The 121,896-nt window shown below is 41.2% G+C and overlaps 9 protein-coding genes across 20 annotated transcripts; 5 read left to right on the top strand and 4 right to left on the bottom strand.

Moving 5' to 3' along the window:
- Positions 1-19,176: 19,176 nt before the first annotated feature.
- Positions 19,177-31,934, bottom strand: ltn1 (listerin E3 ubiquitin protein ligase 1). Its single transcript, XM_080483719.1, has 32 exons — positions 31,810-31,934; positions 31,428-31,634; positions 31,230-31,328; positions 30,791-31,021; positions 30,649-30,701; positions 30,367-30,547; positions 29,681-29,854; positions 29,279-29,469; positions 28,967-29,114; positions 28,618-28,875; positions 28,159-28,455; positions 27,750-27,968; positions 27,595-27,636; positions 27,300-27,489; positions 26,921-27,160; positions 26,681-26,834; positions 26,405-26,555; positions 26,086-26,296; positions 25,836-25,992; positions 25,563-25,676; positions 25,328-25,455; positions 25,094-25,229; positions 24,866-25,010; positions 24,489-24,702; positions 22,876-23,113; positions 22,620-22,697; positions 22,298-22,484; positions 22,010-22,175; positions 21,696-21,916; positions 20,165-20,359; positions 19,879-20,046; positions 19,177-19,754 (listed from the first exon to the last, which is right to left on the bottom strand). Exons 1-32 carry the CDS (start codon positions 31,849-31,851, stop codon positions 19,692-19,694), a joined length of 5,298 nt encoding a protein of 1,765 aa, XP_080339845.1. The 5' UTR covers positions 31,852-31,934; the 3' UTR covers positions 19,177-19,691.
- Positions 31,935-32,635: 701 nt separating this feature from the next.
- tmem135 (transmembrane protein 135) lies at positions 32,636-39,564 on the bottom strand. Its single transcript, XM_080482507.1, has 15 exons — positions 39,383-39,564; positions 38,820-38,947; positions 38,325-38,417; positions 38,081-38,114; positions 37,926-37,991; positions 37,405-37,451; positions 37,272-37,313; positions 37,015-37,191; positions 36,844-36,913; positions 36,579-36,746; positions 36,400-36,463; positions 36,209-36,285; positions 35,907-36,005; positions 35,732-35,799; positions 32,636-34,618 (listed from the first exon to the last, which is right to left on the bottom strand). Exons 1-15 carry the CDS (start codon positions 39,518-39,520, stop codon positions 34,468-34,470), a joined length of 1,422 nt encoding a protein of 473 aa, XP_080338633.1. The 5' UTR covers positions 39,521-39,564; the 3' UTR covers positions 32,636-34,467.
- A 1,983-nt stretch (positions 39,565-41,547) lies between these two features.
- hephl1b (hephaestin-like 1b) lies at positions 41,548-53,179 on the top strand. Of its 2 annotated transcripts, XM_080482666.1 has the most exons (20): positions 41,566-41,864; positions 43,519-43,763; positions 44,630-44,842; positions 45,171-45,371; positions 45,681-45,935; positions 46,577-46,745; positions 47,247-47,377; positions 47,516-47,647; positions 48,037-48,242; positions 48,338-48,479; positions 48,571-48,783; positions 49,951-50,167; positions 50,304-50,443; positions 50,537-50,662; positions 50,811-50,917; positions 51,025-51,259; positions 51,803-51,942; positions 52,074-52,227; positions 52,331-52,345; positions 52,722-52,944. In XM_080482666.1, the coding sequence occupies exons 1-20, from the start codon at positions 41,686-41,688 to the stop codon at positions 52,805-52,807; spliced, it is 3,306 nt and encodes a 1,101-aa protein (XP_080338792.1). In that variant the 5' UTR covers positions 41,566-41,685; the 3' UTR covers positions 52,808-52,944. The 2 variants fall into 2 exon arrangements, with proteins under 2 accessions (XP_080338793.1, XP_080338792.1); XM_080482667.1 differs by lacking the exon at positions 52,331-52,345 and having other exon boundaries at positions 41,548-41,864; positions 52,722-53,179.
- A 3,315-nt stretch (positions 53,180-56,494) lies between these two features.
- slc43a2b (solute carrier family 43 member 2b) lies at positions 56,495-67,429 on the top strand. 2 transcript variants are annotated; one of them, XM_080483944.1, is made up of 15 exons: positions 56,495-56,564; positions 57,429-57,725; positions 59,572-59,866; positions 59,953-60,008; positions 60,120-60,196; positions 61,842-61,934; positions 62,784-62,917; positions 63,838-64,034; positions 64,143-64,286; positions 64,402-64,419; positions 64,909-65,041; positions 65,218-65,350; positions 65,437-65,510; positions 65,657-65,780; positions 65,868-67,429. In XM_080483944.1, exons 2-15 carry the CDS (start codon positions 57,566-57,568, stop codon positions 66,027-66,029), a joined length of 1,800 nt encoding a protein of 599 aa, XP_080340070.1. In that variant the 5' UTR covers positions 56,495-56,564; positions 57,429-57,565; the 3' UTR covers positions 66,030-67,429. The 2 variants fall into 2 exon arrangements, with proteins under 2 accessions (XP_080340070.1, XP_080340069.1); XM_080483943.1 differs by lacking the exon at positions 64,402-64,419 and having other exon boundaries at positions 56,497-56,564.
- Positions 67,430-69,864: 2,435 nt separating this feature from the next.
- On the top strand, positions 69,865-80,062 carry pitpnab (phosphatidylinositol transfer protein, alpha b; the record flags this gene model as incomplete). Its single annotated transcript, XM_080483384.1, has 10 exons — positions 69,865-69,950; positions 74,076-74,106; positions 76,115-76,260; positions 77,076-77,167; positions 78,493-78,590; positions 78,673-78,756; positions 78,849-78,926; positions 79,310-79,420; positions 79,792-79,914; positions 80,015-80,062. Exons 1-10 carry the CDS (start codon positions 69,934-69,936, stop codon positions 80,060-80,062), a joined length of 828 nt encoding a protein of 275 aa, XP_080339510.1. The 5' UTR covers positions 69,865-69,933.
- A 7,569-nt stretch (positions 80,063-87,631) lies between these two features.
- Positions 87,632-96,837, top strand: inpp5kb (inositol polyphosphate-5-phosphatase Kb). 7 transcript variants are annotated; one of them, XM_080482465.1, is made up of 14 exons: positions 87,998-88,206; positions 89,598-89,649; positions 91,733-91,837; positions 91,944-92,052; positions 92,250-92,366; positions 92,783-92,958; positions 93,043-93,154; positions 93,228-93,337; positions 93,436-93,462; positions 94,378-94,594; positions 94,711-94,848; positions 94,949-95,032; positions 95,127-95,231; positions 95,933-96,604. In XM_080482465.1, exons 2-14 carry the CDS (start codon positions 89,606-89,608, stop codon positions 95,999-96,001), a joined length of 1,413 nt encoding a protein of 470 aa, XP_080338591.1. In that variant the 5' UTR covers positions 87,998-88,206; positions 89,598-89,605; the 3' UTR covers positions 96,002-96,604. The 7 variants fall into 7 exon arrangements, with proteins under 7 accessions (XP_080338592.1, XP_080338593.1, XP_080338591.1 ...); XM_080482463.1 differs by lacking the exon at positions 87,998-88,206 and adding an exon at positions 89,419-89,446; XM_080482466.1 differs by lacking the exon at positions 93,436-93,462 and having other exon boundaries at positions 87,632-88,206; positions 95,933-96,837.
- Positions 96,838-97,216: 379 nt separating this feature from the next.
- On the top strand, positions 97,217-104,591 carry nle1 (notchless homolog 1). Of its 4 annotated transcripts, XR_013936104.1 has the most exons (14): positions 97,217-97,282; positions 97,903-98,041; positions 98,845-99,065; positions 99,171-99,250; positions 99,333-99,409; positions 99,500-99,597; positions 100,956-101,148; positions 101,233-101,368; positions 101,451-101,497; positions 101,587-101,789; positions 101,938-102,097; positions 102,221-102,291; positions 103,356-103,494; positions 103,625-104,320. XR_013936104.1 is itself a non-coding variant. In XM_080482841.1 (13 exons), exons 2-13 carry the CDS (start codon positions 97,904-97,906, stop codon positions 103,366-103,368), a joined length of 1,419 nt encoding a protein of 472 aa, XP_080338967.1. In that variant the 5' UTR covers positions 97,217-97,282; position 97,903; the 3' UTR covers positions 103,369-104,591. The 4 variants fall into 4 exon arrangements, 3 of the variants coding, with proteins under 3 accessions (XP_080338967.1, XP_080338965.1, XP_080338966.1); XM_080482841.1 differs by having other exon boundaries at positions 100,956-101,130; positions 103,356-104,591; XM_080482839.1 differs by having other exon boundaries at positions 103,356-104,591.
- On the bottom strand, positions 104,531-108,298 carry slc25a1a (solute carrier family 25 member 1a). Its single transcript, XM_080482842.1, has 9 exons — positions 107,932-108,298; positions 107,523-107,630; positions 107,332-107,431; positions 107,096-107,234; positions 106,915-106,999; positions 106,446-106,550; positions 106,239-106,354; positions 106,091-106,164; positions 104,531-106,006 (listed from the first exon to the last, which is right to left on the bottom strand). Exons 1-9 carry the CDS (start codon positions 108,170-108,172, stop codon positions 105,892-105,894), a joined length of 1,083 nt encoding a protein of 360 aa, XP_080338968.1. The 5' UTR covers positions 108,173-108,298; the 3' UTR covers positions 104,531-105,891.
- A 4,324-nt stretch (positions 108,299-112,622) lies between these two features.
- On the bottom strand, positions 112,623-115,521 carry LOC308122078 (uncharacterized protein). Its single transcript, XM_080483703.1, has 6 exons — positions 115,336-115,521; positions 115,045-115,183; positions 114,771-114,930; positions 114,589-114,662; positions 113,305-113,535; positions 112,623-113,186 (listed from the first exon to the last, which is right to left on the bottom strand). The coding sequence occupies exons 1-6, from the start codon at positions 115,374-115,376 to the stop codon at positions 113,142-113,144; spliced, it is 690 nt and encodes a 229-aa protein (XP_080339829.1). The 5' UTR covers positions 115,377-115,521; the 3' UTR covers positions 112,623-113,141.
- Between the last annotated feature and the right edge of the window lie 6,375 nt (positions 115,522-121,896).

The raw sequence follows: 121,896 nt of genomic DNA, 5'->3' as shown, positions 1-121,896 counted from the left end.
CAGCACTTTAAAATAACCCCGTGTGAGAACTAAATAGACGCTCATGAAAAAAAAAAAAAATATGGAGAGCACAGGTAAGACTGAATAAGTGAAGGAAAGATATACCAATAGAGATGAACGAATGAGGTGAAGGACTATGACATTTCTTTCCTTGATGCGGTGTCAAAATCACTTTTCACGAATGTCCCTCTTAACCCTGAATGTATCACCACAAGCGCACGCACCCACAGCTGCACGCACGTAAGCGCAGCCATTCATTTTTTTCGCCATCTGGTTGGAGCATTGGAAGCCCTTTTAGCGGGACAGGGAGCTCAGACAGAGAGAAAGCGACTGAGAGGAGGAGCAAGGTGAACACTGGGGCAAGTACACTAATTGGGCAGAAGCGAGGAGGGAAAAACACTTTGACTTTCTTGTCACCTTGTCAATGGGATGAGTACTTTTTTTTTTTTTTTTTTTAATACTTCCAACTGTGGATGGATCAAACCAGTGGCTTATAATGTGGTAATCAGTGAGCTTCAGAAGTGCAGTCAGTTGATTTGAGTACCTTTGTGCCGAGCCAGTTTCCTCTGATGCTTGTTTGTCTTCCAGCTTTCCAGTGAGATTTCTATTTACAATACAGACACGTGAGAAATGTGTTCTCATTCAGACCTTCACAACATGTAGGTGTGTGACAGAACACGTGCAATGTGCCATCTCAGTTCAGTGGATTTTCTTTTTCACAACTATGAAGACGATACACAATGAATTGAACACAATTAACAGATGAAAGAATTGCAGGATGAAGTCGAAGCTCCTTATTGTCAGGTCTCTGTGTCTGCCCCGGTGTGTCTCACCTCGTGTTCCCAATTAACCAATGGCCTTCTCCCTCTGTGTGCCCCCATCATCGTGTTCCACCTGTGTCCACCCCTTCCTTGTGTATTTCTTTTCACCTTTCGTTGTTCACCAGTGGTTTTAAAAAAATATATATATTTACCCCCTTTATAACCATCAAACCAAATACAGTCCCTGCATTTTTACAGAACTACATCTTATTCTCAGTTCTTTTTTTAAATCTATGTACAAATATTAAAAAAAAACATCTCTCAGGTCAAATTTACATTAAAGTACCAAAAAGAGGAAACTTTCATTCAATCGCAAACATAATTTACATTATACTGTAATACAGTGAACCAAATCTCATTTCATAACCTAAAGTTTGTGAGAAAACAAATTGCACTGTCGTTGATTCTCAATATTGGTTTATTTTTTAAGATGAATATTGAGTTTAAATTGAACCATACAAATATGACGTATTTGAAAATATGTCATATTTGCAGCTTTTTTTATATATATACAGTATATGTACTTGCCTTGGATTTATGGAAATCCAAATGTTGGCCTTTATAGCCTGTGTGTTTATGAGTACATGTATCATCTGTAATAACACCTAAAACTTTCTGTCTCCAAAACTTGTTTTAGTTTTGAGATTTCAGATTTATTTGGTAAAGGTAAAAATCAGTTTCATTGGCAAAAAGTACAAAATTCCCAATATTTAAAGATGATTTGTTGACATCAAAAGAAAGAGTTTTGCTCTGATCCCCTTTGAGCCCAGAGGAGCTGCTGTTCATTATTCTAAAGTGGAGCTTTAATTGCCAGTCTAATATCTCTCTCCATCTACTCACAGATTAAACAAAGAGTAACATGGAACATTTTGAATTATTGAAAAACACTTATGGATTAGCGTGTGGTTTGCCGTTTGAGAAACACACACGCAAATGAAGAGCTTTATCATGAGGCCATTCAGGCCATGTCCAATTTCCTCTCACTAGTCATTGATAAGCTTTCTCTTTGCCCGTCACTCAGGACTTAGACTGATTCCCTCTCAGCCCATGAGCCCAATTTAGTCTCCACAAGAATCTATCACACCGCGATGTTATCTGCAAGTAACCCAATCTCCCCATCACCCTTCCATCTGTCATCCTCTAAATGTGTCTCCCTTTCGTTCTCTCCCTCTCTTCGTCTCTACCTTTCTCTGACTGAAATACTACCTGTACTCCCAATTCCACTTCTGCCTTTCACTGTTTCTCGCGGCTCATATTTCTGGAGGACCTCGCAAACTGATCAGGTGTGTGGAGAACCTGACTTTGCATATAGATCACGTCCACGTTGACAAGGTACGGAGAAGAAAAATGCCTGGATCCCTCGCACACGAAGCCTTTCAGTAATGTGATGGATGAGTTGCATTTAGCTTCAGCAAACTTTAGGGACATTTCACTGATATGATTTGATTAATTGCCAACCAGAGACGTCCACTACGACTGAGGGAAATTCTGTTCGGCGGATCTCTGATAAACTCCTTAACGGCTGGTTCTGTCAATCAGTCCCATGCACCCAATGTCAAAGCATATTGAGCAGACGTGTGTGTGATCTACGGAACAATGAGCCTGCCCCTTGGACTATCACTTTGTGGAAATTACGAAATGTGTAAGTGCCGGACGTTGGCACGTCCTTAGCAGTAAGAGGGACAAACGGCCAGTATCATAAATGGTGATTGGCTGCTGGCCCACAGACTTATACTGACTTGGTAATGGGCTCCAGAGATAAAGGGAAATAATAGAGGAGATAAAAGACAACTCTAGGGAGAGTGCCCACTGGGACTGCGAACGAGAGCAACACTGCGTCACCTGTCAGCACTAAGACACATATTAAAATCTTCAATTATGAAAATTAGATGTTATTTAAGTTTTGGATGCTTTGGTGCAAAGACCTTAATTAATCTATCTGTAATGGTCAAACCATCATCTTGGCATCAAGGGAGTGATCGTCCCCGGGGGTTTGTGACCTGGAAGCCATTCTTGTAATGTGAAGCAGATGTTGAACATAATCAGAGTTGCATCTTAATTTTAATGAATCCTGCAGGGTCGTTATAACTGCCATTAAATACCACATGGTGCCACAAAGTCTCAATAACTGTAGCCGCTTCAGATTATGCAACAATATGGACTGTATTGGAAAATATGAAGCCAGTGGCTTCAGCAATTCGAGGAGACGACGTCTCGCTGCTGCATTCAGTCTTGTAGCTGTACCATGAGCATGATTAAGGGATTAAATCAATGCGTATGCAGGAATACATCCAACACAAATAACACGGCCCCATGAGAAGATTCAAAGGAAAAACACCTAAATGACAGTTTATACTTAGGCTACTGAATGCAGCGACAACACTTGAATAAGGAGTGCTCAAATAAAGAGTGCCGCATGATGTTGTTTTTTTCCCCCATAATAGGAGCAGACTGTCCTGAGCCAAAGCTGCTGATGGAAGACAAGCACACCAGAAAAACCGAATCATGCACATCATTAAAGGTACACTCTGCACAGCTCTGCATATTTGGTCTCTCATTAAAGGTGTGGTTTGACATCAGTTTGGTTTGTTACTACAGTTATGATGCCATATAGGGAGAAGCTGCAGCATCGACAGTCTGTTTGTGCAGGTCTGACACTGAAGGCCAGGCCACCGTCAGCACAACACACGGCAGCTACTCTCAAATTTACACTCGCACTATTATTGAAACATTACACTTTTGTATGGCTCATAGTTTCTGAACACATCATTCTCTCCCTAATGATCACAAGTCAGATATTTGTGGGGTGTACTTACAGGAAGTATAAATAATACAACCCGATGAACAGAATGTGCTGTATATTATAGTGATTTCATGTGACATTGCCCCAAAATAACATGTGGAAATTTGATGGTTTGGAGAGTTTTTATTAGTTCAGAGCTTTGAATATCAAATGAGAACAATCCATGTCTGTTTTTGATATAAACTTTTATCAATAATATTGTTGATTCTTGCCTGATTCAATATCATGATCTCTTGGCTTTAAAAAATAAAACCCCTCATTTGTTCATTCTAGCTTTCTATTTAAAAACTAGAACTATTGATCGAACGTCTTGGATTGCCGGAATATAAATGGTTATAAAAGATTTCTGGATGGGATGAATTGAAATAAGAGAGCAAGAGGGGAGATAAATAGCTGGCTATATCATTGAAAAGGTTTTGACCTCGAATCTACGTATTCCTTCTTTCTTTTTGTGTAGCAGCAGAATCTGTATCTCTGACATTTCAGTAAAACAAAACAGTTATATATATGTACATCCATACATCCATACATCCATACATCCATCCATCCATCCATACATACATACATACATCTATACATACCTCTGGATATTGTCTTCAGGGCTCTTCCATATGTAACCGTACCCTTGTAATGCCTTTACTGTTGTTGTATTCATTGTTTACGTACACAGAGTGTGCATGAGACGTCCATCAAACATGTCCTTGCGAAAGTCATCGGTTGGCCTGCCATCACCAAACAAATGACTGCCTTACCTACATTCTCTCACCTCTCTTCCTTTGTTAACACCACATAGATCCGTATCTCCTTGGGAATAAAGCCCATCTTAGCATGTCATGTTTTTTAATATCCCCCTGTGCCCCCTATAAATATTTATTAAAGATGGGCCATTAAGATGGGCCCAAAAGAATCCCTGTGCCAGACCCTAAGCAAACACCGCCTTGTTTAACTTGTATAACACATTTCTGGTTTTTGAAGCCCAACTGCAAACGCTGCAAGAGAGCGGACATGCTTCAGCATCAGCGAAGGACATTTGTACCCTTTCACAGTTGTAGGCCTAAACATTATTCTCTTGTGATTTTGCATTTCCAACCACAAACCCTGTGAGAAGACAAACCAATGTCAGATTTAGAAGGAGAAAAAAAAGCGAGTTGGTGGATGGAGTTGCAAACTTATTTGAATATTTATATACTGACTTTCGAAGTTTCAACAGGAGACTTGACCTAATTTGCAGTTTAAAATAAAACATGATGTATTTTTTTTTTTCTTTTATCAATATATATTGCTGCCCCTGTAGGCCACACAGTGTTCAGACAGAAGGATTAGACCTTTGTGATTTAATACTGTGTTTTGAAGCTAAAGGGGCTGCATAAACTTTGTTCTCTTTCACTACCTTGTCACGTCTCCCATTGCCATAACTCTTTGCTTTTTTCCTATTTCTTGCCTCTCCCCACTCAGACCAGCCCTCCGGCCTCCTCCACATCTCCATTTGGCTGCTACACTTTCTGTCCTGCTTCATTCTCCCTCCAAGGCCCTGCTTGGCCCAGTTTAGATCAGCTGCCAAAGTAAAAGTGCGTTTTTCTCCACTTTTGCACATTGTGCACCTACAGTGTACACTTTATGAGCCCATGTCCTGATTTGCTTACACAAACTTGAGTCGGCATTGTATTTAGTAGTGAAATCATACTTCCATGTCCCCACTGAGGTGGTTAAAAATAACAAAAACATTTATCTCAGCTGAAGTGACACTGACATCCAAGTTTCCACTTTTTTGAGGGAAAGTTTAAAAGTGCAAATAGGTTGTCAAAGTAGCAAGAAGATTATTCTTGTGTCATCCACACATCAATACACATAATTATGCAGCGTGCAAGGGAGGTATCAAAATGCAAATGCGCACGCCGTCAGATTTAAGGCTAAATGTAAATCAAAACCCATAAAACATTCACTTAAAATCAATAGAGATCAAAAGGGCACGCTATCAGACACATTTGAGTTGAAGTAAGCCGGCGCTAAGTGGGAAAACAGCATATGAAGTGTGCCAGATAGAGTGCAAAGACTTGAAACGCTTTCTGCCTTCAGTACATCTTGAGCTCGTTTCGCTGAGTGACTGTGATGCGAGCGTTTTGAACTGCCATATGGCGAAATTAGCATGGAGTTTGGCTCACGGTGCTTCCTCTGGAAAGCTGGCACCGCATCAACAAACGGGTTAAATTTGTCAAAGTGAGCTTGATTTTCGGCGCAATTTGGTAATTAACTAATCAACACTCTGGCTACTTTGATTTTGTTGGTGTTGTGAACCGACGACTTCCGAATCATATTTAGTAGCGAGTGTAAATTTGTACTGCGAACAACAATTAACGCACACAGGCCCCCCCAAAAAAACATAATTTGTTTGTACACTGTTTTTCTTGGTGTAATCTTGTGTTTGGAATATTTGATTTATCACTGAAACGCCACTGCTTTTGGCTGTGCCGTACAAATAATGCATTACTGTTATGAAAGTAATAAAACGGTTTACAATTACAGGAGTTTCAAAAGTCGTGCAACTCTTTGTTTGCAAATGAAAACTTTAGCAAAGTAGATTGTTTGCTTACATGTTCCTACCTTTTTAGCTGCTTTTTTATTTGAATTTGTCTTTTTGTCATTAATTCACAAACCAGTTTCTTCTGGAAAAGAAATGCTGAGTTGTGTTCTTTTGAAAAATGCATCCCTGCCACAGTCCATGATTGACTAAACAGTCAAATGACATGTCTGCGCCACCGTATGACCTCCAGCCAACTGATGTGACTTCAGCTGAACTTTCTGAGTCATCAGACCGAGTCACTCAGCGCCAACAGCCCGGCTCATGTGTCCCAACATTGCAACCGCTTGCACATTATCAAGATGTTCTTAGTAAGAATGACAATCAGAAGTAAAACGCGAGACAGTAGTTCGTTGACACGGTTCAAACAACTATCAAAGCGTCTTCTATCTCCATGTCTGAGCACTTTAATTTGGCAATTCTGGCTTTTTACACCTGAGTAAAACGATATATAGGCAGGAAGCCTCCCCCCTTTTTTTCAATCAGTTAATCAATCAATCAATGAAAGACTTAATTTGGCGGGGGGGGGGCGGGGGGGGGGGGGATTAAATGGTAGCTTAGAGCAGGCAGTGCAAATAGATAAATAATATCAGTAGTTGTACAAATCTGATAATAAAACCGTGAGTCGGTATATGTGAGTATATAAATGAATAAAAAAGGAACTTGTAATCCTAATTAGTTACTTTTAAAAACAAGTGATCAGTAAAGTAACCAAGTTACTTTTTAAAGGCGCAGCTAATCATCAGATTACTTTTTTAAGGTAACTGTGGCAACACTGTTAATGAGTGACTTTGAATTGCCCAAAGGTGTGCAATTGTCTGCTTCACTTGGTGTTTGCAGGGTGTATTCTGCCTCCACCCATAGTCAGCCAGCTTCAGCCAGTGTGGCCTTGAGATAGATAAAGTGATATATTTAGATACAATATGGATGGATGCATATATATATATATATATATACTGTATATATATATATATATATATATACTGTATAAACGAAAAGATATATACTGTATATATATATATATATATATATATATATATATATATATATATATATATATATATATATATATATATATACATACACACATAAGTTTGAGATTTTCCTAAAAACAAGTACTGCACTTGAATGAGTTCCTCTTTTCACTTTTCCCACATAATTTATTTCAATTTAAAAAAAAGGAAAACGGTCCTTTTATTGTCCAGACTAAACTTCTTTCAATCTTTGAGCAAGATGAATACTAATGGACAGACTGCAGCCAGGTCGTGGATGTGTTTTATAGCCCTCCCGATGCTTGTAAAAGTATTTGAGGAGAAAAATGATTACCTTGTTCCCCATCTGTCTGAGGGACATGCAAATCAGAGAGGTCAAAGGGGGGTCACAGAGGCAGTCAGAAATTGCCCAGTAATGGATTGAAGGGAATTCTGCCCTTATCACGTCTGTGTGAAAAAAAACAACAATAATAATACCTAAAGCAGAGTCAAATTTCACAAAGTACAGCAGAGCCTCATTATACGCAAATCATTTCAAACAAACCGAAAGCTTCATAATGTGAATGAGAAAATTAATGATTAATAGCTATGAGAAATGCAGTAATGTTAACACAGGAAAAAAAAGAAATCAACCATGGACACCTGAAATACTGGAAACGTTGATAACTGAATATGAATGTGATCCAGGATATTTTTGTAAGTTAAACAACAAATTTCTACAAATATGAATATGCTGATCCTCCCATCAGCCATACAGTATGTGCATTCACACAGCCACTCATTGACATGTTACATATACGAATGTTCCCAAACATCCGTGAACAATCTAAACTATTTCTCTTTTCATCAGACCTGACAATGGCACGTCTGCAGAGACGTGCAGCTCAGACCGATGCTCTCAATGATCTCCAGTGGGAGAATAACTCCTTATTTATAGTCCCTTGGTTTGACGTGTTACATTATGTTTCAACAACAATGCCAAATGGCCTCGAAGATTTAGCAGGATAAGGAAATGCGTATGAAAATCACTTTTCTCCTTTTCTTCCCAGTGATTAGTCACATCTTGAGCTTAGTACTGTAACAATAAAACAAACTGCAACAGAAAGAGGACTTCATACATTTCAATGGTTAATTATGTGCGGCTTTTTCTCAGCTGCACTTAGTCTTGTAGCACGCATGTTTAAGCTGAATCTCAGTTCAGCTGTGCAGTCATCTGTCTCCAGTCACACTAATTCATAACCTTAATCTCATATGCACAGTCTGTACAGGTGCATCTCTACAAATTACAATATCACTGAAAAGCAAATTGGTTTTGTCAGATATTTCTATCTTCATAACATTTCAACGAAATAAGTCTATCAAATTTGACAAAAGTCGACAAAATAAGCAATGCATCTACTCTTACAAAGTATCTTAATGTTTTAAGGTAATTTTGGGGGGGATTTCCATCACTTCTGTGCTAAATTATAATAAAGAAAACCGTTTTAGTTTATCTGAGTTTTTCTGTTTGATTTCAATTGTCGGGAAAAATGTACATTCCGTAGTATTCAAATAATTTTTACATGCAATTGACCATGAACTGGATAAAGTGGTTAATGGTGTCACACTGATGTTGAAATTGTCATGTTTGAACTCTGTAATGACCAACAATGAGTTGGTTTCCTGCTGACTTATTCTTTTTTTTTTTTTCCTTGATTTTTCATGGAAAGGTATTGGAAAATAACGGTAAAGTGTCATCAGAAATATGCCAAACATTTAGTATGTAATCAGCAGTATAACAGAATTTATTGAACTCATAAAACAATGTGTATGTGGGCATACTTATATAACTTTTATCATCGCATATGCTCTCCCCCTCCATAAAGACCTTATTCAATAAATCAGATTGGATGGAAGCAGACACGACCAACAAACTTTTTATTACCGCACTAAGAGGATGCTGACTGGACAGTATGAGGCGCCTAAAGAGGAGAAAATTTGAGGCAGTTTGTGTTAGAGCACTCTATCAAGCGACGCTGTGCTGGCATAACAAAACGAAAAGATTTATACGGTAACAGTTTAAGTACTTCTTCTCCGCTTTCTCTCTAAATGGACTCTTACTTAGCGCAATAAAATTTACATTCACATTATTACAGACTTTGGCTCACGATCAAACTTTGTAGAAATAATGCGACCATGGTGGACCTCTACTGTTGCAGATTCATAGATTTGTATTTGTGTGAGTGTGTGTGTGTGTGTGTGTGTGTGTGTGTGTGTGTGTGTGTGTGTGTGTGTGTAAGACAGTAAGAGGAATCCCGTTCCCAGCAGTGTTCATGCATTCATGCATGCATGCAGAGTGTGTCAGTGCGTTCTTACATATGAATTTGACTATGTACTGAATGTCTTTGTGTCTTCTGCGTGACAACCACCGATAACATTAGCACCCAGGGAAGCCTATTAAGAATAGGCCTCCCCATTGTGACTCCGGTGTGTGTTGAAAAATAGAAGCCGTGATGGGTGAACTTCACCGGCTTACTCGGGGGGTGGTGACTCACTTAAAAAAAGCCTTTGTCCCTCCTACCTCACCTGCAATACAAAGACTGTAAGTTGCATACCTGAAACATGCTGTGTGCATGAATGTGGGGATGCTGTGGGGACTTAAACCTGTTTACACAGCTGCATTATAGGGACCCTGTAGGGACGATAAACAAACACCCATGAGGTAAACCCTTCATTTTTAACTTGGAGACATGTCCAGGTTACTGTAAACAACAAGGTAAATAATCTATCCATCCATCTTCTCTACTGCTTAATCCTGTGCAGGGTCGCAGGGAGTCAATCCCAACTGACTATAGGCAAGGACAACCACACACACACTCACGCCGTTTAAAACTTTTGAGTTTGTATATGTTTATATTGTAATTATTTTATGAGGTATAGTGGAATCTCAGGCTACTTTCTGTGTCTAAATTGCCCGTGGGAGTGGGTTTCTTTCTGTGTTTGTCCTGTGATGCACTGTTGACTTGTTTTAAGCATAACCAGAACCCCAGAGCTCAGATCAGCTCCAGTTCCACACAAATCTGAACGGAATAAAGCACCATAAAGGGTGGATGGACGGCTGAATAACCGAGACTTTGCTATTTCTAGTCTGAAAATTTTCCACATTCGCATTCGAACAAAGAACTCGCACAAAAATCCTATGGACTGAATAAAATCATGGATAAAGGAATGATGGCAGAACGCCAATAAAGGTGCAGTCGGCCCATTTCACAACATAACAGCCTATGTGTTCCTGTGGCTGTACTCGAGATCTTTTAACAGAGTGCAGCGAGCTATCACAGTGGGACAGCTGTGAAGCCATGTCGCTGGAGCATGCTACCACAGTGACACCATGCTAATTCGACTGTCAGCATATTCATTAAAATACAAGAGGAAACGGGACAAGGGGACAGAGACACATTTTGCGCCGGTAAAATCCGACCATGATGTCTGGTGTAGTGGCACGGTGCTCAAACACAGCACATTACAGTAATGACAGGGTGTCTTATCTTCAATACTGCACAGAGAAACAGCACAAGATTACCGGCAGTCAAACAGAGGAGGACAAATCTGAATGACTACAAATCAATTCCTTGTCTCTCCTTATGTGCGCGTGTGTTTTGAATACCTCAAAACCAATTTTCTGTTCTCTTGAGTACATGGAGTCAAACATAATAATAATAACATGAGCGCAACTTGTTTTTGAATATGAGTAAATGAGGTTCCAGCAGTATCCCCTGGAGAAATGTTGAATTCCACTTTATAACATGCATTCACTTTTTACCAAACCTCAAACACCTTCTGGAATCTGTGTCTCGAGCTGGTTAATGGAACGGCATACAAAAGATCATCTTTTCTTAACATGAAATTACATTTTACACAATTCATACACGATATGATTGTCTTTTGGCACCGAGAGCACATCTTATATAATATTTACAAGTTCAGATGTTAGCGTCAGTACCAGGAAATTGTGGAAATATAAAGTGTAACTGGCCATAAAAAAAAAAAAAAGTTATGCAGTAAAATTCAGAGGATCACCCCCGAGTGTGACCCTGAGTGTTTGTATCATCACGCCAGACGTGAGTGCGTTTCCAATGTTCCCACAGAGTGACAATTGCCTCTGAAACTGAGCTAACATTTCACATAAAAAAAAAAGAAAAAAATCCCACAGAGAGCATGATATCTGAAATATAATATATCTCAATATTGACATTTCTTGGGTCTGTAGGGCTTGAAAGGCCTGCTGTGTTGTTCGCATCAGCTGTTTATCTGTGCACAGTAAGCACAGTATCTAATGCACTTGTCTGTTAGATGCCAAAGCAATTTTGTTGCATTTCCTCCCCAGCAAACCGAAGCGCGCTACAATTTCTGTCAAAACAGAGATTTAACTCTCTACCACATTGACTTACAGAAAGTATCTCAGTCCTCCACTGCAAACAACTTCTTTACTTGTGCCGTGGATGCAGGCGGATGCATTGTGCTGTTAATTTGGAGATAGATACTTAGAGCAACCAGCAGGACTCCACTTTGCAGCATGCACACTTGAGAATCAAATGGCATTACTAACTCTGTAATCTAATCGCTGGCCAGTGTAGTAGTGTCGCCCATAGCACAAGCCCCGGGAAACTCCTGGGCATACAAGCAATTAATTAAGTTAATTGCACGGCTCACTTAATTGATTACCTTGTTATTTTTTGCTGGCCATGATAAGGCTCAATTGCACAGTGAGAGAATGTAGACATAATGTGAGTATTTGCCTATAGGCGGCATTGCCTTCAGGTATCCCTCTCGCCCCTCCTCTCGAGTCAGTCAATGAAATATCAACGTGTCCTAGTTGTGCAGCGAATGAGTAACTGATGTCAAATTATCATTCCATTATCATAAGCATAATTAGGCTTATTTATTAGCCATTAGCGTAATACATGCAATCCAACTCAAAACTGATAAGCGGTGCGTGTGACTGTGCATGAGTGCTGATAACTGGTAGCAGAGTTCAAGATTAAAGCTGAGTAAGAACATAACACGAGCACAAATGTTCTCCTTTAGTTCTTCTCTGGGATCGCGCGGACATGGCCTTTCTAAAACCTGAGTGTTACTGAGGAGTCGTCCTCCCAGATGGAGAAAGGAGTGTACATGCAGGCCCTCTGTGAAAAGGTTGGTAAAGCCAGCGGCATTTATCAGTGAAATGAATTGGCCTCAGATTTGGCCTCAGACAACTGTCATATCAACACCGCTGGAGGGTAAGGCAGCCAGCTTTTCCTCTCTTCTCCCATTCACTCTTCATCCCCCTCTCCGTGCTCCAGTTCTCCATTATCTCACAGCCTCTTCGCTCTGTCTTCCCTGTTTGACTTGTCCTAATCTGCCCCCCTCCTCTTCCTCTCGCGCTCGTCTCCATTCCTCTCTCCGTCTCACACTGTTCCTCCCTCCTGTCTCTGCCCCTTTTCCCCCGATCCTCCGTCTGCCGTATGAGGGATGACTCTTCCTCCCGGCCTGAGTATATTAGCTCCCCGGCTTCACTCTTTCCTGACAGCTCCGACCTTGTTATAACTGGAAAGTGAGATGTCCACTATTACAACTGTAAAACACCGAAAGTGCAGCAGCATAACTGTTTTTTACCTTTCAGTTTTACCCTTGAAAACGGATGTACATAAACACATCATCATTAGGGGATGATCATTAGGAGGAAAGCTGCCAGCACCCAAACATCTCACTGAAACACTCAGTGTGAGTCTCTTTTCGTTAATACAAGGAGTACAGCTGGTGTTTGTTTTGGTGGGGGTTTTTAAAACAGAAAATAATGATTTGGCAAAAAATTGGCACCACCCTCCTCCAACGCACACCTTGATTTTTACGCTTCTTATAAAAACTAATTACCATAGTCCATCATGCTCCATGGCACCATTAAATGAGCTCATTAAATACCTTTAGGATTACAAATCAAAGTAATTGCCAATTAGGATTTCGCTAATTCTTAAAAACTTCAAGGATCTGCTGCTGTCTTGCTCAGTTTGTAGCACTCCATCGAGCCATGTCCAGCTGTACACTCGTCTATCAGGCAGCCATTTTGATGGCTGATACAGGAAAAACTGCCTGGATCCTATTTTGATGTGCTCGCTACAGTAAATACCAGGAGCTGGGGCAGGCCTGACAGCTTGTGCAGGTGAAGAAGTAAAGCGAAGTCTCCATCTCTCTGAATTCTATCAGTTATTGTATCAGGACAGTCGGTGTCAAGGTGATCTCGAACTTTAGTTTGAACTTCACGTTTTTCTCCTTCGAAGAGGCAAAGAGAACACAGGTGGAGTGAAAACTCTTTCATGCTTTCCTTTTCAGCTCAATCTAATGCCGGAATAATCTTATAACAATGTTTAGCAAATATTTATGTTCATCATCTTATTCTATCACCAAGTAATGTTGGCGTTATGAAAAGCTCATAGTTTTAACTGATTTTACTTGAACTGACGCTGATTTCTTCACTGTATGAACAATGTCACAATAATCACAAAATCATTTAGTATTTTCCATGTTGATAATCAGAAAAGTCATTTTTTTGGAATTTTAAAGTTTATTATTCAGTCTCCATGTTATATTCATAAGGTCTCTGTAAGCTCTTGTAGGATCTCTATGTGACTGTTCATCATGCTGCTACGACTCACTTATAGGACTAATAAAGGTTTATCTACTCTAATCTAGTATAATGTTTGTTGTAAAGAATGATTACAAATCTGAAACTTTTCTTAGGAGGAAATCAGCACACAAAACTACACTATTATGACACCCTACTACTGGTGTCCAAGGCAAACAGTGAAAATGGATCATAATAACCTACAAAGTTTCATCCATCTGTCCATCGTGTGTACCACTATATTCAACTTGGAGTTTTGGGCCACTGGATCTGAACCAAGAAGTGAAGGCAGCCTGCACAGATCACCAGTGGACAGTCACAATGTTGGACAGTCACGATCATGATATTAGATTGTGGGAAGAACATGCAAACCTCTCACAAGAAGGCCACCAGGAACAGACTTAAACTAGAGAAACGCACATTGTGATGCAAGAGTACTGAGTATGATACTACTGTAGACCGCCTCCATGAAGTTTGTCACACTTCACTGTAATGTAAGGCAAGGCAGATTTTTTTGAAAGAGCGCAATTCAGACACAAGGCAAACGAAATACATCAAGGCGATTAAGAATCGTAATCTTAAGCTATCAAGATTGTGAAATACAATTATACAAAGGGATTAAAACAGCATAAAAAGGAGAATGAATTAGAATAAAGGTAAACATTTTGTGTGTGTGTATGTGTGGGGGGGGGGGGGGGGGTGAAAGAGAAAATGAGAATTAGTGTGTGTTGATTTGCAGTATGCCACTCACACATTTTGAAACTGGTTTCCTACAAAGTCTTACGTGGCACAACACTAGAAACTGTCCTGCCATACACAGTCACTCAGATAAGTCGCTCCACTCGAACCCAGTCCAACAACACAAAATCCAGTTATTTCAAATAACTTCCTCACACTGAGATGTGTCTTTCTCTGAATCCAATCCAATGAAAAACCAGGCTGCTTCAGGGACTCTACCCTTCAGCTACAACGCCCCCAGGGCAGTTTAGACTGTGTAATAAGACTCACTTTGTTCTGTTATGTAGTTATGATTTATCTTTCCGTTGTGCGTATGGTCATCAGTAAAAAGAACAGACTTTTCCACGTGAAGTTCTCAACCTAATGTCTTCACTAAATAAAAACTGAGATTCTCTAATGTCTCTTATTATTCATCCTCGGGGTACCATGAATGGTTGTGCAAAATGTCATGATGAGATTTAAATCTATAACAAAGTGATGGATCCCCAGACCAACTGATCAGAACATGGGATTCAAATGCAGACGTCTTGAAACTTGCAGTTAGATTTAGATGACTTAAGCACACTGTTTTCCACTGAACTTTCTGTGCTGTATGTTAAATGTCTTGTTACTTCACAGCATGATGTATCTAAATGCCTTTGGGCTTAGCTATGGAAGAACCAGCCTCTCTGAAACAGTGGGGCCATTTAAATAGAACAGTAAATCAAATTTTGCCACAGGGAATAGAAGCCCATTTTCTTAGCCTCTATCACAATATATAGAGCATTTGTACAATATATAGACATGCCTGTGGGTGTCTCTAAATTTAGGAATGGGGCTTGATAGAGATCTGTCTTCAGTGAACTCTTGCCGCTTAATTGCTACCTCTGCACTGAGTCATACAGAGCACAGTCGATCCTTCCCCACTACTTTAGAAAACAATAACGGTGCAGAGAGAACTGAGCTATTGGCCATTTAGCTCATGTGCAGGAGTTAACACATGCGGTCTAAAATATTCAGGACGTACCACTCATGCGTTTGTCCTAGTTGCATCTAAAAGGCTCTAGTCATGCTCAGATTGGCTCTCCGGCTCTCATGTGGTGTTATTTCCATGTAGACCAGAGCTGCACTCTGGAGTTGGTTGAGTGAAGCTGGATGCGGAAGGTTTTCTGGTCAGGCTAAAAGTACACAGTTGTTGGCTGCTTTGTGCTTCTGCGGTAATAGCCCTCGTGAGTAAGGCTTAAATTCCTTTAAAAAAAAAAAAAAAAAAACATTAACCCCCCCTGGCTAATATTTTGGTTCATTATATAAGGATAAAACATTTTTTTTTTTTTATGATGATGCCAATAGTATAAGCACACATGACTCATGAGTAATGAGTCAGTTACCAGCTTTTTTTGAGACAATATTAAAAAAGAACAACAGTGTGTTTTTCTTTCTGTGTTGCAGGCCTTCAGGTTTTATTTGTGTACTGCAGTAGTGTTCAACAAGCTCACCTCAGAGCCCAGAGAAGGTCCCTGGTTGTGGGGTTTTTTGGGGAAGCGCTTGGATGTTCTTCCTTTGCATGGATTTACTCAGAGTACTCCAATCTAAAGTAGTCTAAAACACACGTGCGCGGTTAATCGTTGATTCTTCACTGCCCCGGAGATGCGAATCTACATGTGTGTGATTGTGTGCCCTGTTGACGTGTGTATCCTTATTTTACCCTTTGGATTGCTCTTTTGACTATATAAGCTTTTAAAAAGTACCTATAATTTTCTATTTCAATATGATCACCGCATAATGCATTTTAAAATCATGCCTTGGTCTTTGGGTGTCCTCCACAGCTGTTGCAACATGGCAGCGGTAATAGAAAACGATAAAAAGCCTGTACGTGATGACAGAGTAATAACAGTAGATTTAAACTGTGGCGGACCAAGCAGCCTTTCCCAGCCATAATGACTAATACAAATGCATGTCCAAGAGCCAATAGGCTCCGATCAATAATCTTTCTTTATTACCTTCATTATATGAAATGGCAAATGTTAATAAAATTGATCATTCCACATATGAGTCGCATGCAGTTTAGTAAATAGCTTGGCCTGTGAAGTTCCCTGCTACAGTTTGGGGATAAATTAACCTGATTTGAGTCACGACAAATGAACCCAATAAATTCCCAGGATCACGTTTGCACTCGCAGTATTGCTGTAAGATGGGAACCATGGGAGAGATATGCAGAACAAAGAAGTGGAAGTGATGAGGACTGCCACACGAGGGACACAAGAAAAAAAACTGTGTGGGCAATATTACAATAAAACTGGAGGAGTCACACCGACAGGCACATGTACTTAGACTTCGCCCAAAATACAGACTAATTTGAAGCCATTTGGAGGAATTAGCCGCTGCCTACGGTGTTGCGGTTCACTACGACTAGGAGGGGACCAGCCCCCTGCGAAAATGCTTGGAATGCTAATAGGCTCACAAATGGGTCAGTGGGAGCTAAATGAGAGCTAACTAGGCCTGGCTAATAATGAAGTAAGCAATCGGGCTCGCTGGCCAGAAAGGCCGGCGAACCGACTGCTCACAAACAGGGTGGCTGCTAATTAGCGTCGACTCGTCGGCAGGCGCTCCCGTGGAAGTGGGTCATAGCAAGAGGACAGCAGAATGATGGATGGCATCTAAAGCACTTTGAGTGTTAAGAAAGAAGAAATGTGTGGACTCTGGTACGTCGTCTCCATTCCTCTGCCTCCCCCCCCAGCTTCATTTTCATCCATACAAATACGTTTGCAACGTTTGATCTTTGACACTGCTTCTGATGCCGCTCAGCATTGTGACTGGAAGTCTTCATCAAATTCATTAAAGTGATTAAAGATGGTACAGTAACAATCCTTGTGGCAATTTCTTGTTAATTCCCTTTTTGAAACTTCATGTTTCAATTGAAAGATTATCGGTCTGAAAAGCAATACCAAGTTTGAACATTTTTGTGACATTAATTTGATTCTTGTAGTTAATTTAATCCACTCAGACAGCCCAGAAGTGCAATCTCCTTTTCTTTTAGGGTTAATATATACACCTTTCTTTTTTTAAATGGTAGTTTAAACTCAGGCAACCAACCAGTCTTTGTGATCACACTGCCATCTTGTGTTGAGAGTCGGACTATCTTACAGAAAGAACAAGCCTCACTGAGGACTCTGCTGTAGTTCATAACATTTGCGACACTGCTTAATCAAGCAGATAATGAGCAATAAGATTTGAAGCTGTCGGTGTGAGTGTTTCTGTCAAAACTCGTGAGATGGAGGAGGAGGGGGGAGTCTCTAGATAAATATTTATGCCCAGCAAACAGATCAATGGCTATTAAAAAGGTCAAGGGCAGATGATGATGGATGCTGGCTGTATGTATTGATAAATTCTGACCGCAATAATGAATTACAAATGCACACACACACATAGACGGCAGATCAAATGATAGGGATTAATTCATTGATCATGCTTAATCTGTCATAATTAATTCCATAGGAACAACTGTGATGAGAGCAAGCCTCCATTAAACAGATAAATTATTCAACACGAGGAGGAGGTGGACCCGAGATAAATGAGCTTGGGGGACTGGTGCAGCAGTCACAGACCGAGGCTAATTACGATCTTTTCCTGGAAACTAGCACAGGTTAACTTACAGTAATATTTGTACGGAAATATCACACATCTGTAATTGGAGGCTGGGGTTAACATAACAGTTCACTTAAGCACCTGGGTTTAAAATAGCAGACGTTAAATAGACATCTTGTACAACAATTGTATTTGTCGATCGATGCGCTCTTTCATCAAACCACTAGTGTTTTTTCAGCATTGCAGTCAGAGCTCCATCAGTCTGTTCAGTCCCTAAAGGTTTACCTCCAAGCTTTATATATATTATATTTTGTTTCTTTTGTTACAGAATTAAGCCCCGGAAACTGCAATATAATGATGATAGTCATTAACATATAAAAGAAAGTAGCTTTGGCAAAAGGGACTTAATGGATCGTGGGTATAACAATACACCTGGGGCCGGAGGTACAAAGCACTAGTTTTAAGCAAACAGTCCATCTAATTAAAAAAGAAAAAAATATATATTATATACACACATACATACATATACAAGGGTCACATTTTTAAAAGCCTGCATTTCACAACTCACTGCACATATGGAACATCACTGTTTCTGGTGCACGCAGCTACCAACTAGAATTCAAGGTCAGCTTTTAGTGTCACACAAAGCCATTATGAGTAGTAGATGGAATATGTTAGCCTATTGGCAATAATATATAACTAAATAACTACTTATTCATATTTTGCCCTTGGAGAAATTCCCCTGACCGGGTGGAAGGTGGGGGTCATGGGTGTTGCTCAAGGACCCAGTGGTGACCGTTTGTTGCAGGAATCAAACCTGCCAATTCTCAAGTCTCTAAACCACCAATACATTTTTTTTTCTCCCCACAAAGCTTTAAATTGTTATCCAATATTTATAGACCAACTCTCAAGTATTTGTCAATATTGTACCATTTTTCAATTTAAATGTAAATGGAGATAATTTTTTTTTGCTTGTGAGAGAAATGTGTCTTTGCATGTGTTGGTATGCTCTTTGACCCACACGTCACAACCAGCGATAGCGTCCATCAAGCGGTATTTTATTTAATTTACAGCAGTATACAGGCACGGGTTTAAGACACAAACCATGTTCTTTGATTGGTGACCATACAAACATGCGTTTTATTTTTAAAATGCATGTCAATAATCAGACATATTTTCTTAAGACTCCTAAATATTAGGAAATATTGGAGATCTGACCAGATATTGTAAAATTTCAATCAATCCATCAATTTATTTTTGGCACTTTTTCTTCTTATATGAAAGAAGCTCAAAGCCTTTTCCTGCACTTTTTCATTTGAGAAAAAAAAAAAAAAAAAGGAAAAAAAATTTTTTGCGGGCAAAAAACTCTAACTTGTTTTAATAAAGACAAACCTTTGGACTCATCAACCTCGCCTTTTTATAATCATGACTAGATCTTTGTCTCTACAAGATTGAACCACTAAATATTCCCTTCATTTCAAGTGAATTGGACCTCATTGTAGATGTGGTGCCTCACGACCATTTTAAATCCTGAAATCAAGTCCTGCTGCATTCAGAAGAATGTTTCTCTGCAGAGTGGGCAGGTGGACTTGTTGCTGGAGGTGAACCATTTGTACTGAACAAAGAAGAGAAGAAGAAATCATAGTTACTCACATGATGAACAATTGCAACTGAAACAATGTGCCGAGGTATATCAGTAATGTTAAATCTGCACGTATCTGACGACCACATGGACTCACCAAACACGCCGAGTGGAATTTCTTCTTGCAGGTGCGGCAGGCCTTCTTGGGGAGGGAGTAGTTGGAGCCGTGGATAACAGAGAAGCAAATCATACAGTCCTCTATCCCCTCAAAGCGCTTATCCACATTGTTCTTCCACAGAGCCAGGCCCTCCATTATGCTGCCATTCTGTTGACACAAACATTCCTCTCAATATTTCATTCTCTTTTCTTTGCTCACCCTCCTGAACACCCCCCCACCCCCCTCCTTACGACACCAACGTCTTGCATTCGAATCCAGTTTTTACCTGATGCGTGAGGTAGGTGCTCAGCTGCAGCATCCAGTTCCTCCACTGCTGCACGGCGACACCCACGCGCCTCCCACTCTCCACAGTAATAGAGCCCAGAGGGTAGTTCTGTGGTAGTTGAATCACCAACTCGATGAAGATATCATCCACAGAATAGGTTGCAATCACCTCCCGCGCAGCTGAGCGGGCTTTGACCTGGGGCGACCAGATAAATACATTTACTCTTGTCAATGGGGGTCTTTCAGTCAAGCAACCAGCCACTGCTTACATTATCCTCAATGAGAGGCGATTCATTTCAATTTGACTAAAGTCTAATGTTACTGAGACATTACACTGCAAATGTGAAGCAGGTGTGACACTGCAGGATGTGTCCACCTGAAAAATATTAGATACATTAACCTTTTACCACAGGCTGGAGAAGGAAATAAAATGAAAAAAATAAATAAAAAATCAGATAAAGCTGACAAAAATCATTTAGATCAGAGGGGAGAGAAAATGAAAAAAAAAAAAAAAAAAGAGCAAACAAAAACGGCTGCTCGCCTGTGCAGAAAAGTCCAACATCTGGAAAGGAAACTGGAAAAACTGCCAGAAACACAGTTAAATGACGCCGAGTGAAATAACAACAAAGACATTAGGAGAACATTAAAGAACCTATTACTGCAAAAATGGATCTAAAGAGGAAACCATAACTTTGGTTATGCTTCGCCAAAGGCGAGAACAAAGAAATGTTTGAAATCGCACCACTCCCATTCTGAATTTCCAGTTTGTCATTAAACAAAAAGAAAAAAAAACCCTCCTCTTATGTACGTATAATTTCAGTCAGAAAAATTTTACTCTTAATTTAGCAAACTGCATAATCCACTTCACTTCCGCCATTATGTTGAACTTTAGGCGAGTTTAAGCTAAATCTCAAGAAAAACAAGTTTGCAGTTGTAAAAAATATTTTAGTGTTTTGATTTATATTATTATTATTGCTTTAAGTAAAAAACAATAAAAAACCAAATCAAGTTGTATGAAACGCAGACTAAAATATCAGATATATGAAAAAACATCCAGCATTAAAAGTCGTATGATGACACAGAGTATTGGGAAGGGATTTCAGAGGAAACCGACGTTGCCTGCCTCGGGTTGTCTGTAATGAGTTCCACTTCAGAGGAGTTCAAAGAACTTGGTCACCATTAGTGACGAGTCGGGGTTTTAGGAAAAGCTAACTGGAAACTACTTGAAAATCTCAGCCAGAAAAAAGGCTGAAAAGGAGCTAAATATATACAAATACACATGGAAGAAGCTGATTAAAATGGTCATTAAAATGATTTTAAAAGTTATATGGCGGTGATACAGTAATGTCTAGTGTGATGTGGTCAATTCTTGCAATTCCTTTTATATTTAGTGACAACAGAGTAAAAGCTGTTGCAGTAATCTAATCTGGAACATGTGGAAGCAAGAAAGACCTTTACCAAATCAGCAAAACATCTAAGTTTTCAAAACAAGGTCGCACAACACTTATAAATCAAACTATTGTTGAACTCACGGTCATGTTGTCGAACATCTGAGTGCTGGTGTGCACCGACGAGATCTCCTGGGCTGAAAGAACCGGGCTGACGTATTTGATGGTGAACTTCTCCACAGCCGTGCTCACTCTCTTCTCCTGGCTGTTCCACCACAGCCGCACCATGGCGGGCAGGTCTTGCACTGTGCTGTAGTACACGCTGCAGGCCAGACGGTGGAGCTCCCACTTGACGCTGTCCGTCTCTGCAGGCCAGAAAACACAAGGGAGACGACAATTGAAGCTTGTTTACATTTCACAGTACATGAAATGTGTAGGAGTGTGTCTGCTTTGCTTACGGTCAACAGCGAGACTCAGGCTCTCGGTGAAGAAGGTTTTGGTGTCCCTCGTCTCCGCCCCCTGGCCGGGGTAGATGGGATTCTCAGGCATCAGTTTGAAGAGGTGGAGGAGAAGCTTATTGAGGGAGCAGCTTCTCTTGAGATACTGGGCATAATGGGCACGCAGCTAGAGAGAGAATGGCAGCACCAATATAAGCATTATTTCAGTCAAAACTAAACTTCAGAATGGAATGGCTTCTAGAAACTGTATCGTAGATATTTACTGAGACACAAGCACTCATGACTCACATGGGATGGCGAGGATTTAAAAAAGGTCAGGAGAAGTTTCCAGGCCAGCAAATATCCCAGAATGCAGGAGTACTCCGCACTAAGAGGCTGGACCACTGCAAACTCTCCCACTTGAACCGGCGCCAGGATGTTATCACACAGCCTCTCACAGGTGGACAAGAGGACCATCAGTGCAGCTGGAGGGGAACTGAGCACAAACATGGAGCTTTAAGTATAATTAAAATACTTTTCTCCAATACAAACACATAAATCCCATCTTTCAGAAAACATCAACCATCGCTTGGTTGTAAAAAGTAACAGGGACTTTGATGTGTTGACTTACAGGCATGGTTCATCTCCGTCATCATCAGACTTGTTGCCGTCTCCTTCTCCGTCATACTCAGGCAACTGAGGCATGATTCTACAGCATCAGAATAAACAACTCATTTTACATCACAAAGTAATTATGACAAGAACAGTTTGAACATTCAGACGCGCTCAAAGATCTCAAGAAATGTGTTGTACTTTACTGGAGATCTTTATAAATGCATTGAAGCAAAGTTACCCCAAAATCCAGGCTTTCAAACAAAACTGCTTACTTTTCCAGGAGCTGGTAGACGGTGATCTGCAGAGGTCTGGCCTTGAATAGAAGGAGCGGGCAGAAAGTGTTGAGGAGTGTCTGAAGCGGCAGCGGCAGGTTCGTCTGTTGGCCTGCTATAAATCGTGGCCGCAAGGAGTTTTGGCTCAACTGCTGCACGGGCACGAACGTCAGAGCCACGCCGACCGACTCCAGTACGGCCACAGGGAAGACGGGGTCATCTGGATCAGTGAACGTATCTGACAAAAGGCGATACAGAGAAGAGGTGCAAGTTATGAAATCAGGGCTTTATGCTAAACTTGATAAAAATGTTTGTCTACTGCATTTGGCTTACAATGGAACCTTCGTGATAACTGTTACAGTATGTTTGTTAAAACATACAGAAACTAAAGACAATATACAAAGTTGTATTGTTCACCTAAAAATTATGAAAAAATAATCTCCAATTCATATACAGGATGACATATATTGTAGTTGTTGCCTCAAATCCACTGGAGAAAAACATTTTGGGTATAAACTAAGTTTGAAAGCACAGTTATTAAATCCGTAGCAGCTAATAACCTTGTAAGAGTGCTAAAATTACAGTCTAATAGCTTTCACCTCATATTTTATGAGACATATCTGAACCTGAGATAAAACACAACACCTCTTCATTAATTGCACTTTTACATCTAGAATGACAGCTGCCATAAAACTGGCCTGCATGAATTTAAGTATGACACACTAAAACCAAAATGGTAAACTACAAACCCAGAAATAAACATCTCTAATCATTACAAGTCAAATACCACGTGACTCCGTCCAAACAAAACCATTTGTAAGAGCTGAATTTATGACAGCAGTGTTGTCCTGAAGTTAATTCGACTTTACAAGGGTGTCAAATGAAGTGGTGAAGGTTTGTGTTCTGTCCGTCAACATTTTTAAAAAGTCCTGCTGTTCAGCCAAACTGATAAATATTACAAACTAAAATAATTGTAAACAATAAATGTTGTTCTGTGTGTTTGTTACTTTCAACCACACATTGGGGACCCGATCATTGATAAAGACTAAGCCGGTATCCAACCACAGACTTTCGGCTGAGTGGCATCAGGACGATGTCTGTATTTAAAATGTTTAACCGAAGAGTTGAAGTAGTTTTTGTCCAGCAGGGATCAATCTCCAAAGTATATTGGAATGAGCAGCAGAATCACCTCTGCAGAAGTATTTAACCCCAGGGCAGTCCCAGACCATGTGGATAAAAGCGCCCGTGAGTTTATCTGAACTGCAAGAGCAACTGGGATCTGCTGGGAATTTCAGTGAGTGGAGTCTCCTGAGAGAGAGAGCGACGACCTGAGAACGTCTTTGGACTTAATCATTTTGGGATATGCTGATATGTCTGTGGGACTCTCCAATATGGGGAAGTCAAAGACGCATCATCCCTTTTCTTTTCTTCATTAAGAAACAAGGTAATCAAATAGTCCAATGGAACATTTTAAAACAGGAATATATATTTGGATGCAGATTTTACTGATCAGTAATGAGGACGATGTACAATGTGTGGTGTGTGTGTGTGTGTGTGTGTGTGTGTGTGTGTGTGAGACACATAACCCCCAAATATAAATCCCACAGACTCACTTCTAATGTTGAAAGGCAGAGGCAGCAGCAGGCTGTAGATTCCCTGGACGAAGAAATCTGTCCATTCAGCCGCCAGTTCTGACGGCAGCTTCTCCAGCACGTCGGACGACGGTGAGGCGAAGAACTGGTTGAGCCTCACTATCAATGCAGCGTTCTCACACACAAACAGCTGCACCCACGGGTTCCACAGGCTGCTCACGTTCTCACCAGCCGTCTGAGGAAAGATCAAAAAAAGGACAATTGTCAGACAGAGTCAAACCAAAAAGTGAAGTTTTCTATGAAATGAAGCACACCAACAGTTTCCAACATAATTCCACCCTGAATGACTCTCCTGTTACATCGCAGCCACAAAACAGCACATTTCCTTCATGTCTCACCTGCAGCCAGGCCAACATAGAGCAGAGCAGAAAGTCCCACTGGTCTCCCCCCATAACTGTTGGACAGTTGGTCACCACCCAGGACAGGAAGCGCATCATCTCAATGGTGAGAGTCAACTGTTCTGCAGTGACGTCAGACAGGTCGCTGGAACACAAGGGTTGTATCACATGAACATGTATGTTCTCAAAGTGTTTGTACAGGTGTAATAAACTGTATAATTACATTACCTGCTAAAGAGAAACCAGTCCTCCTTACTGTTCCTCCACTCCACCACAGTGGCCAGAATAGCCTGAACAACCTCCACCTCTATGTGTGTGTTTGCTTTCAGACAACACAGCAGTACTTGGAGACACCCACACACATCTGTGACAAAAGTCCAAAATGGTTATTTGACAATTTTGTTCCACGACTGCATTTGATGTTTGTATTTACATCTGTCTGTGTTTTGAGGTTATTCTTACTTCCATCCTCCTGCCAGTTGATTAATCCAGCAGTCGCCAGATCTACCAGAGTCTCTCTGTCTTCTGTTGTCATAGTCGGGCACAGGACCTGGAGCGTGCTCAGTTTGCTTTGGGACACTGGGAACAAACTGATAAAACACAAAGCAATGTCAGTACACAACAACACAGTGGCTGAACTGACCACAAAGAAGCTTTGAATGTGAAATCCTACGCATTGAAATACTGAGTTACAGACCTGTTTGAACTTCCATAAAGTTCCCTCAAAGCTGTACTGTGAGTCGCCGCCAGATTCGTGGTGAGGATGTAGTTTTCTAGAGTCAGAGACCACAGACCTCCATCTGTCACTGACCTGAGGGGAGAAAACAAGTACTTGTTCATTTATGTCCACTCTGGAGATGATAACGCACAATTCTACAAATTAATACTGCCTTTATAGGTTTATTCATGCTTAGTTTTCCAAGTACAAAATGTATTTCTCCTTTGTATAAAGACTAATGATTAATGTTACCTTGAGTAGAGAGTGTCCAGCAGGGTCTTTATTGGGACGTGACTGTGTAGACCGTCTGACAGCCCCCAGTCATTCAGCACATTTTGATATGCAGAAACTATAGGAGGGCTGTAATCTACCTCCTTACACCACTGCAGTGCATAGAGAAGTTCTGAAACTGCAAAAAGAAAGCAAACATAAGCAAATCGAAAAAGACAAACATTTTGGTCTGCGCACAATCCATACGTCATGTTCTGCCTCATGTGTGTACCTGTGTAGTTGATGTTTTGGAGTAGAGAAGGACACTTCAAATCATTTTGGTCACAAGGAACACACGAAACTGCCTGGACAACACTTCCCAAGAGGGCACAGGCACAAAGGTGGGCTGGGAGTTTGTTCAGCTCTCTAAATTCCCAGATGTCTACTGAAGTTTTTCCATAAACACCTCTGTGACGGCTAGATAATAAAGGTGCTTTGATCCACTGAAAAGGACAGACAAAAACAAAAAGGGGGGTGTACATGAATATCAAATGTTTCTTGTCCAATAATAAATTTAATGCTAAAACCTCAAAGCGTATTAGATTGCTGACCTGAGGTGGTAAGGCCTGTCTGATTCTGGTCCATTCTGTCTGGCTTGGCATCATGACAGTCGAGAACTGGTTGAGGATGGAGGATGACTGATCACAGACGGAGACGATCGTCTGCACGAGGTTTTGTACCGCGAGGACCAAAAGCTGTAACCTAAACATATCCCCAGAGTAAACTTAGCTGAACAACAAAGCCAATAAAATGATTCTTGAGATTTTGTTAGACAGATACACATAAAATACAGTTTTCTTTAGAAAAGTTACAAAATGCTTGATTACCCTTTAATATCCAGTGATGTTGTTAGTAGTTGTTTCATCACCCAAAGGGCTGCGGCGTGCAGGAAACCACCTTCTTTGACGTCAGCGTCACGGTGTTGGACCAGCGAAGAAACTCCAGTGACACACACTTTCTTCAGCTTATCTAAAAGTGAGTCTTTTCAAGCAACAAGAAAATTTTGTTAATTTTTGTTATCTTACCTGATGTATGTATCAGAGTATTTGTTTGAACACTGTACCCACCAGACAGTTGAGTGTGTGTTTGATCCTGGGCAGTGAGCTGGAAGACGGTGAGCAGCAGCTCCTCAGCAGAGACAAGTAGAAGACAATCTTGTACAGAGGAGAAGAAAGTGGAGGCCACATCACAGATGAAGGAGATAAGTGGCTCCCTGTTTCCTGCATCAGACAGACTCTTAGTCTCAGAAAGAGTGGCGTGGAGCTTCTCCAAGATCTTCTCCAGGTACACTTCTCCAATCAGAGACTCTGTATGTAAAACAAGTCAAGACACTGATTATACAGAATGAAGAAAAGCACATAAAGCCCAGCTAATACATACTACTTCAAATAAAACAACAAAATAAAAGGAACGGACTGTTTGCTGTTCGTGTGCGTTTGTACTCACCGTTGTTGTGGTGCTGAGAAAGGACCAGACTGATAAGTGTCCAACTGTGGCTGCCTGAAGAGGAGGTGGAGACACTACAGCTGCTCCCCACTTTGCACAACTCCTCAGTCAATCCAAGGAGCTGCTCACCCAGAACTGAACCTTTGAGCCAATCACTGCAACTCTTCAGAGTGTCAGGGTCTGTACATGCCTGAGGGGACAGACAAGCTCATACGTTTGACAGTGTCCATTTAACGTATTTACAGGTAACGCCATCTGATTAAAAACATAATAATTGTGATTTTGCAACACCTACCCTCTGAATGACTTGCAGTATAATTTCCCACTGTAAGCCCATCTAAAACAACAGAATGGAAAGTGTCAACAACAAAATGGCAGCACAGTTGAAGCACAACATGTAATAGAGTGTAAATTAATCTGTCACGTTATGACACGTGCATCTAATGTTACCGTTGTGATGTGGTTCAGGATGCGGGTGGTCTCCTGTCGGCTGCAGCAATAGAGTGAGCTGAAAACCATCTCGACCAGGTGCTGAGTATCTTTGCGGCCCTTTTCAGCCAGCCACACCAACACCTGCTCCAGTAGGAACTTCATTGCTGGATTTTTTGTAATCGTCTCATTGCTCGGTTCAATATCCTTTGTTTTGGTCTCATCAAGTTCAACCAGTGTCTAAGATGAGCACAAACAAATAAAGAAAAACTGTAAAAGCTATAAAAGAATCCTGCATTTATATATCTAATACAATGAGCTTGAGCAGTTTTCACTTAAAAAACCTGGAAACATGCTAAAGAAAAGTTTATCAGTCAGTAAATGACTTCCATTATGATACGCTTCTCTGTGACTGCGAGATGCGACTTACAGTGAAGACTCTGGGTGTGTGGAAAGACCGCAGGAGACGGGAGAGGAAAACAAGATGTCTCTCAGAGTTTTCCTCATTCACATGCACAAAGCACAACTGTGCCAGCTGGCACACAACATCTTCAAAATGTTGCGTCTGCAGGGACCCGAATGCCTTCTCGTTCACTCGCTCAGACACTGTCTGCACAGGCTCTTCAACACGGGCCCCCTCAACGCCTTCTGACTCAGAGAAACACATCCTGACAGATTTCTTTCTCTGGACATGCTTCCTGTTCACCCTCTCAGGGTAACGCATCACCTGAGGAACAAGAAGAGAGAACTGATTCATTTAGGAAACATGTTTGCCGTATCACTCGGGTCACAGAATTTGTTTTGACAGCCATAATGTTGAGCCATATTCTCCATCCTACATGATCCGGAATACAACAGTGTCAAATATTTGCAAACAAAGCAAACTCACCTGCAGCAACACTGCTATCCCTTCCAAAGCCTCTGGATCAGCTGCCTCGTTGTCAACATCACCAACAAGCATACGGCTGAGGTCCTCCCAAAAGTCCACTAGAAGTCTTTGAAAGACATGTCTTTTATCAATAGCTTCACCTTCACTGTGTAAACCTGCCCTCTTCTCCCAGGAAATGAGCATTTCTGTGACCAAAAGGTAAAGAGGGCCGTTCTGCAGTGAAGGATTGCTAAGAGACTTTTCCAGTAGGGGCAGGAGCTGCAAAGAAAATAACAACAACATTAACATAAGAAAGAGCTTGAATTTAGTAGATTTGATTGTGGAGGAAAGTCTGCATGATGGAGCGAACCTGCTGGGTGATAAGCATGATTCTGATTCTCTGCTGGTCTTCCTCTTCCTCCGCGTGCTGCAGGATGCAGTACCTCAAGCATTCCACAACAGCCGTCACTATCACGGCACTTTCTGATGGGCTTGTCACCGCACGCTCACTAGACAGACTGGAAATGAAGCAGTGTGTTACAAGTATTATGGTGATGACAAAGACATACTGGTGGATTATTTTTGATTATTATATCAAAGGACAAAACAAAGCATAAAGCAAAGTTGCAATTTGAATTGTGATATTATATTAATTATCCTCTATGTGATAAGGAGACATTACCCTTGAATTAAAGCAGTGAAAAAGGTGAGGAAAAAGTCCAGTTTGGGATCCGTGACCTGCTGGGGCAGTTTGCTGAGGAGTGGCATTAGATTGGGGTGAAGTGCTTTAGCCAGGCCTTTTCCACCATCTTTCAATAGAGGCCAAAGTTTAGGAAGAAACCCTTTCTTAGCATTTACATGTGTCCAGCAATCCTGAAATAGAAAACATAAATCTGAAGCAATAAGGAAAACAGCAATGAAAACATTTAATTTTGAGTCTATAGATTTCTGCTGGCGCAGGTCCAAAAAACTGCAACTTACCTTACATATCAACTTAATTGCAATGACAGTGACGATTGAGAACAGCATGTAGAACTTAAAACATTAACGTATGTGTGAAATTGTGCTTCAACCACAAACTTACAGGGATGGTAGACACAATGTGAAGTACGGCTCCCATCACCGGCGGCAGCACGACGGGATCTGTGTCGTCGATACTGAGGAGCACAGCTGGACACAGTCTTGCTGCTTCAGCTTGGACCAGACCAGGAGTGAACTCACACAGAGAACACACCATCTCAAAGAACGCCCCTCTCACCTGCACAGAGGTACAGCAGAGTTACTACTTGAAAACCGTGGGAAGAAAACGTCTGTGATAGCTTCAGATTTTCTTAGATTTCTGCTCCAACTGTTCATGAACCAAGTATGGACTAACAACTAAAACAATGCACGTTTCTCAATGAGAATATCAATCTCACTCTGCTGGTGGCAAAAGCAAGCGAACCCTTGGATTGATTGAATCTGATTTGATCACAGTAACTTCTGTTAAACTCTACTAGTTACCGCTGATCAAACCTTCACTGTAACATAAGAAATCCCTAGAATATTTTGCCATCACATGCAAGAAAAGATCAAGCTGAGCACTTAAAGTTGCATCCACAAAAACAAAAATACATTCAAAATATTACAAATACTATATACTGTTTTTTCATACTTGCCAACATTACCTTTTGAAATGCAAGATGTGGTCAAACTAAATACAGAATTTATTTTAAACTATCTTTAATTCAGTTCAATTAGATATTACTAAATGCTATAAATTACACATACTTGTGGAGTCTTGTGTTTGTTGTACTTCCAGAACTTTGTGGAGTTAACCAGCTCGGGAAGTTTTTGCTCCAGGGCCAGCCGGTCATTCGGAAGCAGCAGAGAGAGCAGTCTCTTCACCCCCAACAGAGAACTGGTCAGCATGCGCAAATATTTGGACTCTCTCTCTTCCTCTGTCACACTTCTGGAGAAAAGAGGAAAACCGGTTTGCCGTCAAAGGCTGTCGGAATAATTCATCATTGTGCCCTGTACAGTGGGATGATAATATGTTGGTCTTTAACTTACTGTGGATCACTCAGTGTGTCTGCTGTTTCCTTTAACAGAATATCTGTAAGTACCTGCAACATAAATGGCATATTAGTTTTACATTCAGCTCAGGGGATTACAGTAGAAATCCCTCATCCACCCCTGGAGCCCTGTTACCCACATTAAGGATCTCCTCCTTGCAGAAGCTGAGAGCTTCAGGCTGTTTGGCGGGTGAGAAAGCAGCCTGGAAAGCCTGGCACGCAGCAGAAGCTGCAGGTGTGTAGGTGTCACACTGGCACAGGATCCAATGGCCCATCAAGCTTTTGAGGAAGGGGGCCAAGCTGCGCCGAACTTTCAGCACCAGCTGCTCAAAAGCCTGCTGGGTCGCCTCCCTGATGCGCCGGTCATGATCCTGATAGAATCACAAAGACTGATTACTGCAAATTCACACACATCCCCAATGAGAGCACTTACAAGTCACTCTCATGGAGTTCTGAAAAGTTGTTTTTTGTGTAGATACTTCATCTCTAAATGGATTGGAGTTGTTTAACAGAGAGGATGACAACTCAAAATATATTGTGGTGAAGTTAGTGTGGCATTTTGAATGAATGGCAAGTCACCACTGATATCTTGCAGTAGATCCTGGGCCAGTAGGGTAAAACCCCTTTAACCTCCTCGGCATCCCGCTCCTGGCACATGGAGCCGAAGTCCTGCACAGCCTGAGGACAAGACACATGTTAGTACGGCACTGCAGGGTCACATGAGTGTGATCAGACACACCTTTCATCTGAAACAGTCAGGCTTATCTCGATACTCACTTTCAATCTGGTCACGACATCCCGTTTCGAGAGTTTCCGTAGAACCAGGCGGAAATCGGCGTCCACCAAGTTGTCGATGTCCTCGGCGCCGTGAACCGCTGGCACGTAGCTCAGCTCCGAGGACACCGTGGTGTCAAAGCCGATGAACCCCGGGATGACGCCTCCTTCTCGGGCCAACACCTCGGCAGCTCGGCCACTGCTGGACGGCTAGTTTCGGAGACACAAACCACAGAGAATGATGATCTGAACCAGCAGCGATGTTTTCTGGACGTTATCAAACAGTTTGAAGTGATGACCTGAAGTTTACATTAGCATGTGCTCGACTTTTGGAGCAAGCTATCACAATGACATTAAGACGTTTGAAAAACTGGCAGCGACTTACCCGAACATTTCCTTTTGTTCTCTGTTTGTTTTTACCCCCCATAGATGTGTCTTAGTTCGTACCGTATCTACAAGCTATGGAAACTTAGAGCGGACGGCATTTGTGGCTAGAACTGAAGAGGCGTGCGTTGCTCTCAACCGGAAGTGGAGACGTTCTGTCTCAGCCGTTCAAAATAAAATGTTATAAAGTTTACGCTTAAAAGATAGGTCTTGTTTATAGTAAAGTTATAGCAAAAACTATTCCACACAAAAGACCCACATCCTTGAAAATCTTGAACTTCTGAATGTGATACGTTATTGGTGAGCTTAAATGGAGAGTTTTTGCCAGTTCTTTTACCTGGAAAGAAACGTCCGAAAGTGCTTGTTTACATAATCTTACTGACGTCATCACGTGTGCCTACTTCCGGTATGAGTTTCTTCTTTTTCGTTTGAGTTCAACTGAGAAAAACTAAAATCTGACATACTGCTGCCCCCATCGGCACACTGTGGAAAGTGCAGTATATTGACCACTGGCTCAATATCATGTGAGTTGTGGCTGAGAATGATGCAAGAGCACAATATGTTGATTTAAAAAAGGGGAGGAAAATGCTGAATAACATTGCTGTACATTTGTAACAGACAATAAAGTAGTTGCAGTTATAACTATAAACTCTTGACCGTTTTTTTTTTTTTTTTAATGAATTAAAAACCATAAAGAAGTAAATATCACTCATTTCCAGAACATTTTGTGAAATCTACAAGCAGCAACAGCAGAGAAAGGTAAACAAAAAAAAAAGTTTCAAAAATATTTCAACAATATTACAAATGAAAGTAAGCAAACAGATTTTGGATTGAAAAATATTTTAATATGTACCTTTTATACATAAAGACATCTGCTTCCATTGTAATTCTGTACGGCAGAATTGGTTAATACATCTTTTTTTGTAACACCACGAATCTTGCACTGCGTTTCTCGGAATCATGGCTTCTGATGTGGAGGTCAGGCGTGTTCAAAGCTGGATTGATAAAGTGACTCTAGACATTTTGTGGTACATTTGGAGTGAATGGTCCACTTCAAAAGCATTGCAGTACATCACTGGAACATAATACCACTCCGTGACTTTAGTTTACTCATGCCGTTAAAAGGTTCACGTTTTTCAGTGACCGTCCGAAAAGCATTGCAAGGGAATCGCTTCAACAATCTAAACTGAGAGATTTCAAAGAAATGTGTTGATGCGGTACCGAGCTGCTCACTTAATGGAGGTCCGAGGCTGTGGTGTCCATCTGTTTTCACGTTAAGTTTATTTTGTGAGCTTATGTGAAATGAACACATTTATTTGAACTGTGCTTATGTGTCTATGGCTGTACATCCTCCTCCTCACTAAACTGTATAGATCCAAAGCTAAAGTATCTCTGAGGCTACAGTCATTTTATTTGTATAATTCCAAAACACATAATTAGTGAAATTCATCCTGTGTGAAGGATGGGAAGTTTTCTCTGCAAAATCTAACTTTAATAAACGTTTGCTTTGGAGAAATGATGTCTTCCAACTTGCATGTGACCACTTTTGTCACAAAATATGAACAATTAGACATGGTTGACATAATCTAATTTCTTGTTGAAAACAGAACTACAGCAGAGACCGGTTTCAAAATAAGCAGGCGGTTTCTTTGTATTCACACCATTAACAGTCATTTTAATAAACAAGTACCAATGTGGTACCTTTTACAGTCGTTTGTGGTGAGTGATTTTTTTTTTTAGCTAATGAGCTGTAATGACAGAAAATTAAAGTCACATTTATTAGTGGGTCATTTTGTTTTCCCATAATCCTCCATCACCTCTTTTCACCCAATAGATCTGTAAAGGTGACTCATGTCTTTTAAAATAGTGTCTGCAAAATAAAATCTGATGTGGTAAAACTCGAGAAACAACAATTGCCTTTAAAAATGTAATTTAATTTAATTTAAAATTTGCTAAAACTATGACTCTGCACCTCTGCCATAGAGGACAATGTAAATACACCTCCCACTGCTACACAATCATATTCAACATCAATTGGACTTGCAGACTTGCAAAATGCGCATTCTAAAAAAGATCCAAGTTGTGATTATCACAGAATCCTTCTGCTGGTAAATCAAACCAAAACTCTGCGAGCATCGTCCAATGCACAAAGATTAGTGAGTTGTACCTACAGTTGTGTTTGCAAATGTTTAAACCACCAAAAAAAAGAGTAATTTGCAAGATGAGGAATCCGTAAGGGATAAAAGGAATGTGAGTTTCTGTTTACCTTCCTACTACCTGCCAATGGCAAACTGCATACAATCTATATTCTCATCATCCAGAGGGATGAAATTATTTGTGTTTTTCCTGTACTGTGTAAGATTTTCCAGATGACATAGCTTTAACAAAAAGATCCATTTCAAATCATCTTTATCAACCAGTTTGTGATCATTCCATGTGTGCAAGTGTGCTCTTGCACCTCTATATTAACGCCCATGACACCTTGTGTTCAGACAGGTTTTGGGCTTCTGCATTATCCAAAGCGTCTCCCATCTCACGACACAAAAACAGAACTTCTAAGCACCCGGAACACCTTTTCTAAACATCCTTAGGTCAAGTCAGCAAGAACAGCAAGGCTGCCGAGGCAATGCTACAGCCCCCGTCAGAGCCCGGTCCCAGGTCATCCCAGTTGGACGTCCCCTCCTGGTGGAAGCACGGCCTGGCTGACCGCTGTGGCGTAGCGAGGGTCCAGTTTGGGCACAAAGCCTCTAAAGTCCCTGGAGGCCTGAGTGCCAAATATATCAAGCACCTGCCGGTTCATCAGAGCGAATCTTGGAAAGAAAAACAGAAAAACAACTTTGTAAATATTTCTTGTTCCGTTGTTGGACAGATGGACCAAATTATAAATTACACTTCAGAAAATCCTAAATAATCCTCATGCCTCATCTGAAAAGTCAAATGGCCTTGCTAAAGGGATGAAAGTGATGAAATGAGGTGGGATATCATTATCTATCTTTCTATTAAATATCCGCACAAAAAAAAGTACACATATAGGCCACACTGGACTATAAGCCGCGGGTGTTCATGTTGTAACAGGGCAGGAATTGATCATATTTTCATCAATTCCCAGAAATCTGATATTCATAGTGATGGAAATTCCTGCACGTATGTGTGTGATGGCCGCCTGCTGCGGAGAAGTCGAGAGAGAGAGAGTGAGAGGGATACACAATCACAGGGTGTTATCTCTGTTGATAAAGTATTTTATGATTGTGTTTCTGAGGAGGAAGATTTCTCAGCCACGGAGTGCGGAAGGCGGCTTTACGTGATGCACCTGAACGCATCACTAAAAACCGTCAGCTGCTGGAGTTCCGGACCAGGGAAAGCAGCACAAGACCAGGTCACAAAGAGGAGAAATATCCCTTTTAAGGCAAGTTTTGGAGAAGCAGAGGCTCAAAATAGCATGTATCTACATGTGGAAGTAGAATCTGGCGGCATGAAGCCCTTTAACCCGTAAAGATCCATAAATTAGCTGCGTCATTGTACAAGCCGTAGCGCTCAAAGCAAAAAAGTAGCGGCTTATAGTCCAGAAATTACGGTATACAGTATATACATGTGTATATCTATATGTATGCGTTCAATTCTTGCTTAGGCAAAACTACTTGAAGGGGGAATGACAAAACAGTGAAGTCACAAGGGACAGCAAACAGGCCATCAATCCCATCAGGACTGATTGACTAATGACTCGCCTGATTCACAATGTCAGTTTAACTGAACTTCAGACAGTCACATTCAAACAGCAGAGATCATTGTGTTCCTTTAACTAAATAAAGAATCTTTTCCCTCTGGACTAGACACTTTGTTCCAACACTCCTGATAGAAACAGGTTGGATTTTACCGATTGTGATTATGACTCATTGTCAAACAGAACTTTGCTCGACAGTTACCTCCCCTGCGTTAAACGTAGTAGGAACTTCCAGTAGGTCGGCCTGAGGTTCTGCACTTCCATCACTGCCTGTGGGAGGAACAAACATAAAACAAAAGTGATGAATAGGACTTTATATCCTCACTCAGCTCAAAAAAACAAAAGAAATGCTTATCACGCATGTCAGCTCTACTCACAGCTTGGAAACAGATAGCGGTGGAGACGGCGTAAATGACCGTGTCCGCGTGAGGGAAGTAGGGGAAGCGTCCGGCCTCGATGCCCTTGAAGTACAAAGTCTGCAAAGAGGATTATTTATGTTGTTATTGACATACCGATGGGCTGACCCAAGTATATCTGGATGTACAGCAACAGAAAGCAAATTTAATTGGTGTGTGTGCGTGTGTGTGTGTGTGTGTGTGTGTGTGTGAGCAAGATTTTCCAATACAGACTTTAACTTTATTAGTCACAGAAACAGTGTGTGTCTCATGCTTCACTTTACCTCCACGAGCTTTGAGAAGAGATACATGGATATCGATGTGCTTTTGTAGAAGAACATTGACAAACCAGCCAAGAAGCCTTGGAATGTAAGGGCGGCAAAAAAAAAAATTAAAAATAGAGTCGTTAAATGGGGCAAATTCAGTTGCAGGATGATGAAAATATTCGGGGAGTGTGTTCACAATGGCTTTGTACCTGCTATCAGCGCGTGAAGTTCGTCGTCAATGTTGCGCAACCAGCGCAACAAGCAGCTTGTTCCCTGGAAGGCCATGAAAGAAGGGCAAACGGCACATGGATGGGCAACTTTGAACAAGAGGTCTTCTTTTTGTTGATGCCGTACGAAGAAAAAGAAACACTAACAGTGCGTGGCGTACCTTGTAGATACTGACGAAAGAGCCGAGAAAGGCCCCGAGCTGGAAGTTCTCTTTGTTGTAGAAGAGTGAGGGGAGTCGTGAGGGCTTGGAGAACATTTGCCTGAACGCTGACGGCACTTTAAGGCAACACTGGATCAGGTAGCCAACACTGAACATCCTGATGAAGCCCTGGAGTGAACAATTAACACAAACGGTTCAGTGTTAGAACTCTGTCATCAAATGAAGGAAATCACAGCAACTATCTCGTTGGATTAAAAAGTCTTACTTTCACACAGTAGGAAATGCAGTTGTCGTGATAATGCTTACAACATCTGTGTCTTGGGCCTCGTTTGCATCTGATTCAGAAAAAAAACAAAAACAAAGAAAGAAAGAAAGAAAAGTAAGCAATGTTTTTTATAGTGGCACAACCGTGTGTTAATATTTTGTTTGGCCTCACATTGATTCCAGCAGCTCCCTGGTGTAAACTAGCAGAGTTTTCCTCCCGGATCCGGGTCTTTCTGCCGAGGCCGGCGAGTCCTGGCTCGCCGTGGCAGCCGTCGCCTCCGGAGGCCTCGTGCTGACAGGATCTGCTGCGCTGGAGTGAGTTGGAATCTCTTCTTTCCCAATGATGAACCTGCGACAAACAATGGACATCACCGCAAGCCGCATCAAGACGCAAAGCACCAAATGTCCATCAAGGCAGAGGCGACTTACTTTAGCGCCGAAAATGCGAAGCCTTTGAGTCCATCCTTACTCCTGCAGTCACAAATCAAACAATCATCTCAACTTTTAGTGAAGTGACGCCACACATTTCATAAAGCCAACGTGCTCACAGTGCTGCTCTGACCTGAAGAAGAACATATAGAGCGATGCAGTTATACAGAACAAGAGCACCTGATGAGAAAACAAAGAAGAGACATTTACACACAAAAGACTCAATTCAACCTCTGAGATAAACGTCACATAAGATTACTGGCTGGTTTGTTGACAATGTGCTGAACTCAACGTTTTTACATTTGGACCTTGACGTTGAATGATTATGTAATCTTTAGGAGACAACCGAGCACAGAATGGAGACTTTCGTTTTTTAATTTTTTAACAAAACAAAACAGGTTAGACGATCCAACTCAATCTACCACGTGTATTCAGACATTCTGCAGCTGCCTTCTACTGTTTGTTTTAACTTAAATTTTTCCTGTAGCACTTTGGGATTTATTCTGCTTTCTGGTGTTTTTCAAATCTACAGATATCAAACAGTCTAGGAGTTGTTGCTGGGAGAATTATGCACACTGAATAATGTCAGGAGTAAAAAGTTGTGCATGACCACCTGATTCCACACACAACGACACCGTCTCACTATGTTTTTACCTCGCCATGTCTGATGGGTTTGACGATGCCTCTCGTCACCGCCATGCGGAACAAAGTCTCAGTGGCCTGGAAGCACGATGAAGCCATTAGTTGTATGTGCGAGCGTTTATTCACATGGAACTAGAGAGTGTTTGTGTTGACAAAGCATTTCTTACAAGGTTTGCCATGTATATGGTCAGCAGCCCTCTCCTGGCAGGGGTGTGGAAAGAGGAAAAACGATTATGAGCAAACACAGAACATTTGAGTACTAGGATATTTGACATAGAACATACAGCATAGTAGTAAAAAAAAAAAAATACATTTCAGTTTGAGATAGTACAAATGCAAAATTGATCATTGTGCCTCGGTGAGCCCAGGTTAAGTGTGAAAGGAGATGACAGGATGAGGAAAAGACGTCACCTGCTTTTGCGCTCCAGGAGGATGGCGATATAGGAAGCCGGCAGAGCTGAGCCAAAGCCAGCAGACCAGGAGTAGAACCCTCCCAAAAGTTTCCTGAGGAAGTTCCAAAGTGTTATTGTGCTGCTATGCGACAGTGAACTCAGGCAGTGAAAATTCCTGACACAAGCAGGTCAGAGAGATCCGAAACATTTTATCTGAACAAAGTAAACGAGTTTCTAAGTCATTTGAAATATCTTTTTCTGGTTTTGCTCGGCCTTGAGGATCGACATACCAGGGGAAATATTTGACTTTAATTTAGCTTCAATATATCCCATTTTGTGTCAAAGACTCTTACTTTCTGTTGCAACGATACTTCTTAATGTCTAATCTGTAAAAAGTCAAAACAACGAGCCACAGGCTGCATCTGCTCTACAATTAAATCCATATATTTACAAAGTTTGCGTGAAAGAGACGTGCAGTCTTTGGCTCTCAACTTCAATGCTTTGACACACTGACCTGAGAATGCAGAAGAAAACAATGTAGAGACCTCCATTGGTGGTGAGGAAAGAGGTAGACCACAGGATCTCAGGCAGAAGCTTCTTTAAATAGTAATCCTTCTTCCGTCTCCTTAGAATCGCTGCAATCTGCAGAGGACAGCGAGTGGTCGTCAGTCACCGTATTCCATCAATCATAGGCAGATCACAGCATCGGTAGAAATGCATCAGACCTTGTCCTCTGCAGTCTTAAACACCGTGCAAAGCGCAATATAGCAGGTTTTAACTGATCCTGGATAAATAAACTGGACGCATTGACTTTACACAGGACGGGTCACATCATGCTGTTTGTGGGTAACCTTCCATTTAACCAAGTAACAATATGCGGCGTGTCGTGTCATCAAATGAAAGCGTTGTTCTGCTGGCCCATGAGCGATGTTTGACCTTAGACCCTCCTCGACATGCGAGCTAATGTTTAAACGTCCTCTCTGAACTAGTTAGCCTCACTTGGTCGACTGGCTAACTTCAACTAGCCCCGGCCGGGAGTGTAAATGGAGCTCAAATGTCACACAGAAATTCTCCTACCAGGTACAGCGGCGCGTATATTTTGAAAGACACCTCCAGAGCACTCCTGGTCACGTCCGCGGCAGACTGCATGCACGACGGGTGCCAAGTGTGGCCGATTTCGTAGCAGCTGTGTGGTATTTTGCTGAGGACGGCCATGACTGCCCGAGCACAGACACACACCGACTGTAACAGCAGGAAGATAGCGGGGGCGCGCCGCCGCGCGCGCTCACCTAAAGCGCGCTGTCACGTGACAGGCTGGACTCTCGCTCCATAATTATTTACAGTGCCAGAAAGGAAGATAGAGTTGTTTTTAAAGATAACTTGTCAGTTTTGTACGGAAACCGCCAGAGCAAATTGTTAAACTGTACGTTCAAATGTCTCATTTAGTTTAATTAAGTCAAGTACTTACCGTGAAAAGTATAGCAGTAATTTATCTTGTTTTCGCATTATTTGTTTGCTGTGATAATGCTTCTTGGCAACAATTCAGAAAACAATGGAATACTTGATTGTTTCCCGTTTAAATGGTGCCAAGTTCGTGAGGGACATGCACATGTATGGAAAGAACAGCAGACCTGAATATGTGGTTCATGCCCCCAATCATTTCCACAGAGGCCCAATGGATTTTTGCTGTAGCTATTGACACGTGAGCAAAGAAAAAAAAAATGGGGAAAGAAAATACGTATTTCTTTCAATCCAATCAGACAAACAAGAGTCCGCCCAAAAGCAAAGCTTCTGGAATTGGCAGCGAATTGACATATTTTTCACCCAGCTCTGCTCCTTATCCCACAAATGCTTGATACTGACACCAGTGAAACCGTTTGAATCGCAAATACACAGGATTGTATCCACAATACACAATTGGTATACTATTTATTATCATTATATAAAGCTTCTCAACAACAAAGGAGTAATCAATAAAACACAAATGTTTTACTGTGGTACAGTTTGTACACATATCCCCAATTTGTATGCCCATTATCTGATCTTACCGAGCCAAGTCGATGTTTATGTATCCCATTCATGGATGGATGGATGGATGGATGGATGGATGGATGGATGGATGGATGGATGGATGGATGGATGGATGGATGATAGATAGATAGATAGATAGATAGATAGATAGATAGATAGATAGATAGATAGATAGATAGATAGATAGATAGATAGATAGATAGATAGATAGATAGATAGATAGATAGATAGATCATCTTTGGATCAATATTTCCTTAAAATTGTTAACTTTCAGGGAATCGATTTTCTTTATATTTATATTGCCTGCCTATACTCTTCAGATTTTAAAGTTCTGTGCCATAAACATTGTGCCACCAGAGACTGATACTGACGACCCTGGTATTTCTGATTGTATAACACAGATCTGGTCAGCAGGTGGCATCCTCACTCCTTTGAAGAGTTCTTTTCTATTCACTCAAGAACAGTTAGACGTTTTCTTTTGGGGGAAAAAAGTGCAAAGAGGTAGACTGTGGATAATGGATTGCGGGGAGTGATTGCAAGGTGCTGACCTTAAACATATATTTGTTTAAGTGCAGTGAGTCAGAGTTTTGGTGTAGTTTGTCTATTTGACAGCTGTCTTTGTTCATAGTTCATAGAATATAGTTCTTTCTTAAGTAAGTTTACACTTACATCAAGTATGTCTTGATAATTTAAAGAGTAGTGTTTTTTAATATGTTCATACGTTGCTTCAGTTATTGACTGAACTATCATATCTTATACTTATACTTGCAAAGTTTAGAATGTGGAAAGTAAAAATGGTAAAACAAAGGCTTAAAAATGTGCTGCCAGTAAAATAGCTGGAGAAGCATTTTTACAAGTGTGCAACAAGCCAGTAAATAAAATATGTATAAAAGGCGCATTTTATTTATTTCTTTGTCTTTGTTTACAGTCCAGTGAAAATCTCTGAAAAGTCAAGCCACAATACTTCTACAAGTGAAATCAACTTCCGTGCCGTTTCATCACCCCCTGGAAATGTTTGACAGCCAAATTATAGGCTTCGTGATGTTTGACTCTGCATTTTTAAGGATAAGTAGATCAATTACCTTAATTTCCCAGTGGCTTTTTTTTCAATTACACGCGACAATAATTGACGGGAGAACATTGAGTGGCGATTATCCCTGCGCATTTGATACCTCTGGAGGCGGTCACACCGTCATTCCCCTCCGGACTCAATAGACTAACTGTTTGCCTTTTGCGGGGTTTCATAAGTGCCGCTCTGCAAACGCACGCACGTACTTTCTCACATGTAGGAGTCGGCGGAGATTTCCGCTTGTCCTTCCTCCGCAGACGGCGCGATCATCTCCCCCAGCATGGGCTCAGCTCGGACTTTGGGACAGTTTGCGGTTTGTTTGTTGGTTCTTCTCTCCTCCGCCTCGGAAGGGACGCGCAGCAGGGAGAGAGTGTACTATGTCGGGATCACTGAGGACCGGTGGGATTACGCACCAACTGGAAAAAACCTCCTGAACGGGAAGAACATCGAAGACGACACGTGAGTTATGTTATTTAGTCAAACTTGCGCAAGGACAGGTGATGTGGGTGTCTATTCATTTTTATCAAATGGGGTCGTTGAGGTGACTTAAAGTGACCACAGGCTAAAAAGTGACCGACCCCCATCCCCCTCCCCAAAATGAAAAGACAGTTTAGACATAATAAGTAAGTTTCACACAAAAAGTCCTGTTGTGTGTCAAGCTGTCAGGGTGTGACAGTCTCTCGACCTGTGAGGGGATTGTTTTGTGCTTCATATGCAGCCTGGAAGATGCAAATAAGAAAGATGACAGTGATTATCTGTACCCGTAAGATCAGCTGTTTTGATTTTATTTACCGAATTTGAAACCAGAGACAGTTTATACGTGGCGGATGAAGTGGGATCAGATTGGGTAATGGGACTCTGTTCTCTTGTAACCAAAAACAGAATTACCGGATGGATCAGGAATGTCCAGGGATGTGTGTCCCTTTTATCTGCAGAGAGAACTTAATTCCCACTAAATATCACATACAGTGAATGGTTTTCTTTCTTTGGCTGAAACCTTTATCTACCTTCCTCAGTGCTGCAATGATGTTTTAGGTGCTTTAACTCTGAGCAATTTATAAAAAAAGAAAAAAAGGTTGCCCACAATATGGAATAATCTGTCAACAAAAGTATTGAACTAAATAAACAAACTTTGCTGTCAAAACTTTCCTAACACAAACATCCAGCAGATCCTTGCGTTATGCTGGACTTTCCTGAATTTATTCTCTGTGAGTCAACTTCCCCAGAGCTGGCTGACCTCAAGACAAAGTATGACAACATATGCTGGAGAAGTATTTGTCTTCTACAAAGTTTCTGCTGCAATAATTTCCTGTCTTATAATTAAGTGATCTGCAGAAACACTTCTAATTCATGGATGTCATTATCAGCCCTGTCTCTTAAAAATGGTTGCTTAAATCAGGAGGTGGCGGCTATAACTGTTAACCATAAGAGTGACCTTAGATGGATTAACCTTGTAGATATATGTTAACAGACCAAGTCTATTGAAATTACACAAAGGCAGAGAAAGCTCTAAATTGCTCTTATCAGGTGTCCAATGAGACCACTGTTATCACAATGTCAGCAAGGTTATCAGTGCAACCTATTTGTAGGTGAAGTAAATGTAAAATACAGTGTCATCCCTGGTGCTGCAGTTATGAACTGAATATCCAGGTCCAAAATTGCATTTACCACAGCTCCACTAACAGGTTATTACCCTTGAGAGACATGTAATCACAGTAATAACATCTCTAATTAGTAAAGAAGTGCAACTAGGTACAATTTGTTTTTCAGCATTACATCTGCAGTTGCAAAACTACAGTTTATGTGCACACTGAAGTAAAATTCAGTCTGACATTATTAACTTAAAGATTATCCTTAGCAAACTGAGTGAAACAGTCAAATTACACGTGTTTTAAAAGGGTATCACACCATTTGCCATATTTGTACATCTCCAGGAGATCTTCTGTGTTATGACTCATGAGAGTAACCTGACCTTGTCTGTATATTGTCCCATAACAGGATTAAAAGCTGTCTTGTCTTCTCCTACTTCCTACACACTCTCAGCCGTCTGTCTGCCAGCTGCTCGGTCGCTATCTCTCATGTTTTTTCTGTCTCTTTTCCAAAACTATCTCAGCCATGCCTCTGTATTCCTCGAGAGAGGGCCCCACCACATTGGCAGCATTTATAAGAAGGCTATGTATCGACAGTACACAGACGGTACCTACAGCAGCCTGGCTCCTCGACCTGAGTGGCTGGGCTTCCTGGGCCCGATACTGCGGGCGGAGGTTGATGAAACAATTGTGATCCACCTTAAGAATTTCGCATCAAGGAACTACTCTATGCATCCTCATGGCGTTTTCTATGAGAAAAATACAGAAGGTAAGGAGTCAGCGTCTTCAGTGTGAGCGCAGAAACACTGAAACTTTACTTACTCATAAAGAAGTTTATACGTGTGATGATTCCCTCTCATGGAAATGAAATCCTTTGTTCCATTTTCAATATTGCTTTATCCAATTGAGGGTTGACCATGGGTAAAGGCAGGAACTTGTCCTTTTTTTTTTTCTTTTTTTTACCCAAATCGATAAAGAAGCAGCATAAAAGCAGCATAAACTGTGATGTGCCCTCATCACAATCAATAAACAGTCAAATGCAGCAGATGGCTTTCAGCTCTTATGGACAAAAGGACAACAGTAAACCTTGTTATTTTACATAGTATGAATGTATTGGATTTACAGGCCCAGTAGTCTATCAGTCATTGTATTCAGTGCCAAAGATTGTGACAGTTAAAAAAGGAAACGTAATCTGAACTATGTGTCAGATTAGACATGTGGTAACAGTGCAAAAGGTGGTCCAGTACTATTTCAGTTGCTGTGGTGGACAAGGATGGGAAATATCTTGTCAGATGTGTCTCCTAAGTGTTCTGAACTTTGCTCCAGTTTGTTACACAATAAGCCCACAAGCCCATTGCCTTCCAGGAGATACACCCTGAAATCAGACCCTCAGAGGAAAGCGAAACTGAAACTCAGGTTGTGGTTTTAGAACGGGAAAATAGATTGTAATTGTTTTCCTGTATAACTTGTGTATTGTGTGGTATTACAGAAATGCATGTTCGGAACATACCGCTATAACTACGATTGTTACTTGTTATTTACATGAGGTCCAAGCATGCAGGCCCAGCTGCTGTCTCAAATTAGGAGGAAACAGGAGGAAACCCCCAACAAAAACACTGTGTATTTGTTTACCAGGGGCACTCTATCCAGATGGGACACCAGACAATCTGAAGAAAGATGACGCCGTGCCTCCGGGAGGCAGTTACACCTACCGCTGGGAGGTCAAACCAGAATTTGCCCCAACTGACGATGATGCCAACTGCCTGACCTGGGTCTACCACTCTCACTTTGAAGCACCGAGAGACATTGCTTCAGGACTTATTGGAGCTCTGCTCACATGCAAGAAAGGTACTGAGTTATGTGACTGCATGCATTGATCCCAACAGAACGCTATTGGTTTGATTACCTCCCTGTTAGCATTTGTTGTGTGCCAGCACAAGTCAAATTAAAGTTATCTGTTGATCCACTTAATCATGGTTCCAGCCACAAAGGGCTTATTGAAACAGATTTTTTGGAAAAGTAGAACAGTTGAACAAACAGTCTTAATCCTGTAATGACCACACTTGAAATCTGCAAAGAAAAGCTTCACAGGGAAAACAGACTCAGAGGGAAGCCACAGTCAAACAAGGATTAAATGTGCCCTGCTTTTGCGCTTCGCTTGTCTTTGTGACTGCAGGAATCTTGAAGACGGCTAAAGAAATAGTTCCGTCAAAGCCGGAGTCAGCCCGCAATGATGTGGACCAGGATGTGTTCTTGATGTTCAACGTGGTAGATGAAAACCTGAGCTGGTACCTGGAGGATAATATTCTGAATTGCTCTGATCCCACTGGAATCGACCCAGACGACCCAGACTTTCAGGAGTCAAACCTTATGCATGGTGAGAGATAATGAACTTCAAAGCCTTTCTGAGATTGTATTAACATTAACATAATGGGACACTTAAAGTCTGGCTTTTTAACAAATGCTGTAACCGCTTCTGTTACGTTTCTCACCTCTCTTGTATATGTTTATTCAATGTGTACCTCATCTGTCTGGAATCACAATTTTACTTGGTATAATTTAACAATGAATTTACCTCACGTCAAACGTCGACAAATGATACTAAAGTAACTTTCATGGATCAATGTGAATGTGTCCCCTCTGTCCTTTTATCTAATCAATTTCTCTGTTTTTCTCCATGTGACAGCTATTAATGGGTACATGTTTGGTAATCTGCCCGGAATAAAGTTATGCCAGAACCGTGCAGTAGCCTGGCATTTGTTTGGCATGGGTAACGAGGTAGACATTCATTCTGCCTTTTTCCATGGGAATACTCTCCTGGACCGCGGCCACCGCACTGATACCCTCAGCCTGTTTCCCGCCACGTTTGCTACAGCTGAGATGATCCCAAAGGCAGGAGGAAAGTGGCTGTTGACCTGCCAGGTTAATGACCACTTGCAGGGTAAGACAGCTGGCCTTTAACCCCGTGATGTGTCACCTTTGACCTCGCCGCTCTGGGGCCTTTATTGAAGCTGCTGTTGTGCAGGACTGCTGACAAGCGGGAACGCATTTCTGAGAAGTAAAGCTATTTTGTAAAATCATGATGATTTGAGGATTCTCGGAGCAGAGCTGGGTTTTCCTTCTAAAAACCTGCCGGCTGTTGCATTTACAAGCTGTCCAAAGTTCAATGAACATACAACTGAATCAGCATTACTTGGTTAACGCCCGATGTGTAACGTGTAACGCTAACACACAAAGATAGTCTCACTGGAATGCCAATAAACCAAGTTCCTTTCTATAAAAAGTGACAATGAGATTATAGAATTCTATTCTGGTCACTAATTTCATTATAGATAGTTTTGGGTGTGTTAATTGTCCGCCTATTCAGGAAATGAACTCTTGCTGCCAAAAGATAAGAAAGAACATGTAAACGGAATATTTATGATTTTATGAACCATTAAATCTGACCCTTTAGACTTGTGAGGCTGATTTCTTGAAACGCCGGAGCTTTCTGTTCACCACATGCATTTTGTCGTCTGAATTATGGCCTGTGTGTGTGTGTGCGCGCGTGCGTGTGTGTGTGTGTGTGTTCCTCTATTCCAGCTGGGATGCAGGCCTTTTATGAGGTGGAGTCCTGTGACGCTGAGGCCAGCCACAAAGTGATGGGCGGTGTTGTGAGGAATTATTACCTGGCAGCCAAGAGAGTTCTGTGGAATTATGCTCCCTCAAACATGGACTTGATTAACAACGTATCTCTAACTGAAGCAGACAGGTGGGCCGACTTGCTGATATCAATTTATGAGCGTGAACGTGATTGCAAATCCAATCTGTGGCAACAGAGAGTCCAGAAAATTAAAGCTGTTGTTGTTTAGTGATTCGGAGTTCACCTGAAAATTTTGCATCAAATACACAATAAGCAGAGGTTCGTGACGTCTTTGTCCAAAAGTTATCCCGAGTCATTTCTGTCTGGCTTTTTAATTACTGTCACTTCTAATGCTCTCCATCTGTTTGTGTGTATGGTCAGGGCTGATTATATGTGAGCATAGCATTTCTACAGTGTGACAAGTGTGTTGTGTCTGGAGGAAACCGTGCAGATAATCATAAAGTCAATCAGTTGTTATTGTTCCTCGAGGCCTTTAACTGACCAGCTGTGGTTCTGTTTACTCTCTGAGTAGTAAATCGCCTACTGCTTCTTTATCTAGGTCCTCTCCATTGCTTCTACTTTTGTCTGCCTCACACTTGATGCTTTTTCCCACACGCCTCCCTTTCACAGTGCGTCAGAGATTTTTTTCGGTAGAGGTGGAGGAAGAATTGGCGGTAGCTATTGGAAGGTGATATACAAAGAGTACTCAGATGATACCTTCACGACCGAAAAACCTCATTCTGATCACTTGGGCATACTAGGTAAGGGCTTCTCCTTTTCATAGTTATCAGATTGGACAAAACTCACAGTGCTGTCTTTTGTGTATGCAGTGTTACATTTTTATAGGCCATCTCCCACATTGTTCTAACACCTTTTATCTGGTTACATCTTTTATCCAGGTCCAGTCCTGAGAGCAGAGGAAGGAGACACTATGAGAATAACATTCATGAATATGGCTGATAGGAACTACAGTATCCAGCCACATGGGCTACACTATGACAAACATTCCCAGGGAAGCAACTATGAAGACGGTGAGGTCGCAGCCAGTTACACTGCCACAGATATTTATTGCACCACTGCTTTGTTAGAAGATATCTAACGGCAGCATGTGATGGTTTGCACAAATACAGATTAGAAAACAAAGATACAAAGAAAACAGAAATACAAGACTTTTACTTGTTTACATTAACGACATTCATCTAAATGTTGTCAAACTAATAATGCAGGACAGTTTAGCAGGAAGACATTTGATTGTCTCCACATAGATTGTCACACAGAGCAAAGTTGTATATTATGGGACTGTTGGCACCAACAGTCACGACAGAAAAGAATTTCTAAAAATCAACAACTTACTTTTAAATTGAGTAAGTCAAAGTGATTGGAAAGCTAATGTGACTTTACTCTGTCTGCCATTCTGTAGGTGTAAACAAACCAGGCTCCCACGTTGGTCCAGGTGAGAACTTCACCTACACCTGGCAGGTGCTGGAGGGCCCGTCGGCTTCTGATTCTCCCTGCATCCCCTATCTGTACTACTCGGCCTCTGATCCTGTCCAGGACACAAACTCTGGATTAGTTGGACCTCTGCTTGTGTGTAAAAAAGGAGCTCTGGACGTGAAAGGAACCCAGGTGCCCAAAATACTCCATATATAGTTTGTTTAAGATGAACTACAATTAAATTATTAATTTTGGCAGCTAAAATTATTGATTGTGTTTGATCACAGAAAGGTGTGGATAAGGAGTTCTTCCTTCTTTTTTCTGTGATGGATGAAAACATGAGCTGGTATTTGAATGAAAATATAGAAAGATTTGGCAGCCCTCAGACAAATATGGACGAGGATTTTGAGGAGAGCAACAACATGCATGGTAAGTAGACAAATTTGAAGATCTGTGTCTGGCATTTGATTAGTATTTACTTGTTTGTGGTTTTCTGATGGAGTAATTATCTTTATTTCAGCTGTGAATGGACGCATGTATGGGAACCTTCATGGACTGGAGATGTGTGCTGGAGACAAAGTTAGTTGGTACACCTTCGGGTTAGGAACAGAAGTGGACATCCATGGCATTTATTTTGAAGGCAACACTTTCAAGAGGCAGAGCACAACACGGGACACTGTAAATCTCTTCCCTCATACCACGGCCTACATGGCCATGCAGCCTGACATTCCTGGTTAGTAACGTTACTCTATTATTTAAATACTGTACACACACACACACACACACACACACACACACACACACACACACACACACACACACACACACACACACACACACACACACACACACACACACGCACACACACTCAAATCCACATCCTCTTCTCTGACCCATAATCTGTGTCTCAGGTTTTGTTTGTCAGGCAGATTTGGCCTCTAAAAGCATGCTTAGATAAACTTGTATAAATGTCCTCCTGTCAAGTACGCCACTCCGAACATTAAACAGGGAAAAGGAAAGGTCACAGCCATTGTTTTTTTCTTTTGTGCAGTTACCGGTACTAACATTATCCTGAGGGATATGGTCCATTGTTTCATAATAACACAGAGGAGAGCAATGATAAGAATAACATTGACATCTATACTTTGCTCAATAAAGAGCAAACCAGGAGTTTATAATTGGCTGTATTACATATTAGGATTAAGAAATATTATATGTATTTATTTTGGCCGAGATGTTTGGATCAGAGTTTTTATTTATATGATTTATGTGGTTACAATGTGAAAGACTAATACAGAAAGAAATGGCAAATATATCATTTTAATATAACACGTTCAATAATAATCTCAGCAATACAAAGAAGTATCTATTTGTCTGCTTCCCTTTACAAAGGTTTGTACAGCTGAGTCATTCTGGTGCAACAGGGATTTTGAACTGAGTTTCCCAATGCTGAAGGTCAAGACTTAATTTAATGTGCCTCCAGAGGATATAGCTCACCACCTCTATTCTTAAATTGCTTTTATTGGACAGATTATTTCAAACTGACAATTACCTGAATGGATGATCATGCAAAAGGATACTCATAAATCATTTGACAGAGGGGACTTTTTCTCCATCTTTAGGACTCTATAGTAAAGTAAAAACCAACCTTCTATAGAGTTGAAGATTCCTAAAACGGATGAACATTATGCAATACATTAATGCAAAACTACTGTGTGCATTTACACATAATGGGGTGTAAGAAACAGAAAATATAGATCTACACATGAGCATGTAAACCGAGTGCCAGTAACACACATTATGTTGTTTGTTAAAAAATGTTTGCACTGAGGATAAAGCCAACGAAAACTTCCTCCATTAATGTGTCCAAATCCTCAACCTCATTTCACTCTCCCAACAGGTGTGTATGAGGTGAGCTGCAGAGTAACAGACCACTACTCAGCCGGCATGAGGCAGATTTACCGAGTGAACCACTGCCCTCAGAAAAAAGTGAAGCACGCACGCACAGAGCCAACCAAAATTGTGCAGTATTTTATCAGTGCTGAAGAAATAGAGTGGGACTACTCTCCTGAGAGAGACTGGGAGTTTGAGAAACACCACGTCACATCAGAGGACAGGTGTGTATGTGAGATAATTGCAGGATTATTGCAGGAGTAATTGCAGGGGTATTTCGATGCTGGAGCCAGAGTCTGTGATTAGTGGCAAAACATATTACTGTTTGTTAATGGCAGCAAATTGGTACATGTCTCCCAGTCCAGGCAGCATATTTGTGGAAAGGGGGACCAATCAAATTGGCTCCCGTTACAAGAAGGTGGTGTATAGAGAATACACTGATGGCACCTTCAGAGTTCAGAAGAAACGGCAGCCCAATCAGCAACATTTGGGAATTATGGGTAAGTTCAACTGATCTGTGCTGCTCTTCTTTTTTTCTTTTTTTTTTTTATCAAGAAAAGATAATATAACTGAGGTTTTCATTTTCGCTTTAGGTCCAATAATCAAATCAGAGGTGGGAGAACAAATCGTGATCACCTTCAAGAACAAAGCCAGCCGGCCGTACTCAATTACCGCACATGGTGTTAAGGCCAGTGGTGCACACATTGCTGTTACACCTGGTAAGAAATATGCTGGAACATGTCCATGCTTTTCAAAGCAAGATTTCTGTTTTTTCGGCTGTTTTGTTCTGATCGAGATTCAAAAACTTTTCTCAAAAGCAGTGGGGCTGATATTTATTTTGTAAATCTCATGCTCTTCCAATTTAAGGCCACATTCTTGAGTTGACTTGGGATCTTCCTGAAAGCTCTGGTCCAGGGATCACTGATCCCAACTGCATCTCTTATGCGTACTTCTCCACTGTTGATTTCATCAAGGTGCTTATCTTTTCTATAACATTCAAATAGAAGCACAGAAATCATACTACATGTTCAATAAGGAATCATACATTTTTGTAATGGCACCTTATCTATGTCATTTTTAGGATCTATACAGTGGTCTTCTGGGCCCTCTGGTGATCTGCAGACCAGGAACTCTGAAGACTGGTCAGGAGTCTGACAGACAAAGAAGTGATGTGGAAAAAGAGTTTGCTCTGCTCTTTATGGTATATGATGAAAACCAGTCCTGGTACTTGGAAGATAATATCAGAACATACCTTGGCGTCAATCCTGGAACGTTCGTGCCAGATGAAGAGTTTGAGGAGAGTAACCTGATGCATGGTAAGAGCAGCAGGGTGCGACGGCATGAAGGTGGCGGGCGGGATACGTCACGTGTAGGTCAGGGTGGGCAGAGAGACAGGCCTGTGTTTTCTAACAAGAAACCAATTGACAACTATTTACGTTCTTGCATTGATTGGAGATATGCAGCATATATGAAAATATGACATACTGTACACAAAATATTAATAATAAGAGCTACTGGGGCTCAGTGGAGTGCGTCACTTTTAAATACCAAGGTTGCTGGTTCAATGTGAATGCATGGGATTCCTTTTTATTTATTTGTAAAGCATTGTGAACTTCCCTGTGTTTGAATGATGCTCTATAAGAATATATTGGCCTTGCCTTGCCTTGGGGTGCTGCCAAAGTCCAATAACATGTATGTGACAGTAATTGATAACCCTAAGTTGCCTGTGGTCCTGAGTGTGAGTGTGTATGGTTGTATGTCTCTGTGGTGGACCGACATCCATGAAGCGGTATAGGAGATGGACGGGTTTCACTTTGTTTGGGCAACCTCGGTGTCATTCTTTGTGTGAAATATCGCAGGAATCAATGGTAAGCTTTATGGAAACCTCCACGGGCTGACGATGACACGGGGCCAGAAGGTGGACTGGTATCTGCTGGGAATGGGCAACGAAGTGGACATGCACACTGTTCACTTCCATGCTGAGACTTTCACCTACAAGGTTTGCGTGAAGTCATTCTTTGTCCATATTCCCTTTTGTGTTTACAGAACAAGCCTCTTGGCTCAGTTTTAATAGTTATTTCTTCCGTTATTGTACTATGTATTGCCTCTGTGTGTGTGTGTGTGAATCAGACGGATCGTGTGCATCGTGCAGACGTCTTTGATCTGTTCCCCGGGACTTTCCAAACGGTAGAAATGGTGGCCGGAAATCCAGGGACGTGGTTACTTCACTGTCATGTGACTGATCACATCCACGCCGGCATGGAGACCACGTTCACCATCAAAGGTATATATATATATATATATATATATATATATATATATTTATACTGTACATATAAATTAAATAAAATGTCTTACACTTCCTTTTTCCCTTTTCTTTAATACAGAAATGTCCTTACCTGGTAAGAACTTTTTTTTCATTATGCAGAAATTGGTTGTGAAATGTCAGAATTTATGCTTGTGGTCAAAAATACATTACAATACAGTTTAGATTTTACACAAAGGTTCATCACTTCTACATTCCTAATAATGCTATTTAAAGTTCTTTGTCATGTGTGTCATGTTATTGAACGTGGTTATAGAGGCAACTCTTGTTGAAATATAGTGCTGTAAGAATATTCTTGACTGTATAAGAAGTAATATTGGTAAGAATATTTAGGTCTTAATTTAAAGTATTTCGTAAAAAAGGTTTTCAAATGTTTGGGTTCTGTCCCTGTAGACCTGATATAGACACTGATCAGAGATTTTTGTTCCTCCTCTTCTGCGCTCTCTCTCCAGCTGCAGCAGCAGGAACTCAAGGCTCCTTTAAGACGGTGCTGTTCTCACTAGTCCTTGGCCTCCTGGTTGTCGGTCCAATGCACTGATGAGGGATCCTGACAGTGAATGTGAATGTGTTTGATCCCAACTGTGGCCGTTATTGCACTTAAAAAAAAAAAGGAATCCAGGGAGAAAATCACTGTCGCTTTTACTGGAGGCTGTGTATGTAGATATTCAGCTGTAATCACGGCAGTCGGACGACAATTATATGTAATGTTAGTTATTATTTTATTTTTAGAACAAGAAAGCTTTGTATATTGGTGAATTGTTCCTGTTCTGCAGGGTTTTCTTGCATCTTGCACTGTGGTCAACGTTGTCAGTTTAGGTTGTATTTTTAAAGCACTGCTATGCCAAACACAAATTCCAAATTTAAATACAATTATGATTGTTCAATAAAGACATTTATTGTACTCTGTTGTAATCTCTGTGCATTAGTGGTATTTTCATTTTTATTTTTGTCGTTTTCATGTCCCCTGGTGGTGCATCAAGGTAAGTCTCGACTTTTAAAGGCAGAGAAACGTTCTGAAACTTAGTGTATGGTGCAAGTTTATAGGCGATCCATGGAAGAGGAGCAGCTGAATAGACACTTTAGCCATGTTTGTATTTCCAACAGCACTCAGCTCCACAATATGTTGTGCCTACATTTTAAACATGAGTTTTAGAAAAGGAATACGAGACCTAATTTTTTTTAGTACAAATGACTCACGGCATTCATACGCTTGAGATCACCTGTTAATTGCATGGTTTCCAATATATGATGGGTGAAGATATAAGAATTGTATACACCAGACCACATATTGTTAAAGTGACAAATGTCAAATCTCACGATGTTTCTTTAAAAAGAAATGCCAATATTGTGGATACTGTAATGTGTATCCTACTACTGGATACTGTAATGATAGTGAGATTATTAACAAATGTGGTTTTAGTAGAAGGAAATGTGCAATTTTAGGCCCTGAAAAAGAACTAAATGGAGTATTTGATACTACATGAAAATAGAAGTGCATTCAAATCATTTTTGCTGTTAATGTTAGACCACAACCTCACTGACCACCAAAGCTATAATATATCCTCACACTATTTGCTTTGTGAAAGGTATCAGATATACACTAGTGATATGTAGATCAATATCAAAATATTGACACGTTTGATACCAAATCTTTCTGTTTTGGATTAAAAAATATTGATATTCAATTGAAGTTATAACTGTTTTTTATAAACGTGCATTGTTTTGGGGTTTTTTGTCCAATCAACTTTAAACATTATTATACGATTTAGAGCCCACCTTATATTGGTTGGGATAACTATTTCTTCCACATATATTAAGCCCCATACAGCTGTATAAATGTAGCACACATGCCGACACTCAACATAATCATGTCAGAAGCTGAGAGGGGTTTAGATGATGACTGACCAATAAAATGTTTAAAGCTAAAAGAATACACCTTTCCTCAGTGTTTCACTCATTCACTCACTTCTCTTACCTCGATAAAGTTAGAAATGAGGCCTCTTTTATAGAGAAAGTTAAAATACAACTACAAACAAAGCTTTTTTTGTGAGTCTTACTCTAAATGATATACGTCACTATAAATCATTTTTTTTAAAAGCAGCTTCATGAAGATACTCGTGTTCTAACAAACTTTCCTTGTTTGGATCAGACAAACTTGATATCCATGTTAAATGGTCTCTTGAAAAACAATGAAAAGAGGACAGCTTCATGAATGCGATGTAAAAAGAGGAAACAGTCAGGCAATAAAGGACATGAGGTCACATTACTGTCAAACTGTAGGCTTACATGCAAAGTCTCAGTATCATATTGGTATTGTATCAGAGATCAGCAGTAACACACACACACACACACACACACACACACACACACACACACACACACACACACACACACACACACACACACACACACACACACACACACACACACACACACACACACACACACAAATTAAATCGTCTCCTAAATATCATGTGACAAATAATCTATTTGAACCTTGTATAAAATCAAGTAGATTCAATGTAAAGCGATTTTTAAAGATTTTTTGTTTACAGGTCATTCCACAATTATTGATGTAACGTCATCACTGTTAAATTCATAAACTTCTTTACCAGTAACTGTTTTCATTGCAACGCTGTCCTCCAGTTTTGAGAATGTAAGAATGGTCATATCAATAGAAATGTATTCTGAGGATTAGAAAGAGTTTAGTGGGAAAAGCCTGATAAGCACAAAAACCTTGGGAATGTCAGAGCAAAGCAAAGTTGGGGAAATGCACAGAGCAGTTCAATAAATTGTCAGATATCAGCTATTGAAGTGAAGCTTTATGTTTTGGGCTCATATGTCAACTTTTAAACAATAAATTTTTGTACCATACTCGGAAAAATGGACGAACTAACACCATACAGGCTGTGCTTCTAGTTGACAAACCTAGAATCAAACAGTCCATATGTGTGGAGTATAGATAGAAGAAAATGAATAAATGTCGCTCCCTATATGTTCATGTCTATATCAGACCGTTTAGTTTCTTTTTAGTTGTTTTTTCCCCTCCTTTTTCTTTCTTTTTCTTTTTTGCTGTTTATGCAGTTTTACCTTTATATTTTTTGCTCATTTCTTCTTTTCCCTTTAATCTTGTGTGGTGGTTTAAACAGTTTTAGCAGTGTAAGGCCTTTTTTCAGCAATTCTAGCTGTTTTTATATTAAGCCGTTTTAGCATCTTTTGGACGTTTTGGTACGCATTCAAGTAATTTCAGTTGTGTCCAGCAGTTTTGACACCTTTTGACTCTTTTTCCTTTTTAGTTTTACCCAAGATAACAATATCAGCCGCCTTTAAGATAAACTTCTTCACAGAATAAAAGATTAGGTGTTTTTTCAGACTTATCTTCCCCAGACAATGACAACAACACATACTACTGTGTCAGTGTTTACTATCTTGGGTACTCATGGATTGATTTGCATATTGATGGCAGTCAAGCACTCAGGAAACAATTCAGTTGGTTCATAACATTCTCGTATATATGGTTTAAACATTTAAATCCTAAAGGTAAAGTGTGATTGGGAATCAATGTGTTAGTTGAGAGTAATATGGAGTTGTTTTTCTCATATTAAAAGATTTGCATTTGCTAACCAGATAGCAGAGTTATTGATTGTGCAGACTTGACGCACGAAACTTGTGCAAGATGTTGTCATCACATTTTCTAAGAATGTTTAATATTGCAATAAAAAAAGAAACAAATTAAAGCATAGACGCCTGATGGTTCTTTTATTAAACAGATATTTAATAGAACATATTACTACTACTCAATTAAAATATTCTGCAAACCTGGCCACATCCTCTTCAGTGTAAGCAAACAATGGCAAGTAAACAACTGATGATTAGAAAACATGAATGTCTGGGTCAATGTGCTCGTCTGCTCCATCAATACCTGCGATTGATTCAGACACAGTCACAAGTATGTAAGTACTCAACTCCATTATGTGTTCAGTCTGGCTTTGTTTTACACTCTTCCAGACCCTCTCATGTTCTGTCACTTTGATCTCATCAAATCAGTCAGTCTTTTATCTTCCAGGCTCTAACTGTACCTATTGAAGCTCCTTCATGATTGTGCTGATAAGCCAATTATTTATGAGGTAATCCCCGTGCAAAGCAACGGTTGGGTGCAGACACGAGGAATGCCTCTAGGGGGCGCCACGGGTGGAAGGGACCGTATATAAATGTGGATCTCCACACAGTCTACAAACAACAGCAAAGACATTAGAAGGGTGGAAGCTGGATGGTGCCGCTCACAACCAGGAGAGGTAAGAAAGTTACGCAGACATAACGAACTGTAAATTCAATTTACTTTAATTAAGAAAGAAAACATGTGAGAAGCTCGAGGATTTATTTCAGGAGTCACAAAGGTATTCCTCTCTGTGCAACAGCTGCCTGAACAAATTGTGTTTAAGTGAGTGTAGCTTTTTAATATTTATGTATGGGACATGTGTGTGTGTGTGTGTGTGTGTGTGTGTGTGTGTGTGTGTGTGTGTGTGTGTGTGTGTGTGTGTGTGTGTGTGTGTGTGTGAGAGAGAGAGAGAGAGAGAGAGAGAGAGAGAGAGAGAGAGAGAGAGAGAGAGAGAGATTGCCTGTGTGAGCTGATTTGCTTATTGTTTGTCTGGCAGCTCCTTTATATTTTGGATGCACCACAGTAATTACAGACAACAGTTGCGGTTGGATGGGCATGAGAGGACAGAAGACATACAGAGAAAGAGAGGGGGAGAAAGAGAGAAGCAGGCAGAGGGCTCACTTTTCTCTGTGTGTCCAGTTTGGACCAGTTTGCTTTGTGCATCAAGCAGCAGAAACTCTTCATGGGTTCCTTCTTGCTGTCTCTAATGTGACGTAAAGTCTTTGTACCAGAGATGGAATGATCTGTACGCTGCACGGAGAGGTAATAATTCACTGTGGTTAATTAGTTGGATTATGAAAACAAGTCTCCAAATATTGATGCGAGATGTATTAAAGGTTCATTTGTGCTTTGCAGTACATCCATTTATCTTCACTTAGGTTCAAAGTTAAATGATTTATCTGGTGATCATATAAAAACTGGACCTTTCAGCAAACCACTGACTGCAGTGATAGGTTAACTGTAAATCCTCCCCCTTCCTCTTGCACTTTTGTCTCCACAGATAACTGATCTGTGGTCCTTCATCCAGAGCGCCTGTTGGGGACACACTCCCTGTGCTTTCAGCTTCCTCTCTCCTCTCTGTTCTATTTCTTTTAGTTCTTTTGGCCGTTGTTCTGCCTTTTCCTAACCTCCTTAGCAATGGCTCCGACCCTGGTCACAGCGTTTGCCAGGCGCTGGTGGATGGCCGTGACGGCTATCATTGAGAATCTGCTCTTCTCTGCCGTCCTGCTGGGATGGGGATCGCTCCTCATCATGCTCAAGTCTGAAGGCTTCTACTCTTACCTCTGCAACGAGGAGGGTGAGTACAGTTTGTTTTCAAGCCCAGCTTTAATTTCTCTCATTAACTTGTTGTTTCCTCCGTAGACCACATAGCTTCTCTCCTCACAATGTTGCTGAGTGAAAGCTCATAAAATGTTAGTTGTTTCTTTCTTAGATTCCAGTGAAAATACATTACAGTTGCAATAAGCACTGAAAAGAGGAGTACACTGACGATCAGCGCTATCTTGAGTTAGGAGGATTTGGGTTTATTGAAAGGCTGTAATGTAACACTACTGCCTTCTTTCCTATTCATTCTGTTGGAAGAATAAGTGTTTTCTGTGCCCGCTCGGAAGCTGTTTGAGGGACTCAGGAGATTACACCTGATCACTGAAATTAGAACAGGATTTCAGGCAGGTAGAGTCGTCCTGTGGTGAAGAAAAAAGCTGTAGGTTCCCATTAAGAGTATCTCATTCACTTCAGAGCAAACAGCAAACAGAATACTCAATAGGAGAGGATTACTAAAACTAGACTATAGTACCGTTACGATTGTCTTCTTTACCACTTTAGTTTTCTAAGGTCCTATTCTATTTTCTCTTCTCTCACCACAACAAATGCATACTAGGCGCTTGTTTCGAACTACAAATGGGTAATAGAGTTCATCAAGAATCAGGAGGGCCTTATTCTTTGGACCTCAAGTGACGCTGTCATACCATGAGCCCCCACGACCGATCTGAAAGATACCCTATCTCCTCTAGAGTCGCCTTGATTGATTTGTCTCAGCACTAGGTAATGTGGGAGTGCAACGTCGGTCATGTATCAAACCTCAAGTTTTAAAACATTGTTTAGTTTGATGATAGGCATCATTTATTATCACAGATGACAAAGTCAAAAACTATCATAGTCAAGGCTGACTGATATCCCAATCAATATCAGCAAGATGCAACACTTTATAAAAACTGCTTCGGCTGCGACGTCTGACAATGCTGCAGGTGATTTTTTTTGAGAATTGCCACAGCACATCTTATCTCATTGTGATGACATAAGTGGGGAGAGGACAGCAGCACCAGCTCAGCTCTTTTCAGGCATGTGACATGCGATAAAAGGAACAAAGAGAGAGCCATGGACGGCTTTTATTACTGGTAATATGGAAGTTTAAAGTACACTGATAAAGGATGGGGAAGGCGAGCAGACTGATAGCGAAGTGATGAACAGGAGAAACCAGGCCACAGGTTGAGAGACAAAATGATCAAATGAAAACCGTGTAGTAAACAGGCATTTAAACAAACAATAACTATAAGGATAAAAATTGACAAGCCTTTGAAATATAATTAAAGTGGGGTATAAGTAGGTTACCTTTCCTGCTATGGAGGGGTATTTCTGTAGACACAATGCACTATAAAAGGATGGGTGACTAGTACATATTTGCTCAGAGATATGGGCTCGCACCAGCTGCGCTGTTCTCATGAATATTTGACATTAAGATTTGACACTTTTTACTCTCAAGTCTAAATAGTTGTGGATGCTGTTTTCTTTTTTATCTCCTGATATAGTTCCCCTCTGATACACACAGATTAAATGTTGCTGATGAATAGTTTTTTTCTCGTTGGCGGTTTACCATTAACCCAACCTTCCACGTGCTCTCTGCAAATGTGCTCACTGTCTGTTGCTGTATCTCTTTGCCGTGAAGAAAAAGAGCTGCAGTTTTCACATTTCATCTATATGACAAAAAGCCACAGCAAACTAGACGTAGCCTTAAAAGCGCCTGCTTCACCCTGACACTATGTCTTTGTGGACGCTCCCTTTTGGTTGCAGTACATTCTAAGAAGATGTTTAATTCCTGAAAACAAAGTGTAGCAATCGAGCAAATTCTTTTATCACCTTTTCAGATAACAGTACCAGCTACAATCTATCCCACGCCTCGGCAACGCCGTCGTCGGATGAATACGCTGACTATTATGAAAGTGAGGCTGGCGTGGTTGGATTGGGAGACGGGGTGGAGATGAGGCCTCTGGTCCCTCAGGGTGGGATGATGAGGATGAACGGTTGGCTGATCTGTAAAGAGCAGGATGAGATGTTGAACCTGGCTTTCACAGTCGGCTCCTTCCTGCTCTCAGCCATCACGTTGCCGCTGGGGATTGTCATGGACAAATATGGGCCCCGTAAGCTACGACTGCTGGGCAGGTAAGCAAATAAATGTACGAAATGATCTGGACCAATCATGATGTTGTGTCAGGACACATGTGAACTTTGACGTTTTTTATTTCCAGCACATGCTTTGGATTGTCCTGCCTACTAATTGCTTATGGAGCCTATAAACCAAATGGTAAGTCTGTGTGGAAGAGATCCTGTTCTACTCTTTTCCACTGTTTTAAAATAGTGTTAACATTGTTGACATTCTGATGAACTTAAGTTTATTTTGTTTGATTTGTTACAGAACTCTCTGTCCTCATCTTCATCGCCCTAACTTTTAATGGCTTCGGGGGCATGTGCCTGACTTTTACGTCGCTCACAGTAAGCATGCGCCTCCACATGCAGCCACATAATGTTTGTCCAGATGTATATTTTCTATGTTCATAACTCTTTGTCCTGCTGGTAATATTCTTCTTTAATAGTTTGCTGGCTCCCTGTGTGCTCACCATCCCCACCCCCCTCCTTGTCTGTCCTCCCACTTCTTGTCCTCTACTGCATTTTGGTGTTTTAGCATTGAAGTCTGCTGCCCAGCTGTAGATAGCAGGGAGTAAAACTGGGGGTGGGATAACACAATGGTTCTTTGATACTTTGCAATACGTGTGTTAATTTGTGCTCCTGAGAGAAATTGGCGGTTGATCATGGTAGTTGATTGCTCATAGAGAGGCAGAAGAAAAACAATGGATGCTCTTCCTGATTTCCAGAGTTCACAGGGTCGCCCCCTCACCATTAATTTGCATTCCTTGCCAACCATGGTTCATCCTCCTTTTCTCTCTCCCCTCCATCAGTTAAGTCTTACAGTGACTCACACAGAAGTCCAGGGCTGTGCCATGGTGATGCTGTTCACTAGCGAGAGGCGCTACTCCAGTAAATCTCCTATTAAAACACCCTTTTCTATTCCAGCACAGGCTGTTACTGTAACATATTTCATCTCTAATGTGGTATTTGTTGCATCTGCTGAAATTTCTAATTAGTTGCTGCCATGGCCATGGGCCTTAATGCCAGTGATGTAGTAAAACCAAGATTTAAGCTTTTGTTTGCCCTTTTTCTGTGGGCCTCAGTCCATAGAAGCCATCTTACTCCACCACCTCATTGTTGGGTTAATTATCAAACACAACCATGTTTCTTGATCACCTAAGGCCTTCGGGATTGAAGGATTTTACTTAATACCTTAGCTGCCCTCCAGTTTTGGCTTTTTGCCATATGTCAGTTACCCGGTCACCTTCCCTTTTCATGTCCACCCAACAGTTGCTAATAGATATGTTAAGATTGGATTCTATTAAAATATGTTACCAAGTGGTCGTGATGTAACCTGGGTGCCTCAGTCCACATGCCTTCTCGAATTAGTGCTCACACACAAACACATACCTCTTCTTTGGCTTTCCCAGTCTTATGTAATACACAGTCCTTGTTGTTGTTCAGCCTCTGAACACAGAACAGCTTGTGAATTACTTTGTATTTGAATATTTTGCCACCTACTGCCTTGTGGTGTCTCTGCCAAGTCTATTTTCTTTTTTTTTCTTCCTCAAATGGCAGTGAAGGATATAGAAGAACTGTGTTCTGTGCATCTTTTTTGTCCTCAAGTGTCACATCACCTCGGTCGCCCCCTCTGATTCCTGCAGCTGTATGGAATCCATCAGCAGTGTCTTTTATGTCGCGTGCTGGGCAGCTGTGTGTGTTATGTGATGCTTTTACTTCCTCTGTGTCAGTTTATTGTGTTTTCATGTGCTTTGATGTTCCTTCTGATGAGCTACGTCTGCTTGCTTGTTGGTTTTTAACGGTGACCCTGAGTGTGACCCTGTGGGCACTGTCGCCAGGATCCCCTCAGTTTGTCTCCTGCCTCAAACTAAATGCAGTCGCACTGCAGCTGGGTTCAGCCTGACACACAATGGAAGATGCAATTGCAACAAAAAACCTCCTAACCCTTTGTGTTTGGCTAATTTTCTGTGTCTTAATTTCTCTTTTCAAGCTGCCAAATATGTTTGGAAACCTTCGCTCCACCTTCATCGCCCTGATGATTGGCTCCTATGCTTCCTCTGCTGTCACCTTCCCTGGTGTTAAGGTAAACCACACTGACTCAACCTCGTCTTTTATGAAGTCAAAAACTAACAATGAAGTGCATGTGTGTATATAGTGCAAAGCTAAATGGAGTGGCCTGATTAAATTTAAATACACTACTTGTTTGCCTTTGGCAATACAGTAAATACTATTTCAAGGGCATATTCTGTCAGTGGGAGGTTGTGATTGTTTTATCTACACATTGGAATGATGTCATAATTCAGTCCATAAAAGCCGTGCTCTGGCACCCAAACATCCCAGTGTAGAAAGCAGAGATATGAAAGCTGAAGTTTTTTGAGCAAACAGAGTCAACTTAAGTGCAAGAAGGAGGGGTTTATTTGCACGGACCTGTGTAAGCTGCAATATGTCAGATCGTCTGGGTGTCAAATATTGCCAATTTGTCAGAGCTGCTGGCATCTTGAAGATACTCACAAGGTGCCCTTTGGAGCAGGCTGGTATATCCGAGTGCATACGTGCAGGTTTGAAAAGAGCAAAGCAAATCCGTGTGTGTGTGCTTGGGAGATTCCACGATTGCATCTGAAAATGGGAACAATAAATTGTACTCTTGGAAATTGAACAGCACAGTTAAAACATGTGGTTTTATGCACATGCAATGTGGCATACTGAGAGAGAATTCCATTATTCTACGACCTTCAGATAAGTGACACCGTGGCATAAGTAAAAGGATCTTACAATTATTCCCAGTATAATGATTTACCATTCCAAGATAGGGAACGGTAAATTGCACATGCAGGTATGCAATGTGATCAGTAGGCAAGGTCAGTTTGTTTAAAAAAAGAAAAGAAAATCCCCAGATGGTGTAATACTTATACTCCTTGTATTTTGTAAATAGGTGATCTATGACTTTGGCATATCCTTCATCACAATCCTGGTGGTGTGGGCTGCCTGTTCTGGACTGGTCTACTTGAACTGCTTCTTCAACTGGCCACTGGAACCATTCCCAGGACCTGAGGACATGGACTACAGGTGAGTAACGGATACAGACAGTGGTACACAAACAATATTAATTGAAATGATAAAGAACATAGACTTCAAGTCTTGGACGATATCTGGTTTAATGACCCTCCAAAGTTAAAGTTGAGGGTGCAAATGCAACCAATAATGAAACACTTTTAGTGAGGGTACCACAAGTCCATTTGATGACGTGAAAGCAGTGAAGGTCTTCACCAATATAAGGACTAATCTTAAGTTAAATGTAAAACTTCCTATACCTGTATATATATTCAGGACTGCAGATTCGAATTAGCCTCCGGCTAAATCTGGTACGATGCATCAAATGGTAACATTGAATTGTACACGGTCCCTTTTAAATAAATGAATGAAATGAAGGAAAAGTTTAAAGGTACAAGACACTATTGTTGATGACTTTTGAATGTTTGGAGTTGAGGTGCATGCTGACGTGCGAAAGGCACTGTCTGTAATCGCTTCTGTTACTCTCATGGTTTTGCACTGTTGTGGATTTTATAAGATGGATTTATCTCACATTTACATTACATTCACATGTAGAACATATGTTTACATCAAAATATATTTCAGTTTTATTATCTACCAACTCATGTGTTACATGACTTATCACAGGATCGATAATGAGAACCATTGAACACCAATAGATATAAAAACCAGTCTTCATTTTGTCTATCAAGCGTACGCAGAAGTCATCATCTTTGAAACTGTTTGACAAAGAATTATGTAAGACATGAAAAAAAATGTGCATTGTAAGGCCCTTAGGTTAAACTCTTGTCGACTCATCATCACGTGTCAACTGTCATCCTCGTGCTAAATCTGTGCTCGCGGCAGCAGAAATTATTTGTCTCCGTTGAGCAATGTTTCACAAGATCTCTTCATCGGTTTTTCTCACTTCTTCTTTTTTTTTTTTTTTTTCTCAGTGTGAAGATCAAGTTCAGCTGGCTTGGCTTTGACCATAAAATCACAGGGAAGCAGTTCTACCGACAAGTGACCACAGTGGGCCGTCGCCTGAGTGTCGGAAGCAACCTGAAACAAAAGGACGTGCCGACAAAAGATGGAAACAATCTCTGCCTGTCCACCACGGACTTGGAAGTGGACTGCAAGTCACAGGACGAATGTATGAAAGCAAAATATGCTGCACGTGCTTAGTTGGTATCTGAGGGTAACCTGACTCTCTCTTAATATGTTAATCTCATTTATGCCTTCTTATGTTTGTCCGTTTTAGCCCCGTCGTTCTTGAAAACTATCACCACTCCAGTTTTTCTGCTCAGCCTGGTGACCATGTCCATCACTCAGCTTCGCCTCTTGTTCTACATGGGGGCCATGAACAGCGTCCTGGAGTCGCTCACTGATGGAGACCTCAACACAGGTTAGCCTTTCTGCGTTCAGTCAAGAGATGCAAACATGGCAAGATCTATTGTTTCCTGCTCTTGAATAGTGTCGTCAAAGCTTTCCGACTTACTGGGTTTTGATTATATTTTCAGTGGAAAGGATGGAAGTTGGTAAGACAATTGTTTCTGCTGTAGAGTCTCGAAGCATCATAACATTACATTTCTAGTTGTTGTCTCGTCTGTTGTAGTTCACAACGCTAACATAGTCCTTCGGGTGTTACTCAGCTTTAATCTGAACCCACAAGGTATCATTTGTAGTACTCATTAACTAACTTTGCCTGTCAGCATCCAATACAGTGTGCACGTCACATGCAGTGTCACATGGTGCACTTCCTTAGCGTTATCTTACTCTCAGCCATAAACCCCTTTATTATGTCCTCCTAAAGACTCTGGAACGGCTGTTTTCTCCGTTTTCACTGTTGTTCCACTCAATACTGCCCAAACCTCTTGGACTAATTATTAACCGTGTTGTCACATGTAAGAATGTCCATATAAAAGGAGATTCTGTTTCTCTCTATTTCTAATTCTACTAATTCTTTTGATTAAAATCTTTTCTTGCTACTACTTTCTGTACTGACTTCATCATGATGTCTTTCTTAGTGAGTCTGTACTCTTCCATCTTCGGCGTGCTGCAGCTGCTCTGCCTGATGACCACTCCTGTAATTGGTCAGATCATGGACTGGAAACTGAAGGACTGTGATGATGGAGAGGACGACAAGAAGCCCTTGAGCAAGTGAGTCAAGCCTGAGTAGTCCCTTGTGATGCAGGATGAACTCTCTGCCCCAAAACCTTTGACTCAGACTTTAGAGCTGCCTGTCAGTGTGATAAATACGGCTAAGAGATGAACCTGCATTGTGAAACACATCAGTGGTCTGACTTCTCTCCCTTCTTTTGCCTTTTAATTGCTAGTGGTGAAACAAAGAAAAAACGCAGAGACAAAAAGACCCAGAAGGTGACCAATGCCCTTCGAGCGTTCGTGCTCACAAACGTCCTTTTGGTGGGATTCGGCATCACCTCCCTCGTGCCCAACCTCCCTCTGCAGGTGAATCCTCAAGGCACTTCCAAGTGAACCAAACCAAACAGCTTCGGATGTTACAAACATTGACTTTTGCTTTAATTTCTCCGCAGATTGTGTCCTTTGTCCTCCACACTGTGGTGAGAGGATTCATCCACTCTGCTGTCGGTGGTCTCTACGCTGCTGTGTAAGCATCACACACACACACACACACACACACACACACACACACACACACACACACACACACACACACCTTCATGGTCGTACTATCATGAATGTGAATACAGGCTTGTATGTGGAGACTAAATGAATCTCTTTCTGCCCGTCCAGGTATCCGTCCTCACAGTTTGGCAGTCTGACGGGCATGCAGTCTCTGGTCAGCGCCGTGTTCGCCCTGCTTCAGCAGCCCCTGTTCTTGGCTATGATGGGACCCCTTGAAGGAGATCCCTTCTGGGTATGAATACACACTCACAAACGCCAACCTACGCAAATGCACAAATTGAATCCAGTGGACACAGCTCAGTCTCGTGTCATTCTGCAGGTCAACATCGGCCTCTTCGTTCTCAGCATGCTGGGTTTCTTGCTGCCCCTTTACCTGGTCTGCTACCGACAGGCCCTCTACAAACAGCAGAGGGAACGAGAGGACGATGCCAAGATCTACATCAGAATCAACGGCTCTGATCTCCCTGAGGCCTTCGTCTAGAGCAGTGAAATGCAGCAAAGCAGAGAGCGAAGATGATACGGGGAAATATGGGCAATGCAATGATCCATGCCAAACAAAAACAAAGAAATCTGTCAAGATGCCAACAGAATGCCGCGCCCATTTTTTATTTTCTTTTTTTTTAATCTACAGTAGTAGAGACTGGACCAGTGGTCAGTTTGGTGAGGAGAGAAGTGAAACGTGGAGGAGAAAAAAAGAGAGAGAGAGGAAAGACTGTGAAAGGAGTGAGGCATTGGTCCTCTGTATCCCCCCAAATCCTCTGACATCTTTTTTTTTTATTCTCTCCGCTCTGAGTTGCACTTTAGTGTAACTCCATTCCACACAAAACTGCTTTAAAAATTCCCCTGATGAGCAGAAAAATAAGATGAATTTCTACCTTTGGAACCAGCAACATAGCTAAATGTCACCCTCACAACCAATCTGCCCATAATTCATGGTTGATGTCATTGTGTTGCTGTTGTCTTCATGTTATACATTGACTTATTGACTTGAATATCATCTGGACTATAGACTCCTATCATGATGTTACCTGTTTGTTCGTGGATTTCTTTCAACAGATGGTGGAAAGGGAAAAGAATCATGAGATATAGGGAAAGGAGCATTGTTGATGCTCCTTAAGCAAGTAGAGAAAACCGTGATGACTAATTATAGAGATTTTGGGGGATTTTTCAGGGTTTTTTTGTGACGTTAACATCTGATTGGAGTACTTACTGTAGCTTAGTGTAAAATAACTAGCAGTATTTTGGGAGGATGTGTTCCGCTAAGACACCCTGCAAACTGTGGCATGTTTTATTTAAAGCAAACTGTTCAGTTTTGTTTAGATTATTTATTTCACTTTTTCTTTGTTGTTAAGGTTTTTTATTTCACCATTAGTGCCTTTTCCAATGCAACTTTGTTAAAGAGATTAGTCCAGCCAATGTTTTTAAAAAATAAAGAAGAAAATGGATCCCCTTTAACACTACTTGCACAGTGAGACTTTTCGGAGGACTTATTACCTTCTAATAAGTGTATCCATCCTTGTTTGGATGTCTTTGGTAAATAAAATGGTATTCCATCCAGTCTGACGGCGTCTCGTTAAGACAAATGCAGAACTTTTACTTTTTCACAATGTTTTTTTTTATTTTTTTGCTTGTTCAGAAAAAACCCACAACTTCTGTGTTAAGTTTCTACTACCTTTGTATATTTAATTTATTTTTCTCCTATGTTTTCATCATAAATGCTTTGCTTTATTTAAAATGTGCTGCATGCATTGGCGTCCACTCATTGAGTGCTTGCTTGCACAGAGCTTCAACCTTTATCCCAGAAGATAATGTAGAGATGTTTTGTTATGCAAAAATCAGTGTTTGTGAGGGTTAATAAAGACTTCACCTTTTTCACTGCTCACCGCTGCTGCATTTCTCGATTCTTACCTCCCAAGAACAGAGTCATTCTGAGTGTGATGACCTCACCAATTCAAATGCTATTTTACCCTACTATAATGTAAATGTAAGGACATTTGTGTTTGGTAGATTGTCTTGTGTAAGATTGTTCTTCGATTGCTCTGCCAGCAGAGGTCAGTATAAGTGACGTGTTTGTGCAGGTACCTCAGTGGGTGAAGAAGTCAGGCTGGAATTCGTTCTTGTTATCCTTCCCTTCCTGAACTGCAGTTCAGAGCTTGACTATTTTAATACGCATTCGGCAACATTTGAGAATGAACTAGGTGATGACAAACCGAACAAAAGCTTCAAATTATTAAAAAGATTGTAATATGATCAGTCTTCTATGGCTTACATAGTTTAGAAGAAAAAAAATATGGTGAGTATATTTTACAGAATACTCACAAGATGCTCAGCATGCGCTCCTGTTTTGACATGAGTGTTTTCTGACGCTGCGTCAACGAGGAATGTCATTCAAAAGTGTGATTAAGAGCAATTCTGACGAATTTTTTTTCCACCAGATGTTCCCGGCATACTCTCACTATGCGTGTGCTTCAAACAGGTCTGTCAACACTCCGCTCTGCCACCTGATACCACACTCCAGCAGATGGTTATCATTTGACACCTCAGCCCCTCTCATCACATGAGACGGGATCTGAGAGAATGCCATTCTCACCAGGGACAGTGGCTGCCGGAGCTCTGGTGGAATCCTGCTGTTGCTGCTGCTGCTGCTCTACCCTGTGCTGGCTCTCTGTCCCCCGGGGTTTGTCCTGGCACAAAGTTCAAAGGGGCAACAGAAGACTAAAGCTTCATAACCGCACTGGAACGCACAAATAATGTACTGCTGGCATTATGGTTCGTATAGGCATCGTACAATCTGACCACATCAGAATTAGAAAGTACATTTTCTCTACTCTTGCCTGTTTATGATCAAATCAATAAGACTGGTGGACTAAAAGGTATTACCGGAGAGTAAAGAGGCATCTGCATTAAATCCATCTAAATGTTAAGTTGCTTTTGATATAATGGGAAAAGGAAAGTTTGTTGATAGAGAGATAGATAGACAGATAGATAGATAGATAGATAGATAGATAGATAGATAGATAGATAGATAGATAGATAGATAGATAGATAGATAGATAGATAGATAGATAGATAGATAGATAGATAGATAGATAAATAGATTAGCGGAAGTTGGCAGGCGGATACAGATGCGCTATAAATACAGCAGCAGTTCACTGTTACATAATTTTAGCCTCTCACATACGCAGTCACATCCCGCGGTCTTCGGAACATGGGGCTGGATTAGGGACCTGAGTTGCCTTCCTCTTCAACCTGACACGCACCATTTTTCTTTTATGGACCTGACCAAACTATGGTCAATGGATCCCCCGAGGGTGTGCGAGAGAAGTGCACATCACTTGATAATTTCCATGTTGGATTTATCAGTTTGCCGCCTGCAGAGGGTAGAAATAGTGGCAGGGACAGTCATCAGGTATCAAGAGGAAAGGAGAGGGTGCGCAGCCAGATAATCACATCGGATGCGGGGACTTTGTTCAAAGGGCTTATGGAGCTGACGCACGGTGCGTCTGTGCCAGCGGTGGTCCCCGTGTCACTGTGACGGCGAGCAGCCGCGACTCTACGTCACCGCTGTCATGATGACGCAGAATGTTGAAAAACATCAGGGAGGACCTCTGGACCTTTACCATTTTTCGCTTCAAATAAAAATAATTCACGTTTTGGGTTTTTTTTCTCAGTGTGCTGTAAAATGCGATTGAAAATAAAATTGTGTTTTTTGACAATGATGCATTTCGTGTTTCATCAATATATTTATTGTGGAATGGATGTTTTAATTGATTAAAGCTATAGTTGCTGTCACTTTAACTAAGCTTCATTAGAATACCTTTATTTTGTTTGTGTTTTGGATCGGGATCTTTTTCTTTATTGCCAAAAACAAATCGATTTACATTATGTGCATTATGTGTAGGGTTTATTTCTCTATATTAATGCATCATTGTAACACCCTCAGTGCGTCCTCGCTTAATGAACCCACCACAGCGACCACAGACCACTCCCCTGGTGGACCATCCTCCTCTCGTGTGTGTGGGTGTGTGTGCGTGTGTGTCTGTGCGTGTGTGTGTCCCCCCCCCCCCCCCCCCTCTCTCTCGCTCTCGCTCTCTCTCTCTCTCTCTCTCTCTCTCTCTCTCTCTCTCTCTCTCTCTGCACAGGCCTCCCGTGCTCCGCGCGCAACAGCAACGCCGCTCCGCGGCCCCGATCAGGAAGTGAATTTGAAGAAAAAAATACGCGACTGTGGAGGTAGGATGACATAGAGGAGGAGAAGTGGGAGAGAGAAGCGAGCGTTAGAAAGAAGATACTGTAACGGAGGGAGGAATCGGCCCCGGTTTTGTTTTGGTTTTTTTGGACCGACATTGAGCTGCTCCTCTCTGGGATTTAACTCACCGCCAAAAAAAATGCTCATAAAGGAATTGTAAGTAGCCGCGAGGTGCGCCTGTGAATGAGTGTGTGCGTGCGCGTTTATCTGTCTGGTTTCGTTGCTCTGACATTGATGTCGACATCCCGCACTTGACTCTGCGTCCTGGTCGGGTTTTTTTTTTTTTTCCCATGCATGTCACCCTCTCATCTTCACTGAATACGCGGAGAGAACATACAGGCAGCTGTAGTTGCATCAGCAGCCGGCGCGTGGCTGTGCCCTTCACATCATGCATCACAAGCCCTCCAGTCAAATCCGGAGGCTTTCGCTCTCCCAAACACTATAATTCTCTTTGCCGTGGTGCAAAAATGACGGATGCTCGACAGGAGCCGTGGTGCTGAGGGGAGAGATGGCTGGTGTATAAGCCGCGCCGTGCCAGCGTCCATCTGTAGTATAAGCCACTGTGGCCATGTTATTGATGCGCTGGTGAAGGTGAAACGACCAATGGAGCATTCCTGCGTTTACGTCCGGAGGAATGGAGGCTGCGAGGTGTAGACTGACCTGGAGGAGTGGGCAGGTGGCGGCGGAGGTGGGCGCAACGCTTTGGTTGGGAAAGGGCAAATGGCGAGGTTTTGACGCACCGCTCAGATCCCCTGTGAGGATTTGACTGGTGGGGCCGACAGGACGTGGTGGCACACGAAGTGGGACTGAGCGTGCAGAGAGACAGGATTTAACACATTGTTTTAACACGTTGTTTGTTGCAGGCCTCTGTGTCTGTCCTGTGAGGAGAAGTGACTGAGGCCTACTTGGAATCAGCTGGTGCTTTAGAATAAGGGCAAGGCCGGTGAATCGCGTTCAAATTGGGACGATCTTAGAATGAGAATGAATACACCAGGCATCTCTCATTTCGACAGGGTGGTCGCTCCTTTATTTCCATGCTCTCAACTGCTGCCATTGTGTTTATAAGACTAATTTTGCCTCAAAAAGCTGTTGACCTACCTGTCAAGATTCCATCTGTCTGGTTTCTGTTAGAGTCGACAGTACAGTAGCTGTTACAGATAACAGGGATCTTTTACCCAATACATTCAAAACAGTCGTTGTGTTTTTTAATTTAAAAAAAAAAAGTCCAATATCATATTTCTTTTAATGCTGCTTCTTGGCAAGGTCAGTGAAAAAGCACTGTAAAAATTTGGCAAAATTTCAGCTCCTGGGAGGGCTTTGATGTGAACTTGCTAAAAATCTGAATCGATCTGGTTCGGTCTGGTTTAAATGGGCACACATTTAAACCAACACTGATTGTTGTCTTGATTTCTGACCACGTGTATGCAATCAATAAATGGCACTGCACCAAAAAAGCTCAGGATCAGAGTGATGGCATGGCTAAAGATCTGAAGTGATTAGGGAGAGTCTGGGCCTCAGCAGTCTGCCTGGAAATTAATTAAATCGGTCACGATTAAATGCTGAATGCACTTACACACTGTCAACACAGGGGCTTGCGAAGAGACTTGCGTATGCACTGTACATCATGATGATATGGGGGGGGGGTCAGAAAATGTTGAATTGATCCCCACGATGTTGCAGTAAAGACACATTTACATTTGGAACTGCTCACATGAGCCACTGACCTATATCACTCCTGGTCCACTTTTTCCTCCAATTCCACAAGCGTGGGGATCCAGACGCCACATTGCAATATAAAATGTGGGGAAGTGAGTGAATAGAAGCCACGAAAGAGCAAAATAGAGTAACAAAGAAAGGGGAGGAGAGACAAGGCAAGGTAAAAGAGGGGTATTTGTTTTCCGAGGCATTAGAAAGACACCTGATCTTCCTGCCAAGACCTTTAGACCAAGGAGACTTGCAGAGAGAGAGAGAGAGACATACTGAGGCACAGCGATAGCAGCAGCATGATCTTGTTTAATTATCAGGCTTAAGTTATTCTATTCTATTGACTATAGACAAAGTTATGTAAAAAAAAAATAATAATAAAAAAGTATTGTGGCTGATAAACACAGATTGACAGATACTTTATCGTCAAATTTTTTTTATAATAAATGTATTAATATTGTTATTTGACATCACAGGCTGTCTCCGTCTCTCTTGCAGCATCTGTTCTCCCACCAAATGCCTGGCTGGGACTCAGACCCAGATTACATTCAGTGGGAAGCGGGTTGCAGGATTATGTGAATTTGGGCATACCTCGCACACTTAGAAAACAATCAACAAAGCCCCGTACTGTACATGTGAATCATGCGGTACGTGATGCACAAGGGTTAGAGACAGGAAGTCGTGGGGCACATTTTAAGCTGCCGCTTCTTTGTAAATGATATGCCCATGCACAGATGTGGCGCTTGTGTTTTGTTTTTTGTTTTTTTCATATTAATGTCTGTGAGCGGATCTACAAAGGGTATTTTGGCTTACGTTTTTTTTTTTGTACATCTATCTATGTCTCTTACCCATGCTTCTTCCTCGAACCAAACAAATTTATGTTGTTCAAATAAAGTAATTGTAACTCAAAGGCTGTAAAATGTATTTATTTTTGCAAAGCCATAATCGTTAGTTAATACTTAATTTTTGCTTTAGCTGGGTTGAATTAATTGTATATAGGTACTCTTTGACTCCGCGGAGTGCGGGTGGTGGTTTCAATCAAACGTACACCCTGTTGACTGTAAGTTTTATCGTTGCCTTTATTTTTCTTTTCACTGACCTTGCTGTCACCCCTTTATGTGTTCATAAAGAAGTGTGTTTTTTTGTCTCTTATTAGAGTGAACTCTCTGGACATGGTGGCTATAACTTTGCTGGCTGGGTTAGCTGCAGCTTTTACACCACGTATAAACCAGCCATGAAAAACACATTTCGTGAAGAATGCCGGGTTGTTAGGACTATTTTGTTTATTAATGACAACATTGAGGCATTTTTGTCTCCAAACTATAACATTAGAACAATACACACATAAACCATAAAAAAACTGTGATCAGGAAACCATGGTGATCAACAATTACAATTCAATTTAAGCCAAATGTTGAAAATGTGAAATTTGACTTTCTACTCACATTGACGTATGGTACATATTTTTAATAAAGAACTCACATTCATGTCCCACTATTTGATATTAGCTTCATCCCAGTTTGCAAAACACATTTTGAGCATCTCCTCAGAGGAAAACAATAGATCTTTTATTTTGCTCCCAACAGCCCATGGTATGCTGTCAAATTGAAATATATTGATTTTATATTTCATGAGCTGCTTTTGTTCAGCCCAGTGTCCATGCTACATCTTATTGCTCCCGTTGTTGTTAATTTAACAGATTTGTACACGGCGGCGAATACAAAAGCAGCTTTGTGCTCTGTGCAGAAACTAAAGCAGTCGGTTTGCTGGTCAGAGTGAGACTTGAAATTCCTCTTAATGAAACTTGAGTTGCTTATTTATTATATTGATTAGAACTGATGGAAGTCCAGACCACCACTGTTTGTATGTCTGTCACATAGTGCTTGTATTGCTCATTACTGTACGTATAGCACATCACTAATCTCTGCTGGCTCACTGGTTGAAGAGTCCTCAGAGACAGCAGTGTGGTACCAACGGGTGTTGCTCAGACTATTGGCTCAGTGAGCTGAACGATTAAAGATGTTTTCAGTGAATCTCCACCCTCATCCAGCTCCAAGATAAACTTGTTTAAAATTAAAGCGCGAGCAGCTACACAATTATGATGCGTTTCGGCCAGACAGCATTAATTATTGTAGCGTGTAAGTACAAGAAAATAATTCATCCATCTTCTGTCATAGTAATGTGAGAAAATGTCTAATGAATCCTGAAATCAAACACATTGGCATCAGCTGTTGAACACAAAACCCACAAAGTTTCAGTTTGATGTGATAAGAAGTAGCGTCGCTCTTCCATCCATTCATCTTGTGAAGACTTTCTCCAGACTGAGTTCACTGGGCTCACAATCCATCTACAGGTCATTTACACTCATCAAGGAAGCACATGCAAACTCCACGAACCAGCAGACCCTTATCACACATCACCACATGTATTTCCATAATATATTTGCTTCACTGTGATTGTTATTAATTTAAACATGGCTCATCATATAACGTGTTAAAGAACCGGAACTAAAACACACAAAGTCAAAGTTCTGATTGGACTTTTTGAGTAATACTGCTATTTCTCCTTCTTTTCCAGTCGAGTGATTCTTCCTATCTCAGTGGAAGAGGTAAGGTTTATCTCAGTGCGCTTTGCTGTGTGCGTGCGTGTGTGCGCGTGCGTGTGTGTGTGTGTGTGCGTGCGTGCGTGTGCGTGTGTGTGTGTGTGCACTGGCTAAATAGCTCAAGGCAGAGCTTTTGTTAACTGATTTTTTTTTTTAGATTTACTTTATTCAGAAAAGTGAAGCACCAGTGCCTGCTATCAAGCGGATTTTCTTGGGCGCCTTTTAACTTGATTGTGTTTACGTTTAGACGTTTATATGGTTTATTATTGTTATAACAGGACAGGTCAAATAAACACCGTGTCTGCAGAAAAAGTGTGGCAGCGGTCAGCTTAAAGACAATCCCCCATTTCGATTTCTTTAACATTTGCTCAGATAGAATAGTGAATTAACACACCGGCACAGGGTTTCATTGCCCTTGTGCACTTTCTGTGCGTGTCCTATTGTCTTATCATTTCCATTGCAGTCTGCCCGTCTGCTCAGACCTGCATTGTAAATGAGTTACCTGAAACTGCACCTCCATGACTTGGTGGGTTCCCCCCTCTGTCTGCTATTTCTGGAATATTACATGAGTGTCATTTACTCTCAAAAGAGGTATTTAGCGTATTCTGTTCAAAGATAATCCTCAGACCTAGAAATCACAAGATTATACACATAGTAATAAATCCCACTGATTTCCTCCATTGGCCTTTCTTCTGAGTGATAAAAGCATTACATGTTGCTTCACATTAATAAGATGAGGCTATACACTTTATCTTAATCACATCTTTGCATTAAAAAAAAACAACCTGGAAATTGTGTCCCATCAGTTATGTCTGGATTAGAGGAAAATGTACTCAATCGGAATAGTTTAACTAAAATGTGACCACACAGGGCCTACATACCTTTGAGAGGCATCCCCCTGTCTCTGTCAGCCAGCCAGAGGAGCGCGTCCCTCTGGAGCAGTGATACTCAACCTCTGGCCTGTGGTCCACATCTGGCCCCTGGAGCAGTTTTGGCTGCGCCCCCAGTCAATTAATTCAGCGAGGAAGAACTCGGGGCATTTTGGACTTAATACACTCCGTAGTAAAATGACTGCCTGAAGAAATCTAGTCACAATCTGTACATGCTGTCATAACTGTAACAATTGTTTTTGTTTGACGTGAAAGTGTGGATAAAGTTTCACGACAAGATAATAAATTAATGTTTGTATGATAGACAAATCGGAATTAAAAGGCTGTCATGGATAAATTACATAGTCATGTTGTAAACCTGTTTATGTCTAAACAGATAGAACTGCCACTTAAGCGAACATATTTATTTATTGAGTTGAATGATTGACACTTTTTAATATTTAGAAAAGAAAAAATATATATATATGTACATATATAATTTTTTTTTGTAAATGCTGCTTTTAATGTGTGGAAACATATTAGAATTCAAATAATTCAGGCCCTATCAACTTGTTCTATCTTTGTGTTGTTGTCAGTATGCCCACAGTGTGCTTCAGCTTTGTACAGGGGTTATGTGGTGGATTAGAGGTGATTAAGAAATGAAGGAAGCCATTGTTCTGTATTAAAAAATAAAAAAATAAAAAAAATGACATGCACGTTCAGGATCCAGAAGATGGGTGGACAAAATGTAGAGAACAAGAGATGTGACAATGAGGAAAGCTGCCACTTATAAGAATGAGAGAAAAACCAATTGGGTGCAATATAAACGTAGACGGACGAGGAAAAGGAGTCGTGAGCGAACGAGAGTATAAGGGGGAGATTATGAGCACTCAGGAACAGAGAAAGGAGAATATGGCAATCAGTGGAAGGATCAGAAGAAAAACTAATCCATCCTGTGGTACGGAAATAGATGATACACATGAAAAAAAAGTCATCTGTGTGTTTTCACTCCGATCACACATGGCAACTTCTACTGGTAACAATCAAGGGAGGCTTGAAAGGAGGCGTATCTTTTGTCTCTCTTTTTAAATATAACGTCTTCCAATTGAGGTCCAACCCTTCTCTTCCTTCCCCCCCTCCCACAGTACCAGGTTGGCCAGCTGTACTCTGTGGCGGAGGCCAGTAAGAATGAGACGGGTGGAGGAGAAGGAGTGGAGGTGCTCAAAAATGAACCCTATGAGAAGGAGGGAGAGAAGGGGCAGTACACACACAAAATCTACCACTTGCAGAGGTAAGCGATATTACAGCGGGTCGTGAATGCTTGGGAATGCTGCAGCGGTTTGTTGAAAAGTTCACACAGCAAGATTTAATTCCTCATTCCTTAAAAAAATACTTGTCATGATTATGTATTTATTCCTTGTATTTTAGTGTGATTTAGTTTCTAATTCACTCTTTTTTAGTCCAATAAGCTGAAAAGCACCAGAACAGCAGACTAAATGTCGTGACAGTTCCCCAACATGTTTTTAATTTGGACAACAAGATGTATTTAGGTAAGAGAAGTGAACCCACGTGCAGCTTCAGGTTAAAAATCCTAAGTGACCTGTTGCCGATATAATGAATGCAATAATAGGGAAATATAAATCAGTCTCGGGTCATAATAGCTTTTCATGTGTCAGTTGAATTATGGACTTGAAATGAAACCAGTAGAGAAAATATAAAGTTGTTGTAATGTGAGGCTTCCCATTGGTTTAGGCCAATATGTTGTGTTGATACACGTGAATCTAGTGCTGCCTAATGTAGAAGCATCAATGACCAATTCTAATTGTGGACTCAAAAATGTTTGTTTTTTTTAAAATGAACTAACTAATGGTTTGGTGTGGTCAGAATATTGCAAAAGAATTATGTCATCCTTGAAAATCCAGTACGAGAACTATAGAGTGTTTCTTTTTGCATTTAACTTCTCGAACACGTGGACCACCACTCTAAACAAAGCACCACAACATAATACTGAACTTTTTCCTAGTTTACTTGGTATTGCTTTAAATATCTACGAATCAAAATGGTTGAATGTATGTATCTGACTTGCGTTTGTGCTCCGTCCTGCAGTAAAGTCCCGTCGTTCGTCAGAATGCTGGCTCCCTCATCGGCTCTCAACATCCACGAGAAAGCCTGGAATGCCTATCCATACTGTCGCACAGGTAGCACACACACACACACACACACACACACACACACACACACACACACACACACACACACACACACACACACACACACACACACACGCACACACACGATAAGAAAGCCTATACTATATCAAAAAGTTCAGAATGTAATTCTTCAGATCTTTGTGCACAGTTATATTTTTTTTTAAGTTGGTTTTTTTCGATAGTATATACAATAATACGAAGTTAATCCATATATTCGGGATTTGCCTGATGCTTGTGCTTTTACTCCAGTTATATCGAGCTCAGAAAGTAATGCAGTTTGATTGGTGGAGGGCTTTTTGAAAGGTATTTGCCAAAAAATTAGAATTTTCTGAGAAAAAAGGTATTTCAGACCAAATAGGTTCAACCACAGTTCCCTTGGAGAACCTCTCTCTCTCTCTCTCTCTCTCTCTCTCTGGCTCTCTGGCTCTCTGGCTCTCTGGCTCTCTGGCTCTCTCTCTCTCTCTCTCTCTCTTTCTTTCTTTCTTTCTTTCTTTCTTTCTTTCTTTCTTTCTCTCTGTTTGTCTCTGAGTCTCTGTCACCTTGAAGGAGTAGTTGAATAATTTACCGTACGTGTCCACCGAGAAGAGGCATGCAATCGCTCAAGCCTTTCAGACTGCGATCTCTCTCTCACACACACACACACACACACACACACACACAGACACACACACACACACACTACCACCACACGTACTGCCAGGTGCCAAACAACCATTTGTCAAACTAACACACAACAGTCAAAAGCACACACACACACACACACACACTCATATACACGTGTGTCAGTTGTTCAGTACTGTAAATGCCATTACGTTTCTCAGCTCTTACTCAGTTGGACTGGTTTTGTCTCTCTGTCTCTGTTTGTGCCGGCTCTCTCTCTCTCACATGACACTGCAGTTATCACTGTAAGTATGTTTCCTTTTTTCTGTGCCTGCCTGAAATATTTTATACACAGTATGTCAATACAAAAGATACACTGAGCTTTGATACCAATGGAGGGAACAAATTAACCTGATAGTTGAGAAAGAAATTTGATCCCTTTGAATGGTTGAATGGCAGAGCAGCAGAGCGAGTCAGACACCACTACCCTGTGTGTGTGTGTGTGTGTGTGTGTGTGTGTGTGTGTGTGTGTGTGTGTGTGTGTGTGTGTGTGTGTGTGTGTGTGTGTGTGTGTGTGTGTGTGTGTGTGTGTGTGTGTGTGTGTGTGTGTGTGTGTGTGTGTGTGTGTGTGTGTGTGTGTGTGTGTGTGTGTGTGTGTGTGTGTGTGTGTGACATACATTATTCTGTAGAAATGCTCTGCCCTCATCTTTCAGGATCTCCTTTCTTTTCTCTACAGAATGAGTACATGAAAGATAACTTCCTGATCAAGATCGAGACATGGCACAAACCTGACATGGGGCACCTTGAAAATGTAATTACTGATTACAATGATGATCTGTGGAGCTGCTCCTGTAGATTTGCAGTAAGAGTAACACACATTTGCATACTTCCAGGTACACGGTCTCGATGCAGAAACCTGGAAAAAGGTGGATGTAGTCTATATTGATATTGCTGACAGAACCCAAGTGGAGCCAAAGGTGGGCACTTTAGCTCGAGAGACATGTTGAGAAGCCATTTTCCACACATCACCTCATTCATTCGTCTCTTTGTTTGTCCGGTGTCACTTCAGGACTACAAGCCAGAGGAGGATCCTTGTAGGTTCAAGTCAGGAAAGACAGGACGAGGGCCCCTCGGACCAGACTGGAAGGTACAACATCCCTTTTAATATCATTATATTGAGATATTGGTTCCTCTAATGCCATGATGTATAGTCAGAACTGAAAAAATCTGCAAAATCAGTCTTTATTGTCATGTCATCTTTATATTTCCTTGACATTTTAGTTTTTGATGCTTTCAAGCTAAAAATCCAGAATATCCACTCATTGTTCAGGTATCCCTAAAGCACAATGAGTGTGTTAGACTAATTCTAGCTCAAACTACTTAACTGAATATTAGTTTAGTTGGTTTTTTATTTTGCATTTCAAACATTGGAAGCAGCTGATTAAATCAAACTAGCTCACTAACTAGAAAGTATAACACTATTCAGTCCGTAGCTTTGTAACATTGCTGTGTATTTGTGTATGAATGTAGAAAGAGCTTCCCAACAAGAAAGACTGCCCGCATATGTGTGCCTACAAACTGGTCACTGTCAAGTTCAAGTGGTGGGGCCTTCAAAATAAAGTGGAGAACTTCATTCAAAAGGTTTGTTGAGTTTGAAGGTCACTTTTAACGTCATCGTCACTTTGGTATCCAGGACCTTGAGGCCATTTATGCTTCAGCAGGGCCGCTTACAACGAAGTATGTGACTCAGTATCGATCCTGCAGGAATGTTTCTCTTCATTTTAACTTCCTGGACAGTATTTCAGTTGTGTGTGTTGTGAGAGCTCTTAATCGTGCGTACAGTACATTATCCCAGCTTGATGTACTCATGGAAAAGTACTATTCAATATCACTCTGCACTAATGTGCTGCATCAGCCTCTAGGGGCCCAAACGGGTAAAAGCATGCACAAAAAAAAAAAAAAAAAAAAAAAAAAAAATCTATGATCACTTTTTCTTTTCTCTTATTTGACAGCAAGAGAAACGTTTGTTCACTAACTTCCACCGTCAGCTCTTCTGCTGGATTGATAAGTGGATTGAATTGAATATGGACGACATTCGTCGCATGGAGGAGGAAACACGTAAGGAGCTAGATGAGGTGAGCTGCGGCTGCTGCTGAGTGCATTTAGTCTTTGTCGCATTAGAAATGAGTAACGATAAGTAAGTGATCCGTGTGAATTCATTTCCCTTCGTGTCAGATGAGAGTGAAGGACCCGGTGAAAGGGATGGTGGCTCTAGAGGACTGAGGTTGTGTCAGGCTGTGAATGCTGCTGCTTATCAGGTGAGGTGGTCACAAGTGTTTTCGTCAGGTGTTACAGCGTCGCTTCATACATGTTTGGACTTCGACAAGACATACAAATGACACAAATGCAGATTTGTTATGAGATTTCTGGCATGATAATGAGGCACAGTGCAGAACAGCACAAGCAGTACCACGCTGTAATCTCTGGACAAATTAACGATTCACAAGAGCTTTTATAGCTGCATGTTAAAGAAAGTTTGCTCTGGATTTTATTCGAAACAACTGTGTTCTGACGGCTTCAGTCAGTTCTGCATCAGAACGTTGAGTCAGTTTGGAGAAGCATAACTGCACAATCTGTCCGTGGGTAATTTTTAGACGCCAGAACATGAATATGTATCAAGAAATTTACCTCCATAAAGACACATTAAACCAGGGCGAAGCATGAGTCTCATAAATAGTCCCCCGACAACAAATAAAAATGTCAGTAAATCTGACATTATTTGAAAAATGTAGAATATTGACTATCTCATCTGCTTAATTTACACTGACCAATGATATGAGTGCAACGCTTTTGTTTTTGCTCCCATTTTTCATGAGTGTCACTTATATGTACACAAAAGGCCTTTTTCTCTGAATTATTGTTAACATATTTCTCTTAATGTGTGTGAGTGAGCACTTCTCCTTTGCCGAGATAATCCATCCACCTCACAGATGTGGCATATCAAGATGGCGATTAGACAGCAAGATTATCACACAGGTGTGACTGAGGCGGACCGCAATACCAGGACACTCTGACATGTGCAGTTTTATCACGCAGCACTATACCAGAGGTGTCATGCTGACTGCAGGAGCTGTTGCCAGTGAATTGAATGTTCATTTCTTTACCATAAGCGATCTCAGAGAAGATGGCATTGCATCTACCTCAGGACCTCCACATCCACCATCTTTGCCTCCAAGGTCATCTGAGACCAGCCGCCCGGACCGCTGCTGCAACAATCAGTTTGCATAATCAAAGAATTTCTGCACAAACGGTCAGAAACCATCTCCGGGAAGCTCATCTGCTCTTCGTCCTCATCGAGGTCTCAACCTGACTGCAGTTAGTCGTCATAACTGACTTGTGTGGGCAAACGCTTACATTTGATGGCATCTGGCACTTTGGAGAGTATGTTATGGACGATCAAAAGTGCATTTTATTGATGGCATTTTGAATGCACAGAGATACCGTGACAAGATCCCGAGGCCCATTGCTGTGCTACCCATCCACGACCGTCACCTCATGCTGCAGCATGTTGCAAGGATCTGCACACAATTCCTCGAAGCTGAAAGCCTCCCAGTGCTTGGCCGGCATACTCACCGGACATGTCACCCATTGAGCATGTCAGGAATGCTCTGGATTGACGCACACAACGTTGAGTCCACTACCTGCTATTATCCAGCCGCTGCACACAGCCTTTGAAGAGGAGTGGACCAACATCCCACAGGCCACAACCAACAACCTGATCAACTCAAAGGAGATGTGTTACACTGCGTGAGGCAAATGATGACTGGCTTTATGACCCCAACACAGTAAAACTGCACATTTTAGAGTGGCCAGCTTAAGACACACCTGTGCAAAACTCATCTGTCTAATCAGCATCTTGATCCACCTATGGGGTGGATCGATTATCTTGGCAAAGAAGTGCTCACTAACATAGAAGACAGATTTGTGCACAAATAGGCCTTTTATGTACATTGAAAAAGTCTTTGTTCTTTGAGTTCAGCTCATGAAAAATGGGAGCAAAAGCAAAACTGTCGCATTCATAATTTTCATCTGTGTAGATTGTGTGGAACTGATGCAGACTCCTGTGAAGAGTCTATTTTTAAAAGACGTCCACCTCTTCTGACTGGCACAGGACTCTGAACCGTTTCTACAACTCACACTTCTGAATGCCCATAAAGCTCCAGAACAAATCGTAACTCACCTCATAGACAGTTCAATGTATAATGTGCATGATAATATATCCCACACATGTATACATGGCCTGTATATTCAAAGTGCAAACACCCACACAGTGTCACACTCAATGCTTTTCCATTGCTTATTCACAAATACAAGAAAGCTTTATAATCTACTCTACTTTTTTGGTTTCCACAAACTCTTGAGAATTTCTATTTTCCAGCTGCTAAATCTTTTCCTTTGTCATCTGATAATCCCCTAAACTGCGTTTATACTGTACAGTGTTTTCTAAAACATATGACAAAGTCCAGTTGACCTGATTCAGTTTTGCATGGAGATACAGTTGAACGGCAGTGCCAGCATGTAAAGGACACATTAAAAGCCAGATCCAGTAGAGAGGTCTCGTGCTGATTCTGTCCCTATCTCTGTCCCTCTTGCAGTCCTGAATACCCAGACACCAGCGGATTCACATCCTCCTTTTGTCTCAACTGACACAACACCTGACCGGACGGTCCCAAACCCACCTCCCGCAGTACAATCTGGTTTTCAGGGACCTGGACCCAGTAAACTCCCAGTTTTCAGCTGATCTACTCCACTCCATCCATCCTTCCTTCCTTTAGGTCCCATCTGTCCTCCTTTTATTTGATCCATCTAGTGTCCCCATGTTAACTGCTCTGAGGCCTCCAGTAGCAACATTCTAGATCTTGTCAGTCAGTCCTCTCTTTCTCTTTCTAAATCATTCTAAACTACAGAGAATAATGTCATTGATCTCTGCAATTTAGGATTTATTTCTATTTAGGATAACCCAATGGTGTGTATATATACAGTCTTATCGGGGAGCTGAATAATTGTATTGAATTATATATATAAATATATATAAATATAAATATATAACAGGGTTTTTAAAAATGATTATTTAAGTTTGTGGATGTTTTTTTTTTTTTTTCCTGACCAGTATGTGTCTTGTCGGTGTTTGCGTTTTTGATCCTCAGATTTGTATGTTTATCTTCATTTATCATTGTACCTCCTACTCTCCGCTCGTGTCTTCCTTCCTGCAGTGTTTCTTTTTTTGTCGTTCAGATCAATTTGCGAGTCCACAAACCACAGCTGCAAGGTCGGGATTGTGCTGATGAGTGTTGCGTTGTTATGTTACGTTTGTTCTTCTCCTGACCTTCCACATAAGGTTCCTTTCACTCCTCAATACGCTGCTGAGGCGTTTGTAAGCTTTTCTGCTGCTTTGTGTGTGTGAGTGTGAGTGTGTGTGTGCGTGTGCGTGTGTGTGTGTGTGCGTGTGTGTGTACCTGCTCGTTTCCATTTGTGAGTGTGTGCATAGATATTTGTGTGCGTGTTTGTGGAATGTGTTCGGTCATCAAGGTTCTTCGCCATATGTTGCATTTTTCTCTCAACAAATAATTTTGATCTCTTCAGTTTCATCAGGCTCTATAGAACTGCCAAAACGTGCAGTCATCCAAGATGATGCCTGAATACGAGTATGCAGTAATGCGTCCAGACACATACATACAGAGAGAGAGAGAGATATTCAACAAGGTTGCAAGTGCAATGCATCACTGTGCAATGGAGAATTAACAGCAGGCAACTGGAACAGCCATAAACGAGTGTGGGACTGTCACACTGCTTCTGTTCTTGTACCCATTGTGTCATCTCCAGTGGATAAATGATCTTATCCAGCAATAGCAATAACTATCATGACACATTGGACCCTCCTTTGTCACTGCAGGTCTACGTTACTCTTTGATCTGGTCCCATCATGAGAACAATTTAGGTAAAGTAGAGCCCGAGCTCAAAGCAAAGAGCAGTCAAGTTGCTGGTTGTTTTTTTTCTATTCTTTTCTTCTTTTTTTTTAATGGTGGTCTTATTGTGTCTGTCTCTGGGTGAGGTGTTTTTTTCTCTGGAATCTGAAGCCTGTTATTTGTGTTATGGTGTTTTGCTTAGTTTTTTGCTTTTTTTTGGTATATGCATGAGTGTACATGAGTGCTATAGAGTGACGTGTGTCTGTGCGGAGAGCTGATGCCAGCTGGGCGCAGAAAAAGAAACTAGAGGAGTGATAACTGCGGGCACGATCCTTCTTCCTGTTATTGACACGTGTTTGCCTCCTTTGTCTTTACTTACTGTTACTGTTACTTTTTTTTCACATCCCCCGTTTACTTCACAGTGTCAACATGTTTTATCGGTGTGGAAACCCTGAAGAGTAAAACACAGAATAACAGCATCATGAGAGTTTGCCCGCATTTCGGATTTTACTTCCGAGAAAAATCTGAGCAACACAATTCTTATTATTACACCAAGAAAAAGGTTATTTCATAAAATGCATTGAAGCTGACATTTTGCACTAAGTAAGTAACATCAACTATTGATACAAATCTGAATATAACTCGTGTGCGTATGTTGAATCTGGTTGAATGTGTAATACGATAGATGCCAGTTCCACTGAATGACTACAATTGGAATCTTACAAACAACACTAAGTATATATCAGCTGATACTGTTTTAAGAGGGCAGCTCAAGTCATTAAGATTTTGTCACCAAACTTGACAAGAGTCCAGGAAATGCCGACGTTTGACTTCATGCTGTGCATTAATCTGAAGGTCTGCTCTGTTTAATATCTTTAGTGTTGATAGGATCAGCTTTTTGTGCTGAATTTAACTCACTCCGTACATCACTTCACAGGTAAAGAGAGCAAAGCAGAAGATATTTGAGCAGATTTTATCATTACACACTACATGTTTGTATCCAAATCTCCAAAAACGTTGTTTTGAAAAATGCTCTGGGAATTATGATTTAGATAATATGTCTTGGCAGAGTAAGCTTAAAATTGGTGCATTTTCTGTGGTTTACTCTTTCAGGAAAGCACCAGTCCGAGACTTTCAAACCAATCCATACATGATCTTGCTCAGTGTCTTTGGGGCTACCAACTGAAATATGGAGATTTGTGGATGTACTGTATGTATTGACTTTGTAAATAGTAAATAAATAAATAAATGTAGATGAACACATATATATAGATCAGACTGTCCTGCCAAACCTACGGCACGTCCTCTTGACACGCCGTGGCTAAGTGTTCAGCGTCACACGGACCACAGTGACCTCTCACACAGGACACGTAGCGGAATAGCCTCTGAAATCTAGTGCTGATAAGAAATCTTAACAGAACACTGTCGACGGTAGTCATTAAGAAGTACATTCTTACACTTTGTTCGGGATGATTTGAGGACTCTCCAGCAAAGAGCAGTGAGCTGCCGTGTGGTCTGTAGAAAATTTTACCGAAGCAAAGCGAAACCCTTGTTCACTTCTTCTTCCTGTCCTCCTCATTCTCGGCCCCGCCTCCCAGGGGGCCACGTTTTGTTGGCAGGACAGTGTATAAATATATATTTTTGTTCTGGATGTTGTTGTACCTCTGTTGTCAGTCTCTGAACTACACTTGCTTCTCTCACTGAAACAGAACTATATGACGGCAGCTCGGGTCAGTTCATTGATCCACGTAATTAGCTGGTGGTGGCGGCCTAATTCAAAGCCTCCGGACAAGTTAGATGTTGCCCTCTTGCGGTCCGTGGTGGTGGTGGTGGTGGTTCAGGGGGGCGGCTGTGGTGTCAGGGTTTATAGCTACACGGGGGGAACGACAATTTGATGTGGTTGTGTAAAAACAGATACTGACAGTAGGTCCATTTACATACAAACATTTGAGAGAACGTGGTTTAAGAGAGACAATCTCATAGCTATCTGTTGTTAGATTCCTCGATTTATAATCAGAGTATGAAACCAAATGATTCCATATTCCCAAACTGTTTTTAAATCGTAAAAACTCTCTTTCTCTGTCTCTCTCTCAATCTCTCTCTCTCTCTCTCTGACTCTGACTCTCTCACTCCTGTTAACTTGTCTCCTGTTTTTTTCTTTCTTTTATTGTGAATTTGTGCCTTTTTGTCATCTTATCTTCGAAATACACTACTGTACAGTGGAGACGTAAAGAAATGAATAAAAAGAAGCAAAGCAACTGTACATCAGTTCATTTTTGGCAGTTTTCTTTTTTAAATATATACTGTATCAGCAGAAGCAACGATGTCCTTAAATTAAAACTCACTTGGAAAAGGGTCGTCTGATAAATAATTTACTACTGGAGTCCTAATAAATTTAAGCAACGTTTAGGCGCTAATGGTGTGTGAGGCTTGAAATGAAATCAAAAAGGAGAGAGTCGTACAGTATTGGCTCGCAGCAGAGACGTCCTCTTGAATATTTTAGATGTTTGTTTTCTATAAAACCTGATCCAGAAGAAATGATCAGGTTCTCAGCAGTATCTTCAAAAATGACAACTCAAGTCTGTTTGTTTGGGTAAGGAAATACCGAAAACATTCAGTAAACAAGTAAATGAATTTGGAAAACACATTTCAGTAATATGATAAAACCTGATGATTAGATATGTTAATATTTTTAGAAAACCTTCGAGAAGCTTTTTTGTTATTTTAATCTCAGATTCACAAGGTAATAACAGACTTGATCATAAAAAAATGTACTGAGTGATTTGGAAAGCAGAATAAATCGCGAAGCAGACTTATCATTGTGTCTCACCTCTTCTAGGTTTACCTTTCCACCACAGGTAGTGAAATATCTTACATAAACATAAATTACATAATTAAATACTATTGTTCATTTCTATTGTGATATAATTTTCCCTTCATGCTGTTGTTTTCTGTGGATATTCTAGCGGCTGGCAAATTGTTAAAAAGCAGTCAATTGATTGTATAGAAGTGGAGAACTAACACATTAGTTTGAACTCAAAGAATTAACATAAACAAGTTTTATATCAAAAAGAACCGAGATAAATGAAATCCATTTGGCGATTTTCAATATTTAGCTCGGTGTCTCTCGTGTAGCTGTAAAACAGAAACCAAAGTCATCGACAGCAGCTTCTGCACACATGCATACACGGACACTGTAGGCAGGGTAAAATTAATCAGGCTTTGGATGGCAAAGATTACTTTAAATCCTGATTATGAGGCAGAAGAGGAGCCAGGACGGAGCCGCTACACATTTTGTGAGATGTTGATGAGACACGACACAGTGTGTGGGTGTTTGAGTGGAAATATTTGAAACGGCAAACATTACTGAGCCTTTATGCTGTTTATCGGTCTCCAGTGATATTCACTCTAAAGACACCTTTTATCAAAGCAATCACCAATGTACACCACCACATTGCAACACAGAAACGGGCTGGATCCTGCTTCACAACAACATTTTTTTTGTGCTAATGGTGAAGAAAAGGGGTCTTTTATTTGGGAAAATCTTAAAAGAGCAGTTTGACATTTTGGAAAATATATGCTTTTATGTTGAGGGACAAAAGGTGTACATGGAACCACCCTATGTTTGGATCAGTATCTTTCCAGATTGTATCCCCGGTCAGCCTGTAATAAATCCCTCGATACTGCTTTATCCAAATTAAGGTGAAGAGGAGCTGATGCCAGAATGGGACAGTTTCATCACCGGGACAAAAACAGAGACACACACTCATATTCACATCTCCAGAATATTTAGACTAACATCAAGGGTTTGGGCGTCGGAGGCAAACCGGAGTACTCCAAGAACCCAGTACGTCCATGCATCCACAGCAATAACATGCAAACCTGCACAGAACGGCCCCCAAACGTGGACTCGAACAAGGGATGTAATCACTGTGAGGTGAGAATAGCAGATCTTTCCATGATTACAAAATCCTGTCCATGGCACCACCAAGAGTCACTGCTTAGGAGGATTGATTGCTCAATTTGTGGCATTTTTTCTACAACAGCAGAGAGAAAGGTGCACCTTATACATTCCATAATGTTAAGAAAGTGAGGGATTATTTATGAATATACAAAGGAGGTCCTTAGTGCAACAAATACCATGCGTCATGGTGATACAGACTAAACAGACATGTTCATTCATGAACACTTTCTCTCTGGGACCTAAACCAACCTGATATAATAGCTTGATCCGATGTTACGCTTTAAGCCCAGGGAAAGTTGTGTGTAGGACCTTGCACCCAGGCGGGGAGCCGCGGTGAACAAAGAGGGAACCCAAAAGGGAATAAAACAGTCGAACAACGGGGCTCAAGGTGGGAAAACATATCCAGTCCCTTGACTCCCCTTTGGAGACCTTTGTCATCTGTGCACACGGGGTGTGCAGATTTTTCCGGACGCCACAAGAGAGACATACTGACAAAGGTAAGAATTATTCTAATGTTTTTGTGTTCGGCAGGTTATTGTCAAAAGGGCTGCAGAATGAGGATCTTGAATTATTTTCAACAATTCTGACCTTTTGTCCACATCACAAGTGATGCATTTATTGCATTTATATTTGTCATCATATTACTTATCCTTGAACCAATGTAAGTCAAGGTTTTTGTGCTCACAGCCATTCTTCTTCCTTAAAGTAGATATACATAAAAACAAAACAAAAAAAACAAACATCATTTACTATTTTGTTTCCAGGAGCACAAATTGTGCATTTGGGTTACTAACACTCATGTTAAACCTGCTTTAACTAAAATGGCATAAAGAGTTTTTCATGTAAGGTTTTCTTATGCATTATAGAATTCACTGAAATCCACGAAGGAAAAAATACTGGTTTTGTCTTGGCTTGTAGACCATTTATTGAAGTTATTCTGTTTTATATCATTTCAATACTAACATGAACACAAAGTACAAACAAGGGCAGAGTAGGCAGGTCATCATATCATTGTGGGATTTAGAATATTGAACGCTAAGAGAGAGAATGGTTTTTGCTGTTAAGCTTTGTGTCAATCCTTGATTTTACAGGTTATTAAGTGGGTTTGGTTTCACAGCTACGCACTAAAAGTTATTTTGGGTGTTAGGGTTAACCCTAACCCTAACGTACTTGTTAGGGATTAAAACAACACAGATATTGTTCCATCCATGATATTGTGAAGAAGAGCATTATGTAAGTGATTTAGAAGGAAGTTATACCAAATTTAATTCCAATTTAACTTGAGGCCCTCTTGTGGCCAGAGCAAAACAAGTACCTCTGGATCAAGTGAACAAAATACATCTACATCCGACAAAAAATGTATTATTTAGGCTATATGTAGCTGTAAGATAAATACTTCAAATACTTCAATGAGTTCAAACGTCAGAGCCAACCTCAAGCTCTATTTATGGCACTAATTTCCCTTTTACATTGAACTATTTGCTCATTGTCATCCAGTTCTCTTTTATAAATTAAGTATCATGTCTCTGTTAGGAGCACACAGTGGGGATAAAATAGACTTGTCTTGATGTTAGTGACTTTAATCGTTTCATAGCCGTCCTAGAATGGCTCTCAGAAGTGTCTCTGTGTTTACATGTGATCTGTAGGGCACTGTCACTTTAACATGGCTGAAGCCAACCATGATTAAAGATGATTACAAAGCCATTTCAGAAATGACTTCTCAAACATCCCTGCCAGGTTTGTCTTTGTCTGTTTTGTTTATATTTGCGGGGCTCTGGTCCATACTCCTGGTAAGCTGGCTGTAATAAGGGCAAAGCATTTGTGCTTGGTATGTGTGAACCCTCTTTGTTCACAGTTTCTTCAAGCCTTTGTGTGTGTGTGCCCGCAGGGGAGGAAATGAGTGCTGGAAGATTTCGAAGTGGCGGAAAAGACAAGTGCAGGTAGGGGTAACAGTGACTCATAAAACCTTCATCTTTTTATTTCTCTGTATTTCAGTGGTTAATAATATAAGGGAAGGAAAATAATGAAAAAGAAAAGAATAGAGTGTGAATGAGTGCAGGTAGAAAGGGGTGGTGTAGATCCAGAAAAATAAAGTGTAACCCTGCTGTGCAATGTCTAAATGCCTAATCTTTTTAAGTAGCTTGTGGCTGCTTTTTCTCAGTCTTTGCCTGACTCTGTGATAAAACTTAAATAGTCTCCTATTCATCATTGCTCACCAGTGAACCCTTTGGTTATCCACTTAACACCTCTTGCTTGCTCAAGAATTTGCCCTAAGTCTCTTCATGTGACACTGTTAGTTAATGTGGCAGGGACGACCTGGAAACCTACAATTAAGATAAGTTGTTGTTCAAAGAAGAAAAAATGTATCTATGGGCATGGTATGGTGTATTTCAAAACAACTGTTCATTTGCTTATTTATGAATATATTGATATACATAATACAATCTAACTTGGTCTTCCACTATGTTTGAGGTTTAACATTGGATTAAGCTCATAAACCACAGCATCCATGCATTTCTTAATTCCAGAAGGCAGATACTCCAAAATATTTTTTTATGTATTGCCCATATCTGAAATTAAAGTTGTAAACACTTCAGTGAACAATCAGCCAACAAATATCCTACTGGCATTTGTTTTGAGAAACTAGTAATACTAGCAGTTTGATGCTGAAATCCCAATGTGGAAATTATTATCTAACGATATTAGTTTTGAAATCTATAAACCACTCAGGAAAACTGCACTGGGGCTCCTGATTGCTTTATGCAATATGTGCTTCCAAAGCTATTATGTAATTTGCTCATGATTAACTGTGCTCCAACACTTGTTAATTACAATAAGTTGAGCTTTTGTTCAGGGGACCCTTCAATGTCTGTGTGAGAGCTTACGAAAGCACGTTTAACCCCCTCATCTCTTTGTGGCTTTACAAAAAATAACCTTTCACCTATATGAGAAAAGCTTGGATTGAGGCCAAAAGAAGCTAATGCTATTGTGTGCCGTCGTTCCCCAATGGTGGGGTAACAGCCATTGTTCTGTGTACTCAGCTGATAGAGTAAACACTGCTGGTAAACCTCTTATGGATCAGACGGGTTGCCCAAGTCTTGCTCCACTATTCACAATGATGCCTCCAGTCCTCCTCTTTCACCGTGACGACACGCACCCGCAGAAAAACTAGCCCACACTCACATGTCTGCGATTATGCTCCAAATCGGACTCATTCTTGCCCACATTCCTGAGTGGACCCCACAGCTTTGGCCATCATTGCTTCATCGTTGCATGACCACACAGGACTTGGCCAGAGACAGAGCCGCCCGCACTGGCACAGTTGCACTTCACCCTGGGCTTTTCCGGTTTTTTTTTTCTTCTTCTCCTGACCACTTTGGCCAGAGAGTTGACTAACAAGGAATCAGTTCATATTATTTCCACTACCCTGGATAGAGTAGTGGGCCTCTTGCATCAAATGGCAGCAACAATCCCAAGCAAAGAAGACTGAAGAGAAATCAAACCGTTGGTAAATCTTGCTGGATTTTTCTCGCTTGCTTCCACTTGTGACAGAGCCGCATTTCTAACCTGTGAGGTATCCAGGTAAGAAAGCTCACTGACAAGGAGAACAGCCTTTTTTTCATCCTGATCTTCAAAGATGGACCCTTGGACAGACAGTCCACGCGTGCGCTCAGACAGCATGAGCAGCTCTGCATCTCAGGGCTCGAGATCCAAGACAGTCCTCCGCCAACGTCTGTCCCAGCTGATGACCTGCATAGAGGACTTGAGCTCAGACGATGAAGCCAGCGAAGAAGTGTCCCGCACCTTGGACGAAGCCTTTCAGCTCTGTGGACGCTTCATTCCCTCTGACACATTCAGGTTGACGAGCACACATGCTCACTCACGCATACACACGGAGTCTCACTCATTTCCAAAGTGGCGGAACTCCGTAAACCTCTTACTATTGTGATAATATCACAGAAAATGCTGGATTTCTCTTTATAGTTGATTGCGTTTGTTTTTGCCAAAACTCCGTTAACGCAGGCTGCACATGGTGACCTGGAATGTAGCCACAGCGGAGCCTCCAGAGGACGTCACCGCTTTACTGCAGCTAGATGTCCAACCACCCACAGACCTCTATGCCATTGGGTGAGAAAAAACATTATGTGATTTTAAATAAGTAATTAAAAAATAAAAACAGAGCAAAGCAATTAGGGTGTAATTACCGGTCTGTTGTTTGTGCTGTACATGTCAGTCTGCAGGAAGTGAATGCAACCCCTGTGAGATTCATCTCTGATCTGATAGTGGAAGACTCATGGAGCCATGTCTTCATGAACACGTTGGCACCCAGAGGCTTTGTCAAGGTGAGGGGAAGCAGAGGGGGTGGAAATGAAAATTTGTCAATAGAAGGGCATCAATAAACACGTCTGTCTTATCAATTATTTTTTCAATACAGTAAATTACATTTAGTTACACAATTGAAAATAACTCTTATTTCATACAAGCCGACTGTGATCTAAATGAATAACGTTCTCTTTTGCTGTTTCCCATCCGGGTGTAGGTCACATCTGTGAGGATGCAGGGTTTACTGCTGCTCGTCTTTGCCAAACAAGCTCATCTTCCCTACATCAGGAACATCCGGACCACCTACACTCGTACTGGCATCTTTGGATACTGGGTAGGATGTTCAAATGAGAGGACTGGTTATTCCTGAAACTTGTAGACAAGAACTTTTATTGAGCTGTGCACACAAGGAATCCTGTTGGCATGGGACGCTGCAGGGCTTAAAGACTTGATGAAAGGCCTATTGTGTTTGATTAGCGGAATGTGTAGCAGCTTAGACTGGATGAACTGGGAAAGAACAATCAAAATCAGGCCTTTACAAACAGGCAAACACTTGAGGCAAATGGTTCAATCTATTCCAGGTTATGTTCAGAAATCAAATCAAACGACAATGTTGAAATATGAAGTAAGTAGTAAACTGCAAAATTCCAGACAGATTTCTAGCATTGCTTTAAAATGAATTAGTAGTTATACTTATAAATGCTTTGTATTAGTTTACTGTATTACTGTATCCCTCTGTATCTTTCTCAGGGTAATAAAGGAGGGGTGTCGGCACGCTTTTCGTTCTACGGCCACATGGTGTGCTTCCTGAACTGCCACCTGGCAGCTCATATGAACTACACCTTGCAACGAGTCGATGAGTTTGAGCACATCCTGGAAACGCAAGACTTTGACATCGAAGACACCCCGCAGATCAGGGACCACAAGTCGGTGCAACTACAAACAGGCACGCAACTCTGTGCGCCAGAGTGGTTGTGCAAATGAAATGAAGCTCTATTGCTTTCTTACAGGGTGGCGTTCTGCTTGGGTGACCTGAACTTCCGGATTTCAGACCATGGCTTGCACTTTCTGCGCTCATCCATCAACAGTGGACGCCTTAATTTGCTGTGGGATAAAGACCAGGTATTTGTGCTACAGTCAGCACGTGCAAGCACAGAAGGCTGCACAATTCCTGATGGATTTCATGTTCCTGCAGCTCAACATGATGAAAAAGAAGGAGCCGTTCCTGCAGGAATTTGAGGAAGGGCCTTTAAATTTCAAGCCCACCTACAAATTTGACCGGAACTCTGACACCTATGACACCAGGTAACTTGTGCTGCTGTGCAGGCAGATGTTGGGTAATACACTGAAACACCTTTTGCAAACTTCTTCTGTGCTCTTGTTTTCATTTTCATTTTGCACAGTGGCTCAAAGACTTGGTTGGGTTTTAAGTAAGACGTTTATTTTTTTTTGTGTGTTACATGTCCCTCACTTCATTTAACTTGTCATTCACCACACCATCTATTGTTTTCACCCAATGCTTTTACCACTGTGTATTGTAACCCTTAAGACACACGAATCAGGAACCCAGAGCAATCACAGAAGTGAGTCCTTATCTAAAGACAGAGTTGGGAGAAACTCTTTCTTGAACCTTATTCACCGCTGACACAAGCACCATGTATGTGTCTCTCTCAGAAAGAGTACTCTTGCGCTGCCCCTAACCATGTACAGACCCAGGCCCCTGCAGCGCTGCAGCACCACCCTCTCCTTCCTCCTCATCTCCCTCACCTGGGGGCTGCTCTCTGTATGGTTGGGGGCATGGTACAGGGAGCTAGACCCGCCAAGGTGGGTGTCTCCACAGATATGCTCTGGAGATGTAAGAAAGGCCTGTATAATACAGTCAAATGCACCCTGCGGGTTATTCAAACATAACACAGTTTCTGGAGACACTGGTGTGAATCACAACATGTACATGGATTTAGTTAACATAAAAAAACCTTGATGAATTTCAGACATAATCTGAAAATTCATCAGATCTGCACGCCCTCTTTCACCCAGCACCCCACTGTCTATTTGTGTCTAATTCATGTGTGTCTTTTTATAGTGATTTAGTGTATATTGACGCTGCAATGCCATGCCAGATGGTAACGTTCTATTAAAGACACCACCATTTCCCCATCTGTCTGCACTGCATGTGTGTGCGTGATTGTCTTGTTTACTATTTGTTTCCAATGCCTTTATGTAAGAACGGTGACCTAGTTTCAAGACAATATCAATGGCAATTTAGCCTAACAGGTACGTTAAAGGATTTTCACTGAACCTCAGACAGAAACTGTGTTAGCAACCACTGAATTTCCTTTGCTCAGTGGTAAGAAGAGGAAACCGGCCTGGACAGATCGGATCCTCTGGCGGGTCAAACCAAAGAGCTTGCCATCAGAGGATGATGATGACGAGAAAGCATCGACCTCCACAGATGACGGACAAGATGAGTGTCCAATCTTGGTGACCCAGGACAAATACACCAGTGACATGAGCTATGGAGTCAGCGACCACAAGCCTGTCATTGCAACCTTCAGCGTGGAGGTTAGAACAGACACACTCTGGGACACTTAGACTTGTGTGTTTGCATCGGTGAAGCAAAATATGAGCTTTTCTAATCCGGTAACATGACTCCTATGTGCTGTCATATTTCCAATCAGCTGAAGAAAGGTTATGACACAACGCTGGTGCATGTGTCTCCTGTGGGCGTCTGGAGTGCTGACCAGGATGCACTTCTGACCTACACTGTCCAGGAGGACTTCATGTCTTCCACATGGGACTGGATTGGTTTGTACAAGGTACTTGCTAAGGCAAAGAATTAAAACAACAACAAAGGGAGTTGATAAAACAATGAGATACAAGATGAATTTGAAATGGTGGGTTTCTGCCGATCTGCAGGTGGGATTCAAGAGTGCATCTGACTATGAGACCTTTGTTTGGGTTCGGGAGGGAGAGCTGCCAGAGATAAACGAAGTCATACAGGTAGAGTTTGCATCATGCATTTATTTCATGTTTTGACAAATACATTGTGTGTTCACACTTCTTTGACATGCATGGGTGTGTGCATGTGTTGCAGATTTCTGTGGATAAAGATGAGATCCCTCTGCTGGGTGGGCAGTATGTTTTGGGTTATTACAGCACAAACATGCAAAGCATCATTGGCCTCAGCACCAGCTTCCAGGTGAGGGCAACATAAAAAACGGATTTGTACCTAATCACCTGTCATACCGTCAAAGTAGTGTTAATTATCCCCACAGGGTTATTCATACACTTTTGTAGAAGACAAAACCTTAATAAACGAATAACTTATATGAATGATAACATATGAAATTAGATAATAACAGTAACGTGTATTCTGTGTTTATTGTCTATTAAAATGTAATTTTTTGACACAAAACAAGAATGTAAAATCCAGATTAGGATAATGTTTGCAATATTAAATACTAAATACAGATGAAGAATCCATAATCCAAAGTTCAAGAGAAAATTATTGCAGTTACTGTGGGTTTGCAGTAAAGGAGGTATGAATCCATGTATTTAGAAACAGGATAAATAGATAGGTGTGTAATTGTGTAACTATACTTCTTATAATGAGAGATTCATTGTTCGTGTATTGCCTAACAGTAGGTTTCCTTCCATTAGAAAACCATATGTCTTGACCCCGATAACCCCAGTGTAAAGAAGCAGGATTCATATCCCAAAACAAATAAATGGTTAATTGCATATGAAGGAAAATATTCACCCCATATGTTTGGAATTGGTGACTTGTAAATATACAATGTACCAAGGTACCAAGGACAGCTCAATTACAATGTATTTTCAGACTGACGTGTGTTTGGCAGCATGGCATTTTATAATCCCAACTCTGTGTTTCTCCTGTAGATCCTGGAGTCAAAGCGTGCTGTCATGGAAGGACTGGTTCCCGAGGATGTGAACGGGCTTAACAAATAGGAGCTGGTTGACTGCTGTGCCACGTCTTATTTCTCTCTGCTGCATCGTCACACAGATTTCATCTTGTGGTTATGATAACTCATTTGAAAAAAATAATGGTTACTGTTGCAATGTGCCAATGTGTTATGGCTGTTATGGCTTTTAGGATGCACCCAGGAACAGATTCTCTGTAAAACCTCATCATGAAATTTGAGCCCATCCACAAGCCTGTTAGATAATCAACTGCTTGATTGTTTCACTGATAATGGTCTGCATGTCAGTGGGCTTTGTGGTGAAATTATGTTTGAATACACAGTTGTATGTTTTGAGTCGGTCTATACGGGTGAAATTACGATTTTATCTAAATCTGCCAATCAAAAACCACTATTGCGTAGACAATTCTGTATTCATCACCTTCTACACCCAAGTGTTTTTGAAACATACAGAGATTCAAAACAATGTGCTTGTGTGAACTCTCACACTGAAATGAGGAATACTGTATATTTAAGATATATAAAATATTTTAGCCCCAATGTGTATCATGACAGAACCTAATGCAGTGAGTAGAATCACGATCGTTCTCTGATTTTGCATGAAATAAAGATTTTAAGAATCACTCATCCTATTTCAAGTTTGGTTATTCACACCAGTGTAACACAGAACACCTTTCTAGTTTCATTGAGATAAAAACAAGATTATCTCAGACAAAACAAACATGAGTGGAAAAATCACATATTTAATTTTCTGGTGCACAAACTGCATTTCACAATATGACATTTATTTTGGTTGATGTGTGCTTAGAAATATTTTGTGAAGATTTGCGTCCAAGATATCTGCAATTAAAGTATCTTAATCTTAAACAGGGAAAGAAGAATGTCTTTTTACCGCACAACGAATCGATAAAGATCAATCAGAGCAAAATGGTTCACCAATCCAAAACGAAAATGTGCAGCGATCTATGATTTAAAGAAATCGGTTTCTTCATTCCAAGTACTAATAAAGAGGAGGGCAGTAAATCAGTCATGCAACTTGAAACAAAGTTTCGATGACACAGTCACTTTTAAAAAACAAAATTCACAAAATAATTGCAAATATGTAATAATAATAATAATAAGAAGAAGAAGAAGAAGAAGAAGAAGAAGAAGAAGAAGAAGAACGCAATAAGGTGAAGTATGTCCCATAGTGCTTTGCGAGAAGCCGTTCACCGACATCACGCCTTCGCTTTGAGGGCTCATCTTGCGCTGAGAGGCTCTCCGGTCGTCCACACGTGGGGAAGTTTAACGCAGTGCTATCAAGCTAAAGGTAAACCTTTATAAAGCTTCAGCATGTTTATTCTTACAAACAATGCCATACAAATGCAGACTTTGTTGTGTTTACCGGTGATTGCTAGCCTGCTGAACTGTTGTCGATGTTTAAAGGATTTAGATGTTTAAAAGAAATGCCGGCTAACAGCGTGCTAGCGCAGTTAGCGTTCCTGGTTGACATCGGCAAACTGGAATTAAATACCAAAGCTGCTCGCTTCAGGGGGTAAAAGTCTTCTAATCAAACATTCCTAACACTCTGAAGTGTGAGAAAATGCTCTGGGTTTACAAATACTGTTATAGAGGAAAGATAATCGCGTAGCTTGATTACCAGTAAAGTCACTTGTAAACAACATAAAGAAATGACAGCAACTCATTTATTGAATGACAGCAACATTACTCACATCATCAAAACGTAGATATATGTGAGCCTCAACGTCTAAAACCAGAGCAATGTTTAGTCTTTCTGGAGCAGCTCGTTTGGTATCAGGTGTCTTAAGGAAAACATGAGGCACTTTGCTGCAGCTTATTATTACACTCTGGGTTTCATTTATTGTGTTTCTTCTTTTCTCCTCTTGTGTGTGGAATTTTTGGGTGGATTTACACTCCGATCACTAACAGGATGACCAGTGAGGACGTGGAGCGACTGCTGATCCAGTTCCAGGATGAGAGTGGGGAGGTCCTGGGTTCACCTTTTGATGTGCCACTGGACATCACCCCAGACAAACTGCAGCTCGTCTGCAATGCTTTGCTCCAGAAGGTAATCTCTCATTATAGTCGTCCCCCCCCCCCCCCAAAAAAAGGCCATCAACCCATGCATATAGTCGTATAAGAAAATCCTAGTTTGTTATCATACAAGACTGGACCAGTGTCAATATTTAAACTGTGAGAATTGCAATGAATGTCATTATCGGTGGTTGCACATTTGTCACTGGTAATAGGGTCAGTTTTTGAATAAACAGAATTTAGGTAGCCAAATGCTTGTTGTTCTTACATTTCTTGAATTTAAAAGTCAAACAAAGAGACCTTTTCTCAGATACCTCAGTGTGTCCGTTTTGCTCAGGGGTCTACACACCCTGTGACAATGCAGACTGTTTCTGTCCCACCAAATTAAATTTCTCTGCAGCTGAGATAGATATCTAATGTTCATATAGATGTGCCTTTAGACTTTTGCTTTAAATAGCTAAAAGTATAATATCGTGTGTTATAGTTTTACTATATATAATAAAACTGAGTTACTTTGCATTAGTTTAGTTTTTTAAATTAACATATTGCATCACTTAAATTGATAAACAAGTCAAATCTCTGTTCAGCTGTTGCTAATATCTCTCCTTATGTCTAATATATGCCTGAGTAAGTATTGGTTGGCAGTAAAAGCATACTATTATATCCTCTAAAATAAAATATACCATGGATGTGAATCTGGGAAAGCTACAGAGACGATCTATACCTTTTTAAAACGTTTCGGCTTCAGGTTGCAAACCGCTGCTGTCGCTCTTCATATGCCCAGGTGTTCAAAGGTGAGAATCAAAATCCGTTGTGGTTTCTTGCCGTCCGCTGTAGGATGAGCCAGTGCCGCTGGCTTTTTTTGTGCGTGGGGAGGCCGAGGTGGTGTCCAGCCTGGGGCCCTGTGTTAAGGCGCTCGGGGTCGAGACGGAGCAAGTCCTGCCAGTTGTGTACCAACCTCAGGCAGTGTTCAGGGTTCGAGCCGTCGCCCGTTGCACCAGCACACTACAGGGACACACAGAGGCTGTCATCTCCACTGCCTTCAGTCCGACTGGCAAGTGAGTGTCTTGCTTGCGTACATTGTGAATTAATATCTGAAGATGCACTTTTGTTAAAAAGAAAAATTGGATGTGAAGTAATTCTTGTGTTTTACTTTGTGGCAGATATCTGGCCAGTGGCTCAGGCGATACCACAGTGAGGTTTTGGGACTTGACAACTGAAACACCTCATCACACTGCAAGAGGTAATAATTCACGGAATAAGGTCGTTTGATTCTTTATCGGAAAGATAACTGGTTGACCGAAGTTGTGCTCTGCTCCATCAAGGACACACACATTGGGTCCTCAGCATCGCCTGGTCACCCGATGGCAAGAAGCTGGCTTCAGGCTGCAAAAACAGTCAGGTCGGCTTCAAAGACACATTTTATATTGATTTTAGGACGTATGTCATGCTCGTAGTGTCTTTTATGTATTTTGTGCTGCTGTCTCTGTAGATCTGCCTGTGGGATCCAGTGACCGGTGCACAGGTGGGGAAGACCCTCACAGGACACAGCAAGTGGATCACTTGGCTCTGCTGGGAACCTCTCCATCTGTGAGCGCCATCATTATCACCGTTTTACAGCCCTTACGTCACCATTGCACAGAAAGGATTTCATATTTCCATTGATTTGTGAGGAACGTTCCTCTTTTGGGTGAATTCTTAGTAAAATGCAGTTTAATCATAAGAAGACTTACTGGAGTAAATTCTTGTTGCTCCACATTGATTGATAATACATTCACTCCTGTAGTTTTAAAGACAATCTACTAGTTTTTCTGATTCATGCGAACAACTACGGGTATGATATACCAACAAATAGGATCAGAGGAGACCATAAACACACTCAAAAGTTCTCAAGATTCAACTGGGAAACTGTATATCAGACAAATAAATTGTATAATATACTGAACACTTCTGGTTCTCAGAATTGAAAAAAGCACTACATAACCGCGGTCCCAATGCACTTTTAGTTCCGGGGTGGGACGGGTTTTTGTGTTTTCTCACTGAAAAAGTTGTGGATGGTACCAAAAATATGGCAATAACAAATAAAAAACAAAAAGTAGATGCGTGTTGTTTAGAGGGAAGTCTACGGAACAACCTGGACGATAACTTAAAACAAATCTGTCCGATTTTTTTGAAGTTATCGTCTAGGTTGTCTTGTCTGTTAAAATATTTAAAAGGCGGTTAAAGTTCACCTCTGCTGAAAAATATCAAACTCAAGAAGCAACTGTGTGAATCTCAGAAAATGCATGTTTTTGGTTTTGTTACACCAATTGCAGAAGCTTTGTGTTTTGTGTTACAGGGCGAGGCAAAATAAGTTGAACTTCAGCCTGAACCCTTCAGTCTACCTCTGCTTGTTTGCTTTGCTTTGTTTTGTTTGTTGCTTTTTTTTTTAATGTTTGTATCTGGTTGACCAAATAAACCATTGCTACTACTACTACTACTTACTTAATTGTTCACCGGTTGTTATTTCATCAATATGACATTATTGGAAAACGATTCTCAAAAATTCTCGAATGTCTTTGGTGAGAAATTGGGTTAAACTTCGGACAAATAACATAATGCAGATAGTCGATATATTTTCAGAGTGAACAAATCAACCTCCCTGACAAGGTTTGGTTCAGTTGGAGACGTCACTGTCTTTCTGGATAATCAAATGTTTACGTCGACAGTATTTATTGATCTTTGTGTTCCTCAGAGTTTAGTGTTGGGGTCTAAACTCTGGATCCTCTATATAAGTCATGTAATGTTCTGCAATTAATTTTATTTACTGCCCTCGGTTTAAATCCACTGTGGTCCATCCATCCGACATTGTTTGATTGTGAATTATGATGGACTGAACTGTTGTGCTCCGGTGGCATCATTTTTATTTTCTTCTTTTTCTCTGATATATTTTATCTCCTCTCTTTTAGTAACCCAGAGTGTCGATACCTTGCCAGCAGCTCTAAGGACGGCTCGATACGCGTGTGGGACACGGTGCTGGGACGCTGCGAGAAGATCCTGACTGGACACACGCAGTCGGTCACCTGTGTGAAATGGGGAGGAGACGGCCTGCTCTACACATCTTCTCAGGACAGGACAATCAAAGTGTGGCGAGCAAAAGACGTGCGTATGAGGCCGGGGCGAATAGCGTATAAATGTGGGTCTGGCATCGAGATAAGACGTGTGCATTGGTCTCTTCTGGCACAGGGCGTCCAGTGCAGGACTCTGCAGGGTCACGCCCACTGGGTGAACACCCTGGCTCTCAGCACAGACTATGTCCTGCGAACAGGAGCGTTTGAACCCGCGACGGCTACGGTCAACCCACAGGATGTCACCGGATCACGTAGGACCTGCTGCTCCGTTACGATCCTGCTGTCACTGTTCTTAAAGCAACATGTTTAACTTGACTTCTTTTGTTTTCCCAGTGGAACAGCTGAAGGAGAAAGCCTTGGAGAGATACAATAAAGTTAGGGTTGGTACTATTTTCTTTATAATACCTTGTTATATTGCTCTCTGCTATGTCTACGTCTCCGTGGTCTCACCCCCGTCCTCGTGCCGCAGGGCTCGGCTCCGGAGCGTCTGGTGTCCGGCTCGGATGATTTCACCTTGTTCATGTGGAATCCGGCAGAAGAAAAGAAGCCTTTGGCCAGGATGACCGGCCACAGCGCCCTGGTCAACGAAGTGCTCTTCTCCCCAGACACCAGGCTCGTTGCCTCGGCCTCATTCGATAAGTCCATTAAGATCTGGGATGGACGCAATGGAAAGTAAGAAAGACTTCAGAGCAACAAAGCTCATCAGCAGCCAACATGAATGTGCATGTAATTCCCTTTATGTCCAGGTGATGGTGCTGTAAGCCAAACATCTCGGTCCCAGCTGTGTAACTATGTGTACCTGCTGTTCTCCTGCCCTCAGGTATTTACTGTCTCTGCGTGGCCATGTGGCGGCTGTGTACCAAGTGGCATGGTCAGCAGACAGCAGGCTGCTGGTCAGCGGCAGCAGCGACAGCACGCTCAAGGTCTGGGACATCAAGACCGGGAAGCTTAACATGGACCTACCCGGCCACGCTGATGAGGTGAGTGGTCCGAGAATCAGGTAAGTCCATGTGACTTCCTGATGGGTGAGTGTGAGTTTCCTGGTTAGATGTTTTTCTCGTCCTTCCTTCTGAAGCCATTTGGCCTGGTCTCTCTCTGTGCAGGTGTACGCGGTGGATTGGAGTCCTGATGGGCAGCGAGTGGCCAGCGGTGGGAAAGACAAATGTCTCCGAATGTGAGTGGGAGGCCAAAGAGCCTTTTGTCTGTTTCAGTTTATTAATGGGTAAAATATTGATCAGGCATGGATGCTTTGTGAGAGAAAGCAGTTTGTAAAAGTGCTGCCCAGATCACTTCAGCTTTCAAACACTGTCACAGTCCTGAAAACCCGGAAACAAGCTGCTGAAGCAAGTTAAACACAGGCTCTCCATATTTCCAAATTTTACTTTGCAGCATGAAAGATATGTTTTTTTTTAACATGTTTTAAAGTAGGTGGTTTTAGTGGATAAAGAAATAGTACAGAAGCCAATAGAGATGTTATGACATCACAAAGTGTGGACTTGTATGTTTTATTTCACCTCAACTTGTCGTCATAATTATCCGTTGTCGTATTTTAGTCACTCGACGAGGAAGTACTTAGAAGTTTCTAAAAAAGTTTTGTTTTTTTATCCTTAATTTAAAGTAGACATTAAACCTTAAATGTATATTGACGTCTCAATTGGATTTTTTTTTAATATGTTGTGGAAATCAAAAATATACCATCTTAAAAATATCAATACTTCATAAGTTCATCTTTAGTTTATTACTTTAAATCAGAAAAGACAATTTAAAAATCAAAAAACTCCTTCAAACTGTTGAAGATGCTGAGTCATGGACTCATTCTCGGTTGAGCACATTGTAGATTGAGTTTAGCTCTATGGTAGCAGTTTCATATCTAGTGATTGGCACTTAGGTTTAGATACCATAAAGCTTTAAACATGTAGATATCAGCTTAAGTTCATCACAGAGGTAATATTTGAAAACCCAAAATTGAGCTCAGTGGCTTGTTAAATTGAGGGAAAAACTATTTTTGCTGCACTTGTTGGTACATGTCACGATAACTCCTGTAAATTTAGCTTTATGGGTAAATAACATGAGCGTTGCATCAGCATGCTGGCACATTTAAAATGTTTATTTTACTTAATTATATGAGATTAATCTGCTCAAGTCTAGAAAACAAACTCCTGCCGCACGGCATTTCTGTCCATGATATTCACATTTTCTTACACTTGCACCACTCATTTTGTATTCTTGTATTCTCAGATGGAGACGATAACTACATCTCCGTTGTCACTCCTGACTTTGGGAGAGGCTTTTCATGCTCTCCACTCAAGAAACTGGCAGAACGAGCCAAGACTGGGTCTGGTCATCGATGACATCATGTCAGGAAACTCAGATTCAGGTGATGGTCCAACTGGGCTCTCTAGGTTTGAAACCTATATCTGAATAATGCCAATATAGAAAGTGTAAAATGTAAGACATTCATCCAAGAAAAAAAAGACACACTGGATGTGTCCCGATGTGTATTTCAGGGTCCACATCTGTTTGAGAGAGCTGGGCGTCCGTGTACATCGGTTTGTGCACACCGGAGGCTCTTGCATACTTCCAACAAAATACTTGTTGTGCTTCCATGCACCCAAAGAACAAGTACCGGGCTTTGTAAAGCATAACGTGTACAAGTTTCTGTTCTTAAGATAAATGAAAGAAGATAAAGTAACGAGGAGGTCATAATGATTTGAAAGAGCCTAACTGGTTGAGCAGAGCTCCCTGCCGTCACCTTAAGCCGTATCAGATAAACTACATGTAGTGTGTGACAGGTGGGCCACTGGGGCAACAGGTGGGAGTGCTAATACCTTCCTCTGTGATGTCAGTGGCGCTCTCCCTGCTCCTTCAGCCTTTAATCTCGTCTGTCCTGCAGTCAGCAAAGCCTCAGCCTACTGGGGATTTTTTAATTTTTTTCCAGCCTCTGGTGAAGCCAAGTGTTACCAATCCCCAAATGTTTGTCATAAAGTGTATGTTCCATGTACTTTGTTCATTATATAAGCGACTTATATAAAACGGCATATTATCTCTTTCAAAAAAAAAAGTTGTACGCTAATGAGAATACCAGGAAAATGACTGGTTAACCTGAGAGCATCATTGTTCTCGGTCCATTGCTCCGCCCACAATCCCAATGAATTCAAGAACATGTGTACCAGCCAATCATACTGAATAAATGTTTTGAACCGATACACTTTGTTTCTGTTTGCATCTGTCAAATATAAGACAACTAGATTGTTTAACAATCCTTTGCAAACTGTGTATTTAAGTCATTTCTTCATTGCAAGTGATTTCCCAAAGCACGTCGGTCCAACTTTCTCCATTTCTGTCATGAAGTTCAGTGGTTATGTTGCATATCTGCATTATTAATCCATGTTTGATTGTAACAGTTGCACATTCAGGTTTATCATCACAAGTTTATTGATAAGACTACCATGTAAATTATACTTGTGCGCATTGACATATTTGTAACAGTTTGTTGTTGTTTTTTTAAGTCAGACATGTTTCTTCCCCTTATATATATATATAAAAGAAAAAAACAAACTTTCAGGCTGCAACCACAGGGTCACGTTACCCGATTCAGACTGCTCTTAGCCTGTTCATGTAAAGCCACAAAACACAAGGAATTCGGTCAAACCAAAATGTGCTTTAGTGAGTGATGGTCAAACAATATCGACACAGAGACTAAACTATATTCTGACGTAGTTTGGAGAACTGAGTGAAGGGCTCCTGGGCGAGGCCGTGTGGCGTCAGCAGACTGAACCAATCAGACCTGTCCTCAAAAATGAGCCTCCAGTTATGAATGTAAAGTGATCTCACATCTGTCAGAGCAGTCTGGTGGATGAATAGAGAGGCAGGAAGCTTGAGAGTATTGTGGATTACACCGTTTGGCTTTAGTTACTTCATCCAGACTAGAAGAGTTTGCTTGTATGCGACTCGCCAGACTGCAAGCACATCTGATCGGGAGGATGTTTAGTTTTTTTTGTTTTACACAGCAGAGAAATACTGCAGATGTTTTAGTGCAATGTCGCCACAAGCAGAGCCAAGTAAGCGTTTACAGCGCGTAAGATGTGTTGAAGTACTGCACAGACGGTTTGAATCACTGCGAGAAGCTCCACTGGGTCCAGTGTGGTCCCTGCTCTCCGCACGGTACAGCAGCAGTAAGTACTCGGTGAATCAGAAGACACGTTTATGGTTTCGTTACAAAGAGTTCACTCGACCACATTCACAGGAACAACAGTCATAGAAACTTTAAACATTAGACGTACATAATATCCTGTTATGTTTTGTTTGTTTTTAAACTAATCAAATCTATTTTCCCTTTTCCTTCTGCTTTTGAACCTTTGGTTAAGATCTGACCGTGTTTTCCTTCCCTCAGCAGGCGTCTTGTAATGAGACTCAGAAAGCAGAGCCGACAAGTTTGGTCTGTTACACAAAGAACAAAAAAAAAAATCATAAGAGCATCACTTCATCTACTGGTCCTTCAAAGTATAAAATGTCAAATGATCAGAATGGAGAAATACGGCAGCTACATTACTGCAAATGGAGACTCAGTTTCCTTGTTATCGGCTTGTCTAGTTACACTTTGCTGATTCTTCCATGTAACGGCAAGAGAACTGGTCAGAACGAGGCATCGTTTGCTCCGGGCAATGCAGAGAGCGAGTATGAACTAGAATAGAGGTGTTCAGTTGTGCGTAGCGCGAGGCACTGATCTGTGCTGACCCCCCCCCCCTTGATTCACAGCCCCCATCTGGCCGGTCTACTGGGTGTGCCACACATTGTTGAGTAGTTTGACCACCTCCTCGTAGATGACAAAGACTATAGCCACGTCCAGACACACGCGCCCAAGCCGGGGGACGGTCCCTTTGTAGAACCTGCGGGACGAAAAACAAAGGAGATGAGCCGTTTGCTTGTTTCGAGCTAAAGATGCTAAGAGGGACAGGAAGTGGGCTACTCACGCCTGAGGGCCTTCATGTTTTAAGATCTGGAAGGCACAGTCCATTGTATTTTTGTAGCGGTGAGCTTCCAAACCCTACAGGAAACAGATTAGGAGGTCTTACAACAACCACCCGACTCCAGAAAGAAAAACGGGGCGAGTATGCCTACCTGCATCCGGGTCTTAACCACATCTAAAGGCGTGTTTCCAAAGACGCTGGCCGCCCCCGCCGTCGCTCCGAACATGGCGGTGACTATTGGGTGCATTTCTTTTCTGGGGTCATCGCCTGAGGCAGCAAACGTACAAAAGAAAAGCTTAAATAAAACTGAGAAAACGATGATTACTACTAAAATGTGCGGGACAGGTGAGTAGTTTACCTTTGTACCAATTCCGCAGTGCATTCATGACATAGAACCGAATAGCCTGATTGGTTCCTTGTTTGAGCACAGTTGCTGTTAGACCTTGATATGTCCCCCGCACACCTACGATAAGAAGAAACATTCATTGTGAAGCTTCACCACAGATACGCATATAGATCTGGTTTTCAACGTGCAGTAAAGTCAGGAAGCGGCATGAGGAGAAGTAGAAGAGGAAGGTTTAGCAGAGAGTCGGGGCTCCGAACATTGAGACGATGGATAATAAAGGAATAGCAGCCCCTGGCCAAATTGATGTCCTAAGTCAAATTTAACTATGGAGCCTTAACCAATAACAATCAACCCCCACTGCATCCTCTCTGAAGGCCTCTGGCACTGAGAACCATTGAGCTATTCATGGGTCTGGAGCCATTTAACAGTATAATGGTGGAAGAAATGCATCCGGACCCAATATGAAGTCACGCTGCCTCACCTTGTTCTCTGATGATCTCACTAACTCCGTGAAAAAAGCCTCTGTATCGAGGATTAAGGGAACACTGGTCGTGGATCAGCTTCACCTGGAAGACAAGTGGGAAATCAATTCAATAAGACCATTTGGCTTTTTTTTTTTTTTCAGCGAAATAAAACCAGAGAAGAAACCTCCTCCACCGCACCTTGAGCGTCTCCATGGGACAGACTACCACGATGGCCTCTGCTATCCCCGCTCCTAAACCACACAGGAGGCTCCGCGTGTTGTCTAGCCGGCCGGTGGCATCTCGCATTGGGTTACTGAGCATTTCGAACGTGCCAAACCTGGAATACAGGGAAGTGAAGGAGTCATCACTTCCATCAGCTTCAAGCAGAAAGTGCATCTCAAACATAAACTGGAGACACTAATGGGTATCCCCACCTGACTGCAGACTTGGGTATAGAGCCATAGAGCAATGAGCTGAGCCCTCGATACAACCCTCTGAGCCCATGATCCTGCACGGTCAGCTTGACACAGTCACCTGCAGAGCAACGAGGACACTGAGTAACCCAGGATCCGAGCAGGGACTCAAACCTGCAGTCGGCCCACTGCCGCGCGTCCCAGTGACCTACCGATCCCTCTGTACCGAGGCGGGTTGGCTCGTCCGTCGAGCTGCAGCTGGGTCTTGACATACTCTGTGGGGAAGGTGATACAGATTTCTATTCCTCCTGCGAGGCCACCTGGGAGAGAGGGGCGGGAGGAGAGGAGTGCTGCTGTCAGAATGTGTAGATTCACTGTGCAGGAAGAGGTGCAGGGGATTTATGCATCATCACTTCTACATATCTTTTTGAAGACAAAATAGGGTGCAGTAACAGACAAGAAGGTACATCAGCCACCTGCTGTAGCATCACTGCCGGCTGACCCAGTTCTGCATGGGCAGCCTTAATGGGCGACAGATTGAGATTAGTCTGCTCTGTGTGCGCAGTGAAGGAAGCAGGAAGCGACGAGAAAACTCTCCAGAAGGTGCAAAAAAGAATCAACCTGCTAGAATGGCCTTCCCAGGATGCGTGATCTTCCTCCCTCCAACCGCTGCAGCCGCCAGGTTCCTCCTCGCCGCGTAGGTCCGCTGGTGCTCGGGCAGAGAGCCCAGCCCCGCCGCGGCGGCCAGGCGCCCGGAGGATGGTGGCTGCCCAGGAGGACCCGAGCTCGGGCACGCTCTCCGGGCTGCGCGGCTCTCACACGGGCCCTCGCGCACTGTAAACGGCTTCAGCAGTGAAGACATTTTATTTTTTTTTTTTTTGGATTCTGCAAAACCTCGGTGGCGATGGTTCCACTCAGACAATGTCAGAGACAACAACAACACGGAGAGGCGCACCAATGAGGCGGCGGAGGGAGTGTCGCTCCTCACAACGGCGGTCAGCTGATGAGGCGCGCGATTGGCTCCGCTCGCCGCCTCATGCCGTAACGCGGTCACGTGACTCCGCATGACTTTTGGAGGATGCTGCTGCTCTCCTGATGTGGCACAGCAGATGCATAAATCACACTTCACTGTGCAATATTTAAAACCACAAACGCTGAAAATGTTTTACTTTGTTAGTTAAAAAGATTTTTATTTATTGACTTTATTATGAAATTTTGACATTGTTACAGAGATAAGAACAACTGAGGTATTATGTCCGTTGCATCTCAAAGTAATGTACTAGCAGACAAATCAGTTGCAAAAAAACAAAACAAGAATGTGTTGGGTTCATGCCAGGTCTCTGTGTGAAACTTGCTTACATTTCCTGTGCATGTGTTTTTTAGACTATTGGTGACCCTAAATTAAATGGTTTTGTGTCTCCGTGTTTGTCCTGTGATGGACTGGCAACCTGTCCTGACCCTGGCAAACTGTCCTGACCCTGCTTTCACCCATGGTTAGCCGAGATCAGCTCCAGTGACCGGAGACCCTGCAAAGGATAAAGAAGCATAGAAGATGGATTGTGGCCTCAAACTTGCTGTAGGTGTGAATGTGACTGCCCGTGTCTGCCTCTCTTGTGTTTGCCCTGTGATGGACAAGCAGGTGATCCAGGGTGTACCCCGCCTCCACCCAGCAGCGACCCTGAAACAGATGGATGGATGTCACAATGGAACTATAAGTCAGTGACAGTGTTGAGCAGATTACTGAAAATTCCTACTTGATTACTGTCACCCTTGGCCATAGTTAGTTAGGATCGGCTCCAGCAATGCATGACTCCGAACAAGAGATGGATGGATGGATGGATGGATGGATGGATGGATGGATGGATGGATGGTTTACAGTCAGTAGTTACTTCTTCAAATAGAAGTGACTAAATAGTCACCTGTAATATGTACTTGGTTAATGATTTCTTTCATTCAGATTCATTTGGATTTTGATTAATTCATTCCAAAATTGATTGATTCATTCATTCAATAATAATACTAATAATAAGGATTTGTTTTAATATATAATATAATAGTTGTTTATGCATTTACTTCTGTGGCCCTCACAATAATCAGAGTTGCCCATCTGATGACTGATTCACTCATCAGCTTCAGCTGTAGTGACATAAGGGAGATGGAAGTCAAATGGCTTTTAGAAAAGGCTTTGTCATCTGAACTGATGACAATGGGAAGCAGCAGTAAACAGAGCATATTAGATGAAGTACCAACATGCAGAGGGAAGCAGGTTATGAAGGTAAGCCAGTCTTTAATATTGGCTGCTAATTTGTCACAGGCTTTGTGGAGGCAGGCAAACAGGGGCTAATGCTCCAGCTAACAGCCTGCAGCTCAGGTTATTTTTGGTTTGTCCGCCTCATAGGGAATTAATTGAAATGAAAGAAATAAAGGAACTCACCATGTACATCACTTACCTGTGATGATTCAAACTGTGTTACAGCAAGATTTAGGTAGCCCCTCTCATTAAAAGCTCCTTCAAACATACTAGTGACTAAGAGCACAACTAATATTTTGTTTATCCATTTGGAAGGACAAACAACATAATCAGCCATATATCTACAGTATACTTAAAGTGATGCTATACACCTGCGTGCTTCACCATACTGGTCTGAAAGAAATACGGTTTGGGACTATCAAGAAACTGGAAACATTTTCTTTATTTAAAAAAAAAAATAATACAATATCTGATTGTAAGTATCTCTAGTCTGGGATGTTTTCACATTGCATGATTGATTCAATGATTTTGACATTTTTGAAACAAGACCAGAAATGATGTAACCATAGAAACTCAGGACATATTGTTTGTTACTTTGACTGTAAAAATGGACATGTGTGGTTGTAAACACGACTTCAGTATTTTTGATCTGATATTGCCATGGGCGCGAATTAATGGTTGGAGATGAATGTTCATTCATGTAAACACTGGTCACTATTTTCACACAAATGGCTTGCATTGAGCTCTATAGTGCAGAGATGGATGTGTCAGTAAAAGAGCTGCATTTGTTTCATTTTGAAAAATGATATTTCTTCATAGACCTCCGTATGAAATAAGTAAGCAAATCAAATTCTTATGGTTTAAATTACAGCTCAGACTTTGCTTGGTTGTGTTATGAACGGTGCAATCATGACTTTGATGTATTACATTTTGATCCCTGTTCCTTTAAATAGTACTATTGCCATACCAGAGTGTGCACATACACATATCCCGTGCTTCACCCCTCAGAATAAAACTAGGTCAGAGTTTCCAGCCGCCCCAGTGAACCAGAGGCGTGAGCAGTAGAGACAGAGTCTGTCTGCACTACAAGTTCAATGTGAAGAGACCAGATAATCATTTGGTTCATCAAACAGTAAAACGAGTGCAAACAATTATGCTTCTTTCATTTTATTTGTAATTAAAAAAAAAACGTTGTGAGAGGGAGATGTTGTAGGGATTTCTTACCTCATAAGGATCACGTGGTATCATTTATGTTGGGAGTCCGTGCACGGGGTACCAGTTATGTTGGGTTTTGGCAGTTTGGCTATCGATAATGATGAATAATTGTCAAAGATAGTAATTATTTTATTGAAAATGTAATCTGATCTGTATCAAGCACCTCGGGAGCACCACTTGTTTAAGAGGAAATGATAGCCAATTCAGTTATATCAGTCTCATAAGATATACTCATTAATTTAGAATTTGAATTAATGGTTGAATTAATTACAATTACCAGAATTTACAGTGAAGCTTGAAGGATTTTGAAGTTCTTGACACAGAAGACGTCAACATTCCGTTCACCTTTGTCCACATTAATAAGACAGCAAGTATGATTTCAAAAATCATATTTATTTACAATGAAAACAAATAAATCAAAGATTCTAACTACCTATATAGAGCTTGGTGTGTGCAGGTGTGTGTGTGTGTGCGTGTGTAGAGAGAGAAAGAGAGTGAGGTGGAGGGAGTGTGTGTGACCTGGGACGTAACTACAAAACAAGATGGCGGATCACAAGAAACTACATTCAGAAAGGTGGTTATCAGAGAGGATTGTAGGACAACTCGTCCACAGATGAGATTTCAGAATTTTTGGGAGAAAATAAATCCTGTACAATGTACTTTTACATATCATTTCTGGTTGATATTTTTTATATATTTCATATATCTAGTATATGTCCATATATTGTATATTTAGTATAGTATCATATGGCTTTGTTTCTGCGAAGAATGATCTTCTTTGTGCACATGACGCCCCCTGAAACTTCGGCACTGCTGTGTGCTGCGCGTTCCAGCTCCATCAGTCACATTATAATCATCACTACTGTGTGAGTCCTGCAGCTCGTTAATATGTCAGAAGGCGCACTTACGTGATGCACCTGAACACATCACTCAAAGAAGTCAGCCACAAAGCGGATTATCCCGTTCTGACATGGGGCACTACATTGTCTTTACACTGTTATAAAGATACTTTGAAATTCAATCCTTCAAATCAAAATTTCGGAAAAGACATGTAACGTAGCTACTTTATGAGCCCCACAGCTCGTTAACAATGCCCAATTCTAAAATGAGTTTATTTGAATGCTATTTGCTTTGTAAAACATCTGGAGTTGTCAGGTGGTGTTCAGTTACATGTGCAATATTGTGTTTGATATGAAGTGTGTAGGATTAAGTTAGTAAAGCAAAGATTAGCATGCAGACCCTGTGTCTTTGAGTGGCAGAGCTGATGTTTTTTACAGGTTGATAACTACTCTTGATATCATTATCAATAGAACTCAATCACTGTAATAGAACCAAGTGAGCATCTCCGTGCGAACTCTGGCTGGCTGCGTTCTGCAGGCCGGGGAGAAGAAGCTGGAGCTGGTGATTCAGGAGCAGTCTTTCTTTGCAGCGTCCTGGTTGTTCCCTGTCAGACTTGAGGAGCCGGTTGCTCGGTCTGTGATGCTTTTCCTGCTTGTTGAGGGAAAAGCACAGAGGTTCTGTGAGGTGCCGTTTCTCAGGTCTCGTCCTGGAGAAACAGGTTGTGAACGGCACACACCGGGGTTTTAGAATTTCCCCACTCTGGAACCCGCAAAACTATGCGTATGGAGAGTTGTCTGTCTGTACCTCAATCTGTCTATCTGAAGTCAGAGTTGTCAATGTGTAAAATCATTTGTCAACGTGAACCTGAATCTGAAAGTCTACGCATTCGAATACAAGTGCTGAAAATACAGACCACCCTAACTGTAACCCGTCCCTCCAGGACTCATAATTCATGAGGAACTCTCACTCATAACGCACACGACAAAGCCTCCTGCACAAGCAGATCAAGCGGCCCAAGACGAGTTTGTGGGATAATTTTATTTTTAGTAACTGACAACTCTGTCATCATTCAAAATAGGAACAAAAAACAAACTGTAATAAAGTACTGATTTTGGTCTCTACAAGCGTTGGAACTAACCTACTACAGTTTTTAAATGACTAATTTAATGATTCTGCTATTATAGTATTTAAAGAACAAAGAACGTGTAGTCTTATTTTCAGTTGCTAGTAAAGTAAATCCACTTCTACAGTATTTAAAGCATTTACTAGTAGTCACAACTGTAATGCAGTTCTTTTTTTTTCATTGCAAGTAAAGGAACTGGCCTAATATAGTCAATAAAGCAGTAACTATAACTAGTCAGGTAGTAATTTTCAATTAGTAATAAAATAATGTCATAATTACAGTATTTATTTAAGTTCTTGTACTATTTATTTTCCCCCAGTAACACCACAATGCCAATAAGTCACAGCAGCACCAAAGAGAAGAATATTTGATAGAATATTGAGGACGATGATGGTGTCTCTTTTACTTCTTTGCGCTCCTCAACCCTTCAAACAGCAGACACTTTGCCTGTGCACAGAGAAAGGAAACAGTCAGAGAGCTCTCGAGTAAAACAACGTGACGATCTGTCGTGTTTGTTGATGTGTCTATTTATGTGCCGTGACTGTTTACAAGCGTTAGTGCCAACCTCATGCCAGCGCAGTGTGTCAAGGGGCAAACCCAGATGGCAGTGGGGACAGTTGTCAGTCTCGTCGGGCATTTCCTGGTGCCTTTGTCCCCAACAGGGGCCCTCACTGCCCCACAGAGGACGGCATGTGGAGTGGGAGGAACAGGCCACCCCAAAGTGAGGCCTCGGGTCTGTCTGGTAACTCAACTTCTGGCCACTAGAGGGCAGTGGTGTAGAAGGATCAGCGTCTTCCTGTTTGATAAGGACATAGTTTTGTAATACAAGATGTGAATATAACGATTTTCAATTCACAATCCACTTTGACACTTTTGAGTATACTAAATACATAATGAAGTTTCAATCAAGAAAAAAAACTTAATTTGATTTGTATTTGTTGCATTGCTTAAAACTTTCAGTCAACTACAAGTAAAAGTATGGTTGTTAAAAAATACTCAAGAGAAAGTGAAATATTGTTTTACTATCTAAATGCATTTAATCATAAAGTCAGTGGCCGATATTTTCTTTGATTTATCTTTATAAACTATTCACATTGAAACCACATTTCATGATATTGTATAAAAATGAAAACCTTTTGTTAACAGGTGTTTTGTGAAGCCGTCGGCTATAAACCTGCACAGATATCAACTACTTTAAATATGAATATTGATTGGAACTGGAGCATCTTATTTCAAAAGTCAGAAAGTAGATTGATCATAACAATAAAAAAATTAACATTCTTGGAAAAAAACCAACAACTCCAAAAAGAACAACTGCTTGATTACAGTAATGTGAGTATTTGTAATGTCTTCCCTCCCTCCCTGCATCGATCAAACGCAATCATATGAGCCTACAGACTCATACTGTAACTCAGTCTCACCCTGGGTCGGGGAGTCACATTTCTCTTTTTGTAGATATTGACTTGAGTAAATTATTGAATAGCTCACTGAAAAGCAGACAAGAAGGAGGCGGTGGCATCACATCACTATTTTTTATCATCATAGGTGTTTGTTTTTTTGCAGCGTTGCACATGCACAAGAATTATTGTATTTACACATGTGCAATACACTCGAGTACTCAGCCTTATACAGAAAACTAATTGAAAGTTCAGTGTTGGCTGTACTAAATATGAATTTCTCATAAGCTCAGGCTCCTTCCTCGGTGAACTTTATAACATTGTGATTGTACAGCAGAACAATTTAAAACCGTCAGGGAATAAAGAGTGTGTGCTCCTAACACATATACTGTTGACCCGACTATTTTACTTGTCAGTGTATAATGTGGATATTATAATTTAAATGTGACAACCTGTTTTGCAGCTTCAGGGTGATAATCTGAGTCCAAAGACCTCAAGCAATAAAAGCAGGGCTCCGATGAATGATCTGTGAAAAGAGAAACTATAAAAAATGATGACAAAGACATAAGTTGAGTTCTAAGTTTCCTCGGTACTTTTGTTTGCAAGCCGCATTCCTCGCTCAACCGCGGCTTACTCTGTGAGGCGGAGGGATGAGATGACACTGATGGGGGGGTGACCTCGTCCTCAGTTGGCAGGAGGGACTCTGGGAGGCAATCGGTACTCTCCTGTGTCACCGCGGGAGTCGGAGTCTCCTCTGAGCTTTCTGCAGCACTGATACACTGATCCTCTCCTGCCTTCATCAGCACCACCGACCAGAGGACAAAAAGGGGAGAAACCAGGGTTCATTTCTGAGAGAAAAAGTGATCCTAACCTTCCCTCGGTGCCGTTTGTTTTTGTTAATATGGAACCTGGCTGGGCTCTGCCTCTCCATCGCAGGCTCCACACCCAGCCTGCTCGTCTCCCTCTGGTCGACAGAGCTGGCGGGACTCATCGCCGTCCTCGGTGCCGCTCGCCGGCAGCGTCTCAGCCTGGGTAGAAGTCGTCCCACTGCGGGTCGACAAAGAAGCGGGCAGAATGAAAACACCACTTGACTAGAAGGTTATCGGTTAATCTATCAGCATGCAGCTTACACCAGCTCAGGCTCTACAGTTACACTCAAGACTGATGATTGGGAAACCTTCATTCTCTCCTTGCCTTACCTTTCGGTGCTTTCTCCTCGTTCCTCCCTCTCTTCCTCCATCTCCGCTCACATGTCTCCCTCCCAGGGTGCCTATTGTGTTATTCCTCTTAATCCCCACCGTTATTGGACTTTTCCCTCTCTTCCTCTCGCCAGGTTGTTACCCCCTCTCTCTGTCTGGCTCGCTGCTCTCTCTCCCTCCCTTTCTGTCCTTGAAACGGAAACTCCGGGCTTTCAATATTTGATGTGTCTGAATAGCTCACAAGCAGGTTTCTGTAAAGAGTAATCAGGCGAGGGCTCTAATGTCCTTGTGGTGGAGTGTGCTTTGACATTTACAAACTTGCTCACACCATCACTGAAAACAAGTTCTCCAAAAAAACAGAGACCAGGCAGTTTGTCATTTTTTATTTTTATTTTTAAAGTGTGTCCATGTCTCCAACTTATTTTGGAAACAAAACTTTATTATTCCGTAAGAGTAAAAAAAAAAAGTCACTCAGTGGTGATGACTCATAGTGATGACTCAACAGTGAAAAACTTATGTCTTGATAAGTAAAAATATCTCTTTAACGCGAAGATACTGATTTCTTTTCCTTTTTTCTTTTGTTTTACTACTGGAGTAAATAAAAAAGCATGGCTACTGAGGATTTTACATCTTATTGTGCCGTCCGATGCTTTTTGCTTTCAACACATTAGTTTTTTTTTATGGTTTATAATCAATATAAACATAATAGGCAAGTGAAGACGAACAAAAACTATTTCAAGTATAGGCAACAACATACCACACATGACTATGATTTAATGGTGCAATGGTATTTAAAAATTTTTTTTCTATTTACAATTTTACACAACTTTCTGATTTTTCAATATGACCTTTCAAAAGGTGATATTGAATGCTGCACTCCACTTCATTCTTCATTTAATGAAACACTTGTGTGAAATAACTTTACCATTTTAGATTTTGAGGAAAGAATTATCAGTGTTATAGTGGATGTATGTACGGATGTATGGATGGATATTTATTCTGCACGCGTCTCATTCAAGACTGCCATCTTGTGCACAGCAAGTAACTCATTTCACCAGCAGATGGCGCCAAAGCATTTCCTGCGAGGCCCATAAACAGGAGGCGGAGAAGCAAGCCCTAAACCACATTTTAACCCTGGGAATTTCTGCTTTACTCCCTTTTTTCATTCTTTTTTTTCTCTCTCGTTTGACCACATGTTAATTAGTTTGCTTTCTTTCGGTGTATGAACATGAATATGTTTTGCACGAGCAGCTTGAATAAAAATCCCAGTAAATCTGAGAGGCAGCGGCAAATATCGGTGGATGTGATTTTCAACCACAACGATTAACTAGATGATGTGACTTGGATTTTAATTTCAGGATTGATCTGTGGAGCTGTGGAATGTGTGTCTGTGGTTGTGTCTCCGCACTGCGTGTTGATTGTGTGTCGATGTTCTCACCGTCATGTGTGCATCGGTACATGTATTCCTATAAGTGCAGGGCAGGTAATTTGAGTGTTTTTCCTGTATATATATATATGTGTGTGTGTGTGTGTGTGTGTGTGTGTGTGTGTGTGTGTGTGTGTGTGTGTGTGTGTGTGTGTGTGTGTGTGGTGTGTGTGTGTGTGGGTGTGTGTGTTTTGTGGGAGGAGGGAGACAGGAACATAAGTGGAGATGACTCACCAGTCTTTTGTGACAGTGGTGCAGAGAGAGTGCTTTTTACCCATTTCTCTCCCTTGGGGCTTGCATACAAAACAAGAAATGGAGAGAGGATAGAGAAGAAAAGGAAAGGAAGATTGGGTGTTAGGTAGCATTAGGAAGGAGTGAGGGGGGGCATGGATAATTGAAGGAAAAAGGGGAGACGATGGGAATGAGGGTGGAGAGCAGGACAAAGACGAGATGAAAGGAGTGAGCAAAAAGACAAGGGTTGAAGGGATCATAAACAAAGGGTGCCGTTTCAAGGAAGAAGCTCTGCCTCTGTTGTCCTAATGGCTGGTGAAAGCATGGTTGATGGGGTGTATTATGTCCAACAATGGTAGTTTAACAGACAACTCAACAAATATAGGGAGGAGGGGTGACTCACAATGACAAGATTCAGATATAATTTGAAAAGCTCTTTGAGGTCAGAAGCTATTGTCTGGGAACATCTTGACTCTTCGAGCTGATTACATATATTGCAGAAGAAGATTTCCTGATTTGTCTCGTATCCACATTTTACCCAGAGGTAATCCGAGTAAAAAACACAAATTCAAGTTAATGGGAATTGTTATATACTTTAAATGAAATCTTCTGAGGGGTTAGTCTGGTGAGTTACTGTATAAAAATAATAATAATACTTTTTTTTTACACTTCCACACAACAGCTGCCATTTTAACTGCAGCATTCAAATCCTGATATGTAGAAAAATGTGTCAACTTTCTTCTTTTTTGTAGAAAGATGTGTCAACTTTCGTTGCATCAATATGCAACAAAAAAAGGAGCATCAGCCAAAAAAATTAAAAATAATCCCACACCCGAGCGTTACACAAAATTATATCTACCATTACTGAAGTGTCACCAGATTATTCTGTCAAAAATTAAAGGTTCACAGTGTTTGTATTTTGGGGCGTTGAGCAGTGAGGTTGTGAATTAAAACCGTGTCAATAGAACAAGAGATGAGATATGAGAACCCATGGAGGTCACAATCACATGTTGTCATACAGAAGTCTAAGATGTTTACATACTGACAACTGTCCATTTTAACCTTGGAGTCTTCAGGCCCTTTAAACAAGGAACTGTAGAAACTGTGGGTCACAGTGGACCTTAAATACCTTAAATTACATTACATTACATTACATTACATTACACGAGCCCCAACAAGGCAATTTTCTCCAAAAGCAAGCTACGTCTACAACAACCAATAATGTGATATTGGTTAATAATGTAATACCTGCCAATAGAGTTGGCCATTGTAAATGTAATAAAGCCACTAGCATAGGCACACATTAATAATGTAATGAAATCATTGGAAGAATATACTACCATACATAGACAAAGAGTGCTGAATACTATCTATAGTCAGTGAATGAAAATGACAACAGTTTTATCAACTTTACCTATTTTTGATGAAAAGAACTGCCCAAGTATTACAAAAAACACATTTCATCTTCAAGACATGCAGTCATAGTTATAGTAGTATTTTTAAATTACTGGCAACTTATTAAGTTATCGGGAAAATGTTTATACAATATTGATTCAAATATATGATTATATTATTTGACAAGTTATTACATTGTTGGATTATTGGTTCCTTCCGAGGTGAAACCTACAAACATTTAAAAAAAAACACTCATGCATCAGTTTTGAAGTCGCCATATTTATCCAACATGGCATCCTGGTTCATCTAGAAACGAACCCAGCGTCTACCTGAACGAATGGCAGAAGAATAAAAGACACCGTTGGATGTCATGCCAGCCAATATGAGCTTTTTCATGTGGTGCTGGTGTTTTCTCCGTTTGCCAGAGTGACTTTTCTCTCGGTATTCCAGCTTAAACCCACAATTTTGAGACATGCTTGTTAAAGAGGTTATTGTAGATTACTTTGGGATTCCTCCCCAATCTCCGCTTGATTGGTTCCATCTTCTGTGACCCTAAAGTGGATAAAAAGATTTAGATGAGGCATGGATTTAATGGTGATTAGATTCCGTGTCATGTTTCACATCTGATACATGTATTAAAAGCTCTTGATCATTGATCCAACTCTTTTAAGACCAGAGCCTTTGAGTGTTGTAAACGTTATACTCTTTAAGCAGGGTAAATTCATTCTTTCTAATGTCACACTGACATTTGAAGTCAGAGCCTGAACCAAAGCCCCACAGCAGTAGATATTTAATGATTATTATTTAGTCCCATTTTGAAGGGTGTTCAATATTCATACTCCTAATGGCTGACATTTTTCCTCACATTTTTTTTTTTTGTTTCTGCAATTGCAAGGGCTTCTTGAGGCTATTACTGATGAATTGTTGGGCTGTCAGAGTCTTGTGTGCCAGGCACTGGATGTAAACCAAATTTTGTGCCTGCGAGAGTTGGAGCTTTCTGAAAAATTCAAATTGCATTTTAATTATGGTGCACCCACCAGGCAAAATATAAATGATTACTATAAGGACATGATGTGATCTCAAGCTTGACAAACACTTATCCTATTGTGTTTGGAATTCTTTAGATCTCTATTGTGTAGGGTGTCAAAAAAAACAAAAAAAAAAAACACATGAAGGTGGAAACGTAAACACCAGCGTTTTAACAAAGCTCCTCTTTGTCCCTGCCTCAGCAACAAGGTGGTAATGAAAGCTTTCTTTATAGGCCACACCGAGTCAGCAGCTTCAACATGGAGCTCGGGTATTATCAAAGACCTGTTCAGCCGTGTATCAGGCCTGGAACATCTTCTGTGTGTGAGAAGAAACGGAATCCTTTCAGACAAATGGCACATTCCTTATTCTGCCATTCACATGAGATCCACCAAGTCTAATATAAACCAGGATGTGCGGCAGCCATTAACGCTTGACACGCAAAGCCATACACCTCTAATGCATTAATAAATGAAAATGAACTAGCATTAGTTAGCGGTGTTTACCCAATCAATGTAGGGTATCGCTACAAATTTCTTCTGCCAGAAATGTTCTGTTGATTATTTCTCATCCGAAGTTATCAGCCATCGTTTTTGAATTAGACAATGTTAACAGAAATATCAAAATGACACCTTGAAGTTTTCCACTCTGAATTTCTTGTTTTTAATTTCTTTATTGTCATGTATCACGTGCGCCTGACCTCTGTTTGTTTTGATTGTAATTAAATGCACTTGATTCAATTTGTCAAGTTAGACTCCGCTAAAAAATTCAATTAATCAAATCTTAAATTACATTATGGATCAAATTAAAGTGCGACAGACAGCTGCGGCTTTTTGATTGCTTGTGAGCAGATTTCCTTCTGACGAAGGAGTCATCTGAACTCCCTCTGACTCAAGCATCACTTCTGCTAACGCGTTGAATCGGCCCTGCCAGAACAGTTGAGGTCTCTGCTTCTGGTTGCTCAGAGCAAATGTTAAAACACAGCGGCAACAGGATATTGTCAGAGAGCTATTTTCATTCCACTAGTTGTTTTGGAATCGGGTCATCTTTTCTGGACACCAACCAATCACGCTGTGCGAACCAGAAGCCACATCACAACATCAAGCATGTAGATCTGTTTAGATTACTGTGTTCAAGGCTTGACGTCGGGGTTAACATTCCCGGACACAACACACTGATGGTGAAGACTGAGAATCAGAGCAGCAGCTCATTAAAACGTTGTACCAAGCTGACGTCAATGTTAAGTTTGGCCCTCACCAGCGGTATCCATTTTTCTTGTGGCCCCTCGGGAAGATTAATTGCCCACCAATGAATCAACTGACCCACATGGTGCAGACAGCTCGGCTAATAGGCCACAGCAACACTGCAATATCACGTCGTGTGCGATACTTAGGCATCCGAACTGTGGAAAATCCTTTTTTTTTTTTAAATAACGACTAAAGTACTGACACTCCCAGCAACTTTTAATAATGAAAATAAGTTATTTCAAGCGAACTGAAGAAATTTACTGCAACTTGAGAGAAAATGGTGACGGTGACTAATTATCATTATGATTATCTAAAGTAACTACAAGGTAGAATTCACTTTATACTGAGGCGTGAGTCATGGTGATAATCTGTTCAAGCTATTAATTACCTTTTCTTTTTTTTTTAAACCTGAAATAGGAGACAACTTATTGAGCTGTCAGCTGTGTTTATGGCCTTATCGGTTTTCTTTGATGGGGGGGGGGGGGTTGAGTCGTGCCTTCAGCAGAGCTGGATAAAGAAAGGTTTCCCAGTCCTTAATGAAAATGAAATCCTGGAACACCATAACAACAACCCAAATTCATTTATCCCCCACAGTCCACCAATAAATATCCAGTTAGAATATTCACAGAAGGTACAAGCTGTGAGGGAATATCTGCATTCATGGTCTCCGGGAATCAGTCATTTATGACTCTCGTGAAGACACGAGAGGCACAGTTCCAATCAACTGAGGAGCAGGGTGGGAAAGGTAACGTGATTAGGCTATAGTGGCAGCCTGCTAATCATTGCCAGTGTCTGGAGCACTCACAGCCAACGTAAAGTTTGTTTTGATGCCAAACAAGCGGCAAATCAGAAGCACTTCAAGGAATTATAGCAGGAGGGCATATTGCCTTGTGTGATGTGAGAGAAGGGGAGGAGGTGTGAAAACAAGATATGGCAAAACCTATCTACCAAACACCTTTCCACCAGCCGGCTGGCAGGCCCGAGGCAGGAGCGAACATGACTCAATCTTTATCTTGAATGCCAGCAGCTAAATTACTATACAGCTCAGAGAGCGAGAGAGAGAGAGAGAGAGAGAGAGAGAGAGAGAGAGAGATCCTGTGCAGTAAAGTGTACAGATGGATGACTCATACACCAATCATGTGACTCATCAATCACTGCAGTTTTCCATTTCCCTCCCTCCCTCTGAATTTTTTCATTCTTTGGTTTTTCACCCTCTTTTCATTCCCTTTCTTGCTG

Source organism: Lipophrys pholis (assembly GCF_963383615.2).
Source record: "Lipophrys pholis genome assembly, chromosome: 16".
Lineage (NCBI taxonomy): Eukaryota > Metazoa > Chordata > Actinopteri > Blenniiformes > Blenniidae > Lipophrys > Lipophrys pholis.
This window is presented reverse-complemented; position numbering and strand designations above follow the sequence as displayed.

What these genes read in the sequence shown, in the direction of transcription:
- ltn1 (XM_080483719.1), bottom strand. Translation starts at nt 31,851, where the DNA reads ATGGGGGGTAAAAACAAACAGAGAACAAAAGGAAATGTTCGG. An exon ending in TACTGCAAGTCATTCAGAGG is followed by an intron (nt 27,490 to 27,594) that starts GTAGGTGTTGCA and finishes CTGTCCCCTCAG; the next exon opens with GCATGTACAGACCCTGACAC. An exon ending in AACACACACTCAACTGTCTG is followed by an intron (nt 26,835 to 26,920) that starts GTGGGTACAGTG and finishes TTGCTTGAAAAG; the next exon opens with ACTCACTTTTAGATAAGCTG.
- tmem135 (XM_080482507.1), bottom strand. Translation starts at nt 39,520, where the DNA reads ATGGCCGTCCTCAGCAAAATACCACACAGCTGCTACGAAATCGGCCAC. An exon ending in CCATATACATGGCAAACCTT is followed by an intron (nt 37,992 to 38,080) that starts GTAAGAAATGCT and finishes TCGTGCTTCCAG; the next exon opens with GCCACTGAGACTTTGTTCCG. An exon ending in CTCTATATGTTCTTCTTCAG is followed by an intron (nt 37,314 to 37,404) that starts GTCAGAGCAGCA and finishes TTGTGACTGCAG; the next exon opens with GAGTAAGGATGGACTCAAAG.
- hephl1b (XM_080482666.1), top strand. Translation starts at nt 41,686, where the DNA reads ATGGGCTCAGCTCGGACTTTGGGACAGTTTGCGGTTTGTTTGTTGGTT. An exon ending in TCTCTAACTGAAGCAGACAG is followed by an intron (nt 46,746 to 47,246) that starts GTGGGCCGACTT and finishes TCCCTTTCACAG; the next exon opens with TGCGTCAGAGATTTTTTTCG. An exon ending in TGGACGTGAAAGGAACCCAG is followed by an intron (nt 48,243 to 48,337) that starts GTGCCCAAAATA and finishes GTTTGATCACAG; the next exon opens with AAAGGTGTGGATAAGGAGTT.
- slc43a2b (XM_080483944.1), top strand. Translation starts at nt 57,566, where the DNA reads ATGGCTCCGACCCTGGTCACAGCGTTTGCCAGGCGCTGGTGGATGGCC. An exon ending in TGACTTTTACGTCGCTCACA is followed by an intron (nt 60,197 to 61,841) that starts GTAAGCATGCGC and finishes TCTCTTTTCAAG; the next exon opens with CTGCCAAATATGTTTGGAAA. An exon ending in CCTGAGGACATGGACTACAG is followed by an intron (nt 62,918 to 63,837) that starts GTGAGTAACGGA and finishes TTTTTTTCTCAG; the next exon opens with TGTGAAGATCAAGTTCAGCT.
- inpp5kb (XM_080482461.1), top strand. Translation starts at nt 91,347, where the DNA reads ATGGACCCTTGGACAGACAGTCCACGCGTGCGCTCAGACAGCATGAGC. An exon ending in ATTCCCTCTGACACATTCAG is followed by an intron (nt 91,568 to 91,732) that starts GTTGACGAGCAC and finishes CCGTTAACGCAG; the next exon opens with GCTGCACATGGTGACCTGGA. An exon ending in GCCTCAGCACCAGCTTCCAG is followed by an intron (nt 95,232 to 95,932) that starts GTGAGGGCAACA and finishes TTTCTCCTGTAG; the next exon opens with ATCCTGGAGTCAAAGCGTGC.
- nle1 (XM_080482839.1), top strand. Translation starts at nt 97,904, where the DNA reads ATGACCAGTGAGGACGTGGAGCGACTGCTGATCCAGTTCCAGGATGAG. An exon ending in ACAGGATGTCACCGGATCAC is followed by an intron (nt 101,369 to 101,450) that starts GTAGGACCTGCT and finishes TTGTTTTCCCAG; the next exon opens with TGGAACAGCTGAAGGAGAAA. An exon ending in TACCCGGCCACGCTGATGAG is followed by an intron (nt 102,098 to 102,220) that starts GTGAGTGGTCCG and finishes CTCTCTGTGCAG; the next exon opens with GTGTACGCGGTGGATTGGAG.
- slc25a1a (XM_080482842.1), bottom strand. Translation starts at nt 108,172, where the DNA reads ATGTCTTCACTGCTGAAGCCGTTTACAGTGCGCGAGGGCCCGTGTGAG. An exon ending in TGGGAAGGCCATTCTAGCAG is followed by an intron (nt 107,631 to 107,931) that starts GTTGATTCTTTT and finishes CCTCTCTCCCAG; the next exon opens with GTGGCCTCGCAGGAGGAATA. An exon ending in AAACATGAAGGCCCTCAGGC is followed by an intron (nt 106,007 to 106,090) that starts GTGAGTAGCCCA and finishes TTCGTCCCGCAG; the next exon opens with GTTCTACAAAGGGACCGTCC.
- LOC308122078 (XM_080483703.1), bottom strand. Translation starts at nt 115,376, where the DNA reads ATGGAGGAAGAGAGGGAGGAACGAGGAGAAAGCACCGAAAG. An exon ending in TCATCCCTCCGCCTCACAGA is followed by an intron (nt 114,663 to 114,770) that starts GTAAGCCGCGGT and finishes CTCTTTTCACAG; the next exon opens with ATCATTCATCGGAGCCCTGC. An exon ending in ACACACTGCGCTGGCATGAG is followed by an intron (nt 113,187 to 113,304) that starts GTTGGCACTAAC and finishes CTCTGTGCACAG; the next exon opens with GCAAAGTGTCTGCTGTTTGA.